Source organism: Maylandia zebra, linkage group LG12, assembly GCF_041146795.1.
Source record: "Maylandia zebra isolate NMK-2024a linkage group LG12, Mzebra_GT3a, whole genome shotgun sequence".
NCBI classification, from domain to species: domain Eukaryota; kingdom Metazoa; phylum Chordata; class Actinopteri; order Cichliformes; family Cichlidae; genus Maylandia; species Maylandia zebra.
The window spans coordinates 34421341-34547802 of record NC_135178.1 but is presented as its reverse complement, the minus strand read 5'-3'; the positions used below and the strand labels follow the sequence as shown (position 1 = coordinate 34547802).

Here is a 126462-nt window from a genome sequence, read left to right as displayed (position 1 = left end):
TGAATTTTGGTGGAGGATCATGGTTTGGGGTTGTTTTTCAGGAGTTGGGCACAGCCCTTCAGTTCCACTGAAAGGAACTGTTAATTCTTCATAATATCAAGACATTTTGGACAATGTCATGCTCCTGACTTTGTGGGAACAGTTTAAGCGGTGACTGGGAAACAACATCAGTGTCTGACCTCACAAATGCGCTTCTGAAAGAGTGATCAATGTGCACTGATAGCTCTTATGCTAATTATAGATGCAAAACAATATATTTTTAAGTTTTCAACAGATGTGCCTCACATTTATCCACTGGCTATCATTCTCCAATTCATTTACTTACTAAAAACTCAAAGGATGTGTGAGACTTTGTTTTTAACTTGCAACCCTCATTAGAGTAAAATGTTTTAGGGTTTTAACCAGTTCTCTGTTAGCTCCATTTCCTCGTGGTTGCATATTGTGCTTCAGCGCAGCTGCCATATTGTTACGGAACAACCACGCCTCCTACTATTTACGACAGCAGGAGTTCTGTCCAGACTTGAAATTATCGAGTGGTTTGGTTTGGTGTATATTTCTGATATGGTTTTCTGATTCCTCATGAATTACCCTTCTTCTTGGTCCCTCCTTTTGACACCCCATTCAAAATATCCTCCAAACACCCTTGCTAGAGGCTGTTTGTGAATTCTTTTGGGCAGTTTCCTGCACAGAAAAGCCTTAATTCCAAAAATATTCTGTAGAGTTTCCGCAAACTCAACAAGCCAAATTTATTGCTTCTGTAATCAGCATGACACTTTAGCTGAGCTAAAGGGGTTAAAGTCTTTAATCCTTGAGAATTCTTGTTCATTTGTAGTTAGTTTAATCCACATCTTCTGCAGTGTTTCATTCAAGTGCAGGTGACAAATGTGCCTTTTATTATATTCTCCATCATTTTGTGCTTTCTCTAACTTTCCACTGATCCTCCTCCATCCATTTTTCTCCTTCCTCTAAGCCTGCTGCCGGTGTGTCTGCTGGCTCTCCGCTCCAATGCTAGATTTACAAGCTGATAGAGGGAGTTTATGGAGGCTGCCAAACCAGAGGAATATGCCCCGTCAACCACTAGCAACACCAATTAAAGCTACCCTCCCTCCGCATGACAACAAAATAAAAGCTATTATGAAAATGTGTTGTGCGAGGGCATACAACACTCCCATGGGTGTGATTTGTGTGTGCGTGTGTGAGAGTGTGACCATTTGCAGCATGCCAAACAAAGTCTGGAGTCATTAGGGTTGGCGCATGCAGACAAAAAAAGCAATTAAAGCAGTTATAAACACAACCACAGAGAGAAGAGGAGAAATTAGGAGAAAAAAAAGTTGCCAGTTTCAGCCTCGGCCTTAAATGTGTGAAACAAAACCCACTTGTACTTTCAGGAAGAAGGAAAGGCAAAAGTAGATGAGCATTTGAGAAGGTGACAACTAAATATCTGAAAAACTAAAAGTAAGAGTCAAAATACATTAGTCTGGGGTGAACATTAGCTCTCAAAGTAAAACAACACGAGCAGCGTGTTGAAGAAATCTCTCGAAGTTGCTTTCCATTTGTCCTCGGTGACTGGGCTCACTAAAACTCAAGCACCTCCAGTTATTTGGAAAAGAAGGCCCAGGGGTCAGAGGTCGCAGCTATTCCTTACTGAATCAAAAAGAAGCCTGTTGTTTTTTCAGATGCGTTCAGGAAGTCTGGCCTGCATTCCCACACTAACCCGCCGTGTTTAGACAGAGGGGTGCTGAAGTGAAAGTCACCACAGGCCACAAACTCTCCTCAACAAGAAGAACTAATGGTCCTCACACTGAGCTGCCAAAAACTGTGCATTCATGGGCATGTAAGTCTCAAACCTGCATTAGAAGGGCTTTTTCAGCTCTTCCTAATTCCTATTGACATTACATGGAGGACAGAAACCGCCAAAATTAAAAAATAAATGCAAATTTGACTCAGTAGAAATTCGACTAAACCACTTCAATTAGTTTTTTGGCATTCTCCTGACTTAGATATTTAATCAGCTGTTTGTGATGTGAGTGAGTCTGGTTAATGAATAAATCTATAGAGGGGAGTTCATGAAATGCAAATACATGCTGATTATGAAGATGATCTATTTCAGTGCTTTTCAAGTGCAGCACAGTTTTGCCTCCTGGGAGAAATGATTACATCATTTAAACGACACATTCACATATCTGCAGTGATCAGCTCTCGGCCGTCAGCTCTTCATATGGAGTGGCCTCTTTGACCTTTTGACCGCTGTTTTGAGGGTGAGAGAGGGCTCAGTTCAGGGTCAGCTAAGGCCATCTGACTCTTTCTGCCACTGGCAGTGGTCATGATGAAAACTTGCTTTGCTGCCTCAGTTTAATCCAGTGCAGCGTTTTCAACTTTTCAACAAAGTGAGTTGAAGACACACATTGTTCTCCCTGAAAATGAAGCTGTGCTGGGTCCTGCAGTGGGAAGCCAAAGGTTACAAAGACTGACCCACATTTAATTTGCACCTAATTAAATAGGTACTCATTACTTCAACACTCATATGTTAGAGTGGCCACAAAGATTGCAGACACTTTTGGAAAAGAGTGTGCAGTTCCCGGCAGAGGGCGTGGTGAGGCGACTCGGGTTACTGAAGCACTCCGAGAATCTGAGGCGTGTGGTGAAAGCCCTCAGCAATACTGCACCCTTTGTGCCGTTCAGCAGGTGTAGCAGCTGACAGGAGAGCACCAGCTGCTGCCTTGCTGCTAAAGGGGAAACGTTCAGGCTGAAATTCTTTCTGGGAACAACAATGCCGAGAGAAGTCAAATATGGCTTCGCTTTGAGGAGGCAAACAGAAATCTGCCTTATTTGGTGCTCAAGTTTCTACACAGAGCTTTGACTCGGCTGAAACATTCATTAATCTGATTAGATCGTGTGCCGTAAAAATGACATGGCTGTGATCGATTACTGCGATCGTTCTGGGGATCTAGTTGTTCCCAGGTCAGATTGCAGTCTCTTCAGCTCAATTTCAAAATAAATGTCTTTTATTTTTTATATATTTGGGAAGATGAGCTGTCAGGCATGTTTTCTACTGTGCATTTCAAGTCTTCTTTTAAAAACCATGAAAGCTTTTCTTTGGTTTCATTGTTTTCATTGTTACTTGTATTACACATTACGTTTTAAAAGTAGTGGAGTATGTTACTGAATTACTCACAGAAAGCAGTTGTTACATTACTTTTGGATTACTCCATTGCATGACCTGGAATGCATAATCACTCCCACACTGACACAAATCCCTATCCTGGCACATGTGATCTTTCTTTTAGTGTTTTGTATGAACACAAAGACAACAACACAAAGCAACAGAAAACCAGCCAAAGTCACTTCAAAGCGATCGCCACAGTGATTCTACTTAAGAAGCATTTATAGGCAGAAGGTGGCTACAGTGGCACAAGCCGGCTCATCGCTGGCTTCGTTACCTGTTGAAGATCAGCCTGATAGGCTGAGATGATCATGCACTCTGCTGTAACCTATAATTTCCTTCGGGATTAATAAAGTATTTCTGATCCTGATTCTGAATATCCCTCTGAACTCTTTGCTGGCTTTTTGTTGACATGCAAAGACGCAGTGTTGTGTATGATGCAGTTGTTTCTGTCCTGGACGTAGTTTGCACTTTACCATTGTGCTCTTGTTCTTTCATATAATAAAAACTGGTTGAGTTCTCTGCTGTTGTCCTGCTCGCTGCACAAAAACAAGAGCAGCACAAGTCTGAAGGATGTTTTTGTCTGCCAGGCAAACAGATAGCTGAAAAACCATCGTAATGTAATGTGATTACTGAATTTAGTACAATAAAATATTACATTACTGTATTAAAGAAAAATGTACTGTGATTACAGTAACGGGTTATTTTGGAAAGCATTACACCCAACCATCAAGCCAAAGTCTGTCAACAAGCAGAGCTCGACACTCAAATGCCATCTTTAAGATCTCCAGGTAGTTTCTCGGGCTGTTACTTTAGTTATGATCAAAATTAACTTTATTTCAGCGGAAGTAGAAGATGTTTATTTTCTCCTTGTTACTATGTGGAGAGGTATATTCTGATTGTAAATTTGTTGTTTGGTTTGGGTTAGGACCGGAGATAAATGTTAATATTAGTTTGTTCCCTGATTTTTGGTGCCCACTTGTAATATAAGTTGGAATGTAAATAGGGGGCAGGGTTTAATAAGAATATTTCCTTCTTCCTGCTCCTTTTCACACATGGTTGTAGTGCTTTATTGATAGAAAGTGTGGTTGGTTTGTTTGATCTGTTGTACTAAGTGTGAAATAAATAAATAAATGAAATGAAATGAAAACTGCATGCATAGAGTGACTGATGAATGGAAAAAAAGGAAAATGCTTAAAAATGTTTCAGATTTTTGTTCTAAAAAGGGCTTAAAAACTTGTTTTCACACTCCTGGTAATGACTTTACAGTCCTTAAAGTATGCACAGTCTGCGGTCTGATTCCAGTAGGTTTCTTAGTCGCATATGACTCTCACAGTCTACAGACATGCCTTTAGGTTAGTCAGGGATCCTAAATTGACTAAATGTTGAGTGAGAATGTGATTGTTGTCTAGCCCTCTGTGTTAATCCTGAGGTGAACTGGCAACCTGTCCAGAGTGTATCCTCCCTCTAACCCAGTAATCTATCCAGCTCAACCCCCCCGGTGACCCTTAACTGGGCGAGCGATGAAGAAAATGTATGGCTAGAAAAAGAGCTGATGTTTTTTTGTATATGCTTGGCTTCCTAACGATGCAGACTACCCCTGCTGAGTTTACTGCTATTGCAAGTTGTGAAATATTTGAATAAAGAGAGAGATTTTGAGCTAGAACTACCTGTTTTATATTACGAATGAATACATTTTATATCATTTTATTAGGTCAGACAAAAAAAAAAGATCGGCTGGCAGGAGAGCAGCAGCACAGTCAGTTGAGAGAAAAACTAAAAGTGAGTTTTATGTTTTGGTATTTGAGTCATGTTGAGATAATGACAATTCTCCAGAAAAACAGACGATTCTCCAGAGCAGCAGAAGTATTTACCACCATACCCAGAGCCGGGTGAATGTCTTTACTTTAATGGGAGGACCTCAGCAGGGTCGGCTCAATGCCACATCGCACAGCCGCAACACGCTGAAACATATGACAGCTGTTTCTCAACAGATTTCATGTGTTGGTTTAGAGTGAGACTCCAGACTTGGTTAAAATCTAATTCAGAAAAAATGGTTGGTTTGTTTAAACCTCACTGAGCAGCATATTCTTTGTAGTTTTTAATATGTTAGTGAGGTTAACTGCCAACTATTGCTATCGGATGCAATATTTCACTGGAGAAATATGGTCATCTAAAGAGACTAATTCACTAGGAAAGCAACCGCAGAGAAGAGCTGACTATGAAGTCTGCTCCCTCACAGTAAGGGACAAGAAAAAAATACAAACTGTCTGCAAACATGCTGTTTGAAGAGACCTGGACTCACCAAATGTACATATTTTCCAATCATCCCAGCTGATAGAAAGTACCAGACTGACCTCGAAGCACTTCTGAGAAAGTGCTTTTTGAAAGCAAAGCTGGATTGGAGATGGAAGTTAATCCGTTCTGGTAAGAAAGTCTCCTTCCCACGTGTCCTCTGTGGTACGGTTGTGTATGGATGCATTACTAGAGCTGGTTGCCATCTTCCCTTTGCAAGATAGCAATTTTGGAGTTATATTTAATGAATTCCAACTAAAAAACTGCAAAGATGTATGAGATTAAAGCAAATGGAAAACATACTTCACTCGGGATGCTGTTAACTGCACAAAAACTTATTTATGTAGTATTTTATTAATAAAGCTTTATTAAAAAAAGAAAAGAAAAGACCCTAGCAAAAATGCTTTTGTGCCTAACTTGGACTCCTTCCAACAATGAAGGTTCAGAGGAGAGACATAGTCATACGTTGATTCAATACCTGTTCTGATACCAGCCAACCTCACTGGATCAAATATCAGAGAAAAAAACAAAATGATCTTATCTGGTCTTTGAATGACATCACATAAAGATAGATGCAGTCCTGAATAATGCATTTAGCAAGATTGTTTCCAAGGCTTTTTAAAACGGTGTGACATAAGTACGTTTCTTTATATAGAGCCTTTCAAAATAAAATCACAGGGTTCCTCACATAAAATAAAAACAGCAAAATAAGGAATAGACACTAAGTTAAATTTGCAAAGTTAAGAAGGTGGTGATGGAGGGTAGCACGAGATGAGTCAGATTTCTAAAACTTGCATCATATTTAATCAAAAATGATCTGCAGTTAGCAAAAGAAGATGTTTACATGGATTTTTTTTTTTAAATCCAAGGGGGTTTAGATGCCATTCTTTCCACCAATAGTTATGTGAAGGCCTTGTGAGGGGAGGTGGTCACATTGTGCGAGAGTTGTGTTGGGATGATATCATTAGATAAAGTTGCACAAATGTGGATTCGACTCAGATCTTTGGAACAAGTTAACCACAATAAAGATTTTGGGATTGGTCTCTCAGCTGGATGTCTGCTCATTCCAGCCTAAACTTCAAGTTGACTCACAACCACTTAGTGTCCAGTCCTGGTTTCAAATAGTCCATAGATATGCTACATTATGTTATGATGGCTCTCACCCTGCCCACAGCCCCTCCCATGTTGCACTGGTATGCAAACAGCTGACCAGCGATGACACTGCACATACAGGCCTCAGTGGACCTGCCATCCACGCGGACATTTAAACTTTAAAGGGCCAAAGTGGACAGCTGGGTGTGTTCATGCTGCGTGGGAGTGTGTGCTGTATAAGCATCCTCATTCACTCACACACCGAAAGACATAAGACACTCAAGGACTGTACCATCTGATCTCACACTTTATTGAACTTTGGATAACTTTAATTTTACCTGCCAAAGACTCAAGAACCTTTGAGGCTTAAAGGATAAACTATCATCTACAAGCTTTGAGTCGACCATCCCTTCAGCAGCCATGGGTGCATTTATTGCCAAGATGCTGCTCCCTACAGTCAGCAGCCTGGTGTTCCTGCCTACAGCCAGCGTGGCCGCCAAGAGGGGCTTCCACATGGAGGCCATGGTCTACTTTTTCACCATGTTCTTCACTGCGGTGAGAAACTGTTGCTGTTCTTTAATCTCAATGACCTGACAAGCAGTTAGCTGTGTTGAACTGTGAATAGGATGATGTGAGAGTGGTTAATAGACCTCCTGAATGCTGTATTCCTGCAGATCTACCATGCATGTGATGGGCCAGGTCTCTCCATCTTGTGTTTCATGAGATACGACATCCTGGAGTACTTCAGCGTTTACGGCACTGCACTCTCAATGTGGGTCACACTTATAGGTGAGTCCTGCTACACAGAAAGTGTTCTGGCTTGACTAGTTAATAGCAGTATTCAACATTTCGACATGTATCTCTATACAGCAAATATGTTTTTTTGGATTGATCTTTTTCACTACAGTCTATTTCGGTACCAGATTTTTAAAGGACACAAGCAAGCGATGAAAAACAAGCTCGGTTTGCAGCAGTTGGTGATAACACATGTTCAGGCTTTGCACACAAGTGCTCATGAAGACTTGCACACACAGACATAAATACATTTGCTTCTAACTCCCACCTGATCCCCCAGAGGTTTTGCAACAAGGGCTTTAAATCACATGCTGCTAAGAGCCAAATGCCCTGACAGCTGATTTAACTGATGGGGTCCTCCTGTGTCTGTGGGAAGGCTGCCAGTAAAATATTGATCCATTTTCATTTTGTCACCTTCATTTAATCAGGAAGGGAAATTCTTAAAATTAGAACTTCTTTTGCAAGATGGTCTTGAACCATGATAGGACGCATTCAGACTGTTTTCAATCTTGAAATTATTTATATAAAACCTTTAATGTTTAATAGTGCTGACAAACTGTGCTGTAGCTTTCCTTAGTTATTTTAAAATTGTGTACTTAACTGCATTTGCTGATGATTTCTTCTACTAATTTCAGAATTCTTAAAACCTTTTTTTCTTAGTTTAAGAAAATCAGGTCTGTTGTTAAATTCAAACAAAGTCTTTACAATGTTCCTGAAGAGTTTATGGACCTTATAGCTAATTTTAAGAAAGAATTTGTAATTTGCGGTCTCTATCAGAGTAAAAAAGTATGATAAAATGTAGCATGCTTCACAACAGGACTTCGTAAACCAAACTCTGTAGACAGTTGGTGGTAAAAACATTGCAGGAAATGTTCAGTTCAGCCTTTTTAGTCTTCTTTCCTTATACACTTCAATCTGAACATATTGTTCACACCTCACATCAGTGGTTTTATGAAATTTTGCAGTTCCTATCTATGTATTAGTGAAATTTTGGTCCTGAATTGATCAAATTTAGCCCAACAAGAGAATAAACTTCATCTGTAATCCCTACTTGGCAAACAGTGCAGCACCTCTGCAGTGTAATGATTTTATCCATGAGGGAAAGAGTTTGAAATCCTTCATCTGCTTGTCTCAGCTCTGGGTGACTTTGATGAACCCCAGCGCTCCACTATGACTATGTTTGGAGTGTTAACCATCGCTGTGAGGATCTACCAGGACCGCTGGGGCTACGGGATCTACTCCGGGCCAATCGGATCAGCTGTCTTCATCATTACTGTCAAATGGGTCAGTGGCAAAAAAAATGGCAACGTGTATTTCAAATATTTTTCAGTGTTTCTTCTACTCTATCTCCTCCTCTCCCTCTTTATTCATGATCTCCACCTTGAATAACTTCACCCTTGCTGTTATCTAATGTGCTCTTGTGTATTTCTTCTTCTTTTCGACTAATCCATCCATTCCTTGTACTCTTTCCTTTCTTTGCTATCCCCTGCACCTTTCTTCTTCGCCTTTTGCACTTTCTCTTTTTTCTTTTGTGTGAAGTCTGATGTGTGAATATGATTGTGATGAACTCCTGCTGTTGCAGCTGCAGAAGATGAAGCAGCTGAGGGCGGTTTATCCGGAGAAGACAGTGTACACGCAGCAGGTCGGTCCAGGCTGCTGCTTCGGTGCTCTCGCTCTAATGCTGCGCTTCTACTTTGAGGTGACTGCCGCCAAATCACAAACAGATATTTAATAAAAACATACAGAATATTAGAACATCTACTTAAAGAGTCTGAGGTTTTATCTTCTGTCACAACATTTTGTGTTGTTCATCGATATCCGGTTACATACTGAAAGAGTGTGATGTTTTCACTCCACAGGAGTGGGACTACGCCTATGTCCACAGCTTCTACCATCTGTCTCTGGCTGTTTCCTTCGTGCTGCTGCTGCCAAAGAAGAACCGCTATGCAGGGACGGGAGAGAACGCTGCTAAGCTCAGCTGCTTCACCCTCTGCTGCTGTGTACGTTCCATTTATATACACTATAGAAATCCTGTAGTAATGAGACTTTCAATTATTTCATCTTAAAGTAAAATGAGCTTGTTCCGGTCTATCTTATACTGGGGTGCAATACAAAGGCGTTTTATGAGATGTGTTTCTCTACAATGGTAGAGAATGTGGGTGTGGCTCAGGAGGTACAGCAGGTCATCCAGCAATCGGATGGTTGGTGGTTTGATTCCTGGATGCTCCTGTCTGCATGCCACAGTATCTTTGTGCAAAACACTGAACCTCAAGTTGCTCCTAATATGTTCACTGGAGTGTGAATGTGTATGACAGAAAGCTCCTACACTTAGAAAAAGTGCTTCTTATGATTGCCTGTTTGAATGAGTCTTGTAGTATAACGCTCTTTGAGTGCTCAAGCAGAGCAGAAAACTATATAAGAACAGTCTATTTACCATTTATTTTGGCGGTGGTGCCACTGACGGGTTTTTAGGTTTCTGGTTGACTTTGACAGACCTGTCTGAATAATGCTATAAACAGAGCACCAGGCCACAGATGCCAAAATACAACTTCAGTGTAAGCGAGCAGCTTACGAGAGTAGGCTGATTCTTTCAATGACTTTATGTTCATTCCCGTAAATAAGGTCTGTGGTTAACACGACATTTTTATTCTATGTTGTTGTACAAAATAGAAATACGGCCATAAATACGCCACTGCTTTTATATGTCCCCAAGAAGGTGTTTGCTGAGCAGCTAAATGCAGGCTGTTTATCACCCGTGATTAGCATTTTACCTCTTGGGACGGTTTTTACGCTTCAAAAAATCATGTATTAGAAAGTAGTGACAGAATGGGGAGAATATACTGACGAGCAAAACCTGTAAGTATATACTTTTTTTTCCAATGAGCTTATTTTCTGGGATAATCCAAAAGCCTATAGTCATGAGAGTATGAAAAAAGAGGGAAACTGGACTTCCTTTGCTTTGCAACTTCTTCAAACACCTACAGAAGTCAATTTGCCTTTTATTTTAAGGCTCTCAAAACGACCTCAATGAATGAGAATGTACACAGACAAGTGTATCAGAGTATGTGTTATTGTTTTTTGACAAGGGGGCCGATGTGCCACTACCTTCGAAATAAATGCCACCCGCAAAAGCCTTTATTGAACACCAGCAAGAAAGCTGTATGTGTTTGACAGCCTTGGAGGTGATAATTTCAGCTTTTTTAAGCTCATGTCCTTAATTTTGCTCTAATCCTGTTGCCTAATTATTCTTACTGCAGACCATGTCCCCCGGTTCTTCTAAAGAGAAGAAAGACAAGAAAGACAAACCGAAAAAGAAGTCATCTCGGACTGTGTGGACGGTCCCCACAGAAAAGCCGTGGGCACGAGGCTGTAGCACCCCCACCCTGCCTCTTTATAACCCCCCTCCATCCACACCTGTCAAAGGGACCAGTATCAGCAAGCTCAAAGAGATGAACGGCTGGAAGTGAACCCAAAAACATACCTACATGTCAGTGTGCGTAATTTCATGGAGAAGATCAGGCGTAGATAGAGGTCAACTGGAAAATCACCAAATAACTGACAGAATGCTGATAGACTCGTATATGGCTGGTAAGTTAATCTACTTCAGCAGGAAACCAACAATCATGTGGATGTTCCCTTCTACTCCAAGAAATCATTTTTGGCTGGTAGATTATTTAAGGTCAGCAGCGACTTTAGGAATCCACCAGCAGATAAAGAAAAAAAAAGTACAGAATTAGGTCTCTGGTGCCCTCAGAGACCCGATAAAAAACCCAGCTGTCTGAAGCTGAGGACAGGCAGCACGCTACTAAAGAACACACGCAGCACGAACAGGGAGACGGTGGCTGAGACAAGCCAGTAAAACTGACTGGAAAATTTATGAGAAGAACAAACAGGCAGATGGTTTATCTCTCCAAAATATATAAATTGTCTTTAGAAATGTTCCTCAGGGGAGACCCTTCGTCTGCTCGCCTCTGTCTGCCCTGTTCCCCTCCTCTTTTCTCTTTCCAGTCTCTCTCAAGGAAAGGAACCACGTGGCCTGTGAGAATTATAAGATTGTAAAGCACCTTTTAGCATTTTATGCATCTTTGAGGTGCCAAATATGTCATGTGGAGCATCAGTGACGCAAAGCAGAGGCCCAGACATCAGTCTGAAGTGCAATGTGTTTCTGGAGGTGCAGATGGACTCTGACTGGACAGCTTTGACTATATTTGAACATGTGTAATATACTGTTATTTATTATAATATGAAAAGTTCAATACTTCGTATGAAGAGTTTTTGTTTTATAATGTTTCTAAATGAAAATAAAAAGTCAGGACTCTGTAACTTGTCTTTATGAACCTGGTGGAACTTTAAGTCTCTTTCTCATAATGCAGTGATATGTACTTTACAGAAGCAAATCATTGACAAAGGCCCTGAATGGCACATACTTCAAGGATCTCTTCAGTCTAGCAGCACTAATCTAATTCCAGTCCCACATATCCCATTCTGCTTTCACTTCAGGAGTACAAGGAGCCATGCGTCCAAGCACGTCACCTGCCCCAAATACTACCCAAAGACTACAAACGTGCTCAGCGTATCTTAGACAAAACAGAGAATGTACCTCCCCTCCACCAGGGAATGTTTTGAGCTGGGGCCAAGCCGCCAGCTCCTGTGCCCAGAGAAAGGTGTTTTTGTCTGGACTCAGAAACCTGGCTGGCTGGGCCACCGGCACCTCCTGGCTGGCTGCACGTCCCGGCCCTGAGCGGAGAGTAACTTGAGCCTTTTATTGCACAAGCGTGAAGCACTTCTCGGCTCCTTTACAACCACTGTCTGTGCCACACTGCTCTGCAGAGAGCCCACACACATTCAAGACTGTATGACTACACTTGTGAATGCTTTACACTATTCACAATCCCTGATCCAGCTAACAAACTCTATACATTAAGTTACCACCTGAATTTTAATCTTTACAAGGCCTAACATTTACAGAATGCAAGTAAATCTGAGCTTTTTACAGACTCTCGGGTGATGTGGATCATACACACTCACATCGTCTGAACCTCAGTCCGCCAGCTCACGATCATGATCACAATCATCACTGTAAGCCTTGATTGACATTAGCGTGACCACACTCCACGGCAGAGTGGAATTTTAACGTCAGTTGGAATGTAATGACAAATGGAAATTAGCACTTTTAGGCCAGAAAGCACAACTTTTCCCAGAATTAAAAATGCTGACGAAAATAATAAGCATTATTAGTTTTTATTAGATCCAATTAAACACCAGAGTGGACGGCGTGAAGCGACTGTGACAGACTCTGGTATGTGTGGTATGTTTGTGATTTTAGCTATGCTGTACTTTCTGTGGTGTGACAGCAGCTTTTGTGCCACAGGTCCTTTCTCTGCGTCAGCTGTTGCCACAGCTGCTGTCAATGCCGCGAGGTCAGCTGCCTCGTAGAGACAACAACAGAGCTGCAGCCACAACAGATCTCCACTGCCGATCACCTGTGATACAATCAGATCTAATCCTTCTGTTGAAGTATGGCGTGGTTAGGCTAAATGGAAAATTAACCATCAAGATGTAACAAATAGTACTGTAAAAAAAAGTATTTGACTAGTGTGTAACTATGACTTCTTACAAACTGATGCATTCTCATAAATTTCTAATTAATTAATTAATTACATATAAGTGAGAGCCAGTGAATGCCACAGTGTTGCTTCTTGAATACATGGACACTGATGTTCCACCTAAGAGACCTCAGGTACACCAGAGGTATAGGAAAAGAGAACTGGTAGGCATATGTGTGCTGTGGAGGCAAATTTTGATTTGTGCCCTCACATTCAGACTCAAGATATGAAAGCTCATCCACATGTTCTATCACCTGAGAAGGGGTTCCCTTCACCAAGGAAGCAGAAAGGTGACGAAAAGCAGCAGGTACATAATTCCCACAACTACTTTCAAATTACTGGACAGCCTCGACAACTAGTCGTGTACATAATCACATGTCATGTAAGACAAAAAATTAGCAACGTCACCCCCATTATCTAAGACATCAGTATTATTGTTCTGCTTTTTAGAATAGCTTTCTGAACCAGCACAGACCACTCCATGTCCTCAGATAGCTGTCAGTCAACACATATGGCTCCCAAAGGGATTTTTGTGAGGAAATAATACCATATTAGATGTGCTGTGGCACATGTTTGGTCTTTGGATTAGAAAGGATCAGGTTTCAGACAGCGTGACTTCAAAGAGCAGGTGGTTTTACTGTATATGGCCAATAAATCAAGTTATTAATGCTCAATCAGAATGAGAAATAAGAGGAACTGAAACTAGTTTACTATTCATGTTAAGTCACATGATTCTGTGCAAATCTGTGGTTTGGCAGTGACATGTGGAACTAAACTCCTGACTGTGAACAGTGGCGCAGTTCAGCGTGGGTTCACTCACCAGTCGAGGAGACGCTCACCAGCACTACCCTTTCACCAAAGCACCTGTTTGTTGTCGCATTAAGCGATCACACTGTATGTCAGGCAACCAATATCATCGTAAATCACACCTGAATTAGTTAAACAAATTACATTTATAAATGCAGAACTGTTGCTGGATTTAGAGAAACAGAAGCCTACATTTTGTGTAATGCCAAATATAAAAGAAGATATTACCAGTCCAACATCATGTGAAAATGCCATACTAGGATATTATGCCTCTGCTGCCACCTATTGCACCTACCTGCTACAGTACATGATCATTAAAGGACAATACCACTGTGCTTTAGATACATGTTGTTACCTTTGATTTAGAGTTTAAGTAACTGTTGTTGTATGATGCAATTTAAGACTATAAATCATTAGCAATATGTTTTCCATTGTCTGTCTCGTGAACATAATATTGAAGAAGGGCTTTAAACTAGTTTCTTGTCTTTCTCACAAAAATCTTCCTGGACTTACGAATGAACCGATTAGATTTTAGTAGTCAAAAATTAATGTCGGAGGCCACTTTGACCTAAACAAACACATTTCAGTCAGGTCCTCCTTTTTATCTGTAAGAATTTATTTTTGCCTGTATGCACTCCAGTTAAGCACAGAACAGAGCACATACCAGTGACAACACAAGTGACATTTATTAAGAGAGAAACAGCACAGCTGTAGGCAGACTAAGTTTAAACAGCACACCCATATCTGACTATATGACAGCTGTACTTTCAGCTATAAGCAGACCAATCACTCACTCTGGGCTAGAATTCACTTCAGCTGATCTTGCAGTTTGACTTTGTGGCCTCCCAAAACTAACCCCATTTTTGGTCATAACCCAATAACTTTTGCACTAAATATGAGAAAATTTCAAAATTTCTGTTTGTTGAACATTAATAACTTGACTGTGACATTTAATTATCAAAAGGTCTGGGACCAATTTTACAGTAACATCACATTTTGCAAAATCATTTTTGCCACTCACTTGGAAGTAGAACAGGTCATCTACTAATTATTTTATAAAGATCCCTGGCTTCTCCAGTAAATTTGTCTTAGTGCCCTTGAGCAAGATACTGAAACCTAATTTAGACCTAAATGCATCCATTAGAGTGTAACTGTGGGCTTGATAGATACAAACTCCATAAAGGCATACAACAAAATGCTGTATGAACCACACTGAGTGCACAATTAGAGTATAACAATGTTAAGTACCAGTCCGTGTAAAATTAAAAGGGGGAAACCACGTTACATTTCTGGTCAGATACTAAGCTGTGCAACATTAATCTTTAGAGCCTATCTCCAAACCGTAAATACTGTATAGAAGACCTGTGTAGAAACAGCATCTATAATTTAGAAATCATAGTTGTATTTGTAGCAGCAGCTATATGTATTAAACTTTAGGTTCATGTAAAGGTTTTATTCACAAAAAATAAACATGCCTAGTATCCTTTATGTTCTTCTCAACAGGCATGAAACTGCAGTTTTCTAATTTTTATTCAGCATCTTCATATGAAGGGTTTGTTGTGATGTATCCAGGTAAAAAAAATCCTAGAAAAGTGATCCTGTTCATCTGAATGCAGTATTTGCAGTGAGATAAACACTGACCCCTGCTGACCAACAAAAAGAATGTCGTCTCTGAGACCAAAGAAGTCATTTCAATGAGTGATGAAATGTTTCTCCTACTAATAAACGCTACATCTAGATGAACAGAAATACTTTTTCCTTAAGGCACATGAATTGTTGTACTTTTCTTGATTATAAGGAACACAGTTATACACAATTTTGTGCAGGGATGAACTGATACGTTGTTTGATATCAGCCTTGTTGACTGACATGACATTTACCTTTTCTGTGTCTCATAGATTTTGATAAAGCAGAAGGAACGACTAAAAGAAAAAGTACAAATACAAAAATATGCACTAGCTATCAGTGAAACTGGGATTTTAAACTCTGATATCAATCTACAGCCGATGTATCTGGAAGCACGTTTTCATCGGGCACTGTTAAAAATGATTCTCTCGATCATCAAACTCCTGTGTAATTCTAAATAACAGGAAAACACAGAGTTACAGCTGATGATGGTTGTTCCACTCTCTGTATTCCTGCTGTCATTTCTCAGATGTGGAACCCAAACAGGCCAACTCTGCAGCACTGCATCCTCTCATGTTTACAGACGCACTGATGGATGGTAGGTGGTGTGTAGTGAGACACGTCCCAGTGTGGTTTAGCGATGCAGTGTCAGGAATGAACGGCTGACCTGCTGCACAATAACACAGAACAGCTGTGAAGTCACTGCAAAAAAGATCAAAACTGATTTGTAGCTGAAAATTACTTAAATTATCTGAGTAGAATTTTTAAAGAACTGAACTTCTAAAATAAATGAAGTCCTGCTCGGTACCTGGAGGAGGCTCCTCACAGTTATCTGCATCTCCTCTTTGTTCACACACAGCTCCAGCTCCTTGCCTTCTTTACTTGGCTCTTTTGATTGGCTCGCTGTGCTCTCATTAGTGAGAGTCATGTTGCAGAGCTTCTCACTCAGTCTAAGAACAAAATTCAACACAAGACAACGAAAGACTGACTTTGTCAGCTACCTCAATGTCAGGTATCATCCAGCCTTCAAATTAACCTCCATGTTTCTGACCTTTGTGGATCAGAGGAGGAGCTACAGCTCTGCATGGTTTCCATCAGCTGAGCTCTGATCGCTTGTCCTTTTGGGCTGGACAATACATCAGAGACCCTGCAGCCAGGGAACAGACTCATAAGCATAGCAGCCACCTACACAAACAGACACACACAATTAACACAAGATTTTAAAATATTAAAATGAAATGCATCAGTAAAGTTTTACTGATAAAACTTTTGAAATTGTTTTCAGTAAATGTTTATCCCACAAGAGGTTTTAAAGTTTCTTATTAATTGATTAGAAATTAACAGATGACCAGCCATTAACTTCCTTATTTTAGCTGTTAATTGGCTCCTTTAGTGTTGGGCTGGGATGACTGTTCACATTAAAACAACTTCCATTCAGGGTTATTTGAGTGTCATGTCTTCTCCTTATCTAAGGGCTCTGTCAGACATTGTGTTAATCTTATTGAATGAAATCTTTTGAAATGAAATGTGGCTTTACTGAAAACCACAAAAGATTAAAGAATTTGAGACCTCCTCGTGGGTGGGGTCCAGAATCAGCATGCAGATGAAGTCCTGCCTGGCCCCGCTCAGGTTCAGCAGCTTTCGAAAAGCCTTCGATCTGCTTTCGTAGTAATGGCTAGAGGCGGGGTTGTGCTGGATGGCCAGAGAAAACATATCGACTGCCTCCTGGAAACGCCTGCAGATCCAGACACACACATTCAACAGTATATCAGCTAAGTGACATTTGATAACTTGACTTTATAAGTTTCTCTGTGTGGGTGTTAATGGGATGTTCTCCGTGTGGTTCTGACCCATCCTGGAAACACAAAGATCCCAGCGTGTTGTAAATGACAGCGAGGCGGAGGCGGACAGCAGGGTCTTTTGGCTGCATCATCTCCTCAGCCTGCCGGTAGTCAGCCAGAGCATAGTGCCAATAACTCTGCTTAAAGAAACAGTCTGACATACACATATAAGCATCAAAATGGTTCCTCAGTTAAGCATTTAGTGTCAATATTTCATTAACTTTACACACATTAACTCTGGTTTTAATTTTCATAATAGCTGCTTTGATGATGTAAAGACAGGTGAAAAACAAAACCCTAACACGATGAACGCCACTCTTCCTACAGATATTCCCATATTTGGTGTTTGATTGATGCTGAGAGAGTTGGGTCTCACATGTTGGTCCACAATCTCCCCACAGGCACTCAGCTGGGTAATTGTAGAGGCCAAGCAAATGATTCACATCATCTTCAAACCATTCAGTCTAATCCAGAAGGATCAAAATGTTTCATCATATGATGACAGGAAACTATTTTTGTGTTGTTTTTCAGTGATGATTCTCTCTGAGGGAACACGTGTGGCCAAAACATATCAACAAAGTCCCCAACTCCAGCGCCTGGCATTATTGAACTGGCTTCATTTTCCAGTGCTGCTCGCCTCAGCCTCATTCCCCCTCCTCTCTGTGCCACCCCATTTAACAAAAATCCTCCAAATGCCCCTGGATATAACAATGAGAGGGAAAATGAAAGACAGGGTAGTGGGAGTGGGATGATGTTTAGCAAAGGGCTTGGGAATGAACTGAAATCCAAGAAGGATTCATGTGTAACTTATGCTCCCGTGGTTGTGTTAGCTTATGGAGGGATTTCCCTTTAGAAAGCCTACAGAGAGACGGAGAGGGGTTTTGAACAACTGCAAACGTGCTCCCATGCAGTCCTCCAAAATCCCAACTGCATGTTGCTCGACATGAATGACAGTGTGCATCAATCAAACGCTGATTAGCTGACAGTGGGCCAGAATAGGGAGAGGAGTCTCAGTGGAGATCACCAGGAATGGGAAAAGTATGAAACAACAAAAAAAAAGAAAAAACATCACTGTTTTTAACATTTCACATCACCTTTTTGCATGTGATATGTCTGTTCTTCTCTGACACTGGTTAATGGACCAACAACAGCGTAAGCATAACTGGCCCACAGACCGGTTGTACAACATATTTTTTATACAGCCCGCATCTGACAGCAGATGCTCTCTGCAGTCTGAAGCTGCATATGTATTGCCAACAGACTCAACGCACTACTGTCGCTGAACCATTCATTTCCAATCACCCTGGTGTTACATAGTAAGATGTGAGATACAGGGGCTATCCAAATACATGGCTATTAAATTGTGTTTTATCCCCATCCATTCCTGATGGAGAGTGTAGAGTGGTGAAACTCTAAAAACAGTGCATGATCTTCAGTTGGAGCAGCTCTTCAGTCTTGCTGCCTAAAAATCTGGTTTGTCAAGTTTCCCCTGTCACATTAGATGTTTTGCCTCTTTTACTGTGCAGGAAGTCACATGCTTCAACTCAAACACTTAGAAGGACACTCAGTGTAAGATCCTCTTTGACTAAATACCCTGATTCACAGTGCTGATGATCCATGACAAAAGCTCGTCAAGTTTAAGGTGTACTTTTGGCTTTAAAGCCTCACGTTCTGGCTGTCGCATTACTCAAACTTCCAAAGTGCTGAATATGAATGTGCGCTTGCACAGAAAGTAGAAATTTCCACACATTAATTCTCAAAAATGTCATAACAGGTTTTGAGATCATGCAAAGTTGTTGTCCAGGCAATCACTCGGAAGGGGACATCAAACATACTTTGCACACAACATTCGACATTAGTTTTCTTACATTCAACTCAAATCAATAATGTTTAGAGCAAGCAGCAATCTCTGGGGCTGAGTGCCAAAGCCAATGCTGAAGGGCCAAAAGCTGCAGTTCCTCCAATGGCCACTTGAGGCTGACTCCAAGAGTGAGTCAACTGCCATAAACTCCTATGTAAAATGGACAGTATCACAGCAGAAATAACAGAGTTTCCCCTTTCATAAGAACTGTACATGGGATGTATATAATAAATATATAATGCATTTAAAAAAAGAGAGCACAAACATGAGCATTTCAGTAGGTAATGAATATTAATTATTAAAATCATGCTATGAGATTGCAGTTATGTGTATATGTTAAAAAACTGGTGTCTATCAGACAGTCAAAGAAAAGTTGTTGATGTGAATCAACAACAACAAGGAACAAGGAAATCAACAGAAAAAGAAAACAAAAAGCAGGAAATAATTTATCTAAGTTTTACATTTCCATCAGAGATCTGATTAAAGGTTGAGGTGAGTCAAAGAAGATGTTCAGTATTTTGGGGGGTGCTCGATCTAAGAACATTTGGGGTTTCATTGCATGGGTGAAAAGAGCAGAGGACTCACACACAGACAGGTCAGGTGTCACAGCCTCACCTCCTCGGTTCACGTACAGGCCTGCCTGGCCCTTCTCTTCCTCAATGGCTTTGTTGAGAAGCAGAGTCGCCTCTGCGTAGAGACCTTTGCAAAAGCACTGAACGGCAAAATCATTGTAGATGAGAGCCAGCTGAAACTGCGCCTCCTCCTGCACAGAGCAACTCTCAGCCTTATCATCTCTGACCTCCACCTTCTGACTCCTGATTTCCTGCTGTCCCTCCTTCTCCTCTTCTCCACTCAGCTCCACAGCCTGGATTATATCCTCAATGGCTGGTATGAAGTTCTTCATCCGTCTATACAGAGTCCCTCTGCAAATGCAAGGGAATAGCATTCAGCTGAATTAAATACATGTCAGCAAGTCAACATTCCACTGTGTAACAGTCCCAAAACAGATTTTGTTAAGGTCTACACATTGGCTGGAAACACCTGAACAGGTAGAGGCCTCCGTCCTCTGGGCTGTTGGCTAGAGCGATATTAATCATGCAAAGGGCTTCAGGCAACTCTCCACACAAAGCTTTGTCCACAGCCCTTTGTCTCGCCTGTTCACTCGCTTCCCGCAGCTGGAGTTGCAGAGCTCCAGCCACCGGACAGGTCGGGTTCAACGCCAACGCCAACTGCACGTCATGATAACAAACTGATGTCTGGATAGAAGAAGAAAGTTTCTGCTGGTTTAATCATAAATGTTAAACAGTAGACAAAGTATACTTAGAACACTATATTGACTTGAAGTGATGAGATCTTCAGAAGTAAAAAAAAACCAGACTAAATGACATTGTTGAGAATTAAAGCACATTTCATCTCGAGAAAGTTTGCAGGTTATATCTGATATGAAACTTAAACACTTAAAGATTGAGGAAATAGGAAATAGCAGAAACTGCAAATCTGGCCAAATCTGGCTGTTTTATTGCAGCAGTCATTATGATAGCAACATTAGTGTATACTGTTTGTAGACACTAATCTACAACATCACTTAGCATTTACACAAACATTTCATATGACTTTTTTCCGCTTGGCTGAACACTAACTGAGACCACATGATATCTTTGTGGTTACAATGTGATGACAGACAAGATCTTACATGAGAGGCATCCATGGATCCACAACCTCAGCACTTTGTTCTCTTATTGCTGATTTATTCTTGCCAAAATCAGTTTGTGGAAGCCTCAGTTCCCAATTTCAACTGTTTTTTACAGCCTATGTTTTGTAATGCTGCATGTTCTGTCCTGCTCTGTAGCTATAGTTAGTACATTGGGCCATTACACAGAGATCAGTCAAAGAATCTTGGTATTAAAATATCGTGAACATGAATGCAAAACGCAAAATGTTGCGATTTTTACATAGGTTATACAGAGAGGTGTAAGAGATGTGACCTTGTTAAGCTCTTTGTGCAGTCGGGCTCTGAGGATGTATAGGTCAGAGGTGGGACCTTCTGATGCCATCCAGTCATTTACCAGCTTCAGACAGTCAGTGTGGCGACCTAAAGCTGTCAGACAGGCCAAGCTGGGATGCAAAGTATATGTATGTTTGTTAATTTCACATTTGAACTCTTGGGGACTTGTTATTAATCTTTTACCTTCTGTACACGAATAACAAATGCTCAAATCAATTATAAGGGAACTATAAGGTAACTTAGACACTAAACATATATTGTACTTCAGTCTAGATGTTATGGCTCAGGCTCCTGACCTTCTGACCTTGTGAGCTCTGCAACCCGGTTTCACCTCAGCAGCTTTGCTGAAAGCCTCCAGTGCATCTACAAAAAAACCTTGGTCGAACAAACACTGACCCTGGGACAACAAGAGGCAGAGGGATCTATGTTAGGATAGTTCTCTAATGCCCACTTAAATTAAGATAGGATTCTTATTTCAACTGTAGTAATTAATGTTTGGTTGCTCTGCTCTGCAGCAGTATACATCCCCGCCTTTCCATGGAGGCTAAAGGCAAGGAAAACCGCTACAAAAACCCTTCTCATAGAACAGAACAGGCATTAATGACAACAAATATAACCTTGATTATTTCATAAACAGAAGGAAACAGAGAACCTGGATGGTAGGTGGGTTGCAAGGAGGCATACATTGGCAGCAGTAGGTAAATTAGTGCATGCTATATGAGATTTGCAACTTGGGTGTGTAGTTTGGCACTAAGATCAGCTGATCTGCCAGGCCTGTGGCTGAGTTTGACTCAGCCACTAGAACTAAGTATAAGCTCAGTTCTATGTAGAATAAACTTAGATTCCAAGGAGATATATGATATAATGAACGTATATTTGAGAGAAACACTGTCAAACAATATGCAATATTTTTCATGTCAACAACTTTAAATCAAACAGAAAATAACATGTTTTTTTCTTTTCAATTATTTTTTACTTAAGAGGTGCTCACAGCTAGAGTCGTGTCCTGAGATGACCCGAATAAAAATCCTCAAATAGAAAAAAAACTTTCTGAAACTGAGTGTTCAGACCTTGTATCCAGCATTGTAGCAGTATATTCATGACAGAAAATAAGAAACGACATGACAAGTCTTCATCATTGGACCCTGCGAATACTTCTACCTGCAGATAGTAAATGAAGGCCAAACGATCCTCGAAGGCTCCAGGCTCCAAGAGCCAGGCCTGTTTGTAACAGGCTGCTGCTGACTGGAAGTCACACAGCTGTAGGTAGGCCTCTGCCTGGCTCACATATAGCTGAACCTAGAACATGTAATATCACAGGATATAACAATATAGAGAGGATAAGACGCAGGCCAGAAAAGAGATGCATACATAATATCCAGAAAGCATAACTAACGGTTATGTTAAAAAAAAAGCCTCATCTGATCTATTTTACAGGAAAATCAGCAACATCTTGTGTGACCACTGTGGAAGGTGACCTGTTGTGGCTGCAGAGTGATGGCTTTGGAGAAGCAGATGACAGCCCTCTCATACTGAGACTTCCCCATTGCCTCTTCCCCATTTATATAACTGCAATAACAAAAACAAAAACAAATATTACTTAACAATGAAAATACTTAAAATTCAATAAACTGTCTATATATAAGTGGAAGGTAATCAGACACAATTTGGTTTTAAAGGAAGTGGAAGGGAGCTAAAACAACTTATTCCACACAGAGGATGAACTTAGATGAAGCACAAAGGCCCAATATAACATAAATAATGACTATAATAAGAAGTATAACACCATTTTAAATGTACTGCTGTACGTATTCAAGACACATAGGTATCAGTCACTGTTGATTCTCACTGCTCAGCGGCCTTGCTCTGAATGATGAGGCTGCCCTGCAGGTCTGGTCTTTGACAGGATTTTTCTGTGTGAAGAAATATTTTACTGGAGCCAAACAGCCGTTTTAGGCTGTTTTTTCTTTTGGCCTCAACCAGCTCCTCTTCTGATACAGCAGTGGGGAAAAAACTCTGCTCTGCATCCTGGAGGTGGACAATCAAAAGATTTCAGTTCACTTTTTCTGAGGTGGCACACTGTTTTATCTCGACAACATCACATAACAGTTTATTAGTGAGGCTATTATTAAGGTAGTGGAAAACATTTATTGTGTGCTGTTATGCATTTAAAATTTTTAAATTACAAGTCTTACTCCAACCTAAAAACACTTTGCGTCACTTTCAATGTTCACTCAGTAGCCGTAACGTTATTTAACCTGGGTTTGTGCTAGTTAACTAGCTCAGGCATCATAAATGAAACAAACATATTTTATACACAACCAACAGGCTGGGCCTGTCTACATTTTCACTGTTGCTTTTCAGTCACTTTTTACCGTTTGGTCATCTGTCTCCTCAGATGTGTCCATTGCGTCACTGAAATTGCTGTTTCGAGCTGTTTTACACTTACGCAGTCACTTTTACGACCTTTATTTTTTGCTTTGCTTGTATAAAGTTGTTGCCTAATGTTGAAAATCCGAGGGTCGCCATGGAAACCAACTTCAACACTCCTAGAAGCTCTTATTTTGGAAACAAATCGTAAGCGAGAGATCGCTTCCTTCCTGTTTTTTCGCCATGTTAAAATGCAAAATAAATAACATTAACGTCTTTTAATAAGCTGTAGCTATAAAGTAAAATTAAAACACATGCAAAAATTAATGAACTGTGTAACGCTACGTATCTGCTAGCTTAAAGGAATGAGCTTTAACTAATTCTGAAGGAATGACCGCGATTAACCAGAATATCTGCCCGTCTTCGTAAAACGTTAAAAATTAAAGTGAGTTTAATTTTTAGAGTAAAGGTGTCTGTTACTCTATCTTTGCTTTAATAAAGATAGGAGACTGCAGTCTGTTTTGGGCGATAGACCTCATACTAGGAGTTTTACTGTGAAACTACTTACACGCAGGGAAACAGGAAATAAGAGGAACACAGGACGATCAGCTGACTTCAATGTTGACAAAGCAAGTTAACCGCCGGTGAGAAGCAAATGTTCTCGGTAATGGTCACATTGTTTTTTCCAGCTGAATTGTCCGATATTTTCTTCACGGATATCTCAGATGGTCTAACTTCTTCTTTTTTCTGATTCCGTCCTGGTGGTTTTTCGCTTTCTTCGACTGCTTTTCTAGCTTTTGTTCGGGGATTTTTAAATTACTTTCTGACATGTGATCATTGTCAAAGGTGAACAGAGGTAAAAACCAGGAAAGATTGCTACTACTGCTGTCGGTATGGACATCCAAGATGAGAGGAGAAGGCTGCTGGATGCCGAGGGTGGAGATCCAACAGGACTCATGTCTGAACAAGATGCTTATCTGAGGTCAGTGTAGCTCTACCACAGCAGATCATTTCAGAGGGTTTACGTATCATCTAAATATACAGAGTTATCTAGACCATGCAGATTATGTTTCCGACTTGTAGTTTTTACTCTCCCCTTGCTGTTTTAGGGAAACCAGTTTAATTACGGATATTATTGCTTTGTTTAGTTTTAACGGTGTAGCATAATTTATTGGTGGGTGTGTGTGTGTGTGTGTGTGTGTGTGTGTGTGTGTGTGTGTGTGTGTGTGTGTGTACTAAATTTAAAGATTATGGCATACTGAACAAGCAGTTGATCTTTGCTTAGCTTCTTTTTGCTTGCTTATTTGGAACCTGAAAGGGCCACAGAGGAGAATCTGGAGTTTGCTTGATAACAACTGTTTTATGTTGACCTAGACCAAAGTCAATGGCTACTAGAAGAATTACACAGATGAGTGACAAATTAAAGGAAAACACTGAGCCCTTCACCTCTGCATTGGGGGGATGTGGTATGCTGTCATGGATGGGTTTTTCAATACAATACAATATTCTTCTGAGTGATCGCCTTTATCCTACAGTGACACATTTCTGTCCTGCACGGAGAAGTTTGATGAGGATGAAAATGATGTAAACCATGTTGCTATGAACAAATATAGGGATTTTAGACTCGCATACATCATCAGCAGAGAGAGTGACTGAATATCTTTTGGAAAAACGTCACTACAATGAAGTAAAGCGAGTACATCAGCATTCTGAGAACTAGATTTTAGCATGTGATTTGATGCAGAGTTTCCTGCTTCAGAAAGCTTATACTGATCTACACTGCAGTAACAGTTGTAGGAGGGCCCCTTCCTGTCCCAACAGTACTGCCCACCATGGCTCAAAGAAAGGTCCATGAAGACATGGATGAGCAAGTTTGGTGTGGAAGAACTTGACTGGCCTGACCTCAACACCTTTAGTTTGAATTATAGTGATGATTGCAAAACCGGCTTTCGTATCCAACAGTCCAAGGGTGACTTGAACATATGGTCATGTGGTACACCACATACTGGTGTTGTAGCTGTAAAGTGGGGGGTGGGGGCAAAAAAGCTTTTATTTTTATATTCTTAAGTTTTAATAACATTAATGTAATTACATTTTTTATATATTAATGTAAATCTGCAAAATAATGTTACAAACCCTGACACAATTATCATTTAGTACACCCAATGCTCCCTTTAAACTCACTGGAGCTTACAGACAATCTCATGTCCTATTAAAGCTGCTTTATTCTTCCTGCATTCAGTCTAAAGCTGCAAAGTACTGTGCAGCACCGTGATCCTAGCTCTGCTTTTTCATTCTTAGTCCGAGTTAATCACAGTCATATCTGCTAGTTTTTGTAATACTTGCTCTATTCTGTACTGGATTCCTATTGTTGCTGGTGCTCTCCCAGTTTAAATACAAATCAGTATTCTCTTGATTACAGTGTTCCTGACTGAACAGCCGTTAGAAATGATGCATGTCACCCATGCCATGATATTATAGGCTTAAAAGAAGAAGCAGAAATTATTCTCTCTTTTGTCCCTGAAGCATATTAATGAGGCTGAGCTTCTTTCTATCATATGTGAGACCTGACCTTTACCTCCTACACTCATCTGTGTTCCTCTTTCTCTCCACAGCAAAGTGAAGAATCGAAAGTTGTACCTTGCGACACTTGCCTCTGTTCTGGGTCCCATGAGCTTCGGGTTCGTGCTGGGATACAGCTCTCCCGCCATCCCCGAACTCACCAAGATTGAGGACTCTCGGCTGAGACTGGACGATAACCAGGCTTCCTGGTTTGGGGTATGATGACAGCCAGGCAATTTTAACAGCAGATTTGTGTGACATCTCATTTCATCCAACACATCCTGTAAAAAAGACACACAAGAAAGAGCCGGATGAAATTAAAATGTGTTCACTGTATGTTTAAAATTAATCATTTTAGCACATTTTAAGAGCTTCAATAATCATGGTCATAACAGTTTATGACATAAAACGGTGGAAGAGTCACTGAAGGAACAACTTAATATACTGATCAGCCACAACACTGAAGCCATGTGCCTAGTGGTTTGTAGGTTCCCTTCTTGGTAACCCAGTGGTAACATTTTGGCCGCCTCCATGTTTGTGTTTTGTTTTGGGTTTTTTTTGGGGGGGGGGGGGGTTGAGCCAGAAGTGACCACACTTGGACGAGAGGCTGCATTGTTTAGTCTAATTGTTTAAAATAATAGAAGCTGGCATCCATAACAGTCACAACTCTAATGCTAAGCCTTAGGACAATCACACCGTTGAGTAGCTATAAAAGAAGTCACCTCCTGTATAGTAGCTGATAAATGGGGAAACTAGCCATAGAGACCCCAAAAGGTTGATTCTTTTCATCCGGACGTAGCAATTTCAATGGGAGAATCTTTTCATCACTCCTTCAGTCTCAGCTGACTGCAGGTTTCCCCAACCTGCAGTCAGCTTTGTGTGTATACGTGTTAAAGGTAACATCTTCATGAATGGCAGTACCTAAGGTTTGCCTCCAGTATACTGTAATCTTCTTCTTCTTTTCACTGCTTCCTTTATGGGTTGCCACAGTAGTTCATCTGCCTCCATCTCACCCTATCACATCCTCTTCTGTCACATCAACCGTCTGCATGTTCTCCTTTACTATGTTCATGAATCTTCCTTATTTTTCTCCTGCCTGGGAGCCTAATCCTCAACATCATTTGCTCAGTTTATCTACTATCCCTCCTCTGCAAATGCCCAAATTATCGTAGCGTTGCCTCTTGAACTTTGTCTCCAAAACACTTAACCTGAGGTTTCCCACTGATGCACTCATTTCAAGTCCCGTCCACTGTAATGAGAGGATCTGTGTAATTTTTGCCCTTTTAATGTTGGGTATAAAGAGTATATGCACCCTTTAAAGCCAAGCTGTCTGTTTTAAAATACGTTGAAAGTATTTCACTTAAACATATGGTCATGTGTTACATGGCATACTGGTGTAAAGTTGGTCTATATACTGCAAGCGCCGGAGCTTTGGCCTTTTTCAAAATAGGCACTAATGCAAAATAGAAAATATAGTCCAGATGTTAACTCAACAGAAATAGTTAAACCCTGTTTAATTATTCTTTTAAAATAATAAAATTGATCAAATGCAACATAAAGTTCAAATAATTCATTAACGTTTATTGCTGACGATCTGTTCTGTGTTTCAGTCCATAGTGACGGTGGGAGCAGCGTTGGGCGGGCTGATTGGTGGCTGGATGGTGGAGAAGATTGGCAGGAAGGTCAGTCTGATGTTATGCGCGCTGCCATTTGTCTCCGGCTTCACCATCATCATCGCGGCGCAGAACGTGTGGATGTTTTACGTTGGCAGAATTCTGACAGGCCTCGCCAGCGGCATCACCTCGCTGGTTGTCCCGGTATGTCATTTAAAAGCAGATTAAAGGCCTCTTTAATATTTGACCCGGCATCTGTTGATGTGAAGATTAGACAGTTTGATTCCAGAAGAAAAAAATCCATCTCCAAAAAACTTGGTTGTTAGACAGTAAATTGAAATGTCAGGCAGAAAAAACAAGGTATGCTTTCATTTTGTGGGATTAAGAAGTAGCTGCACAGTATCACTTGAACACTGATTAAAAATTAGAGAGTATAATCTGACACATGGCCTTAAATGGTGTGAAAGCCAGACACCGAATGACCTGATGGGCGGCACCTACACTCAGTGAGATAAATAAGGATTGTTTTGAACAGTGAATCATGCAAAGCCATTGTAGAATAAAAATATGGAGCTAGAAATGAACAGAATAAGACCACCTTTGCTTCAATAACATAAATGATTGTTAGTGTGGATCAGTCCATTCAAACGCCAAACATTTGTTGGCTTTGGCTTCTCAAATGTGAATCATAAATGTGCTCTTAACTTTATATAAACAAAATTATATGTGTTTGCTTTATAAACCATTAAGAGAACAGTTCTGTATACTAAAGGTTTGAATTTTTGATGTTCTCCCTTGTCTCCCCTCAAACAGGTGTATATTTCTGAGATGGCACATGAAAAGGTCCGTGGGACTTTAGGCTCCTGTGTGCAGCTCATGGTGGTGATAGGCATCATGGGAGCTTATCTTGGAGGTATGAAACTGATGTTTAAAGTTTTTATGGCATCTTTAAAACTCCCTTTGCAAAGTCTACATGGCTACAAGAACTGCAGTGTCAGATACAAGAAAAAGTGTCAGATAACAACAACGTTTTACAACCTACAAATCATTGAAAGATGATGTAACAAATGTGGCATTCCCATGATCATCGTCATATATGATCCGATTCCTCTGCTGCCTCTTAGACAACAGCCTCACTGCTTGACCTGTGTGAAAATGGCTGCTTCTGGCTAATCTTGTTAGCTGTGTGCTGTGCATGATTTCCTAATAAAAGCTGGTATGTTTTGAGAGGTGGATTTGTCTCGTGGTGCTCTGGAGGTTAGTTGCTGTGCAAAACACAGCAACTGTGTCACACTGCAGTCAAACAGCTGTTTGGTTGTGGGTAGATATGGTTTTTGAATTGTATCAAAGGTCTATCAGAGTTTGCAGTGATAACTTGCGGAATAACATCATGAGGTTAAAAATAGAATAATTTATTTATGAATCAGTTGATCAGTAAACTGGTTTAGAACCTGTTTCTCTGTGTGAGCCTTGTGACTGAATTTTGACGTGACCATAATCCCTCTGTGTGCCCCCCAAAGCTAAAATTACTCAAATAAAAAAAAAAAAACTGAAACTCAGTTTTCTGCATATCAATTTAGAGTGTGCGCTTGAGTTTTATAACTAATCAAAAAAAGACAAGCCCAAACCTCTTTTTATTCAACGCTCTGAACAAATGGTTCCTGTGCAAAAGGTGCTCTGTTCTCATTCTTGGCAGACTGGCTTAATCGAGAACTGTATTCACTAAAGTACTGAAAACATCGAAAGAGAGGCACACACACTCACACGCACACACTTGTTTTCAAGTGTGAAGACATTGAGACATGTCATTGACATAATGCTTTTCCTAGCTGCTTACCATAACCCTAACCATGAAAAATGAATACCTAACCCTAACCCTCAGTCTAAACCTAACCACAACCTAACTGTAACCCTGACCCTAAAACCACATTATGAGCCTCAAAAATGCCTTCAGACTGGTGGGGACGGTCATTTTGTCCCCATAAGTGACTGTTGGTCCCCACAGGTATAGTAGCATCCCAATTTTCTGTCCTTACAAAGACGTCTAAACGTGTGTATACACACACACACAGTATTATGTTAACTGTGTATCATAGACAATCTGGTAACTTGGGTAACATTTGACAAATAGAACTTATGGATAAAGTTTGAGAAACAGGAAAATGCTAAGGAATAAGGCAATTGTATAAGAATGCAGGAAAAACCTGAAGTAAAAAGCACGTGTTGGAACTGCGACATTTTACATTGGTCTATAGCAGGGGTGGGCAACTCCAGGCCTCGAGGGCCAGTGTCCTGCAGGTTTTAGATATCGCCCTGGGTCAACACACACACATCAAATGATTAGTTCATTACCAGGCCTCTGGAGAATTATAAGACATGTTGAGGAGGTAATTTAGCCATTTGAATCAGCTGTGTTGGATCAAGGACACATCTAAAACCTGCAGGACACCGGCCCTCGAGGCCTGGAGTTGCCCACCTCTGGTCTAGTCTCCAGGTTTGAAAAATAAAGCTAAACCTTTAATGCTTTTAATGGCCAGCAGGGGCTCACTACTCAGTTGCAAAGATAGCTTATTGCTCATTTGATTTATAACCTCAGTAAACAGGTTCCTAATTAGTTTATTGTATCAGTCACTAGCCTCCTCAAGTCTTCCTCAATATAACATGATGTTCATTGAATAAATTATTGTCTCATTAGCATACAGAAGGATCATAAGAGTACACATTAGGACAGGCTCACCTTAATATTGACACGTTGCTGCCCAGTGAGCATGCATTGCCTTTCTCACTTAAATCCGCCCCTCACTTGTAATGTTTGGTGTTAAACACTTAGATATGGGGGCAGTATAAATGCTAACCTTGAGGCTTCAGTAAAAACTAAAAGTGTCAGTTCAAATGGTTCTCACTGTTAAGACAAAGTTGTTTCAAAACAGCTGCATGGTTTGATGCGATGGATCACATCATGGAATTTGTTAAAAGGCCATATGAATCAAATTGTCTTTCATATGTACAAGAAATGTTGCTTATTTCTATTGAGGCTTTTTTTTTGTTTTGTTTTGTTTTTTTTTGGTAAAGGGGGAAATGTCTCTGTTAGACATTTTTTAACTCATTCAGTGATTTAGTGATTACCTGTTTGGCCAAAATTAACAACCTTCTCTGAGCACATATAACACTTTAGATGCCGATTTTGAAATATAATAAATATCCTTGTTCCTGTTATTGTAAAATTAAAATGAATGGCTTCTAAAACTTCTTTTCCACATCTCTTTAAACAAAAGATGAGGAATAGCTGTAGAAATGGCTCATCCTGAGTGTGTGTGAACCTGTCCTGCAGGTCTCTTTATGGACTGGCGTTGGTTGGCGATCTGCTGCTCCATCCCACCGACGCTGCTGATGGTCTTTATGTCCTTCATGCCTGAAACGCCCCGCTTCCTGCTGTCACAGGGCAAGCGAAGGGAGGCTGTGGAGTCACTGCGCTTCTTACGTGGACCAGACGCTCCTGTCGAATGGGAGTGCGCCCGCATTGAGGAAGCATGTGATGAGCAGGTGATATAAGACAAGAATTTCTGGCCACAGTGCCTTTGCCCTCCTCAATTGTAATTCAACCACTGTGGGAAAATGTTGGCAGTTTGGCTTGATGATTGACAACGTTATTCTGTTTTCCTCCTAGGGCTCTAAATTCCAGCTGTCTGACCTGAAGGATCCTGGTGTCTACAAGCCTCTGGTGATTGGCATCATGCTGATGATCTTCCAGCAGATGAGCGGGATCAACGCCATCATGTTCTATGCTGAGAATATATTTGAACAGGCACATTTTAAGGTAGCTCATTCACAGGCGCTACTGCTCTTTCTATCACTCACTAAACAAAGCAGATGAAGGAGCAGAAGAGCAAGACTTCACAGGACAGTGCTGGCACCTTTTTATCAAAAATGGATTTGTCGCGTTGCACTTTTCCCAAAAAGGCTTTTTTGGGAAATAGGAGTAGGGCTAAAAACAAAAGTCACAAGTTAGTGTAACAAAATGCGAAACATTTCAGTGAACACACTAATAGAAAGCTCTCCCCTTGGAGGTGAAAATTGAATTCAACAGCAAAATTATCAATTTACAAGTTTTCAGTGAAAACATAAATTCATTATAGACCTGTCTTTCTCATTATTCTGCAGCAAAGTGACCTGGCGTCAGTGATCGTGGGTCTCATTCAGGTCGTCTTTACTGGAGTAGCAGCGCTTATCATGGACAAAGCTGGAAGGAAAGTCCTTCTCATTATCTCAGGTAGCCAGAATCTTTAAATGTAATTATTAACCATAATTCCTGAGATCTCTCTGTGACACCTCCTTGATTGTAATTTCATAACACAGGTGTTGCCATGGCCATCAGCACCACAGCATTTGGAGTTTACTTCTACCTGATGTCCTTACTTCCAGAACCCCATGGTGACCTGGCCTGGATGGCTCTGGCCAGCATAGCGGTGTTCATCACAGGTCAGTTTTCCAGCATATAAAAATGGGTCAATCAGCTCCACTTCAAGATGCAAAAATGATTTAGTCCTCACACCTTTTCCTTACCTTATACTTAATACAAATAACTTTGGATATTTAATGGCTTTGGCTATTCCATCACAAATTCAAAGATAAATTTGTCAGTCATCTGCAAAACATTTAATTAGGGCTGTGCGATATGACCAAAATCTCATATCCTATATCCTAATATATCCTATATTTATCGTCCCAAACGACGATATTTATCACAAAAGTTTTACATTTTCTGTAAATTCTGTGAATCTCGGGCAACTTGCGTGAAGTGTTTTCAGCTGGGAGTGCTGTACCTGGAGTCGAGTGTTACATAAGTTGAAACGGCCGCAATTTTCACAATTTTGTGAGTATTTATTACACGGCATGCTGAGGGTAAAAGCCTGTCCTAAGGTTTATGTTTTTAAGCACCCATCGGCTCTTTTTAGTTTCTCATCCGTAAACACTCCACATACAATTTCACCTGATTCAGTTTATTTTGAAAAATCTCAACAGGATCTTCAGCTTTTTTTGTGAAAGGTTTACGTGGAAAATAAACAAGCGGAAGGCGGAGCCACACGATGGTTTTACCGTCGTTGTTGCTAACGACAACGCAAACAAACAGTCGCTTGTCCGTCAGTAGTGTGGTTATTTTATATATAAGAGAAAGAGAGAACTTTAAGAAATCCTGGAGTGACCATCAAAACGATGAAAAACTATTTCCGTAAACAGTTTATTTTGCGACACCACGAAACAAGCGATAGCGTAAAATGAAACATTAGACGTTATATCGTTATATCGAACAGCCCTACATTTAATACTCCAAAACCCAAACAAATTAGTGCTGCTGATGGGGATTTTTTTTGTTAAACTTGTGGGTGTATTCCCCCAACAGACCATGCCACTTTAATAACTGTTGCTGTCCTGTTCAGGTTTTGCTCTCGGCTGGGGTCCGATCCCGTGGCTCGTCATGTCAGAGATCTTCCCAGTGAAAGTGAGGGGGGTTGCCAGCGCTGTCTGCGTCCTCACCAACTGGAGCATAGCATTCGTCGTCACCAAAAATTTCCAGGATATGATGGTGAGTGTTGAACAGAATACCAAATCTGTTAAAGATCCATAAAACCACATTTCAACCAGGATTGTAAACAGAAGTGAAATTTAATTAAACAGAAGTGAAATTTTATCTTACATCTGGGATCCTTTTTTTAGTGAACACATGAGCATACAGAATGTTTACTTAAGATGCCATAAAAAGACTTCACTGCAAATTTTGCACTTTGCAGCACCATCCGAGGGACAAAGTAGAGCCCTTTGCTGGGCTGGTTCTGGCACATAGGCCGCATGTTTACCACAAATGGTTCAATGGATGTGGAATAAGATCCTGTTGGAACAGTTAGCATAACGTAACTCACCAGAAAGTCAAAATGATGTCACACAGTAATCATTATTGTTTGTTATTATGGTTGTGATGAGATAGCAGAACACATTGGAAACACATCATCACTGACTTATGGCAAAATGTTGATGACTCGCCCCCATCAAACATAGTTTATTCCCAGAAAGCTTCCCTGCCAACACCAGACGAGCTGCAGAGAAGTGCATTCCTACTTAACGAGCATATTAAGGGAAGCATTTAGTCCAGTATACACATAGTTGTTGTAACGGCCCTAATTTGCCATCAGTCATAACAGACTTAACTGGCCATTTATGCTCACCATTGTTGCTCTCACAAATGCTGCATGACTCCTGACTTAGTCAGGCTGGAAAAATGAGTGTTTGAAAAGCTTAATGTCTATTGCTGTTTCAGTGATGGGTCAGTACAGGCACATTGAGATAACCAGGGTACAAAGGCGAAAAGCTGTAACAGCTGGAGCAAAAAAAGATGAGATTTTGTGGAGAAAACTTTCAAACCACCATAATTATTTTGTTTCCTCTTTGGACTTGTTCTAGTATAATTTTTTTTCCGCTGAGTTGCAAAACATGTTGTTTACGAGAAGACTTCACCACGTCCAGTGTGCCACAAGCACCCTTATGAATAGTTATGGGTCTGATGTCACATTTAGACTGAGCAGTGACCAACATGCCAACCATAACAGCAGCTTAAGTAGTCAGTAGTCACTCCATAGCCTGCTTAGGTTCGCTGTATTGTCTCAAAGCGCTGTCACTTTTAGATTGGATATTCTCAGCTCAAAGGATAATGGGTTTCATTTTTTTGTACAGGATTATAGTTTTGTTTTGTTTTTTTAACCATCTGTATTTGTGAATTTAAAAAACAAAGTTTACTCTACACCAACATCTAGATTACTGTACAGCGATATCTTTGTATAACTTCCTCCTGGAGGTCAAAAAACTGCATGTTACATTAATTGGTCATTCTAAATTGGCTTTGGATGTTGGATTGTGTAGCTGTCTGTCTCATTGCTGAAGGCCACCTCTGCTACCTGGAGAAGCCTCTCCAACATACTGAGGATGGAAAAATAACAGTTAAATCCATATGAGTGACAATTTGTGAAGCTGTGAAAACATATTTTGATGCAGGGATGAAAATTTGAATTGAATTTGCGCTGCAGTCGGGATATTTTGAGTGTTTTTGACATAGTTCTCTGTGGCCTTTCCCCCCTCTCTCTCTCTCGCTCGCTCTCTCTTGCTCCCCCCCCCGATACCTATTTGCCTTGCAGAATCTTCTAACCAGTGCAGGAACTTTCTGGCTATTTGCTTCTATGTGCATCCTGAATGTCATCTTCACCATGGTCTTCGTCCCAGAAACCAAGGGCAAGACACTGGAGCAAATCGAAGCAACTTTCAGAGGGATGTCAGGTCCCTGAAGATGCCACATGTAAAGACTAAAAGACAAAACTGCTCATTTCTGAACTCACTGCTCTACCTGGGGCACTGTGTGGGTATTCTTTGTTGTTGTTATTATTAACACTTTATCACCTTTGGATATTACAGAAACTGCTGAAAGAAGTAATCCTTCGTGAAGGTTATGATTTTCAGTATTTGTGTACGAGGCATTGATTTGTCTGTTGTTCATGATGCCATTGAACTGTAATGCATCAGTAAGGTTCTACCAAATTTGAGCTGTTTTCATGTGAAATCTGTCCAGAATCCTTTAATGTAAGATAATCTGATAAGGCAATTAAGTGCAGTCCTTTCAGTTTTGTGATACTGACAGTCTACAGAGGGGACCAGATTCAGGCTAAAGGGGGGCTGACTCTATACTGCCCCCAGGTGTACTCTTTCTTGCAGTTCTGATCAGTAAAGACAATTTTGGCAAGTTTTCCTCAGGACAGCAGTTTAGCATGAAGTTGGAAAACACTGAGGGTTGTAGTAATGGACTCCAGTGTTGCCTTCCCTATAAAATGAAATGCCAAAAATACATATAAGCTACTGTTTTTCCCTCTGTTTGTTTAAACAGAGCTTCTAAATTGAGCAGGCAGACACGTGCAGTGACTTCTTCCGGGTCATTTACATTTTTTTTCCGTTGCTGGATAAGAATATTTCCTATTGTTCTGACTCTTTTTAAGGACTCTAGCAAAAGACAGAACAAAAGTGTAACATTTTGGTAGAAGTGAGTAAGCTGTTTACACTAATTTACCTGTGTGTAATTTACACCATCAGGGAAGATTTATGTGAAGGCATTGTTCTTTTGGGGGTTTTTTTTAGCTGTGAACTGTAAAAATGTGTTTTTTCTTTAAAGTTTTATAATCATTTTTCTTTTGGGATACACTTGAAAAATGTTTTAAACACACATTATATGACTTATACACCCTTGAGGTTATGATAATAGTCACGTAAGTCACATTGTGAAGTAGTGAGTTATGTTAATTAAATATCACCTTTTCTTAAACATATTGTTTTTGTTGATCACTCTACTGGAAAAGAATAATAATCATGTTGTTGTTGTTGTTTTTTATTTAGTTTGTGATCAATAAAGATGTTTCTATTGTGTCTGTGTATTCTTTACAAATTCATTGTGAATTTCACCTGAACAGAATAAAGTCATGGTTATTTCCCTAGTTTCTCCTCTATGACTCTGGTATGACACAGAATTATTACCTACACTCGTAACATTTTTTGATGAAACATCTAAGTTCCAGGTGATAAATGTTTCAATCTTATCATAAAGACCCCTTAAGATGTTTTTGACTGCCACTTAACGGTAACATTAACAAGTAGGAAATTTAAGTCACTTTAAGTGTTGTTGTTGGTGCCAGGTCTTAAAGATGCCACTGATTGCATGTAGCTGGATCCTGGCAGAAATTAGGTTCTGAGGTAGCCCAACCTTCCTCGGGATGTATACACATTGTTGAGCCTTGCCAGTGACAGTAAAGATGTGAGTGGTCCAGGTCAGGTACTCTGAGAGGTGGACAGAGACAAATTTAATCTCCACATCCTGACCACTGATTTATATTTGGGGGGTGGGTCTGTTCTCTTGGACCTTCAGGAATCCACTACTATGTTATTTGTCAATTGGCGCTCTCTCATCATTGTTGGTAATCAGCCCCATGCCTGTTGTGTATCTGGTGAATTTGAGCCACATACACCTGGGGTTGTTGTTCAAATCACCTTCTATCATCAGCCTTAATACAATGGTTGAGACTAGTAACTCAAATAACCACTCATTATGACCAAGGTAAGCAGAAGAGGATCTCTGAATGTACAGATGACCATACCCGGTGTCATTCCTGTCAGGTAAAAACCATAAACTGAGGCTGAGTATTCATTTCTGCTTCAATATTCAAATTACAGATTCAGCATTTGGCATAAATAACATATATGCATGGCTCCATCCTCTATGCATACATACTTGTTTCAACAATTTAAGCTGCTGCTGGTATAATGTGAGAGGTTACTTTTGTGCAAAATTTGGGACCCTCCTGAGTCTACTTGGCCTACTCAGTCTACCTGTGTATTGTTGACCATATGCATCCTTTTACACATTTTCGCAAAAGCAAAGACTGTGATAAGGATGTGTGCAGTTTTTTGTTTGCTTGTTTTACCTTTCTGCTTAATTTTTCTGCAAATTTCAGTGACTTGAAATAAAGGACAAAGTTTTGTATAAACACACTGTAAACAGGATTAGATTGCCACCACACAAGCATCCAAAACAATATCTGAATTTTATTATATTTGTTTTTCCAGCTCTAAGGGGTGAAGCAAAAACAAATTAGAAGTTGGCCAGAAACTTCTCAGCTCCAATATAAAAACATATTTTAACTGTTCTTAGTGTATGTTTAATGTTTTATTTTCAAGAATATTTAAAAGACATTTTAAATTGTGCTAAATTGTCGAAAAGAAACTCCGAGTTTGCGCACTAATCTGCCATTTGGCCTTTCAAAATAAAAGCCGCGTCAGATCCAATCGACACAAACGGTGTGAATTTAAGTTGATTTTCGGGTTTAACATTTGAGTATTTGCACTCGAAAAAATTAATAAGTAAAAAATCACAAATAATTATCTTTTGGTAGTTGTCTTCTATTTTAACTCTCCCCGTGGGTGTATTATGATATGTTGCCTGCACCCTCTTCCTGTCCGCGGTCAAAACTTACGGAAACACTTCCTGAGCTGCCTGGTGTTCGCCCGTTTGTCATCCGGGGCCGCCTGTCTGTTGCTGTCCGTTGGTCGACTCGGGGACTCGGGGATGCTGCGAGATGGGAGTTGAATCGCGCAATCAACAAAGTGTCGGACGGAGTTTGAGACAATAGGAGGGAGCTTTTCGTTAGTTTTCCCATGAACCGAAAGTGAGCGCTGGATGGATTTTTGTTTCGAAGGGATTTAAAATAAAATACCCGGGGTGAAAATGAAGCTGCTGAAGCCGAGCTGGGTGAGCCACAACGGTAAGCTTGTGCAGGAATCTGTTGGATCAAGTTGGGCTTTTGTTGTCGGAGGGGGGCGACTTGATAAGGACGCATGATGATGATGATGGTTATGGTGCTGGTGCACACTTGTTTGACTTGTTAGTCACTTAAAAGTCACTCACATGCTAAATCTAAGCCAACGTTTGGGCACTTGCATTTGGTGTTTGTGCCGTTGTCAGTGTCTCTGTGCTCAAAGTATATTTGTTTGCTAACCTTAGCTAGCTAGCTAGTTAGCCCCCCCGGCTAGTTCTGGTGTCCTGACGTTAGCTAACTTACCTGGCAGATGACCCGTGTCGAAGTTACTGCCTCGCAGTGACTTTTTGGGGTCAGATTTACTCACATCCCGTGGGATTTTTAACATTTTATTTGTGTGACGGCTTCACAGAAAGCTTAAAAAATAAACAAGTGTCTGCTGGGAAAAATTTTTTAAGCTGTCAGTTTGGAAAGTTAACCGCCAGGGAAATGGCCTGAATTTAGGGTGTAGCTAACGACTGTTGTTAGTAGAGCACATTTTGCCCGTGAAATATTTGACATTTGGAAGACTCCAACAAAATTGCACAACAGCATCAATATAGAATGAAACCAAATGTATTAAATGTATAATTATATTAGCAGATGGATTCCAGCTGCTGATATGTTTACAAAGAAAACTGAGGAAATAATACTTTGTTTTTTTGTTTGTTTGTTTGTTTTTTAATTCAGCACTCAACGGGAGTTTCTTTGTAATCTTTAGACATACATTTTTGCACTGTTGCTAAAATAAAGCACGTACTCAGGGGTGCATACAGAGTGCACGGTTAGGTATGAACTTCAGCTTTAGTCACGTAGTACACAGTACTGTATCTTTTATAAATATCACTTTAAGTAATGAGAAGCTTGTAATAAGTCACAGTTTTTTATTGTACAGTAGCTTTTTTCAAATATATTCTAGCAATTATAACCTTATTTCAAATTGTGGTTTCTTAGGCAAAAAAAGCACCGAGTGTTAAGTAAGGGTGTATTGCATAGACTGTACACAGAAGGATGGATATGCCACACACTGGTTCTGTTCTGAAGCCTCACTATTAGTTCTTCGAAGAAGCTCAATGCATTGGCTTGACCATATCTGAATTAACAAGATAATTATCTAAAGAAAAAAAATTATCCCCAAGAGCCTCTATTGACTCGAACTTCGAGGAACAGCAATGACCCTGCTGCTTACTTTAATGTAATTTGGATTTCACTTTGAAATATAGGAAGATACTGCCATATTTGTCTCTTGTATTTAATTGCTCATTTCATTCAACTGATCCTAAAGAAACAGTGTGTGCATAACTTCACAGCAAGTCACATTATTTTTTTAGCTAAAAATAAAAAAGTATAAATTACATAGAAACCAGCTAATGATGATGTTTTTGAAATACTGTGTAATGTATAGGGATGGGTATCGTTTAGGTTTTATCCGGTACCGGTGCCAAACCGGTACTTTTGAAACGGTGCCGGTGCTTAAACCGGTGCTTAAAGAATGGAGAACACAAAATTGGTCCAAAAACCTCTCATGTTCAGCTGTTTTTTTGTAAAAAGATAACAATGTTAGCCTTTTCTGCAGCTATGGGGCATATATGGTATCACTCTTGGCTGGAAGCAGTGCTTAAAAAAAAACATAAACTTTGTCCAAAAACCTCTCATGTTTAACTGTTTTCCACTTTTTCTTTGGTCATTTTAGCCTTTTTGGCCAGGGTGAAGGGAGTATCTGCCATCAAACAAGAAGACAGCTGCATGTAGCTATGATGATGTTTGCTAGTTCACCTTACCTGCATTAATGTAATAACGTGGTTAGCCTACTCAACGTAAATTACACACGAACAACATTAAGCTACTCACGCAGAGAAGAACGGCTGCTGCTGCTGCCATCATCATCCGTCATCATTTCTGCTACACTGGCAGGGCTAGGGGCCAGGACTCTCCTCTTCGTGTTTTTGGGGGATGTTGCTAACTCCGGGTCCGATAACAGGCACCACACCCGCAGTAGATGTGCTCGGTGTGAGGTCTCACAGCAAGCTATCAAATACGGCGCATTTCTCGGCTTTTAAAAAAAACGCTATGCGTCGCCAGCTGTTTCATCAGATTCGAGGTGTTACCTCCTTTGCACAGTATCACAGTATCAGCTTAAAGCACTTGTTACAGGCTGCTGAGTTTGCATATTTTGCTGTGAAGTACAGCCAGACTTTTGACCGCTTTGCCTTGGTCATTTTTAATCTGTAGCTCTGCTCTAAAAGAACGTACGTACCTGGCCCCGCCTACTATCCTCGGAAACGTAAAATGATTGGCTAGAATCTAAAGTGTATCACAGCTCAGGAAAATAAAGCACCGAAATGTGCGCTGCTTTTCGGTCTGGTTATGTCAGAACCGGTGCCATCGTGGCACCGGATACCGGTACCCATCCCTAGTAATGTATCTCCATGGCTTAAAGGAAGAGTTAGGGAATTAGGTTATACTACCAAAGAGATTTTGGAGGATTTACCAGAAAGGTTTCCTTTCAGGAAAATCCTCGAGTGCATGTCGATTGTAAACCTGACAAGACACTGAAATACAGTCTCGGGTGTGGGCATGTACTAACATACTTGTGGAAAATCACAGAACAGTTGAGTAACTTTCCATAAGGCAGACTAAACAAAGCCTGGTAAAAAACAAACAGCTGAGGTCAATGCCATGTTCCTGTGTTATGTTGAAATGTGTCCAACATGCAGTGTGCTTGGAAAGTTTTCATTTACATGCTTTTTTGCATTTCAGGCGGATCTGTGCACAATACTTTGCAGCAACAAAGCAAAATAAGATTCAATGATGCAAAAAACCATCAATGTATTTTCACTTAAACAAGCAGCTGTTTTTTATGTGCATTAAAATTATATAAAAATTTAACAGTGCAAATGCAAATTCCTTGCTGACAGTTTAACCAAAAGGCATTTCCAGTGGAAATTGGCCGACATATCCTCAACATAACCATGTAGAATATCTACAAAACTTAAAAAGAGGTTATACACACACAATACGGTAATATTATGTTGAAGCACAGTATGTATCACTCCACGAGGCTCCTGCCTACGATAGCCGTAATGCTCTGACAATCCATCAAGCGGTGCGGCTTCGTAGCTTAGCAAAGTTGTACTAAAACATTTGACAGATTTTCGAGCGCCGTGTACCACATACAATCATTTCGAGGTCAGTAAACACAACCAGAATTCATACATAAGGCACACAGGATTATAAGGGGCACTGTAGATTTTTCCAAAAAACACAGTAATAACGACGGCCTGCTAGCATGCTCTACCAAAAATAGTGCTTTGTTTTGTATCTGACGGACGAAAGCTAAACCAGTTCCACACCACTGAAGTTGCAGCATTTTTACAAACCAATACTGGTTCATCTTTTTCATTCAATGATCCGCTTTTGCCCTTCTCATTCTCCGTCGCCGCCATGCTTTTTCCACCATGTGCATATGAAAACAAAGGCACTGTGAATGCACGTTTTACTAGAGCAGGGCGATATGGCCAAAAATATTTATCACGATATATATTTTAAAATTTGCGATAACGATATAACTGACGATATAATTGATGCGAGACAAAATACAACTCCACAACATTACTAGCGCAAAAAGACAACCTTCCATTTATTTTCACTTAAACAAGAAGCTGGTTTTTATGTACATTAAAGCTTTATAAAAATTTAACAGTGCAAATGCAAATTCCTTGCTGAAAGTTTAACCAAAAGGCATTTCCAGTAGAAATGGGCTGACATATCCTGAGCATAACCATGTATAATATCCACTGAAGTAAAAAAGAGGTGCTTTGCAACATTAAACTGCAGTGTGCAGTACGCATTTTTCGGACCATAAGGTGCACGGGATTATAAGGCACATTAAGCGAAACAAAGCAGTCAGATAAATCAAACTTTATTAAACTCATTCTTCTTGCTTCCTCCACTTCTGTACCATTGATTCATTAATGTTGAATTCTCTGGCAGCTGCTTTATTCCCATGTTGTTGCAGTATATTAATGACTAACCTTGTATTGTGGATGGATTATCTCAGTTGTTCTCCTGACTGAAGTTTGCTCCGTTTACAGCATCCTGCCATGCGATTGCATTTGTCTCTAACTATCAGGAACTTTAGCGTTAACTTTTATAAGTGGAAAAGTGTTAAGTGTTCGTCCTCCAGCTTCACTGTTTATGTTATGCTAACATAGCTGTGTCGCTAGCGATCACGTAGCACATCATTATGTACCAGCTAGCCCAACTTCAGTAACCCTACAAACGTCACTGCTGTTTAGTTTCCTGTCTTCATTTATGTTGGAAGTGATAGCAGAGCTGTACGTTTGAATTTTTTCAGAAATCTCTCAGTCAGAACATGCTATATCATGCTTGGGTAACTAGCGAAACTAGCGAGCTAACTTCCGCTAGCTTCCTGCTAACTTCTAACTCCGTTAAATGTAATAAATTTTGTTTTCATGGATGCCTGGAAGTCAAACTTCATAGTTACACCTGGTAAAGCAGCAATGCTGATCGTTTTATTAAAGATGAAAGAATTTAGACAGTTTTTAACTCTCAGTGATGCTGCAGTGTTCGTTTGACCTGAAGCATACGGCGTTTAGGACCCAGATTACTCCCAGATTTAAGAGCATCTTAGTCTGACAATGATAACGACGGCCGCTTGCATGTTCTGCAAAAAAATGTGCTTTGTCGTGTATCTGACGGACAAACACCAAACCAGTTCCACATCACTGAAGTTGCACCTTTTTTACAAACCAATTCTGGTTCATCTGTTTCACTCAACAATCGGCCATGTGCGTATGAAAACAAAGGCACTGCGCATGCGCGTTTTACTCATATTCTATCGCGATATTTCATTTTCCTATCGTTGCCTAACATTATACCGGTATTACCGTGAACGGTATAATATGGCCCAGCCCTACGTTTTACCCATACTCTATCGCGATATTTCATTTTCTTATCGTTGCCAAACATTATACCGGTATTACCGTGAACGGTATAATATGGCCCAGCCCTACGTTTTACCCATACTCTATCGCGATATTTCATTTTCTTATCGTTGCCAAACATTATACCGGTATTACCGTGAACGGTATGATATGGCCCAGCCCTAGCCTCCATAACTTAAAATATAAGAAGTTTGCCGTGATCAGCAGTCTTCTTAGAGCTGCCTACCCAACCAAACTGAGTAACTGAGGATGAAAGGCCTTTGTCAGACCAGATATTCAAGAGCCCAGCTGTCACAATCAATTAGGATCTAGATTTCCTTTGTAGAGCTTGCAGGGTACTAATCAGGCCTCTGGGGTGAAGTGTCAATTAACCAGCAACCATAGACGCCATTAGTTTTTAAAGGTAATCAGAAGTCATCTCATTAGTCATCTCACTACAACATGGTGTGGTGCAGCATCATGCTGTGGGCATATTAGTGAGACAATTTAGGAGAGAGTGTAGCAGTGTTAAGCTTCAGATGTCAACCCAAAGCATATCGCCAAGAAAGTATTTCCAGGAAGTCGTTGTTATCAGATGTGCTTTAGCCATGTACTGAGCAAACGCTCTGAATACCCTTGTCAATGGAAAATGTCAGTGCTGTCATTTAACACACTAGAAAACCTGTTTTGGCTTGTGACTGTGGGACATGTGTGTGCTGTATGGATTGGTGTAAAAATTATGAGTTTGGATCAGCAAAATGCGGAAAACTTAAAAGGTTTTGTAAACTTTCCAGATGCACTCTGGTGTCTTTCCTTTTAGTTACTCCTTTATTTCCTCCAGTTTTCTCAGTATCTCTAGGTTATCTGTGTACAATATCAGTCTGCAGTTTTTGTGTTCTTTAGATCTATTAAAATTGAGATGACTGATATTAAATGTTGATTTTTGTGTTTCTCAGGTAAACCCATATTTTCAGTTGACATCCACCCTGATGGAACAAAATTTGCAACTGGTGGCCAAGGTAAAACCAACAACTGCTAAAATGAAAGTTTCTCCCTTTAGGATCATTTTTAAGCAACAGCTTAGTATTCTAACTGATGGAAAGTTACAGCTGGGTTCAGGTTTACTTTCCAGCTTAGAAAAATTCTCCCTGTTGCTCCTTGTGAAGGTGTTTCATGTTTAAAATACTTGGATTGTTTCCAGGGGAGGATTCGGGGAAGGTGATGATCTGGAACATGGCGCCGGTCCTCAGAGAGGAGGATGAGAAGAACGAGAATATTTCCAAAATGCTTTGCCAGATGGACAATCACTTAGGTAATCAAAGTCTGTATATATGGTTGGTTAATGAGTGTGCTTGTTCTCTAGGTCATTTTTTCACCTTAATTAAACTTAAGGGTTACTTATGGTCTCTAACGATAGCTCCACACTGTGTGTATATGTAATTTTCTTTAATTAATTAGTTTTTTAACAGTTATTGAAAGCTGCACAAATAAACATCTGATGCATGTAGACTGTACTGCAATACCAACATGCACAGCTGTTATCATTTCCTTGACAAGAGGTCATTTAAATTGATGAAATAGAGTAAAAAAATAAAAATGCTCATTAAGTAAAAATGTAAATCAGATACAACAAATCCGACGTATAAAGCTGAATATAACACAACAAGGGGGTCAGTGAGTAAAAATGTTAGTTAAATACTATAAGATAAGTCTGAAAGAGTTCAAGATGTATTCAGAATGTGATTTGAATAAAAAAGAACTAAGGAAAAGTAACTATTTAAAAAAATAAGTAGACCTTTTACACTATGAAAAAAGAAAGAAAGGAAATCTATAACTATAAACCCATCTGACTAAAACGTTCGGAAACGTTGACCTTGGATGGATGGAGATAACAGCGGCAGGAAATTAAAATCACTTCGCCTTCCATGAACTGCCACTGACATAAACTGCTGCTGTGTTCAGTGACCTAATAACAAGCAGCCATATTTAATAATGAGAGCATCTTGATCTGCAGGTGCTGTTATTGTCCACCCTACCAGCCTCCTCAGCACTAATCCATACAAACTGTATTTATAGCCTCAGTGAGCAGAAGTGTTTGTGTGTGTCTCTGCAGCCTGTGTGAACTGTGTGCGCTGGTCCAACAATGGGCTGTATCTGGCCTCTGGAGGAGACGACAAGCTGGTCATGGTGTGGAAGAGAGCTGCGTATGTATACACACAGTCACTCGCTCAATATGATAAACAGCATTCACTATCTGTCAAGAAACGTCTGGAAAGACAGCCAAGCAAGGACGTTTCCATGGTGACTGAGCTGAAAGCAGAATGGGAAACTTTTTGTGTCAGCGTGAACGCACACTAGATTGTGTGTGTGTGTGTGATAGGCGGCAATTTTACGGCTTTCCACAGTGCATTATATTACAACGATCTACACTTTAATAAACTTGCATCAATATTATTTATTTATCCTATTCTATTTTTTTGTTCTAGTAACACCAGCATGCTGTTCAATGGTCAATCATATGAGTCACTGTTGTAAACTAGGGCTGTTTAATTAAGCCAAAAAACCAAAAATCTACTATTTTTGTAACCTTAATAATTCTGCAGCACCATGATCCAAAAATTGCCAGTGGTATGCTACTGCTGGAGTTGGGGCATATGCAGACTCTACAGCTGTCAGCTACTGTTGGATGATGTGCTGCTGCTGATGGATGGTATACAGCTATAATCGGTGTATTCCACAGCTCCAGGAGAGGCATGCCACTGGCCACTTTTGGATCTTGACACACTGTTTCCTACACATATACTTTACTTGGGTGGGCCACCGACGGCAGAACGGTCACATAAATATATCTAAATATATTTTGGACCTAATTTTAGCTTTTATTTATTTATTTTGCTGCATGAATAAAAATAACACCAGAGTGTAACTAAGACTGCCAGAGGGGGTTTTTGGACAGACTTCGACATCCTATACTGCAGCTGGTAGCTCTTCTCTGGAAATTTGCTTCCAAGCTGGACAACCAGAATAACCAGAACTTGCAGTAGGTTGATACCTCGTTCAGTTGCTGGTATATGTTACTCACACGAAGTGCTCTTGTTGCCAAAAGCCATAAAAGATGATTATTACACAAGTATTTTTTGTAACAAAGTCTATATTTATTATTCTTTGCTGCTTTAAAGTATGTCCCAGTTCTTTCTCTGTGTATGAACTGCATGCTATCCCTTTCCTGCTAGTTCAAGCTAACTTCCTCTCACTGATGTTTTCTGGTGAATCTCCATTGTTGATAATTATGTCAGCATTCACATTTGCTGCTTTTTAATTTTGTCTGTCTGTGTGTTTCTTTTCCCTGTAGGTTCATCGGTCCCAGCACAGTGTTTGGGTCAAGCAGCAAGTTGGCCAATGTGGAGCAGTGGAGGTGTGTCACAATCCTGAGGAACCACACTGGAGGTAATAGACTCAGAAAATGCACAGAGAAGTTGCAGATGTTCACAGATACTGAACATCTGCACACATCCACCAACCTGGCTAGTTAAAGAGCCTCTGTTCATTGTGTGTGTTCTCGAGGTCTAACAGCTGTGTGGTTAAATGTTTAAAAACAAAAGAATTTCCTGAAACAAGACGATGAATAAATCATAAAAACAAAAATAAAGTGGAAAAATATTTCAGATAATAGCCAGATTTTTTCCCCTTCAACATTCAGTACATTACTTGGTAAATTTCTTTCTTTAAATCCCCTTTGACATATTAATGTCAAAAAAAGAAAAGTGTCACACCATTGTCATCATTTGTTATCATTGTGCTGTGTTTGCAGATGTGATGGACGTGGCGTGGTCTCCTCGTGACGTGTGGCTGGCCTCCTGCAGTGTGGATAACACCATTGTGATCTGGAACGCTCGCAAATTTCCAGGTAAAGTTTAACCACAGCTCAGCCTCTGGAAAATAGAAAATGCTCATATTTACAAAAGTCTTTTGTTTTTAACTGAGAGGGAAAAAACACTTTCTGCACACTCTGCAACTGTCTTAATGATCTATTCAGAGATGATCACTACTCTGCGAGGACACACTGGCCTGGTGAAAGGCCTCACATGGGATCCAGTGGGGAAATACATCGCCTCCCAGGCTGACGACCACAGTCTGAAAGTGTGGCGGACGGTGGACTGGCAGATGGATGCAAACATCACCAAACCTTTCAGTGAGGTACAGAAACACTCACTCTCGCTTTGATTGGAACCCACTGAATACATTGTGTGTTTCCACTAATTGATTTAGGTTTTGATTTTATTTTGTCATCACAGTTTAAGGGATTTTTCTCTTTCTGTCTCACTCTCAGTGCGGTGGGACGACCCACGTCCTGCGTCTGTCCTGGTCTCCAGACGGTCAGTATCTTGTGTCGGCTCATGCAATGAACAACTCCGGCCCCACCGCTCAGATTGTGGAGAGAGATGGCTGGAAGACTAATATGGACTTTGTGGGCCACCGTAAAGCTGTCACTGTGGTGGTGAGGATGTGCTAGCAACATGTTCAGCCAGTAAATCTATATTTAAACAAAAGAAAAGCTACTTATTGATGCGTCTGGTTTCTGTTCCTACAGAAATTCAACCCAAAGATTTTCAAGAAGAAGCAGAAGAACGGCAGCTCTCCGAAGCCCAGCTGTCCGTACTGCTGCTGCGCTGTTGGCAGCAAAGACCGATCGCTCTCCGTCTGGGTCAGTAAAAAACCCACAGTTTTAAAGTTTAAAATAATGATAGTAAAACATAAAAGTTAGTACTCTCATTCCTTAGTCAAGCTGCAGTTTTCATGGCTTATTGATGTGATGACATGTACATTAATAACCAAGTGAGGGCAGTTCTTCCAGTTCAGTGGTTTCTCACCAGGAATCGCCAAACCCAGTTTTAGTAGCTGTTTGGGAGGATATAAAAAAATAAAGTCTCTCTCGCTCTCTCTGCTCCAGCTCACCTCACTGAAGCGCCCTCTTGTGGTCATCCATGATCTTTTCGATAAATCCATTATGGACATTTCCTGGTGAGTGAAGACATTGTGGGCTGTCACATTCTGCAGTCTCTCTTATTCTAAGTCCACCGCCCTGACATCAGATATCTGACTTCAGATATCTGACTTCAGATATCATTTTTAATGTCTCAGTGTGTGGATGCTTTTTTACCTGCACCCTTCTCTGTTTGCATACAGGTGTTTTGTGTAGGCTTATTAAACATTACTGGTGGTGATAAATGTCTGAGTTTGATATGTATGTGTGTATCAGGACATTGACGGGTCTGGGGATGTTGGTTTGTTCGATGGATGGCACAGTCGCCTATTTGGACTTCTCCCTGGATGAACTGGGAGACCCGCTGAATGAAGAGGAGAAGGTAAGAAGCATCAAGGCATCACTGAAATTGTGACTGTATGTTTACAACTAGTCCTGTGTACACTTAAGACCTGTGTCATATATATTCTACTACAATGGTAGATGCTCATGTTAAACATAGCTAGAGTTTCAAATAATGAGGTCAGCTTGTGTACAAGGATATCATGTAGGTCAAGTCTCAAGCTTTGAATGCTTGGTTTCAGATGGTGTTTTCCGCTCTTGGCTGTGTTTTATGACATATGGGGGATATCCCAAATGTGGTCATCTCAGGCACATGGCTCTGCCGGTGTGTGGAGAAATCTGCCCCACTTACTGTTTAATTTTGGTTGTGAGTTGCAGCCAATCAGGAGAAAGTAGGTTTAGAGAATAAGGAGCTAAGACGGCTTGTTTCAAACAGAAGATGAACTGAGGGATAGAGACCAAGGCCCTGTGTAAGATTAGTAAGGTTTATTTTAAGTGCAGACTATGCAAAGCTATTCCAGTAGACTATAACAATAAATATATGGAGCTGGAAAAAACGAGGTCCAATTTAAACATTTTTTTGGAGCCTGAGTAAGTGCCCAGGAGTGTTGACCATCTGAGCAGCTTGCCTTATATACTGTCTTTCTTTACTTGTGGGGAGTAATTTAGGAGCCCAGTAAGATAAATAAAGATTATTTGAACTGTGCCTCATACAGATCTACTCTAGTAGAGTGCAGCAATGAAAACGTAGAGCTGAAAATATGTATTGCTGATATATTTAAAGTCAAAGTCTTCTCCTGATCTTTTATTTATTTAGCTAATAATAAACTCTAAACCAGCTAACAAATACAAAGTTTTATTTAAACCACATAACAAAGTTGTCCCTTCTCATCTTGTTTTTCATTCTTAGAAGTAGAGAAAAGTAATCAGTGAATGAAAAATGCACCACATGAGGCCCAGACTCTGCTTTATGTATAATTATTGGTTGACATCTTTATATTCCAGGTTTTTATTGCTAAGCAGTTTAACAGATTTTTTAAATTTTGTTGGTGGTTCTTGCTTAAATAAGGTTTCTTCCCTCCTAGAAAACTTTTCTTTTTCTTCTTGTGACAAATAGAACAGTATCCATCAGAACATCTACGGTAAGAGTCTGGCTATAACCAGCACCGAGGCTCAGCTCTCCACCACCATCATCGAGAACCCAGAGATTCTCAAATACCAACAGGAGCGGCAGAACTCTGCCCAGGCCAACTCAGGACCAGGTGCTGCTGCACCTGAATCCTCAGCACCCAAACTCAACAGTGTGATGAACGGGGAGTCTCTGGAGGACATCAGGAAGGTAGATGGAGCAGCCATCTATAATAAATGAAATTAAGGGAAAAATGCTTACATAGTTCTGGGAGGTGCTTCCTGGAAGCATATCAGAAACCTGATAATTATATTTTCATTGGGTTTTTGGAAAACTGTTAGAGTAGAGACAAAATACATTAGAAATCAAAGTCCAACACAGTTTAAAATATACTAATACTTATGTATTTTATATATATATTAATGTTTTAAACTTTTAATTTTCCAAAGCTGTCAAAACATCCTTTTTATATCTGTGCAGCGTAAATTTCTTGGATGCTTTATTCTCTCATCTGGCAGAATCTTTTGAAGAAGCAGGTGGAGACGAGAACAGCAGATGGCAGAAGAAGAATCACACCGCTCTGCATTGCTCAGCTGGACACGGGGTAGGAAGGCATGAAACACACTCCGGTGAACAAGATGGCTGATCTCACAAAAATAGCTGGTAGATCATGTTTGGACTCCAAAGATGGCGGCTGGGCTGATTACAGGTTTCTTCTGTGCCATCAAAGCTACAGCAACACAATAAGAGAAGAGCTTGAAGTGTCAAATCTTTGGTTTTGAGTCCACACAAGTTCAAAGACTCCTCTCAGTCTGAACCGGATCTAGATTTAATTAACAGTTGAAACAGGGGGCTATTGTTGTGTGTTTTAACAACATAGAAGCCACGTGGTGCAAACTGAAGATGATTCTGGTCCACAGAGCTAATGCAATGTAGAAAAAGTGATGGTTAAAGTTAGTTATTGTTCTATAAAAGTAATAATAATGTTAACCAGATGAAGAGTAGAAGATCACAGGCCCTTTTCTCTCTGCAGGGATTTCTCTCCGGCTTTGTTCAACAGTGTTCCCATCCTGCCCTCGGGCTCATCCATGTCCAGCCAGCTCACCCCCCAGCTCAGCTCCGACTCCAGCCCAGGACAGGCCTCTTCTATGGGGCTTAAGCCCACACACGACCCCATGCTTACCTCACCTCCTCCCAACAACACTGCTAAGCCAATGGAGGACAACAATGATGGGTATGGAGATCACAGATAGGGAATTTTTGCTGTTGTTTTCTGTTTTACCCTCTCTGTGTTGTCTTTTTCATACTTTAAATTCCCAAACCTCCCACTTCCTCTTCCCAGTCGTTTACATGGCGCTTGGTTTTCTCATTCCCGCCTTCACTTGTCTTTCTCATTATCTTCGTCCTAGTGTCAAATCCAGTCTGCTGCTCACCTCTGCCTCCAAGATTGAGCCAATGAAAGCTTTGGACTCCAGGTTTACAGAGAGGTCAAAGGCCACACCAGGCGTGACAGCCGCCATTTCGTCCACAGCTGGACTCACACCGTTAGACAGGTGAGTAACTGTGCAAGTGAAGAACATCAAACACAAAAACAGAACACAGAGACATATCTGATGTCCTGTTCTAGCAACAGGCCGAAAGACGGCGTCACCGCCCAGAAGGAGGCAAAAACCAAAGAAGAAACCAGCAGTGACAGCGAGGATAAGATGGCTGCCATCAACAAGAACCTGACATTTGGCAAGAGGAAACCAGAGCTGCTGCTGGATGGAAGAGAGGTGCTGGAGAAGAGGAAGAAGGGACGGCCCAGGAAAGACAAGATGGCTGCTTCCATGGCCCAGCCTTTCACTCAGGTAGAGGGACATGTGGATGATCTGAAGCCTGAAAATCTGTTATTTTAAGCTCTTTGGGTGCAGCTAAAATAGGTTAACCAAGTGTGCTTTTCTACTTATCTCGTCATAACAGATAACTCCTCCCGCGGAACAGGAGCCCAGCAGGGTTGTAGCTCCTCCAGCTCCTGTCGCTGTTCTCAAACTACCAACACCAAGTACACAGAAGGCCTTCAGTCTGCAGGTAACACACCGTCTGTCATCTCTTTGGTTTGGACTTTAAGTGTTTAGTGTGTTTATCCAGCTGGAAGATGTATTGTACTTTTATAACCACCTTAATTGACAGTTTTTCACCTCGAATTATAGCTGTTTGCATCCCCCGTCTGATCTCTCACAAGCTCTACGGTTTGGCTTTGGGTCTTTCTTTTTATTTCTTTGCTAAGTTTGTTCTCTTGTTCTTCTAGCTAAGGTCGTCGTTGTTCTCTGCCTGCTTTTTTTTTTTGTCTTTTTCTTCTTTTTAGTGTTTCCACTGTGTGGCTACTCATTTTGTAGCTTTTTTTTCTTAAGCCCACGTCTCAGAGGTAGAAATTCTTATTTTAGTTCAAGCCTGTTTGTTTGTTTTGTTTATATCTATTAATAAATAGCCATCAGCACTTTAGAAAGCCTTCTCTGGCTTCCTCCTTGGACACTTATCGTTTCAGTTTCTTCAGTTAGAAATTCTCCCTTTTCTGTTTGAGCAGTGTCGTCTTCTCCCTTGTCTTGAAACATCAGCTTTGGTGGATTTGTAATTGATGAAGGCGATGCTCCATACATTATCGAGAGTGTTTGTTGTGCAGCTTATGCTTCTTCCTGCTCGTTTTTGAACATGAAAGTTGTTGTTGTTGTTTTTTTGTTTTTGTATTTGTGGTCGCTTGTTTTCCTTTGTTTCTCTTTTGATTTCTATGTTGTTGTACTTTTTTAACATGTTCAAAATAAAGATTAAATTCAAATTCAATTCAGGTGAGCATGGAGCCCTCAGTGTTCCTGGAGGTGGAGAATGAGGTGTCCATGGTTGCAGGTTCGAAGCTCAGCCAGCTGCGATGCTCCAGAGACGGACGAGACTGGAACACGCTCCTGCCCAGCTCTGTGGTCGTTGCTGCAGGCAGCAGGTAGGAGGCGCTGCTGAGTTTTCATACAGACAGAATCTCTGTTTATACTTGAATTGATTTACTTTCACTTTTTGATGTGACTTGGAAAAAAAACTAGTAGCTTCAGAACTTAAAAGGTCAGGGACTAAAGCTAAAATAGACATTTAAGTAAAGTAACGCAGATTCATTGCCGAAATTACATGCAGAATATTTTTTATGTGTGCAGTCATCCTCTAAACTCCCAGTTGGAGGAGGGAAAGTCTTCGAGGTATCACTGAAAAGTGGAGGATATTCCCACACAGTGCTACTGATTTTAATTTAGGCCACACTGTTATGAAATGAAAACATCAGCAGGTCTACCAAAGACAGAAAATGTAAAAAAAAAAATGAATTAACAGCACAAAATCTGGTCTTCCTAATTCTCCTCCACTCCCTCAGTGACATCCTTGCAGTCGCCTGTGAGGACAGGATGTTGTCAGTCTTCTCTTCCTGTGGGCGGCGACTCCTTCCTGCCATTCAGCTAGGCACGCCTGCGTCTGCCTTACACTGCTCTGCCCACTACGTCATGGTTCTGACCGCTGGAGCGACTTTGTCCGTGTGGTCAGTGTTCAGCTGCTCTGTTTGATTTGAATTGCTTGGGAGCTTTTGTTGCATTTTTTTATCTTTGATCTCTGAGGTAAAACTAGTTTTACAGAGATGCCTACGCATTTAGAAACTGCATTAATTTACGCTGGTAGTATTTAATGAATATTTGTCTTTATTCTAAAATCTTTGCTCTTTGTAATAATTCATTTTTTGTTTCTGCAGGGATGTTCAGAAACAGAAGGCTCTGGTCAAGAACGAGTCTCTGCTGACTGTTTTGTCTGGTGAGTCATCGCTACAGCTGATATCTACTCACATCAAAACAAGCTTGACCGATAAAACAGCAGAGAGATGTAGTGAGGTGCACTGTGTAGCGAGACTAATGTGTTAATGGGTATATTTAGAGTTAAAGCTGCTTATCTAACGCTAAACTGACTAATGCTGAACACATAACCTGCTCCAGAGAAGTCATATTCAGAGTTTTGTTTAGAATGTATACTTTCATTGATATTTATTTTAAATGTGCAGTCTGTTGAGCTGTGCCTTACTGACGAAATTTGCATGCACCCAGTTGGTTATGAGGAAAACAAATATTATGCTTGATTCTAATCTGCTGCCAATTCTGTTTTACACTGCTGGCCTTGCAGCTAGTGGAACAAAAGTATTTAAAAATGAGTTCATTAGTAGGCCATTTTACACTGAGAATATAAAATCAGTAGCGTTTCACCAAAAGCTGAAAGTATTAGCCCATGACCACCATGAAGCTGTGGGACAGAGGTAGACCCACCTGTTATCTCTCACTGGGGTTTTTAGGGTTTGTAGCGCCGGCTAACAGAGGGAACGTGTGGTTATGTCCAACTTGCTTCACTGCACTCTCCAGGCCAGATTTGATTTGATTATATAATGACTCAGGTGATTATTAATAAGTGAATCGAGCCGTGTTATTCTCCATGAAAACTACTTTGTTTGTGTCTTCAGGTGCTGACACTACAGTGTCCCAGTCTCTGCTGACTCAGCAGGGAGTTCCAGTCATTGGACTGTCCAACGGGAAGTCGTACTGCTTCAGCTCCTCTCTGGAGACATGGTGAGAAACACTATGGAAGTACTCACTGTACTCACAGATGAATAATGAATAATGGATTTGACAGCTGTGATTAAACCATCTCTCTCAGGACTCTGATAGCAGATAAAAGTGACTCTCTGGTTCAGTGTGCTGACTTCAGGAGCTGCCTGCCTAGCCACGATACACCGGTGTCCCCTGGGCCTCTGGCTGTCATGCAGGGACGCAACCTCAAGTATGTCTTTAATATTAATCTGCACTTCTCATCTTCAGTAATATAAAATGTAATAAAGAAAGTCAATAAAAAAGTCTCGGTGCTCCCCGCAGTGCCGGTCGGCTGGCTTCCCGCCTCTCCTCCACCCCTCACCACCTGCAGCAGAGCATGACGCTGGCCTTCCTGGAGAATCAGCTGGCGTCTGCTTTGACTCTGCAGTCAGCACAGGAGTATCGCTACTGGCTGCTCATCTATGCCCGTTTCCTCGTCAATGAAGGTACCAAACTTTCAGCTGAAGGGACAAACATCAGTTTTGAGTATTGCAGATGTGTTCTGATAGAAAATGAGAAATGGTGGAAACTAAAACAACCTAGGTGCTTTCAGAAAATTTGGACTCAATTGTCTGATTGAACAGGCGGCAACTGTAGAAAAGCAAGCTTGCACAGTGTCATATGTAGTACACAAGCCTTATATAAATAACTCTTATATTTCATATATTTTTCTGTTTTTCCTTCCAGGCTCAGAGTATCGCCTCAGAGAACTCTGCAAGGAGCTCCTGGGTCCTGTCCACAAATCAGCGGCTACATCCTGGGAGCCCACCACACTGGTACGACAACAAAAATCAGTCTCTTCCTCTTGATTTTGTCTTTTCAAATCAAATCAAATCACTTTTATTGTCACATCACATGTGCAGGTACATTGGTACAGTACATGTGAGTGAAATTCTTGTGTGCGAGCTTCACAAGCAACAGAGTTGTGCAAAATACAATAATGTAAACAAGCAAAATACAAGAATGGCTACATCTGAAACTAATAAATATATGTACAATATATAATAGTATATGCATTTCTGGATGTGTATACTAAATATTTTTCTACGTGTGTGTGTGTGTGTGTGTGTGTGTGTGTGTGTGTGTGTGCATATTTTACAAATTAGAGTAAACAATAAATAAAATATATAAAATATACAGAGTGAGACATGTGCAAAACAGTGGCATTACTGTACAGTATGGAGTGCATAATGTTAAAGTTCCAGCAGTGAAGCTGAGGTGTCTATGAAGTGTTCAGCAGTCTGATGGCCTGGTGGAAAAAGCTGTCTCTCAGTCTGCTGGTACGGGACCGGATGCTGCAGAACCTCCTTCCTGATGGAAGCAGTCTGAACAGTTTATGGCTGGGGTGACTGGAGTCCTTGATGATCCTCCCCGCTTTCCTCAGGCACCGCTTCCTGTAGATGTCTTGGAGGGAGGGAAGCTCACCTCCAATTATCCGTTCAGAGCACCGCACTACTCGCTGGAGAGCTTTGCAGTTGTAGGCGGTGCTGTTGCCATACCAGGTGGTGATGCATCCAGTGAGGATGCTCTCAATGGCACAGTGATAGAAGGTCCTGAGGATGCGGGGGCTCATGCCGAATCTTTTCAGTCTCCTGAGAAAGAAGAGGCGCTGCTGCGCCTTCTTCACTGTTTTGTTTGTGTGTACTGACCACGTAAGATCCTCAGCCAGATGTACACCAAGGAACCGGAAGCTGCTCACTCTCTCCACAGCAGCGCCGTTGATGGTGATGGGGGTGTGTACTTCTCTGCACCTCCGGAAGTCCACTATCAACTCCTTTGTCTTTGCGACGTTGAGGGTGAGATGGTTGTCTTGACACCAGTGGGTCAGGGCGCTGACCTCCTCCCTGTAAGCCGTCTCATCACCATTGGTGATAAGACCCACCACTGTAGTGTCGTCCGCAAACTTCACAATGATGTTGGAGTTGTTAGTGGCCGTGCAGTCGTAGGTGTAGAGTGAGTACAGGAGAGGGCTCAGTACACACCCCTGTGGAGCACCAGTGTTCAGTGTGACGGGGGATGAGGTGATGCTGCCCAGTCTGACCACTTGGCGTCTGTCAGACAGGAAGCTAAGGATCCAGCTGCAGAGGGAGCTGCTCAGTCCTAGATCCTGCAGTTTCCTGTCCAGCTTCGAGGGAACGATGGTATTGAATGCTGAGCTGTAATCTACAAACAGCATTCTCACATACGTGTCTCTCTTCTCCAGGTGTGACAGGGCAGTGTGTAGTGTCAGGGCTATGGCATCATCAGTGGACCTGTTGTGGCGGTATGCGAACTGTAGAGGGTCCAGTGAGTCGGGTAGTGCAGAGCAGATGAAGTCCCTGACCAGCTTCTCGAAGCATTTGCTTACGATGGGGGTCAGGGCTACAGGTCGCCAGTCGTTCAATGAGGAGATGGTGGAGGATTTGGGTACAGGGACGACGGTGGCCATTTTGAAGCAGGCTGGGACTACAGACGGAGAGAGGGAAAGGTTGAAGATGTGCGTGAACACTCCAGCCAGCTGAGCCGCGCATGACTTGACTTTTAACATGATCCAAAGTCCACTGAATATTAACAGCTTTTATTAGTATAGTCACTACAAAATGTGACATGAAACACAGCTTTTACTAAATAGTAAGTGAAGCACAGAACAGCTTTGTCTTTAAAGGGTTTATTTAGATGTTTGAGACAAGTTAGCCGAGGTGCAGTTTGGACGTGGGCTAAATGTCAGATTAGTTGAAAGTTTGCACTTATAAACTGCACCAGGATCTGTTTCTGACAGCCTAATATTTTATCTTTGGTTGTGAGAAACAATTTCAGAGATTTGATTGGTATTAGTGGAGTCAAACTGAAAATAGTGAAAATACTACAAATACGGTAGTGAGGTGATCAGCAGATGTTCAGACAGTGGAAGCTGGAGCTGATCAGCATCTGCTGTCTCTCATTAGACTGTATTGCTTCACTGTGTCTGTGCTGTTGGTGTCTTTTGAACTTTTTTGATGGACTGCCTCATTAATATTATGTCTTGCTGTGTGGTACCGACCGTCTAGGAAATGTCTGCTTCAATTTGCAAATCTAATATTTTATTAGTCTGGTCCTAATTAGCACTACTTAGGATGTCTGTGTCTCTGTGTTACACCTGGACAGTTTATGCAGCTTGCGCCACCCCATTGTCAAGGTGGTGAATGATTTCGAATGTAGAATTTTGAAATTGATACCATAGGTGTGTCTGCTCGGAGGCTGAGGGGTAACACTGGCAGCCGCTCGTATTTTTTATTTTATTTTAGTATTTGAGATTGCTACTTTGTTTTGATCATTTACTCATTTCCCAGAATCTCTGATACACATTACTGGTAAGTATGCTTGGATGATATAAACCAAAATTATCTGAACTAAAGAACACTTTGTAACGACTGCGCACACGCTGTAAACAATGTCACTTCTGCAAGATGACAGTTCTGATTTCTTCCATATTTTTGCTTCTTTTTGCACACAAAGAGGAAAAGATGAGTCGCTTCGTCCTCACACGTTCACTGTTTGACTTGTGTGTTTTTAGGGTCTACGTAAGCGTGAGCTGCTGCGGGAGGTCTTACCCGTCATCGGTGAAAACCTTCGGTTCCAGAGACTGTTCACTGAGTACCAGGATCAGCTGGAGTTGCTGCGCAACAAATAGCACGCGCTGCTACGCAGACAGAAACTGACACAAACACACACGGACTTAAAACAGTTCGGTTTGCCTCGGCTCAGCTCCGGTAAACTTTGACTGCTTTCTTCAACTTGAAACGCTGCTCTGGCTCAGACCTGAAAAACACGACCTGGGTGTCTTCTGAGAACTTTAACATCAGCCGGTCCTCAGCTTTTTGAGCGCTGGGACTTTTCAGTGCTGTCGTTCACCAGACAGTTTTTTTTTTCTTTCTGGTTTTCAGTTTCAGTTCTCCTCTCCTGTCTTTATTCCTTCTAAATGTGATCTTTTTGACCTATGCACCTCTTGCCCTCCTAATCATGAACCTAGAAAAGGTAACTCAAGGGAGATGGTGATAGAAACGGTCGTCAGGTGCAGCATCAGCAGCTGTATGGAATCATTCTCAGAGGTCTTGGAGAGAGATCAGAGGTAAAATGTAAAGAGAAATGTAAATTAGAACAGATTTATAGGAGCAATATGCTTGCACCAAAGTGATGCCAATTTAGTGAGAAATAGTCTCTCACCTGCATCTGCCAGGTGAAGGAAATGAAGGGCATCCAGACTACGGATCAGCTGGGTTTTTACAGGTTGGTATTCCCGAGTGTACCGTTATCTTTAAAATCAGCAGTTCTCATACCAAAATGCGAAAAGGGTGGTAAAATGCAAGGCCATGACTGAAATGCAGGATTGTTGTCTGTGAAATAAAATTGGAAAATTGAAAAAAGAATTTGTGCACAAACATTAAGCAGAAATTTATGTAAGCACTAAACTAGGGCTATCTGTGAGTCTGCACCTTCGATTGGTGCATTCGCCATTCCTTGGTCCTCCCTCGACTGAATGAGCTTTTACATTCTGTAATCTCTCCACAGTGTAGCTCCATTCTTAGCTATTTAAAATAGATTTTGTTTGTAAAAGGATAATCCTTCACTTCTGCAGAGATGGGCTGGCGCATCTAGATGAAGGTGATTTTAAAAAAGTCATCGCCCTACAGAGAATAGGATCTGGTGCAACTGGGAAACAACGTCTGACGCTACGACTGATCATTAGGCTAAACCAGTATCACATCTCAGAATCTCTGGCTGCACTAAAATCATCGTAAACACAAATTCAGACAAAATAAAGTTCTTAAAAAATGAACGAGACACCAGATGGTTTAGGGCATTGCAGGAATCCCTGGTAGATGTGCAATAGTTGTACAAGCTCTTGGTGCTAGACATTGTTTGTAAACTGTTAGTGCCGAGTGTTACAGGTTGAGAGAAAGAATCAGCTTATGGAATCAAAATTTCTTCATTATTTTTTAACTGTTTTCTCAACACAAGACACGTTTTAGAGTGTTGAGAAAATGGTTCTGTTTTCAGGCCGGCCTTAGTCATTGCACGGTGTTATACGGTGGCTGCATGAATCATAATGCACAATATTAAATTAACCCAACAGTAGGCCTTTCAGACATGGGTAACATGGCTGACTTACCAGTCTGTTACAGTAATGGCACTCTGTCATTCGTAGGGCACTTTTACACTTTAACTGTGGCGTCAGACAGACTTACTGACAGCGGTGAAAAAATGCAAAGTGATGGGATGTGCAAGAAATTTGTCATAGTTGCAAAAGTCTTGACGCACATGTGGTAACAAGTCTTTTTGGTATTATCTCCAAATCTAACCCACAGACCGTATAAAAGATGTATGCCGTTAAAGCTGCAGTCTAATATTGGCCACCAGAGGGCGATAAAGAGTTCTAGTCCTTTGGGAAAGCTTCCCTTATACTTGACCTCTGTAAAAACTTTGCTGGTGAGTTAAAGGTCTCAGTCAATCATTTCAGGTCTTCGTCAACATCAAGATTATTTTGTAAGTTTAGCTTATGATTTCACAGTTGTTTGGTTTTTGCTCGTCATACCCAGTTTCAAAACACCAAGATGGCAACAGCGAAAAAGCTTCTCTCGAATCTTCAAATTGTGACCACAGAAGAATGTTTTCATGTAGAAAACTGTAATAATGAAGCCACATGCTGTCATACAAGTTCTGCTTTTTTTGTTTGTTTAGTTTGTTTTGTTTTCTGTCATGTGTGATCTGTCCAAACTTTGCAGTGACAAATTTTTCCTCTGTCCAGGCGAGCAACATTGCTGGCCCACTTCAGTCTAAAAGTGACCAGTTTGCGGGCTCAGAATGATGGAAATGGATAGAGGCTAATCACAGATAAAAAATCTCTTAACTCGCATGTCCAGAGTAGCTGCAGGGTTTTATTTTTCTGAACTCCACCAAAAATGGTTCTGGATTTGTCAGATAATTATGTCTTATATTTGAAATCATGTGGACATTTCAGGAGACCAGACTCGGTGAAATGTTCTGTATATGTGGTTTTTTTTTTCCACTTGGTTTGTAAATAAGCTGAACTCAGAAACACAACCAGAGCCGATAAAGGCTCCGATTTCTCTCGATTTCTCTTCACATTTCTCTGCTGCTGTGCAAGAATCACTGCTTTCAATTCAGGATTAAGGAGGGAAAATTGTTTTCTGATATCCATTAACTTGACATTTGACCCAAAGGTCAAGAAACCCAGTGACACATTAATGAAGTTCATTTACCTTAATAGTACGTGTGTTTAGCCTTTTGTTAGTCTGCAGCAACATTAATGCACTCCTCTGCCTGCTCTGTGTGATCACACAGGAAGCTTGTTTAGTGTTATATTTCACTTCTGAGTGTGGTAAGCAGCACAGAGGAATCCCTTTTACTTAACACCCCCCTTTTTATTTTTTCTTCTTCTTTTTTTTTTTTTTTTTTTTTTTTTTTTTTTTTTATCTGTACAGAACTTTCTTCCTTATTTGTTTCATTTCTTTTTGTTGTTGTTTTTTTCGGGGGGTTTTCGCTGTCAGTCATTTTTAAATGTTTCTACAAGACGTTTTGTTTGATTTGTTTTCAATTTGTATAAGAAAAAGAAAAAATAACCAGAGACAAGCTGAAGTTTTTGCTTTGGAAAAAAAAGAGGAAAGATTAAACAAATGAGGAACAGTTGTGGCTTGTTAATTTCCTGTGTGGTATTGCTTCATTTTGTGTTCGTGTGTGTTACTGGCTCTCAAGTAATGGGTCCCGATGCTGATAAGATAAGATAAGATAAGATAACCTTTATTAGTCCCACACGTGGGAAATTTGTTTTGTCACAGCAGGAAGTGGACAGTGCAAAAGTTATGAGGCAAAAATTAGGATACAATAAGAATAAATACAGTACACAACTGTACAGAATAGAATAAAATAAAATACTATATACAGTAGAATAAAATAAAATAAATATACAATAAGATAAAAATAGAATACAAATACAAATGCTATATACAACTGAGTAAAAATACAACGATGACAGAAAGGATTATTGCACTTAGTATTATTGCATATGTATGGATGTGTGTGTTTGATCAGTTAAAGTATTTATTATGGAGTCTGACAGCAGTGGGGAGGAAAGACCTGCGAAATCTCTCCGTCCCACACCGTGGGTGCCGCAGTCTCCCACTGAAGGAGCTGCTCAGTGCTGTCACAGTCTGCTGCATGGGGTGGGAGACGTTGTCCAACAGGGATGACAGCTTAGCCGCCATTCTCCTGTCACTCACCACCTCCACTGGGTCCAGAGGGCATCCTAGAACAGAGCTGGCCCTTCGGATCACCCTGTTCAGTCTCTTCCTGTCCCCAGCAGGATTATTCCCAACCAGATTTCAGCTAATGTTCCCCCACAGCTCGGAATCCCATCATCAACACCACTTTCTATGATAACATTTTTTTAAACTTGTTTGAAATTCACTTGGGCCTTTTTTTTTTTTTTTTAACCCATTTCCTCTCCTTCTTTATAGCAATTCTGGCCACTACTTTGTAAACACACAGCGCCTATTTATTTGTTGTATGTATTCATTATGCTACCATTATTTAAAAGTAATGTTAGCTAGCAATAACTTAAATATCGTTAGCTAACAGTAGCAGCGTAGCCATTCTGTCCATCAAGTTTGTTTCTTTTGTACCGTTTCCTTTAAATTCTTGAAACTATCAATATTTTCTTCTGTATCTCTGGCAGTTTATCCTCTAACAGTTTAATAATTCGTTTTTTTCATTAGACTGGCTCAACAGGTGGCTGTTTTGATGAACAAATAACATTTAAAAAATTTACAGCCTATGGCTGCTAACCAACATGTACAAATGTATATTTAGCTAACGCTTTTGTTTTTGTGATTGGTAGCTCACTACATGAGTCAAATAGCTGTACACAGTTTATCCACCAGAGTGCGCTGAAAGTTACCGTAATCCTACTAAACTTTATAGACATATAATCCTCTACATACAAGTGAAGCATAAACATACTTTCACAAGTTTGTCGCTTGATTACATGAGTGGAGCAATTTCCTGAGCGAGCTCAGAGCTGAGCAGAGGCGTCTTCCTCCTTCCTCCCGCACACACCAGAGACGTTCTCTGTGGGGTTTGAACCTTTTTTTAAAGACCATACAGATTAAGTGCGGATGTCCTTGGATGTTTAGATGAAAATCATTTTTACCGTTAAGATGGATGTTTGGGTTCTTAAAGTGCACTTCTGTACCTGGACAGTGATGAGTCTCCTGATTGGTGTGTTTTCTTATGGTAAGTTATCCACAAATGTTTCATGTTAAAAGTCAGATTTTGCATTTTAATGTTACTAAAGTGTTTTCTGGACTGGAAGTGTTTGGCTTGTGAGGGAGCCAAACTGAATTCGCTAAATTCCTGAAGAAAAATTTCAGGACTTTTTTTTTTTTTTTCTGATCAAGGTCTTTTATTGATCCGTTCAGTTGTGTGTGTGTGTGTGTGTTTGAACTGTAGCTCTTGTTGACGTGTTTTTTTTTTTTAAGGGAACACACTTTCTGATTGAAGTACAGCTTTTTTTTTTTTTTTTTTCAAATTTATTTTATTGAATCATTTTAAAACAGAGCGTCAGAATTACGCGGGCATTTTTTCACCTTTCTATCGGTGTAGAGAAGTTATAAACTATAATGCAAAAAGCATTTGTTCACATTCATCCCAAAGGCGTCTAGCAGGTTGAGGTCAGGACTGTGAAAGCGAGTCCTTTCCACACCAAACTCGCTCATCCATGTTGTTATTGACCTGTCATGTTGAAACAGGAAGGGGCCATCCCCAAACTGTTCCCACAAAGTTTATAGCATGAAATTGTTCATGCTCTTTACACTGCACAACACAGTCAGACAAGTTCTGTAATTTTAGTCAAATCATTTCCACTTTGTTATAACCACTTAGAGTCGACTGTGGAATATTTAGTAGTGAGGAAATGGATGTGTTGCACGGGTTGCATCCCATCACGGGACCATGCTGGAATTCACAGAGCTCCTGAAAGCAACCAGTTCTTTCACAAATGTTTGTAGAAGCAGTCTGTGTTTGATGTAGTACACCCGTGGCCATGCAAATGATTGGAACACCTGAATTCAGTGACTGGGTTAGGTTAGTGAATACTTTTGGCAATATAGTCTTTGTCTTTAGTGAATAAACATTGTCTCACTTTCCATTTCACACTTTACAAAAACATCCAGGGCACCAAAATCATTAAAATCTTTAATGATCTTTATTCTTTTTTCATTGACTTTCTCTGTTTCCCTGTTTCTTCGCGTCAGGAGTGACAGTTAGAGACTTTCAGCTGGAGATCTGCAAAGAAAACACACGGGTGTGTGTCACCACCCCTGCAGACTGTGACCCTCGCCCACCCTCATCCACACAGAGTGAGCACACATGTTTGCTTATTGTTTTTTATCATCTGATTTAAAAAATAGAAACATGAAGTAAAGCTGCCTGTTTCTAAAAGGACCTCAGCAGAAGGATAAGGATCTATGAGAAATCGGATCTGTTTAAACATGACTGAGAAGGGTTTTTTTTATGTAAATAGAAGCTAAAAAATAGATCTGGTTATATGTTTCTGGATGTTAGTTTTTTTTGGTCTCAGTGACTGGTTTGAAGTTTTCATTTAATCATGTTAATTTTGTAAAACATTAAATGTAGGCCCAGTAGAAGAACGTATTCAGTTAACCCGCTCTGATGTGTAGACATGTCGTTCACATGACCCAAAACTAAAGTCTTCAGCTTTTTGGAGTGACGTGTTATTTAAACGTCTTTTCCTGCAGGTACTCTGAACATGTCGTGTTACTACCAAAAGTGTGCAGACAGACAAGTATCCATGACATGTGAGTGGAGTCTAGACTCAAACAGCGACACTGAGACTACCGCCTCCCTGATTTTCAGCAGGTATAAAACTTGATGATTTCGTTACGATGATAATTACAAAGTGATCTTGTGGAATCTTCTCAGATGTTTTATCTTTTCTATTTAGGGACCACGAAATTATATCCTGTCAGGGCATCTTCAACTCAGCATCCGTTGTCAATGTGACAGCAAGGATTAAAAACCACATGACAGAGATCTGGTCTGAGCCTCACAGTATCTTTCTTTTTGAAGCAGGTTAGACACCCACACGTTTTGTGACTGTCACCTGTAATCCACCTGGCTTCTTCCTCTGCTGTCCGCTCATATAAAATGATGATGAAGTAATTTGCTCTTTGTCTCCTCCTCTCAGTCAAGCCCCCTACACCTGTATTAACTGTGCTCAGCTCTACTGAGGACTCACTTGTCGTGTCTTGGACAAGCAGCGGTGATGGCAGATGTCAGCTTCGTTACAGACTCGACAGCGAGGACATATGGACCAAGGTTAGCATCATGCCAACACTCTGTAGGCTCTGTAGGCGATTGTGGCTCAAGAGTTGGGAGTTCGCCTTGTAATTGGAAGGTTGCCAGTTCGAGCCCCGGCTTGGACAGTCTCGGTCGTTGTGTCCTTGGGCAAGACACTTCACCCGTTGCCTACTGGTGGTGGTCGGAGGGCCCGGTGGCGCCAGTGTTCGGCAGCCTCGCCTCTGTCAGTGCGCCCCAGGGTGGCTGTGGCTACAATGTAGCTGCCATCACCAGTGTGTGAATGTGTGCGTGAATGGGTGGATGACTGGATATGTAAAGCGCTTTGGGGTCCTTAGGGACTAGTAAGGCGCTATATAAATACAGGCCATTTACCATTTTTCTTTAGGTATCTGCACTCCAAGAAAAGAAGTCCAAAAAGAACTGCACATTATTTTAGTTTCCACCATAAAGTATGAGGCAAAAAGACCCGAAAACATTTAAATAATATGTAAATCTTTTACAATATTTCATATTCCTGCTTCTTGCTGAAGTGAGACGCAAACAAAACGAACAACAAAAGAAACTGTTTACTGACATTTGCTAAGTGAAAAGTTTAAAAAAGGTGTGTTTAAGGTAGCTTAGTTCAGCCAAAAAGTAAGGATACTGAAAGTGTTGTCACAAACAGTAATAACTGAGTAATTCAAGGACTATTGTTTATGTGCTGCAGCTTTTGCTGATCCCTATATATATATATATTACACATACTGATTATGAATGTGTAGACATAAGCATCAATCTTAAACATCTTCACTTTTTGTAGCTCGTTACCTTAAGCCAGTGTTTCTGACACTGTGAGAGGTGGAACTGCTGCAGGTGGAGAACGTGGACAAAAGTATCCAATGAAAATAAGCAGACTTTAAGTTTATTTTTGGGGAAATGAAACAAGAGTTTGTGGAAGATTTTTGCTCTGAGCTTAAAATTCAAGTCTTTTGCTGTTGGTAATGATTTGTGAAATATCTGTGTCGTTAGATGTGAACTTCTTTTGTTTTTGTTTAGTTTCTTTTGGAACAGGGTTTGTAGCTTAATAAGCTTTGGAAAATGTAAAAACGACCAAAAAGGGAATCACAATATGAACATGTAGGTCATCCATGTCATAGTAATCTAAGGAGAAGCTTCTCGGATGAGACATGAAACGTCTTAAAGAAACTTAAAGAAGTCCAGTCGCTTTTCTTTCCAAGCTCCTTAAATCACAAATGTATTTTAATTGTTTAATAAAGTTTTAATAGAGGCAACATTTTGATCCCAAAATAAAAATGGCTGAAACCTGATCTTTTGACTTACAGTGATTCTTGTACATGCACTAACCTCATTATTCCTTCGGCCATCCAGCACTGTGACAGAGTAGACAGGATAGAAGTATAGAAGAGCATAGTATGTCCACTTACAGTCAGCTTTGTCCCATAGGTTTGGTTGTGTGCTTTTGTGTCCAGGTTCCAGATTTATCTGCAAACCTGACGTTGAATTACACCATCAAAGACCTCCTGCCGTTTACAGTCTACAGAGCTGCTGTGGCCTGCAGGGAACAGATCTTCTGGAGTAACTGGAGCTCTGAAATCAGAGGAAGAACACTGGACAGAGGTAACAGGCATGCACATCAGGGACAGAATACCAGGAGCTACAACACTGACATATATAAAATAAATTAATAAATTTTTAAAAAGAAGCTCAATTTTTTTTTCTTTTAGTTCCTTCCAGGCCACCAGAGGTGTTTTACAGACTGGAGAAAAAAGGTGGATCTCTGGAAGTTCATCTCATTATGTTGAAGGTATAGTGTCTCACTTACCTATGATGATGAGTTCTCATATAAATGCAGAAAAATACCGTTATGATTTACTAAAATGAATCTTTTATTATTGTTTCTTTTTTCCATCTTAGGCTCCTGAGTCTCTTGAAACTGAAGGTCGAATCCTTGGATACCAGATGAGCTATAAAGAAGGTGGACTGATTCAAAGCACCACTGATGTGACACGCCTAGTGGTGAAGGAGGGGAACTGCAGCATCACAGTCAGAGCCTTCAACACAGCTGGCTACGGCCCTGCTGCCCATCTCAGCTTCAGCACAAAAAGACAGAAGATCCTGGTTATGACATGTAATTATTGTTATTGTTATATTAATGTTCTGAGTGATATGCTGGGGTATTTGTAGAATATTGATCCCCACAGACATCACAATTTTAACATGAGTTGCTTTAAATAATGCATTTCTTCCTAAAGCTACTGAACTTTTTCCTCCATAAAGGGAATATTTGACAGCAGCTCTAAAAGCATCCAAGAGGAGAAGAATTAATTAATGCATTTTAGGCCTCAGTCTTACGGGTGTAGAGGCAGTCAGCAACCCACTGATAATATCTGGTCGCTACAAACATATATACACCCAGGCTAGCTCGTCAGTCACCTGGTCAAAATTTAGATATGTAATAAAAACCCAACTATATTAACTGCCAAAAATAGCAGAGGCCAAAAGCATCCTTGTTCTGTATGTATATGTCTCCAACAACATTTCATTTCCAGTTAATACTTGTACAGCTGCTGTTATTGTGTATATATTTATTTATATTTAGATTTCTTCATACATTCTTATATAGTTCTATATTGTGTATTGTGTATTTTGTTGTACAGTTATTTTATTTTCAACTTTAATTTATATATTTTATCTTATTCTTCCCAGTTAAATTTACCCTTCATTCTAATTTGTGTTGTACAGTTATTTCATTTTTAACCTTAATTTATATTTTATTCCTTCCTAGTTAAATTTACCCTTTTTAATTTTGCATATTTATTTCCTATCTTATTCATAGCCTTTTCCTTTTTTTGTTTTCTTTAGGTCACGAGTAGTTGTCCAAGCATTTCACTACATATCGTACTGTGTATGACTGTGTACGTGACAAATAAAATTTGAATTTGAATTTTGAATTTGAATTTTAAAAAAGACATTTGCAGTATCTTACACAATCGTAACTATTGGCTTCCAGCTCTAGATATTAGATACGATACGCGTGCTGCTCACTTTTGCAACATCCTGCATGTTATTTTTTCATCGAAGGAAGCAGCAGACCAGTGACATGCTGTTTTTACAAAACCTATTGCAAAATCTTTCCACGATCTCGTCTGTTTTTTCTTAAAAACTTGCCTCATATGTTTAACAAGAAGAGAAATTTCAAAAATGCACAGTGCATTGGAACAAGTGCGGATCTCAAAAATAGGAGACTTAAAAATGGTAGCTTATTTTACTGTTGATGATGAGCGTTGTCTTCTTCATCTTAATCTATGTAATAATGTGGGCCCTGTTTTCGCAGCTCTTCCCTCTGTCAGAAACATGTGGATTTCCACCTCTTACCCAGAAAAAAATGAGCTTCTGGTCCAGTGGAAGATCCCCATCAACCAAGGTCACACCCTGCCTGTCAGTTATTTCCTGATTCAGTGGCACCCTGAGACGAGTCCATCCACCAGCCACTGGTCTCGAGTTGACGGCTTCATCACCTCCACCGTCATACGAGGTGAAAAGGGGGAAAAAACCCCAAAACAAAAGTCATTTTATTTTTTAATGAATATGATATATTGGCTTCACCTTGAATTCTGTGTCCTGCAGTCACTTCAGAATAAAAGCATACTGCTCAGGCATCATCTTCTTTTTCGTGAAGCTGTACCATACAACAAGCCATATTATTGTTAGATAACTCCATTAAAAATGCTCAAAAAGCCACCAACAAGACAAACGTCAGTTCACTAAATTGGATTCCAATTAGCAGAGGTGGGGGCCAAGCAGTCAGCCACTCTAGAACTGAGCATTTTAACCAGAGACTTTATATAGACAAACCCGCTGTGACATCACAGATGCCTTATTAGCCTTAATATGAGTGTTTTTGCCATAGCATTGTTAGTAAACTGCATTATTTGTCAGATAATATCATTAAAATGCTCCAGAAGGCACAGACAGCACAGAGAAGTCCAGTTCAGTGACTCAAATTCATGGAAGTGAAGCAAAGCTGAGAGGCAGCAGCTACAGCAGCCAGCAGTGGTGCAAAACATGATCAGATCTAATAATGCATATCTTTAATTGGTTACTTTTAAACAGGTTTCTTTTTTTAAAAAAAAAGCCATATTAAGTGTTTCTGGTGTAAAGGAGTGCATTTTCACATCTATGGGGTTTGACTCACTGTTGGGGCAAACCGCTTTCTGCCACTTGTTCTTTGGCTTTATCTTTGAATCCTTAAGGCTGCTACGTGCTGCTGAGTAAATTTCTCCACTAGCAGGCTTTTACTGTAAAGCTGATGCAAAATAGCAAGTGCAGTTGTGCTGATAGGACCTCATCACCACAATCTAGATGGTGTTAGATAACAGAGCCCAACATGGGGGAAAAAGCTATCATCTTGTGTGTATTTGATTTGCATTTGATTAGTGGGGATTTTTTTAAAATGGAGATTTCCAGATAAATCTCTGTCAGTGCGCCCCAGGGCAGCTGTGGCTACAATGTAGCTTGCCGTCGCCAGTGTGTGAATGTGTGTGTGACTGGGTGAATGACTGAATGTAGTGTAAAGCGCTTTGGGGTTCTTAGGGGACTGAGTAAAGCGCTATACAAATGCAGGCCATTTACCATTTTTACCATAAAGAAACAGGTAAATGTCATAATTATGTTGTGTTTTAATAAGATCTACAACAAAAATGTGATACATTTTACAGCAGTTTCCTCAAACAGCTCTTCATTAAGTCTTTAAAAATATGTTTGGGCATTTGTTAGCGACTAATTTTTTCTACACACACTCTCACACTTTCACACTTTGGGCTGTTGCTGAGTTTTGAGGAAGCAGAGCAGTTTATGTATACTGCTGAATGCTGGGGGGCGCTGTGCGGGGATGTATTACTGCTGGAGACTGTCCATGTGGATTTAAATAGTGCAGATGGAAATTAGCTAGTAGGTGCATCTTTTCTCTTAGGAGAAGTTTTATGTTAGCTTTTTTTTTTCTTTGTACATTTTTCCTGACAAATCAAGTCTAAATTCATTCATTTCAGATTTGTTTTATATAGCACCAAATCACAACAACCATTGTGGCCCTCTATATTGTAAGGTAAAGACCCCATAATAATACAGAGAAAAAGCAATCTAAGAGCAAGCACATGGAGAAAGTGGGAAGAAAAAAACCCTTTTAACAGGAAGAAACCTCTAGCAGAACCAGGCTCAGGGAGGGGCACCCGTCTGCTGCAACCTGTTGGGGGTGAGGGGAAATAAATCAAACTGAAAGAGTGACTTATATATGGTATTTTAGTCTATAACAGACATTGTATTTTATACAGCTGTTCTGTTTACTGTGCATGTTTCCAGATGTTGACCCTAATAAGGAGTACCTGATCAGTGTGTTTCCCGTTTACAACCAGCAGTATGGGTCTCGTCAGTCTCTGCCGGCAAGTCTGCAGTACGGAGGTAAATATGAGCTCAGATAGAAATGTGTGGGGGTGATAACATCTGCATCTGCACCGGATGACTCGGTAATGTGAATCATCAGCTCTCAGTATTAGTATTGTCAGTTAGTATTGTTTCTGTGAGTAGAAAATGAGAAAAGTCTTATCTAAGAGTCAATTAATAGTGATGCTAATGCAGTAAAATGGGCGAATAATATGCAAAGTAATTTACAGCAGAACAGAAGTTATTTGCATTGAACTAAATGCAGGGGAAAAATGAGGAATCTATATCTGACTTTCTATCTGTGTGTGTTCGTCTTCTCAGCTTTGATGGAGGTGGTCAATCTGAGTGTCAGTGTGACTAAGACATCAGTGACCATTATGTGGGAGTGGCAGAGGAAGTCTGAGCCAGTCAGAGTGAGCAGATATGAAGCAGTTCTGAGGAAAGACTCAGACAAACAATGTATGTGGGTTAATGAGCCTTTTAACATAACATCTCACTCCACGGTAAAAAAAAAAAAAAGTTTGTCTTTTTTTCATTAGATTTGTCCATGTATATTTTCTCACTTGCAGAGGTGTTACACAAAACTGTTATGCATATTTTATCACCTTTTTGCAAATGCAACATACAGTCTCCCATTTGCAGCTTTACCTTTGTGGCCAGATGACCAGCAGCACACTTTCTATGACCTGATGCCCAACGCTCAGTATTCTGTTACGCTGTTGGCTGATAATGTTTCTAAAAGCATCGTTCAAATGACGACAGATTTCGGTGAGTTTCACTGGACCCAAAACCAGATTCCTTTCTGTGGTTTTTTTGCATTGCAGCGTTGGCTACATTTCTTTGTAGTAGATTTCTACTCAATATACTTAGAATCAATCATTGAAGCCATATCTGCAGCGCCCCCTGGTGTGTGGACTGCAGCATTTGTTCACCTGTGAAACCAGTTGTATATCCTCCTAAGAGCCAGCAATTAATTTTGATTCTCTGTCTGAGTCTGAGATCTCTATATCAAGCACTGCTTATGTATCTCTTTCTGTTGATGTCTCATTTGTTGGGGCTGGGCTAAGAGAGCACATGGACTTTCATTTAAAATGGACAAAAATTGCAGCTTCCACATTTCAAAGCCGCAAGGGAGGTTAAGCGACAACTTATTTTCAGATATTATCACTTTATTGCCAAAACTGAAATGGTCCAATTTGACAGTCTTGACTTTGATTTTGCAGGATTTCAGAAATGTTCAGTAACTTTACCCCTTTCAAAACAAAACAGCATCGTTTGTAGTGGATAGCACGACTTGCTACCTCACATTTTCAACCCATGTCAACCCAAGAGACAAACAAAAATACACTTAAACTATCTTAAAAAAATCAAAACATGTTTCTGCTGTATTTCTGGAGGATTTCCCCCCAAAAAATGAAAGTCTATATCATACAAATGCAAACAAGAACTTTTCACATGTTACAAGACACAATTATGTGAAACACACTTTGCAATTAAGATATTTTCTATTATAATTATAAATGAGTGCACTGCCTACATCAAAGCCAGCTTGATGGCTTTTCTTTCAGCATCAAAAATTGAATAACTCTTATAGCACAATAAGAGAAATAACAGAATAGAGAGCAATAAAATGTTGAATTTGTTATATAGGCTTTTAATTTGAAAAGCACGGATGGATGGATAAAGTGCAGGTGGCTATTACAGAAAATGCTCGACAGTGAGGTACACAACTGACCCAGATGATGGACATAAGTACAGGCGATAGAAACATACTGCTGTGACTGCAGGAAAGTGATTTATTTATTCTGTTTTTTTGAAACAAAGAGAATCTGATATTCTTCTTTCCAGATGATGTAACGGTGGTGGCTACAGCGATTCCTCTGCTGCTGGTTGCTGCCACTGTGTTAATCCTCTCCATCCTGTCCAGGAATCTGTGAGTGCTGGGCAATCTGTTCTTTTAGTAATACTAATGCGTTTGTTTTTCATGTATGTCATGTGATCTTTGGCCCAAAGACTGTATGCAAGGCATGGCATGAAGGGAAAAAATGTACGTTAAATGTTATTTGCTACTAACTAGTCATATTTTGCAGTAGCATTACCAAAACTTGTCTGAGAACAGCTTCCTAAATGTGAATATTTACCAGTATTTCACAAACATTTATGGGATTTAACAGCGGTTATCTTTTTTTATCTGACCTCAAGTCATTGGCCCATGAACCTGCTTTTTCTGGTCAATCTGGCTCTGAAAGATTAAACATGCTGCAAAAATGCGAACAATTTCCTGAAGATTCTCCTGGTTTCTTGGACTTACAGGAACAGTTTCCAAAAATCAGAAGTGAATGCTCTGATAGTACGCGGTTAGTCCTTGTCACTGATAATGACTTTAATCAACATTACTTTTTAGGTACAAGTCGTACTTCTTCCCGCTAATCTCTAGCCCTCGACTAAGCAAAACAGGCCAGTGGCTGATGGACCCAAACCACGAGGTAACCTGTTTTTTTACAGCTTTCATAGTTGGGTTAATTACTTACAGCTCATATATCTGTGCATGGGAGACTTCGTGCCCATCGTCAGACTCAGATTTACAATATTAGTCCAACTAATTATAACAAAAACACCTGTTAATGATATCTACCATCACACAAAATTTGAACATGATATCTTGAAAACTGTGGATGCTAATAAACAGACAACAAGGGGGGAATGGCAAAGACACCATACAGAAACGGGAACAAGAAAACTTCTAAGACTGACAAAATGACCCGTTAGGGTTTGCACAACTAAAAAAAAGAGAAACAATAAACACAAATATATGTAAAGCTACAGCAGCCAGCCACAAAATGACCACTCATTCATTCTTCTCAACAGAAATTTGCAGAGAGGAGCATCCTTAATATTGAAGACTTCCAGGTGACTGATGTCCTCAGAGACAAAAGTCTCATCATAGTTGAGCGAACCTCTCAGCTCTTACCAGATGATGACCAGCGTGAGGATACCTCTCTGCTGTTGATTGGCTGCCTCACTCTAGACTCTGAGTATGTTTCTTATAGTGCACAACCCACAGAGAACCAGTCCCGTCCTCCTATCAAGGTTTTCATATCAGAAGAAAATCAAGAGGCTGCCGGCGCTCCGCTACACGAAACCAAGCTCTGGCTTCCTCAGAGCGACAAGGACAGAAATCAGGCTGACATCTCCGAGATATCACATCAGACCGAGGCTGCTGTGAGAAGTCACTTTCCTAGTTTGTTGACTGAAAGTCAGCCTGTTTATCCGATGACCTGTGAGACAGAGCACGTGTTGAATTGGGGCAGGCAGAGTGACTGCTCTTATCTGATCTGTGATGCAGGTTACATTTCTAACAGTGACACAGGGTGAAAACACATTGAGACAGACTCAGCAACTTCAGCAACAAATGAGCTCAGATAAGATGTGGCCCAAAGGTTTATTACAGCAAGGAAAACAATGGCCTGTCTTGTGGGGCAGACTCATCGGCTCTGCATTTTTGGTATTTTTGTATAAAGAAAATATGGAAAGTTCCACAGCAGCATAATAAGCAAGGAGGGCCTCCTTTTTTATCTTAAGATCATTGTTACTCCATGTTTGACATGCTCATCTTGGTGTCTGCATTTAATACGCTGTATATTACATGTATTTCATAATGTGAACGTATGTCATCGTTGTAAGATGTGGGTGCCACCAGACACTCTGAAATATGATAACATTCAGCCAAATACTTAACTGAAGTACATGTTCTTCTCTCTACTTCACTATGTTTTGGTTATGAACATTATACTTTTATTCTGTACCAATTATTGTAAAGATCTGGTTACTAATTATTTTGCAAATTTGAAAATGTTAATCTACTATTGCATTATGCTGCACTAATATAGATAAAGCAACCCAGCAGTGTACAGTACAAGTAATTCAAATCATTAACAGACACTTATACGCTATGTTCAAAAATATCCTATATTGTGCAAAAGAGTTATAACTTGGACTTTTCACCATTTCACACCACAAAATGTTGCAGGAAGTCAGTGGAACTTTAATTTAACCAGACAAGTCATTAGAAAGACCTTATATGCGCGGACAGCCAAGATACAGACAAAGTCACAGGCAAAGTAATGCTTCTGTGGAGTCTTATTTATTACAAAATATCATAATAGGGACCCATGTGAGACTGAAAATAGTGCCCAGTTTTTTTTTTAGCCCCTGTCCAGCTACAACCAAGTCTTCTAGAAAGATACTGAGGCATCCTCAGTGCCACCAGGCGGCATCTTAGTCAGATATTGAACCACTTCTACTCCCTGCAAGACCATATAATCTGCAAAACACCTTCCACTCCTTGAACACATCTAGAAATTCTCTTCATGAGTTCAAGTTATTAAATGAATTATTGAAAAGCGACGCTTTTCTCATAAAGCAAACCATGCTCTCTATGAATGCACAGGAGACAGATGGATCATTGAAGCATTGAAGACAATCAGACAAAATCGCTGTCTGTTTTAGAAGGAACCTTGTTTGTGAATTAACTCTGGGAATATATAACTGAGTCATTGGGGTAACCTTTATATATTTAGGGATGGGCTTCAGACTTCTTGCAACCCGGAATGCTAAGATTCTCATAGGAAGTGAGCAGAAAGGTCAGGATTCGAAATGAGCTGTCGCGCCAGCATAATTTGACCATTTTGAAGAAAGTAATCAAGGCAAGGCTGAGATGGTTTGGACAAGTGTAGAAGAGTGATAGTGGATACGATGCACAAAGGATGCTCAGTATGGAGCTTCTAGGCAGGAGGAAAAGAGGAAGACCACAGAGAAGAGTCACTGATGTGGTCATATAGGGTTGGTGTGACAGAAGGATGCAAAGGATAGGCTTTAATTTATTTAATACTTGAAGTTTATTTTGGCTCCTAGAAATAATCCAGCAATCATCAGAATCTCTTGTGCAATTTTACTGAAATATTTAGATTTAATGAACTTATTAAAGTAAATGAAAACAAATTAAACATAAACAAAAGGCCCCCCACCCTGAGGACTCTGAATGGTTTGGCAGATGAAATGGATGTTTGAGAATTAATTTCTTGTCAAAAATGTTTTGTTTAATCCAAGGAAAGTTGAATATAGTTTATTATAAAACACGCGAGGAGAATACTACTTTACATTTTTTAAAATACATTTATTTTAAATAATTACAGTTTCTGACAACTACTTCTGGACTGAATCTGGACAGAGCATGCTTCTTCTTCCATATTTCATCATCGTACTGCAGATATTTCCGAGGTGAAATGTCAAACCTGAGATTGTTGTACATGCGTAAAGTCACTTTGCAGTAAACTAATATTAAAGCACAACATGAACAATCTGAGGAATGTGGTGAGTTAATCTACTGGGGACAAACTCGTTCCTATCCATCTGACGACCTCAGCTGGGCAGGTGGTCGAGTGATGAAGGTGTTCTGTCAGAGGTTAGCGTTTATGCCGATCCAATGTCTGATCATCTGGTGGGCGATGGTCTGCCTGGGGGGGATGTTAAAAGCTGGAGATGCTCCTCTGAACAAGGAGTCGATTACCTGAGCAAGCAGAAAAGTTGGATTACTGTCTCATTAATGTCTAGAATTGTTCATTATTAAGCATTAGAAGAATTGGCCATGGGATATGCATGAAAGCTCTGGAGAATTTCTAGTTGATACAGCTGATGCTAACAGTTTCCAAGTTGTTGTTATAAAATTATCTTCAGTAGACTTATTATTAACTCTTAACATCATGATCCCTGTTAGCAGTTCCACTAATAGTCGCACTGTTACTTACCTGTTGCCGTGTGAACCACTGAGCTTCTTCTATCTCATTCTCATCCACTTTGATGTCTGTTGATATAGCGACAGCAAGGCAGCCAAACATGAGGTTGGATGGCATCGGCCAGGGCTGGCAGGAGACATACTGAACCGGTCCGACCTTCACGCCGCTCTCCTCCTCCACCTCCCGCCTTACTGCATCCTCAATCGTTTCCCCTGCGGGGTAGGACATGGAGAAGCTGTCACCCTAATTTTTATAGCTGAGACTTGATTTATGGTTAATATTCCTGTGAGGATGAGCTTCAGGCTCACATCAGTTGTTTAACAGCTGAGCAGTTTTTCTGTTTTTCTGTGTGTGTGAGTGTGTGGTATACCAGGCTCTACAAATCCCGCTAAACAGGAAAACATCCCAGCTGGGAAGACCTTCTTCCTTCCCAGTAAACATTGGTTTCCATCTGGGTGGATCACCAGCATGATGACCACTGGGTCTGAAATCACAAACATATGCAAACTTTGTTACTTTGGACATTTTTGAATTTATCTGACATTGCAACAATAAAGAGTAGACAACAAAAAGGGGGAAGAGAGCAGGAAAGGGCTACAGGTCAGGATCATGCCCAGGCTGCTGCATACGGCCGTGCCTTCAACCAGCATAACAGGCACCCACGTTGGGCTTTTTTAATATGGGGGTCTGCAGGACTTGACTTAGAGCCAGCCTCAAGAAGCCACTGGAGAAACTACAGTTTTCTGTTCTTTTTAGCTTTTACGTTTTTTGGTAATGTTTTTTGTGCACAGCATGATGCTACACAGTATTAACTACAGTGGAGATGAGCTGATAGATGAGCAGATTCATACCAACTCGTGGATAGCAGGTATTGTGGACCCCCTTTAGACTCCTGCATTCAGAGTTCAGACAGCTTCTCTTGTGTCCTCCATCCTCCAGTTTGGTGCTGCTGCCACATGTCGGACAGAAGCTGTAGCGACTGTTCCAGGCCAACATCGATCGAGCCTGAGCCACGATTCCTTGCAGACAAGGAGAGCAGGAAGAAGTATTATACTGTGACACAAGAGAGGCAGGTGATCAAACAACAACACACGTTTTGTGTGTCTCACCGGCCTCTTCCTCGTTTAGTTTCAGCAGGTCTCTGTTTGGCATCTTTGAAAAGGAGCAGTTCTTCTCCCTGCACCGTTTAACAAGGTCAGCAGCATCTTCATCAGTGCTGAAAGCAAACCAAGCAGGAGCCTCCCGGATACCCTCCTCAGGAGAGCAAGGGGAGGGATTTTTCCTCTTCTCCACTCCGAGGAAAATGAGCACAGTTGCAGGTTTCTGCAGAAGATCCTTAACTGCCTCATATCTGAACCAGCACAGTTTGCTCTCAACCTGTTGCAATCAGATTCACAATTCACATGACTTTCATCTTTGTCATGTAAACTAGCCGTAGGCTGTAGGTCATAAACATACCACTGCGCTGTCGTCTTCCTGGGATGTGCTGAGCATGGGGCTGAGGTTCGAGAATATGAGGTAGACAGTATCTGGTTCTCTTTGTTTGGCCTCCAACCAGGCCTTGTCAGTCCTCTTCCCACTCAGGCGGTCCAGCGTCTCCCTGCTGAAGTAGTTTTCCTGCGGACTGATGTCGGAGCCCGGCAGGACTCGCTGGCAGCCATCGTCTGTCTGGCAGAGTAGGTTAGCGATGTGTTTGTGACCCCAGAACTTGGCAACATCGTAGGCGGTCTGTGATGAACTGTTTACTATGAACTTATCACAGCTAAAAGACAGAAGAAAAAAGAGGTTTTAGAGAAGTCAGGAATCCATTTATACATTCAAGGCTACAACACATTAAAGTCTGGGGCTTTTACAACTTAGACTTTTAAGTTTTTAGATGTTTTCATTTAAATTGCACCAATATTTTTTCCGTACCTGCTTATTATAGCCTCTTTGAGGATGTTTTTCTATACTAAATGGGGTTTTTTTTGCTACTAGTTTTTGTCTCTTCAGCTTTTATATTGATTTATTTCAGTAAAGGTTTTTGCCTCATCACGCATGCAGGTTTATTATTTTTTGTCTTGTTTGGTTTTCTTGCAACTCCTAATTTTACTGTATTTTCACCACTAGTTTTATCCCTATTTTGCCTTGTTTTATACTTTAAAATATCATTTTAGCATATAGCTCCTATATGCTAAAAAAATTTAGCTACAGTTTTATCTCTCTCTGACTTTCAGTCTACTCCTATTTAATTTTTAATACGTTTTAATTTAACGTACCTGTGTGTAGCCAAGTTTTGTTCTAGCTACATCTTTTGTTTCAGAATGAGAATAAATTTTTTTGGCCAAGTTTGTGCACACAAATAAGGAACTTCTGTTGAAAAACAAACAAACACAGACTTCTGTTTACTTTGCTCTTTCAGGTTCAGTTTCTTTAAATATTTGAAAACCTCACTTTAGCCTCTTTTCATAATGCTTTCCAGTTCCTATGTTTCTGCCCATCAAGTCTGCAAATATTTACCTAAACATAACATATGTGGAATAGACGCATCCCCTAAATGCTAAAAATTATTAATGCAGCTTTGAAAAAATATTCCACAATATATCTCTTTAGTATTGTTCAAAGCAAATGGTACATTAATAACATTACAAATTAAGAGAAATGCAGTGATGTACCCATGTGACAGCAGCTTCTCCACCACATGAGAATGTCCATTGCGAGCTGCAAGCATTAGTGCGGTCCAGCCGCTGTATCCTGTCTGGTTTATGAGCGAGGGCACATGGGACAGCAAGGTGGACACCTGGGACATATCTCCTCTTGCTGCAGCATCCAGAAACTTCTCCACCATGTCCTCCTTCGCGCTCAGTTGATAGCTCGTCATCCTGGATCCCGAGACAAAGACAATGAAACCTGGGGTAATATATGATCTGGCAAAATGTCAGAGGAGATATTATGAACAGATGAAGCAGCTACTTACAAATAAATGATAAAAGTATTTTAAAAGTATTCATTTGACACATAAGAGCTAAAGCTAAATCATAGATAAAAAGGTAAAACGTTTTGAATAATTGATTGATGATTAATGTCAAGAAATGGGAATTTGGGTTTAACAACCTCAAAATATAGCTCAGAGTTTAAAATGCTGAAAAAACTAAAAGTACTACAGCAAAATTGACCCAAATAAATACTGATATCTCACTAGAATGCTATCTATTCTTCCTATTGAGTGGTTTGATATAACATCCAGAGAAAGACTAAAATATGGAAAACAAATACATTTTGCTCTTGTTTACTAACAGTTAGACCCAAGAATATTTGGTTCCAATTATTCTAATTACAATGTTTCCAATTTAATTAAAGTTACTAACTGTGCCATCTTGTGGCACTCACTGGTATTACTGTAAAGAACAGCTTGACCCTTGTTCACTTCAGTTGATATCGCTGTGCTCTTTATGATTTAGACAAAATATTTTTTATTCGCATTCACTTGACAGCTGCACTTAATTTTGAAATATTTTTAACTATTTCAAAATAGTTATTTTGAAAAAAAATTCCATGACAATTTTTTTTTTATCAAATTTTGTAATTTTCTGGCAACAAAAATGGCAAATGCATAAGTTAATAAACTTATAATTTAGTAAAAAAAACAAAAACAAACCTACAGCATCAATTCTACACTGTCCCTTTAATTGGTCCTCCCTGTCTCATTAGCGCATCGAGCTGTCAATCACTGAACCCTTTGACCTCGACAATGGTTGCGAAATAAACTTACAGGAACCACCTTGAATTGCAGGTTTGCTTTTACACATCCCACAGTGTTGAAGATTAAGCTTGGACACAGTGTTTGTTTGTCATGTGGTTTTAAAAGGCCTCTGAATCGGCTCTGTTTCACTAACAGTTCAGGAAACGAAAACACGAACGAACAGGAGCGCCTTTCGCCGGTTAAGCTTCGTTTAAACGAGACCAAGCATCACATTTCACTTTGAGTTTCATGTGAAAGATTATTAATGCGTCATATCTTGCCTTTCGCTCGGCGTTCACTTCCCCTCCGTCTCCTGTTGGAGAAAATGTTACGAGGTGTGTTCAAGAGCAACAACCACGCTGATTAGGGGTGGTGCTGCCTTCAGGTCCTCCCGGCGCTGTAGTATTTCCGACTTGTAAAGGCTTGTCATAGAAGAATGAAGCTGTGTTAGAGTTCTTTACATAGTAAAATTGCTTCCTCCTATATGCTCTCACCTGCTACTATATTAAGTATTACTGCTAACTGAGTCCTCTAATTATTACATAGAAGAAATCTGTTGCAATTAGGCATAATGCCATTGGTAAGTTGACCCTTTGAAGTTCAAACTGAGCATCAGAATCTCACTGAAAGGTAATTAAAATGAGTTTGAACATTGCATAGTTGCTGGTGTCAGAGAGACTGATTTGACTTTTTAGAAACAGAAAGGTTCCCAATAATCATCAGAAAGTAGCCATCAGTTTTCTGTGTGAAAATAGGAAGGAAACAATAATTTAAATAACCAGTCATTACAAAAGAAGTTATGCAGAAGAGCATCTCTGAATACACAACACAATGTGCTGCTTCCAGAACAGAAAACTGAGGCTATAATTAAAATGAACAATTTGGTGTAAACAGCATGAAAGCATCAGGTATTGTCACTGACCATGTCCATCCCATTATAACCACAGTATGCTTCTCTTCTGATGGCTGGGACAGGATATTCTCATCATGGATGTGCAGCTGACAAATGTGAAGCGATCATGTCAACATGGACAAAATTCTCTGAGGATTGTTTTCATCATCTTGTTAAATCTATGTCATGAAAAATGAAGATCGTTCTGAAGTCGAAAGCTGGTCCAACTAGCAAGGTATACTTAATAAAGTGGCTATTGAGTGTATATGTCATTGTTCTACTCTAATGCCACTATCTTACGGAGTTCATACAAATAAAAAAGAGTTTATGTGAATTGTTTTTTTCAGCCCTTCACTAAAGAATTGTGTCATCAGATTAAAGTTACATTGCTGAGGATGAGATTATTTTCTGATTTTGACTTTAAGTACTTCACTAATACAGGAACAGGAATAAAGCTGACAAAAACCAAACTTCAATAAAGCATATGTTTTAGTTAATCCTTTATTAAAATAAAGTACAAAATAAAGTTAACAAAGATGGAGCATCTGTCTTTGTGAACCCAGTGGGGAAAAACCATAAAAACGTCATTTTATAATCACAGAAGCTTACATTCTCAAATCCAAACTTTTATCCTTATAAATAAACTTTTACATGAATTTACCTGTAGTTACTCTCATTCACATAAAACTCACAGAGGAAACGGAACAAGCAACCTGTTAGTGTTATGGTCAAATCTGTTGACTGAGTTTAATTAACATGTTAAAAACAATCGATTTAAGACAAGTGGAAAAAGATATTAGTCCTAATAATTTTTCCCTTCACAGCTGGACAGTTTCACAAGCTTAAAGCACGACGACGTTTCTGTTTTTGTGCAGACGGAGGCTTTCTCATACTGTAATAAATATGGAGAGCAGGACACACTGTATGTTTGTGCGTGAGCAGAGTAGGTATATGACTCTGTGTGTGTGTGTGTGTGTGTGTGTGTGTGTGTGTGTGTGTGTTAGGAGTAAAAGGTGAGGACGCTCTGGTGGTTTCCTCGCACCAGCAGCAGTGGTGGGAGGTCTTTGGACAGAGTTTCCAGCCAGCACATGTAGAGGGCGCTCGACACTGTGCCCTTTCTTGCCAAAGGCATGCTCCTAGCCACACACAGAGAGAGAAAGAAAAATTTAATTTTTATGATATTTATATATATCAAAATCAAACCCAGAGCAGCGTTAGAAAGAAGACTGCATGATCTTGTAATTATGAGTTATGAGCAGTTAATGTCATTAAATTAATATGTAAGCTTAAAGGTCAAATTATTTTGACGTGTTAAGTTCAATGTGAGAGGTCTAATTTACTTTATATGTAACAGCTGTGATGAGTCACACTTTATGTCTCATTATTTTAACTATATTTGCTTGTTTTTCAATTAACTGCACTGAATTAACCGTGAACAGCTTATAAAATATTAACTATAAATTCTGGAGCTCAGAGCATTATGGATCATCCACTTTAATGCTTCTGAAGTTCCCTGAGTGTCATCAGTGTCTTAAGATTTCTTCAGTATCAAAGTTTAAGATATAGTCAAAATTTCAGACTCTCAACTTTAAATCCGCGGGATAGCTAACTGTTTTATGGGTTCCAGTTTAGTTGGACAAGTTAACACAATCACATATAAAATGCCTTTTTTAATACTGTGATGGAACATGTTTCACAATCTGCTGCACACATGGATGGAAGCCATGCATGCCCTTGCGTCACACCAGCTCTGCTGCTGCTGATGTTTTATGCTTCGGCTCCGAAGCATAAAACATGGTTCCAGGACTTCTCCACACTGTTGTCGCTTTGTTACAGGTTGACTTGAACAGATAGAATGCTGCTTCAGAATTGGTGAAGGTTTTTTCGGTGAAGTTTAACTTGTTGTTCTTGAGTTTGATAAATGGTTGTGGTGAATCCTCTGTATTTTCTGTCATTGGCGTCTTCTCTTTATGGTTGAACTTGGAACTTATGGCTTTCTCCTGGAGATTGTTCTTCTTTAACATCCCCCTGGTGCATTTGCTAAATGTCCAAAGCTTTTGTAAGTTCACTGGTGTTCTTTTTCATTGTTATAAGAATTTAATCTGGCCTCTTATGGTTTTATTTCATTTTGCAGAAAGTGGTGTCCATACAAGCAGTGATTGGCTTGTCATGCATTATTTTGTCAATTAATGATTGTTTTGGTAGTGAGTATTCCAGGATCCAAAGACACTGTTGTGCACACTGGACACTGGACAAGTCACCACTTCAACACAGACAGCTGTATGCTCATATTCACACCCACGGTGTATTTAGAATCACCAGTTAACATGACACGCATGTATTTAGAGTGTGGGAAGAAGCTGGAGTACCCAGAGGGAACCCACACAGGCACAGGGAGAAGATGCAAGCTCACACAGAAACACCTGATTCATGGAAATGAGCAGCCGGGTTAACCAGGTTTTTTAAATGCGAGTTTGTCTGTAAATTAAAACAAATGATGACACGATGATGACAAAGTTATTACGAAGTTCTTACATGACGATGAGTTTGGCAGTGCTGGAGTGTTCCTTCAGCAGCTCGTTCAGTCTGATCTGACGATTGGTCTGAAAGTAACACACAGTATAGTTACATAAACCACTTGAACAGAGCACTGTGATTGGTCTGAGTGTGTTTGCAACATGAGGGCAGACCTTGGCCTTGTAGAGCTCCAGTTCGTTGTCAGTGATCCTCCAGGGCTCCTGGGCCTTCAGCCTCTCAGCAGCCTCCTGCTCCATGTCGTCTTCCTTCAGCCTGTACGGCTCGATCAGCTCCTTAAAGGTCAGCTTACTGTAAAAACAAAACACATACATTAGGTTTTTAGAGTAGCGCTATCAGTTTCATCCTCCCCACGTGATGCTTCATTCTAAAGAACATTTAAAAAAATATTTCAAAGCACTTAAACTTTTAGTATTACAAACTTTCTACATGTTGACTTTCACAGTCATCAAGTAATCGATAAATTAAAAAAGAGGATTCATGAACAAATCATTCACCTTTTGACTTTGGCTTTCCAACACTTTGTAAGCAATTTACACACGTAACACAGACGCTAAAGACATTAAAAACAATAGTGTTTAGTGCAAATCCATAGTGATCAAGCTGCTGAGCTCAGGAAGTTTCAGAGGACTTACTTGTGTTTCTTGGGTTTGGTGTTGATGTCACCGAGGACGTTTATGTCAGAGAAGTCGATTCTGAACCTGCTGAGCAGCGTGGCCATCCTGACGTGACACAAAAACAAAAACACAATAATAAATGTATGTGGATATAAAGTCAAGTTTGTAGTAAAGTAAAGTTTATTGCTTGGCATAGGTGGATAAGCAGCTGTTGACTCACGCTCGGCGGTCGTGGTCGATGCGGTTAATCTTTCCGCCGATGAACACGCGGATCCTGCAGTCGCCCCACTTACTCCTGTTGGTCAGCAAGTAGGGGATCAGCAGAGTCAGGCCTGCAAACCAACACATCAGAGATTATACAGGTCATTAAAAACCCCAAACTGAACAAAAATCTGTTTTCCAGTATACACAGCAAAATCTCCAGTGTTAATTTAACACTGGAGATTTTGCTGTGTAGATCAGGGAACCACAGATTTGAATGTTTTTTAAGTCTATTCATTTTTCACCTTACTTTTTACGACAGTGACACGTATGAATCGAAAAGCACAACCAACAGTTAGCTATGTTTAGACTTTTTGACAGAATCATAGGACCCAAAGTCAGTTCACCAGATATGTTTTTATTTTCATATAACAATGAGAACACTAACCTCCATCATCAAAGAGCCACCAAACATCAATGGTTCCTTTGCCCTGTTTCTTCTTAAACTGCTGACTGCTCTCCAACAGACGCTGGTCGGTCAGGCTCAGAGGAGACTTGGTCTCTGGTAGGCCACGTCACATGCAAGAGCACAAGACGAGGTAAAGTCAAAGAAACAGCTGTATCACCAGGGTTCACAACAGTACAGTATAGTAAAACAGAGCCTTAGCTGTTCAAATAATTAATTCTTTATATATTTTTGCTGCTAAAAAAATGCTAGAAACATAAATCAATGGAATATTTCACAAGCTTAGCCGTGAGACTGTGCAGGGATTGTGCCAAATGTTTTTTGGACGAGAAGTCAGTCAATTTCAATCATTGCTGATTTTAAATAATTTCCATAGAATAGCACATGGCTAGAAAAGAAAAAGAGATCAATTTAATTTCTTCCTTTTTGTTCACCGCTAACGATGAGCTGCCTTAAAATGGAAATACTTGAATAAAATATAAGAACAACAAGTCCTGTGACAGTGAGAGTTGTATAAAAAGTAAACATTAGAGCAATAGGCTAAGCTGAGGTATAATTTTAATTCTTCCTCACTGTTTACCTCTCGTGATGAGCGGGCTGCTCTGGTTGCTGGTGGTTTTTGAAGGACAGGAGTCAGAATCTGAGTCTTTAGCCGGAATGACAGAAATCAACACATCCTTAGTGATGACTGGAGGCTTCTCATGGGATGATAGCAGTTCGTCTGCAGGAGTACAAACACAGTATAAACAGAAGGTAGACAAAGTGATGGATATGAAGAAAAAGACAGACGTACCTTGTCCCTGGATGTGAGAAATATCCAGTCCTTCCTGCAGCCGCAGGATTACCACACCGAACAAAAGGTCGAAGGCATCACTGGAATTAAAAATAAATAAATAAATGAAACGCTATACAAAAATGACTCCAAGTGTGATGCAGAACCTCAGCTGCAAAATTGCATCAAAGACAAAGATTAGTCCACTTTTTTAACCTTAACTTTTAACATTACAATCTGATAGAGAGAGCCTACATGGCGTTAACGTCATTTTAACACAATTAATGATAACAGCACTACAAAAAACAGTATGATTGTAAAATTGGTTGTTGGTAGCTCTTTAAAAAGACGCATTAGCCCTTACTGTATAGTGTTGATGTAATTCTCCACATCTCTCATGTTTCCATCACTCCAGTTGTTCTTGAAACCCATGACCAGCGTGTTGGGTTTCAGACGACCTAAACCAACAGCCTAGCATGGGGAGGAAACACATATTTGTAAATGGTGACTTTAATATAAGATGAAGGGTGCAAAAAGAAGGCTTCTTCTGTACCTGCAGGAGTAACTGAGCTCCGTGCCTCAAGTTGTCTGAAAAAACAGGAGCATAAAAAGCCTTGATGCGTTTTTTGTTGAGGTAGCGCTGACAGCGGGCATAATCCTGATATAGCTCCCTAAAGTTCGACCGACGGGACACCTGGAGCAGGAGTGGGAGGAGATGAAGCACAAAACGTTTCAGCCGTGTGAAAGAAAGCGTAACATGCAGACCTAACAGACGACATTTGGTACGTACAGTTCTGACGTGGCCGGAGACCATGAGGCTGACGTTCTTGGTGAAAGAATTCACCAACTGAAGCAGAGCGGGTCGAGCGTTTGGATAACCCGCCAACACCAAACACTGCGGCCTGTCAATATACATTTTATACAGAAGGTCAAGTTATGGTAGTTTTAAAACAAGAAGTCAGGTTATTTTGGTTTAAATAATTACTTTTAAAATTGGATTACATTTTGATCATTTAAATTCAGTTAGAGCCAAGTTTCCACTGTTACTACTGAATGCCTTTGTGTTGGTAACGAGTGCCGAGAATTAAGCATGTCTAGAGTTAAAGGTAGGGTTTGGTTTTTGTTTCAGTCACTTTTAGTCCATGAGTTCAGCTCCACTCAAAGCTTCATGCTGACCTGAAGTTTTTAACGTGGTCCTCGACTCCGGTGAGGTTCAGGCAGTGAGTCAGAGCCTGGTTGTAGATCAGAGCCTGAGTGGATGAACCCCAGTTCACATCTAGAGGAAACAGCAGTTTGAATTTGAGTAGATTGGTCAGCTCATGGAGTTCAATTATCCACAATATAATAATGATAGTCATCATCATCATCATCATGGTCGTTATTATTAATTGCAGCATATAAAAGATGAATTTGTAATTAGATAAAGCAAGATAAACATTAAAGAAAGTAAAAGTGGATAATACAGTATATGCAATATTAATATGTTAATACAGTAAGTATTGTTGCAGGTCGTGCAGGTGGGACTAATGTTAACTGCTTTGCATTATGTGTTTTAAATAATACATCACAGTTTATTAAGTGATTATATTTAGTTTGTTTTCCATGAGCTGCTTGAATTCCTCAGATAGCTCGTAAAAGCCAAGATGCAGAACCTATACAGAGTCAAAACTGAAGTAGGCCAGAAAACTTTCATTTATAAGATTATGATTATTATTCTGTTCATTGCACCGTTTAAATTAACACACAGATCTCTTTTAAAATGTTGGGAGAAATCAAACATATTGATTAAAAAGCCAAAAAATTCCTACTGGAGCAAAAGTTTAAAGTGGATAAACATGGAAACGCTCAAGTAAAGAATGGGCACAACTAAGAGTTACATACATTAAATATGTCCGCCGTCCTGAGCTCAGGTATCAGTACCATGCATTTTTTTATTTATTTGTATTTATTTATTTATTATTTTTTGCTGCAGTTGCTCTATTTTTATTTAATTTCCCAGTGACTGGAGGATGACACCAGTGCATTCATTCTCTCAAGAAGTCAGACATCCAGAGAATGGGAGGTGTTGAGTATTTAGATGTTCTTTGGTGACACCCAGCATTTAGTAGCCATTAAAGAAACGGCCACTAAATGGTGCCGTGTGAAATCAGCTGGAAGTACCTAACCCAGAGCTTCATATTGGCGAGCAGGTCGTTGTTAGAAGTTTGGAAAGGATAAAATATTGTGCCATTGTCTTCTTACCAGGTTTCTTGTAACTGACGTAGATGTAGAGTGCGAGGACAATGAGCAGCGTAACGAGGGCCGCCCACCAGTTAATGACAAACATCACCACGCAGCACAGGATCGCCCCGGCAAGGGATACCCACATGTTGTAGTATTTGAAGCTGGGGCGCCACCCTGTAGTGGAGGGGCGAGAGTAGATCAGATGTTAACAGGCCAAACAGAGGGATTTCTTTTGATGTTTTTAATAGAAATTATGTTTAGTTCAGTGAAAAAACAACAACAAAGAACTTTTTGTACTATAAACATCATTCACCAATTTGTATACTAGCTAAAATGCCATTAAGAGATGAGTCAAGACAAGGAAGATTGAGAAAACTTTCAGAAATACCAGCATAACACTATGGTAATTTTCATATAATCTATAATCTAGTCATAATTCCTTTACAGTTCCACAGATTACCTGGAGAGCTGGCCAGGGAGGCATGGAAAACTGAGAAGTTGATGAGAGCATACGAGGCCAGAAAAAAGTTGGAGATGATTGGAGCAATGATGTTCAACTCCGCTAGTGGACAAAAGACAGGTTAAACTTTTTTTTGTAGATATTTTTATTCTTTATGTTTCTTATGCAGGAGCTGAAGGTTTACTTAAACAGCTTACCAACCAGGATGAAGGCAAGACCAATGCAGAAGGTCAGAACGTAACCACGGAGCGGCTCATTGTTCCTGCCATAACCCTTTGCAAACACACTAAGTCCAGGATAGATGTTGTCCTTACAGAGAGCCTAGAATAAATACAGCTTTTATTAACTTAGAAATCACTCAGTTTAATAAATATAGAAGTAATGTTGGCAGGTTCGTCAAGCAACTTTGAAACAATCAGGAGCAGGCAGATGAGGAAATAAGTCAGAAAACAGCTGAAACAGAAGTAAATTGGAGCTTTATGGTTCTGACCTGGAAGACTTTGGGTGCACTGACGAGCGAGGCCAGAGCTGACGACAGAGTGGCTGAGAAAATCCCCGCGGTGATCAGAGGACCGAAGGAAGACACCAGACTCATAACCTGCACGACATAGGAGCATCTTTAAAAGTCACACTGACCAATAAACATCTAGAGTATATAAAAAGTCACATGATTCAGGTATTTTGAGAGATAGATTATATACATTGGCCAATGTTAGTGGAGTTTTAAAGTCTCTGATTTTTTTGTAGATAATTGATGGTGTGCAGTGTGACCTTAATTTCTTCTATTTTCAATAATTCATTAATTATTATTATTATTATAATAATAGTTCACTCAATATTCCACCTGTGTGACTGTGTTTCTTCTGTTTATGTCACTCGTGTGCCATTTCCACAGAGGTGTTTTCTGTAAATTTGCTTCTAAATGAACTCTGTTCAGTATTGAGGTTTCTGTCAGACGATTTAAATATCTGTTATTAAAACGTAATGTTCTGTCATTTTGTGACAGCACAAGTACTCAAGCTTAACCTAAACTAAAATGAAGCAGTAATTGAAGCATTTTAAAGATATTTCCATTGACAGTTTTTTGTGAGTTTTTGCCACAAGCCACGATGTTACTGTCGCTGCACTTGTGCTGCCTTACACATCCCCAGCATTGCCGCCACATCTGCGATAACACTGAAACGCAAGTACAGTACCGTCACATTTCCTAAATTTATGCAACAAACTGCGATCTCAGTACTGGTTCTGTTTACATTCTTATAAACATTTGCTTGTACAACCTGATATTTGAGATTGAATATTGCTTTTTCTGCTCTGATAACATTGATATGTCTGGGACAGAGGTTCTGACAGGTGTGCACAGCAAAGTGACACAACTGTCCCCCTCTGAATTTTAGTTACTTTTCTATAAAATCAAACACATCTGAAAAATCTTCCCACCATTTTAGCACAAATATTATAGTTCATGAAAGCACGCATACCTGCATAATACAATGTTTTCCAAGTTATAGGCTGCAGATATAGTTTTGTCGGTCATAGCTGACCCCTCACAGAAGATCTCAGAATCAGTGGATGCTTGTTTTGCATTTTGTTACTTTGTTGCCTTTAACTCGTGAAAGTTTTCTTTTGGCGCATGATGTCATAACACTTTTACTTATATTACTAAAGTTTTAATTAACTACTGTGACACATATGTTCAGTTGAGCACCCCTAACTGATTGATACTTTAGTGCCCTCCGCCCTTCTGCTGCAAGAAAAATATTCTATAGTTCTAAGATCAAATGGTGGGGAGTCCCAGATTTAAACCTGCCATCTATAATCCAGTTTTGAGTTCCCTCCCCAGACACCTTAACGCCCACTCACATCCTGGGCCATCTGACCTCAGGAATTCGCATGATAAGGTGGGGCCAGGTTTCACAATGAACCCACCCGAAACTCTGGCTGATTGGGACCCACACCCAGTTTCACACCTTGGCTCAGGCGATTAGAGGATCATCAGGGGGTCTTTTGTCCCTCTGCGGGGGTCACTCCCACTAGGTTTAAATCTGGGACTCCCCACCTTTTGACCTTAGAACTGAAGAAGCTTCTCGGATGAGAGGTGAAACGTCTTCAAGCAACTTAAAGAAGTCCAGACGCTTTTCTTTGTAAGCTCCTTTGACTACGAGGACCTGGATGACTGAGAACCTTCACAGATATATTTGAAACATTATATTGAAAGTCTGAATACCAATGTTGTTTTTAAATTTCACACCCATTGTATTCAGTCATGACTTTATTAGAAATTTTATTTAATACAGTTGAAATAATGCTTAGAAGATGGTCCTGGTAGCAAAAGTTAGCTAAAAACGGCTGGAAACAGCTTGTTCTTACACGGTCGGGTAGGAGGTCCTGAACGTTTTTTGTGTGTTTTTGGTGAAAATCACAATCCACATGAACATTTCTGCACATGAGAAAGCAACTCTGAGATTTTAAAAGTGTATTCTGAAGCAGGACTGACTCAACTCACTGGGACGAGGTGCATCATTATGAAGCAGTGACGTAGATATTTGGTGCAAAAACATCACCCATTCAACTGAGTTTGTTCCTAAAGGAGCCGATTGTATAAATCATCTCAAGAGAGAATATTTTCATATCTGATGGAAGTGAAGGAGGGAGGACAGCTCTACACAGTCACCTACGAACAATGTATGATGTCGAAGACCAAACCCATCAAAAAAATTTCCAGAAAATTCAGATTTTCTGAGATGTTCATTAACCCTTATAACAAAATCCACAATTTTTTTTGCTATATCATGTTGTGTGTGATATATTTTTATTATATTTTTTTGTATCGCAATTGATACCTTGGGTGTTAATTTTAGACAAAAAAAGAGTTTTGTCCATAACATTTAGACATTATGGCAAGTATTGATCATGTTGATGAGACAGAGGTCTCAGAAACTCATGTAGCAAATATGATTCAAAGGCATTATCGGGTCAAAGACGATCAGATTCATTCAGATCTGCTTTTCTCCTTCAACAACAGTAATAATGAAACTCGAGCAGCTGCTTCGGTCTGTAGTGCTGCAACATGTCAGCGCTATCAGTGTCAGTGAGCTCTGTGTGCGCATGTGTATGTGTGTGTGTGTAGGTGGATGTTTTCAATGCTCTCATTCAGCACTGAGCCACGAGAACCTTGTGACTCAAAACAACAGTCGCTATTATTTCTGCTGCACTTTGTTTGAGAACAGCTTCATCTCTCTCTCTCTCTCTCTTGTTCACACACACACACACACACACACACACACACACACACACACACACACACACACACACACACACACACACACACACACACACACTCCAGCCATCTACATTACATGCACATACAGTGAAAGAGGGTCAGAGCAGCAGTCTTGCTCATCCATTTTTTAAGTATGACTTATATAAACGAGTTATAATCACAGCAGAAATGTGCACCCAGTGCCTGTGCAGACACCCAGACTGTCAAACATATACATAGACAGTTTACTGACATTTAATTTAATCCATTAAATGAAAATATCTTGGATTAGATTGTTGCATGTCTCAAAAAGTCCTCTGAGATACAGTTTGGTCCACATAAAACGCATACAGAGATTTCAGTTGTCTTGCCATATATGCCATCATATTGCTCAGTCAAGAAAATCAATACATTTATCATAGTTTGTTGAATTTGGATTGTTGCTTTATGCTACAGAGAGATTTGGTTCCACAGAAGTTGGACTGTGGTGATATTTGTTTTTTAATTTTAATTATTGTTTTTTTGTCTCCTGGTGTTTCCTGGTCTGTATGCTCATCTTTACTGTGTTTACGGTCAGTCTTGTCCTGCTGAGTGTATAGTTAGTTTTAACTTGTGTCTTTTTTGGCTTTATGTCTTTCAGTCTTCACTTGTCTTGACTACTTTCACCTGTGTGTCTGTGTCTTCGAGTACCCACTGCTCACACAATTTATGTGTAAAAACACTGTCAGTCTGATTAAACAGCTGTTTTTGTGGAGGTGTGTGGACGACAGGAAATGGGACAGTTTTGCATCCTGACACAGCACTGACGCCAGTGTGTAGGCTTCCACTGGAAACAATAGAAGTGGGTGATTCAATTCACGTCAAGCTGCCTGTGTGCGAACGACTTTATGTAATACAACTTCCTAGGATTGTCTGGAATTTTTGACTGAAGTAAACAATAAATATCTCTTAATGTGTCTTAATATCAGCTGAAAGCATCAATTTCCATACGGTGGTGGCGTCCTGGTCACCTCACCCACCTTGCTGCGAACACACATTTTCCTCATCGTTTCTTTTGATGCTCTCCTTTTCTTACTTTGCTTTCCCTGCAGACCCTAACCAGTCATGGCACATTGCTCCCCCTCGCTGAGTCTGTTTCAGCTGGAGGACTCTTCCTGTTAAAAGTGAGTTCTTCCTTCCAACTGTTGCCATGTGCAGCTCATAGAGGTCATTTGTATCTTGGTGTTTTCTCTTTTGTAGGTTCTTTATTATATAAAAAAAACCCCAAAACTTTTGTTGTGAGTTGGCGCTATGCAAAATAAAACTGAACTAAATTTTTAAATGTAAATTTAAAGCAGTTCTATTCTGGCTTGGTTGTACTTTAGACATTACTTACTTTACTAATGTTTTCTGCTTTACTTACTACAGTTTAATTGTATTTGTTTATGTGTACTCATCTGTGATGTTCTCCTTTTAATCCAATTTATCCAGTATTATATTATTTAATCTCTTTTTATTTTATTTCTTTCATTGTAGTGTAATTGTAGTCTACTGAAACTTTATTTTACTTTCGGTGTTTTTACAATTAGTTTTGCTCCGGCCTATAAACAGCTTGTCAGTGATCTGACTGACCTGCATGAAAAGGTGCTATACAAATTAAGTTGGACTTTTTTCTCTGCTTGTATCCCGACGCATCTTTCTGCCGGGGTGAAATCATCGGTACCCTAGTTGAGCATAAAGTACTTTTAATATTTCATAGCAGCAGGAAGAAACGGACCAATTTCAGCCCCTGACCTTTAGCAGCGTCACCAAGCAATCATCTGATTAGCATTTAAGCAAAGAGCCCAAACATCCAGCTGAGTCAAAATAAACTGCCTTTAGCCACAAGAGGAAGAAGGGATGCTGCACCAGGTGGTGCTCCAGACTCTCATTTACTTGAACTTAATCTTAAGATCCTTCCCAGTGGTGTGCACACACTTGATCCATAAAAGATGCTCATCATAAAAATAAATAAATAAATAAAAAACTTAAATAGTCTCACATGTGCAGCTGGGAGCCAAAAAATCTACTTACACAGATAGTAACAGCTTTGATATTTACTCACAGATAATAGCGCATGAATGAAGGTTTAGTCATTAATGGCCGTGAACCAAAAGAGAAACAAAATATATTTTCCTCTCTCCCTCCTAAAAGCACAATTTTGTCTTTTATTAATGCAACTTCTTGCTAATTTAACCCACTGTTTGTGGAACATGACATCCTGTTTATAATTCAAGCACCTTGCATCTTGCACTTAATTGATTAGATCTCATAATTCCTATCACAGTGGTCATAAAGTAAACGCGCAGTATCCCCACATCAAAGCAGGGTTTTATAAATAACTTATTTTACACAGTTTTATGCCAAAGTTATACTCAAACTCAAAACTGGTCATTGTCACAATTATGATATGAATTATGAATTGTGATATATTCGCCATAATCTTTGGAACAATCAACACAGTAAGTACCAAGAAAACAGGTAGTGTTAAGATCATCTGCTTCAGTGTTACCTGGAAGTCATTCATCAAGCCAAATGGACAGCCTCCCTCCTTACAGATGGAAAAATCATAGCCGAGCGTGCAGGCCGCATCGGTGCAGTTCACTGTGGGGCTCACTGTGTCATTGTGGTCACCAGTTGCATCTCTCACAATACAGGAGCCTGCAGGAGGCACAACCAGGACACAAATGTAGATCAGTAATCGGTAAAGTGACATGTATACAAAGCTTTTACTTCTAAATCAATCAATCAATCAATCAATCAATCAATCAATCAATCAATCAATCAATCAATCAATCAATCTATCTATCTATCTATCTATCTATCTATCTATCTATCTATCTATCTATCTATCTATCTATCTATCTATCTATCTATCTATCTATCTATCTATCTATCTATCTCTCTCTCTCTCTCTCTCTCTCTCTCTCTCTCTCAGGTTCACAACTGTTAAAGTGTATCTACCTGCAGAGATGGCGACAGCGACATAGGTAAGCCCTGTAATGAGGATTGCCAACAGAGTGCCTTTAGGGATTGCAGACTGAGGATCCTAAAGAGAGAATGGGATACATTTTTAATTTATTGGAAAGGATGAATTATGTTATACATCTCAAACATCAGGTGCATGAAGTATGAGCAACAACTAAACTCAAAAATGATAAACTAATAAAAAAGATTCTATGTAAAAAAAAAAAAAAAAAACTTTGGAAGGTGAGTTTTCTTTTCTCACAAGTCTCTGTGTGATCTGGTTACTGTGTAAACAAAAAGCAATACTGTCACAACATATGACCAAAATCATCACGTGAATTTATATAAATGTACAAAGATGAAAAACCCACGGTTAGGTCTCCAGAGATGTTGGCTCCAGCCAGAATTCCAGTAGCTGCGGGGAAGAAAATGGCAAATACGGAGAAAAACGTCTCCCCATCTCTGAATTCTGGACCAAAGTTCTCTAAAAGGATGGCCGCTAAAAGAGAGAAGAATCAAGAGAGAAGATTATGTAAGATAGATTATCAACATGAATCCTAACACTGAATTTAGAGGATGCTAATCCCCGTGTGAAGAAATGACAAGAATGCAGACTGACTGTGGTATCCGAAAAATCCTTTAGGCTCTTTGCTTTCTGATGGCATGAAGGATCCAAAGAAGAAGTTAACAATGGCTGCCAGCAGAATCACCAGGAGGACAATCTGAGCCTGATGGACAGTAGAAGAAAACACATGAGTAAGAAAGAAGAGAGATTTGCTCCAGTTTCTCAGTTAAAATCACCCTGTTACAAACATGTATGTTGCTTTGTCTGTGCAGAGACTCAAATCACCAATGTATACAGAGGTAGGTAGAGGCAGAGGTGGAGGGATCAATCCAGATATCAATTGTATCAGTACTTTATATCCTCTAAATGAAGTACATGCTTAATTCTGGTGCTAACGCACCAAAAAATTTTCTTTTTTAAATTTATATTTAGTTTGATTGCAGATTTGCATTCAGAAATGAACACATACACTGGCAGACTTTTTCTTAAAAGCTCCAAATCCCAAAGTTAACTCAGCAGCTTTGACGAGAAATACATAATCAACATTTTTAAGGACACAAATGATTTATGCCCTTTTATTGAAATCTCACTGAAGCCTTTGGTTTTGACGTTTTTTTCCGGGACATTGTTGTAATTATACCTTGGCTTCCCACTCCATCCCAGCTACAGAGATTCCCAACAACAAGATGATGGTCAAAGTCCCAACGATACGAATGTCATTGAGCTCATCAGTCATCAAGGCATCAACGTCCTGCAACCAATTAACAGGTTGATTCGAAATGAGAATCTTTTGCATATCACAGAGAGATTTCCATAAGTACACCAGAGCATTTCTTACATTGAGCAACTCAACGACTGTCTCTGCAAAGCCTACGACATACATGGCCACAGCTACGGCATTGGCGAAGGCAAAGATAAGACCGATGGAGCCTCCAAATTCAGGCCCCAGACTTCTGGAGATCAGATAGTATGCTCCTCCTGGATGGCATGACATTCAGATGTTAAGTGATATAAATTATTGCTGCTGTCATACATTTTGAGCAGTTTCTAGTCCATTTGTAGGTTTAGTTTTAAAATTCTAGATGTTAAAGACCTTTTGTAAAAGTAAAATGTCCTATATGGGTCTCACCTCCTCGTACAAAGCCGTTGGTCGCTATAGCAGATGTAGACAGACCGGTGATGGTGGTGACCACAGTGGCCATCAAGATGATACCAATGGTCAGTCCTGTTTTACAAAAACATGAAAAATATGTGAAGTTACAGGCAACTGAGCAAAAATCAGCAGTCTTCAATAAAATAACACGATAATGTTATCCAAGTTCAAATCAGTACAGTTGAAAACAAAATATAAAACATGCATATGGGCCGAATGGGCTTCCTCGCAGGTTATTTATTTATTTATTTTTAGATTCAGTTCATCATCACAGGTAAGCAATAGTTTTTTCTTAGAACTTTATTTATAAAGTTCTAAGAAAAAACTATTGTAGTACACTAACTAGCTAGAGCTAGTGCCTGCTATATTTGTACACGAGCTTATGTGGTCAATAAGCAGTCTGCAAAACATAGAGGAGCTATTTTTAATGACTTATCAGTAGAAATGAGCAGTAATGTATAATGTAATTGATCTGAAATCTTGTCAGTGTGTAGCCAGCACACCATTTCCTAGCTGGTTCTACTGTACCTTTATGCACAACTTAAAGATAGTATGCATTCCATTTAAGTGTTTTACTGTGTGGGTGGAGGACTGTTTAATACTTTTATCTCTACTTAAATTTAAAAGAGACCTTTTCTGCTTATTTCAGACTCCGTGATTTTATGCTTAGACTTTATTAGAGGAGCTTGAACAAAATCAGACCTTAAAAGCAGCCTCCCTCCTTACGCATGCATGAATAACATGAATCAGTTCAAAACAATCCTCATTTATCTTGGTTCAGCCTCTCAGCTCATCTTCTTTCTGCAAACAAGCTTTTTAATATTCTGATGGCTCGCAAAGCAACGTTTGTTTGCATGTAAGCCTGTCATATGAGCACTGGGTGATGAAGGGTGTCACACATTTCCCTGAGTCACTAATTGTTTGTACCCACCAATTCCAGCCTGTCCCACAATCCAGGACATTCTGATGAAGAGCATCACACCCCAGATATTCAGCATGCAGCGGATCTGCAACACACAAACAGAAGTCAGTTAAAACGTAAAGACAGACAACAGGTGTAGGTTGCTGGGGGGATTCCCATGATGCATTGAGTATTTCTTCTTCAGTCACCTTTCTCATTCACTCTGTGCTAATCGACCTCTCTCTCTGCACTCAATCACACTCATTATTAACCTCTGTCTCTTCCACAGCATGTCTTTATCCTGTCTTCCTTCTCTCACCCCAACCGGTTGCAGCAGATAGCCCCGCCCCTCCCAGAGCTTGGTCCCACTGGAGGTTTCTTCCTGTTAAAAGGGAGTTTTTCCTTCCCACTGTCCCAAAGTGCTTGCTCATATGGAGGTCATATGATTGTTGGGTTTTTCTCTGTATGTATTATTGTAGGGTCTACCTTACAATTTAAAGCGCCTTGAGGCGACAACGACAGTCGCCTCAAGGCGCTTCAATTCAATAAAACTGAATTGAATTGAATTAAACCTTACAGCTGCCAAAAAGAAAGCCAAAAATACCTGAGAAAAGGACGATGCTATATTTATGTCGTACATCATTTGCTTTCGGGTAGAGTTTACTGTCTTCCTTCCTGCACCAACCTTAATAACAAGCTTTTCATGTGCAATATGACAGACAAGCTTCTATACTTCTATACAGCGCATTCTCATTGATGCAGTAATATTCGGATGAGAGGCAGCACATTTCCACCCCTGATCACCACTGTGTAGACTCTATGCAGAACCAGTTTCTGCAATATTTTAGCTTAGCTTACTGTAGCTATAGAGAGAAGAAGTGAGTGTCTCATTGTCTGTATAGGGATCTTTGAAGTTCGTTTACATTTCCTAAATCTAGAATTATTCTCAAATGATCCAACCTGACAGGAATATAACCAGAGAAAATACATTTTATACCTTAAGATGATGAGATTATGTATTTGATTGTCTAATTATGGGACACTAAAGTGTTTCATTCTTGCCCGCTCTGTGGGAAGAAAGTTGACTGTTTACAGTTTTGTTTAAGTAGTTCAACACATTTAAATACCACAAGAAGAAGCAGAGTGCACCTTGTGCTTTCATTCATGACATGAACACTAACCAGGACTCCTTTAACCCAACCAAATTTGACACTTCCTCCTTTGGCCTCCTTCGCTGCCAGTGCGGCCGCTTCCTCAGCTGCCGATGGTTCTTCTCCATTGGCCAGACCATCCTCAAAGGGCTCCTGATGGGAAAAAAAATCCAGACAAGTCAGGAAAGCAGAAACTTGAACAGAGGTGAAGCCTAACAATCAACAGGATAATTACAATCACTTAAAAGTTGAGAACTTGCGACTCTTGAGTTCTGATTAGACAGTCAGTGGTCTTAGTTTTGTGAGAGAGAAGTTTTTTAGTCAAATGATAAATATATATATATATATGCTTTATGTAATGCTAATCCTAACAGAAAATCTGAAACTCTGGGTAGAAGTTAAATAAGTTGATTGACTGGTCAATAGTATACAGGAAAAAATAAAAGCAATAAAAGCAATGAATAAATGTGGTCTTATCTTATTTATTTCAATATATATTTGATTTAAAACATTTTACTATTTAATTATCTACTTATTAAGTGGATTCAAATTGAAATATGACATCTGAAAATGTAAAACTGTTTAGTTAACTAAACTTACCTGGGTTGGAAAACTTACATCTTTGGTTTAAAGGTGGCGTTTCACCACAATAAGGATAAAGATAGTGTGTTAATTAGTTTTCTGTGGCTTTGTTATATAATAAGTGAAATCATTTCATGTGCAGTATATCTCATGTTCCATGACCCCCACAGCAGCAAAGCAGTTAGTTATCCACAGCCTCGCTCAAGCAAACAAACTGATGTCCGTGTATGTGTATGCTGGTGATTCTGTGAGATGGCTAAATATCTGTGTATGTGCACATACAAGGAACGATTCCACTAAACACCCTAAAGTGCCTCCAGTTTGGCACTTTAGTCCATCAGGTTTGATTTTGAGTCCAGTCATAAAGGCATTTTATAGGCTTAACCACAGAAATTAGAACCAGTGAAATTTATGATTTTTGACGCATATAATCAAGAAAAACACATCTCATTTCTATGACAAATCAAACGAAAAATGTGAGTGAATCAGAGGCAAAGAGGACTTGATGATAAATGACACATAGCACTTCATGTGGCCTTCACTGTCACTGGATCCCAATCCACTGCCAGACTGGGAGAATTTGGAGAGATGTGTCAGACTGTCCAATTCCATCACCAAAACAATAACTTTGGATGTACTTTAGTGAACTTGTTCAACAAGAAGCACGACTGGAAGTAGGGCGACACCTTTACGAGATGCCTGATTTTCGTGTTTTTTCACTGTTTAAATGAAGGCACGCCTAAAGGTCCTGGTGGTGCTTTGCCCAGTTGGTGTTCTGGCTCACTGTTATTGTACAATGGTGGTCTGTTACCTTGAACTGTATGTAAGGAGTGGGAGCGCGGCTGGGGGTGCCTGCAGGGTCATGAGAAGCGGTATTGTGTAGAGGGAAGAGCGAAGGGAATCTTTTCTGTTTACTGAAAAATGAACTGACTTGTGTCCGGTGAACAGGGAAGTGCGTAGTGACGTGTTAGTTCTGTTTTTAAATCTGGGAAATAACCTTTCAACTCTCGGCGTCTAAACTGCCTTTTAAAGTTGACGATTTTACCATAACGTGACTCTTTCTTTACTGTCGCCTTCGTTGTGTTTGATGTGAAACTTGAGATCAACTATTTTAATAATAAATTTAATAGCATCATTTAATAACGAAGCCAATAAAAAAAAATGTTTTTGTTACCTTATCGAGTTCGTCGTGTAGCTCCGACAGCGACGGTCTGGTCAACTTCTCCCCAAATGGCGCGGCTGTCTGCCGATAGAAGTCAATGTTAGGCACGGCGTCTATAGTGTTGTGTCCGAAGGTCCTCATGTAGTAGGTGTTGGAGTGGGAGTCAGAGATGTGAGTGTGCCCCGTGCCAGTTGAATGGAGACTGACTGAGTCGCTTTTTGCCGTGTCCGGCTCATGGGAGACATCAGGTGGGAGTCCAATGTCCATCGCGCCCGAATCCATGAAGCCCACCACCCTGAACCGGCCTTTGGACTCCTCGGGAGGTCTGGATCCATCAGTGGATGCCGGAGCAGAAGGGGCAGCCGGACCGGGCGCTGCAGATGATGCCTCCATTACCACATCCACTTGAAAGCGGCTCTGCGCGGAGTCGTCGCTCTTCAACGACGGTTTCTGACCCGACATTTCTGTCAGTGATGCACCGAGAGACAAACGGTTAGCGGGAAAAAGCACCTGCTCCAAAACTACAGGGAAGCTGCCACATTTAATTCCAAACACGGATAAACTGAAATATAGTCATTTACTATTCCGCTGTACTTTGGAAACCTCTAATCACTGGATGCGCCAGGACGCACGACAAGCGTGTCTGAAAGTGCTCATAACATGCGTAAAGGACACGAAGTCGTTCTCACTCCCTCTGTCTCTCCCTCAGATGGTGACTCAGACGATTTATTGTCATCTCTGGCTTTGTCTCCTCCTCTCTCTGGACTCGGGAGACAGCCCAGCATGCCAGGAACACGGAGAACAATGAGGAGGAGGCAAGAGTAGAAAGGATGGATGGGTGTCCATTACGCACCAAACTCCGGCACGCGCTCCAGCGCGTTTCAGTCAAGAGGAAGAGACTAACACGACGCTTAGACAAAGGGTAGAGCAACAGAGTTCCTCCTCATAAAGTTTGTAAAGCATACGAGCATGTTTAGTTTTCATTGGCAGTCTTGCGCAGGGAAGAAAAACCACTGTTTTGGTGCCAGTTCATCCAGTAGGTGCAAAGTAAACTGTAAAATCATTATAAACACAAACACAATGACTTTAATTTACTATTCTGTTGCATCAAGGCTCACTGCCGTAAATAATATATGTAAAAGACACCAACTCCCTTTTTTTTACCACCCCCTCTCGCTCCGCTGCATGTGAGTGTGTGTTGGCATTAAACAATGACATTTGTAATCACTGCTGGTGACACACTGAGACATTCACACAGAGGCCTAGATACGCACGAAGCGAGGCAGCAGCAGCAGCATTAGCATGGGGAACAACAGCTGCTTTCTCTGTCGAAGCTCTTGATGCTGAAACCGAACACCGAACAATAAAAACAAAGAGTGACGGAAACCAGTTAACTCAACCTGACCATCTAATCTTTATTTAGGATATGGTTTGTGAGTTAGTGGCAACACTTCATCATAACTCAGATACGTTTTTTAAACTTTGCAAAACTAATGAGAGATGTTTGACTGCTATTGCCTTGGTAACCCTGCTAACCCTGATTTTAAGGACTGCATTGGTTTAACAGCTTAACGTTCGAATATTAATGGAATGATGAAAAGTTTCAGAGTGAATCCTGAAAACTGGAGTATGAGAAATGAGTAACACCAGCATCAAATGTTGGTTGGCTTTTGTGAACTGTGAGTTGATGATCTGATGCATTTGCCTTTCCTGTAAATACAGAAGTTCTGATCTTGAAAATATTTAAAAGCAAAATGTGGTTTTCATAAAAAACCGTGCAGAACTGCTAATTGAGCAGTGTTTGCTTAAACCTGCAGTCTTGCTATCAGCTCATCACTGGTTTTGACAGGAAATAGCAGTGTGCCAGGATGTTCTGATAATGACTGAGGTGCAGGCGCAAAGCTGTCTTTACTATGTGAGTTGATGTTTATTATATAAACCTGGCTTTCCTTTGAGTGTCCCTGGGTGTTTCTCTCTTTTATTTTGTTTTACATGATTATGCTTTCAGAGCCCAACAAATTTTTTTACACTGTTTTTTTTTTACTTTGTTTTAAAGACAATCGTCATCTTAGAAAATATACAAAAATAATCTTGATTTTATTTTACATAATACTCATAATACTTTATTTAGCTTTAACAACTGGGATAATTCGACTCCTGAAAGTAGATAAGACACAAATCATTCTAGATCAGGTGCCCAAGTGGGCTGGACCATGAAAAGTACAATGACTTATATAATGATGATGATGGTGTATAGATATAATTCATATGGATAATATATTAAAACAAATTATCCATCCACTCTCTTTCACTTAACCAATTCAGAGTTACAGGAGGCCTGGAGTCTATCCCAGCTGCCACAGGGTGATAGGCAGGAAACACTCTAGACAGGTCATCAGTCTGTTGTCGGTCTAACAGACAGAGATTCACGCCTATGACCAGCTTAGAATGGCTTAACTTAACCTCACTAACCACTTTGGACTGTGGGAGGAAGCCAGAGCACCCAGAGAGATGTCATCAGGATTCAACTTTTTAGATTCCTGTAGACTTGCTGCTGTAGGCTGAAGCTACTGGTGGATTTCCCATGATGGACTGAGACCTTCTCCTTCACTCCCCATGTTTTATAGACCTTTGTTTAATACAATGAACTTTTTTTCTTGTCTCTTCTGTAGTTGTTTCTTATTTGTGGTCTCTCTATGCTCCTCTTTTGTCTCCTTCCATTTCCCCCATCCCATATCAGCCTTCCAAGGCTTCTTCCTGGTTCTCTTGGTGGTCTTCCTGTTAGAAGAGAATTCTTCCTTTACACTTTTTCCAAATGTTGCTCATAGGAGAACATCTGGTTGATGGTACTCTCACTGACAATGTACAGTCTTTACTTATGCAATTTAAAGGTAAAGATACCCCCACAAAATCTACACCAGTACTGGTGTAGATTGTCCTAAAATATAGACCCGAAACCACGTGGTTTCGGGTCTATATTTTAGGACACATTTCAAAAAAGTGACTGACTCCTCACAAAAAGTCCCATCATTATCACTTCAGGTTAAGCTTTGTTTAATCTGTTCAAACATCTCCTCCCTCCACAGACACAAATCATCAGCCAGTCACAGCTAAACCAGGGCACCGGGTCATCTGGCATTAAGACTGACCCTGAAACTGTTTGCAAGGCAAGAAAGTGCAACGAAACAGTTCTAGGAAATAACAAGTTAAGCTCAAACAAGGATAAGACTCACGGATGGGAAACAGTTGTGCAAACCATAGATGAGTAATGTTTAACACTTCTCAAAGAAAAACAAAATGATTGGCCGGGATTAACAAACATTCTTAGAGCTTTTAACTGAGCCTAAAATGTGATTTTATGGATTAAGGAAAGTTCGAGCAACTCTGAGCAGGGAAAGGAGCAAGAGTTTTATCTTCAACACAAAAAGTAGTGACAATGATCTAATAGTTAATGGTCATAAAAAAAATAACCTTATCATACAATCTCTGTTTACACTGCATACTGCAATTATCAAAACTTTCATGCAGTGAACATCTCTGTTGAATAAACTGGAAGCAAGACTCCGGCCTGTTAAAGGTTAGATTGTTGTAATGGAGTGAAGCAGAAAAAGAAAGCAGCATAACACAGAAATACTTAAACAGAGTACATTAAAACTGTACTTCAGTAAAGTACTTGAGCAAATGTACTAAGGTGCATTCCACCACTGCTCTGATCCATGCTCTCGCTCAGAGTGTTGGGCACTCTCAGATTAACAGTTTATATTTCAGGGGAACTCAGGTTAAAAGGCTCTGAAAGATCCAAGTCATCATTCCTGTTCTGTTTGCATATTTCACATTTTCAGTCGTCCTTTCTTGTGGTGAGCGCCGCACTTTCTGCCCTGATTGAGACGTTGTATTCAGTGAGAGAGCTGATGAGACTGACCCGTGCACAATTTAATCTGTAGCATTTAACAGCATTGGAAAGCTGTTTCCCTTATTTTGTATTTACTGTTTGCCTAATACTAAATACTTTAATGTGAAAAAATACTTTTTCACAGTGTGTACATGTATACATTAAACAGTTGTTTCTTCATATTCTGTTGATAGATTTATTTAATACTGAAAGTTTTTGAGACATTTTAAATAACTAGTGCGACACCGACTCTGTCTGTCTTGGTTTCTTTCATATTACTGTTGTGAATTAATCACTACATGTTAAACATGAACATGCCAGCGTTGTCCATTCAGTTTGTTTTTTCATGTTGTATAATAATCGGAGCCTCTGAAGCAGCTCAAGCTAATTTTACACTGCAGGACACAAACAGTCCACTTTGATCTTAAGTGGCCTGGAGCAGTGAAACTCCCCTTTCTGCTAGTGTAAAACCATAATATGCATTTAATGAACTTAATATAAGGAAAAGAAGTACAATTACAAACAGAGGTCTCTTTTTTCTAATGTCATGCTGCTGTAGCAAATGTAAGAAATCCATCAGCATGACTCTTTGGACAAACAAACAGAAAACGCTCAGATTTCTGTAGTAAATAGTGGGAAAAAAGGGAGCTTTTCTGGAATTTTATCGTTTGTCTCTAAACATGATATTTTGGTGTTGAATGAATGGGGAAGGTGTTCATCAGTAGCCAAAGCTGTAAAACTTGTGAAAATACACTTAAAAGTCCAAAATTTATACCTTCCTTAACATTTTCCAAAGCCGTCCTGTTGACTGGAGTCTTTGCTGGGCTGACTGTGGCCCCCGGGCCTTATGTTTGACTCCCCTGCTCTAAAGCTTAAACAAGATAAATTTTATCAGATTGTGCAAATACTTTGTTTGCTCTCTTGGAGAGGAAAGCTTTGTGAGCCTCCCTGTCCCTGAGCACAACTTTACCACCTTAAAACCTGAAGTTAATGAAATCTGATAAGACAAGCAGAACAATGGGCCCATTAATGGACACTCAAGCCTGAGTAAGTGCGTGTTTTCTCTTCTCAGAAGGGGCGTTTAACACGTTTAAGGTCAAATTATCTGTTTTTTTTTATTTGTTTGCTTTTTTATTTGTTTTATTTTCACTTTTACTCCTGGTGCTCACAGTTCTTATGTCCTTCATTGACCCTGTCTCCACCTTTATTTCTACCTTTCTTTTTTTGTTTTTATGGAAGAAGCTTTAAAGTTGTTCAAGTCTTCTTACTCTTTACTAGCGGCTCAAGTTCAGCCAAAGAAATACTTAAACTCAAGCATTTCTGCTACATTTATATTTTGGATATTAGTACAAAACACACAGGATTCAGAGCTTTGTTTCTATATCAGATATGCATGTTTTATTGGTTTTTCTGTGATCTGTACTCAGGTTTGGAAAAGCCCTCTGGTCGTCACCGCAGAGCTGTTATACCTGTGAGGAGAAAAGTAGCAAAGATTTTATTTTATTTTAAGCAAATCGTCCAAAAATTTATTGTCATAGGTGGTTACAGCTGGCCTTTTCTCAGTCAGTCTCTGTGGGGTTTCACCTGGAGAAGTGGGAGGAGCAATGAGCGGGCAGTCCTGTCTGGCTGAACGGAGGTGAGGAGGAGGAAGAGGTGGTTCTGTAGGCGGAGTCCTGGCTGTGGCAGAGACGTTCTCGACCACAGAAACACAAAGACTCCTCAAGAGGAACCACGGGGATCCCCGCCAGAGCTGCGTTCTGAGCAATCGTACCATAGTTAACAAAAAGTGAGAAAATCAGTTTAGTTCACTGACATAAAAATACAAACCGACTTTTAGGAAAAGGGGAAATGAAACTGAATCAACGGGAAAAAGTTTTTTTTTTTTTTTTTACATTTACATGACTTTTACAACAAGCCCAAGGAAGCTTTTTCTTAGTGAGACTGCACTATATACATGCCTGTGTTTATACTTTATACTTAATTAATTAAAACGATATATATATCTTAATACCAAAACAGCCAGTATTAAAAAAGATGACAATTTGAAAGCTAACGTGTAACAAGCTTCAACAGGAAAAAGAAAGCTATAAAGAGCAAACTTACTCTAAGTGAAACTTCATAATAGATCCTACTTTCCTGACATTCCTCATGTAATTTTTCTGTATTTAGGGTGTCATTTTCAACTTAATATGACTTGCACCTCTTAAGGTGGTGTGTGGACAAGAGGCATTGTAATGATTAGGCCTTTCCCATTCAAGCTGCTCTTGAATGCTCCTTTACTCACAGGGGTCACCTGAGTTTTACACTAGACGCCCTTCTTCATGCAATCCCAAATGGATTTGTCTCCTCCCAGGATAAAATCAGGGATCTTTCATTTGTTAGGTGAATGAGTAAACTACCACACTATGGAGCCACTAGACCTTTGTCATAAAATGTTTTAATTGTTCACTACATTAAAAAAGCTTACATTTTCCTTTAAAGCATTAAGCTGTTAACCCTTCTACTGGTAAGCATTTTTGTGTAGAAAAGTTATGCAGTAAATGTTGGGAAATTACACAATATGTCACACACTTTATTATGAGAATATTTTTCTAAACTTCCACCCATGTACCCTATTCTGCTTATCTGGTTCAGCCAGCTGCCACAGGGCAAGAGACACACTCCACAGAGCCAGATGATGGAGTCGTCCTACCCATCACACACCACGCTGTCCTTAGTTTAAAACCCCCCCAAAGCAAATATAAATTAAAAAAAAAAATACAAACCAATAATAACATTGTTTCTGCCATAAAGAAATCTGATTGGATGTGTTCTCCTGACTGACACCTGCCTTCATCAGGAGTCTCCGGTTCTTCATGTCCTGCTTCCACGGCATCACGTAGAGTTTGGGGATCATTGGATGTCGGGCTGAAAATGTTGGGACGTGGCATGATGATCGTCTGGGAGTAAATAGAACAGGATATGAGGTGTGGCTTTTGGGCACTCTGGAGGATTCATGCAGTTTGGTTCAGTTTATCTGCTAGTTTGTAAAGTTTAGAGACAACTAAAGGAGCTGCAGTTTTGGTGTTGCTGTGCTGCAAAGACTGTGCCTCTTAGTGTTAGTAGATAAGCCTGAGGAAATGGAAGTGCAATGCAATCACGTTGGGTCATTTTTTTTTCTAAATTAGTCCCAGTAATCTCTATTGAATTAAAAAAAAACTTGATTTAAAGTCAATAATGAACTGCCTGCTTCCTTGAATATAGTTTCCTTTGGTTCACAGACTCCACTCCACCCTAATACAGTCTGAAACACTGGAAGATGGTTGCAGTTACTCTCCATATCAGAAGAACTAAAATAGATTCTTGAAATAAGATAATGCATCTAAAATACATTCAGAAAAAAAGGGAACATTTTCTGATTTTACACATATTTTTGTACAGATTTTATTTTCGGTAACAAACCATTTAATGTACTAAATAAAACAGACGGTATTAACTTCTTGTATTATTTGCTGTTACACTGAAAAGCGGGACTCATTTGTTGAATCGGACTGTGCAGAATGCTGGTTGGAGAAAGGAAGTACGTCCGTGCATTTAATAACACTTTACAGCTCTGTGTTCAGTGTGAAATAATCAGAAAATGTACTTACTCGTGCTGGTCAGCGCTCCCTGTGTCAGCCATGTTTGTTGACTGTCAGAGTCACCATAGAAACCCTCATTCCCCCCAGTGCATTATGGGTCTTGGGTAGAATTACAAGTAGACACTTTGGGGCTGTTTGTGTAACTTCAGTCAGCGATGGAGAAGAGCAGCGAGTAATTTCTGTTTCCTACATCACATACACTGTAACTCAGGAAAAAAAATAAAACACCACCAACTGAAGCTGTGTAAAATGGATCTTTGAGGAAATAAATTAAGATTTAGCAACTGGACAACATACAGTAGGACTGATGGAAGAAAAAATATTAATGTGTTTCCCTCTTACAGCTCCACATCATGTGTTTCTTTGCTGTATGGTCATATCGTCATTTTTTAAACTTCACCTGAATGTTTTTGTCCTCACTGTTAGATTTTGGAAACCAGATACTCCAAGACAGGGATGAATCTGGATGATCATCACACTGCATGGCTGTCGTGTCTTTTTCATTTTAATAGGACCATAAATCACGAATTAAACATAATGCTGGTGTTTAATAAGACTGAGAACTAGTGACTGAGACCATAAACTAACCAGGAAACCGTTTACTGTGGTCACAGAACCAGGAAGCATAGGATTATTTCGCCATAGACCTCTATGTAATCTCATTGTAACCAGAGGTGTTTCCCTTAGGACACTTGAGCTTTGGCTTTACTTGTTTTAGACTCTAAAGTGACACTCAGCTTTTATTTACAGTTTTGCACAGAAGTTAATCCAGAGTAATACTGGCTAAAATTGGTAGCCTTTAACTCATCGGCCCTGCACCCGGCATGGTAAGGGATTGATTTTGGGACTAGCTATAAAAATATATGCACACAACAAATAAACCTTTCTAAATTTCTGTAAAAATGTGAGTAAAGTTTTCTGTAAGTTAAGTTTGTTTTTTAAAGGTTAAGCTAAGTAGCAAGTCGGGTAGCAATGTAGCGACAACCTCTAGAAGACAAGGAGCTGATTGGCTGATAGGTCAGAAGACAACTAGCTAGTTATGTCACAATCTTTCCCTAATATAATATAACCATACTGAAAGATATATCCTGCTCACTGTACATTTTCTCTCAATAATGTCCCATCCATGAGCATTTTATAATAGGCTTAGTTTCTTTGCCTACCGTGGCTAAAAAATCAGATTGCAATTCTGTTCCCTTAAAAACAGACTTCATGTGTATCCTTATATGTTGTAGGAAAAAGTGTTGTTTGGGAGTAATGCGATGTGCCAGGCTCACACTAAAATAGGCATGTCACACAACTGAAATATACAAATCATGGTGAGAGGAGGGGTTTTTACATAACTAGCCCTTTTCATTGCACCATTTTGTCAATTTAATTAATAGTAGCCTAAATGAAAAATAAATACCAATAATACCCATCATGACATCATAACACAGCAATTTATAGTGCAGCATTATCAAAAATCACAATTCTTATAACCAATTTCAGTTTAAAATGAATCTTCAAAATCGGTCTTATTTTGTGACTGACTGGAGTTCCTTCAGCTCCTCTTTTTGCACCTCTGATGGCAGGAAGAGTAAAACAGAGAAGAAGAGAAGCTATGCAAGCTGAGAAATGACAAATGTTTTTGCAGTAAATGTAGCTGTACATAATAACTGTATGCTAGTACTTTTCACTGTCATAAAGTTAGTATATAAAGAGTAACTGTGAAGTGTTAATGTTTGAGGCAAACCGCAACATTCTTTCTGACTTTGGCGCCATCCAGTGGTCATATTAAGAACAACACAGATGACGGCACATCCCACTGGAACTGTTTTAGATAGATAGATAGATAGAACTTTATTAATCCCTCGGGTGGGTTCCTCTGGGAAATTTGAACTATTTCAAGCTTACATGTAATTTATTTATCTTATTGATTTTACTAGGGATGAAGTAGTGGAAGTAAATGTGATTTTTCAGGAACATAACGCAAACAGAAAGGGGTATAAATTATATTAAGAGAGGAAGGTTCAGTTTCTAAGAAAAGTCTTAGAAATAAAAGAAATACAAATATTAGAAGCCTTGGTTTGTATGGCATTATAGCACTGAGTATTTTATGTTGTATTTTGTTAATTACACATGAGAAATGGCAGTGAGTACACCACTTAAAAGTTGGGCTTGCTTGGGGAGAAAACAGTTCCACGCCTGTCGCCAAAATGAACAACTTTGGGCTACAGAGACACTTGTGGAAGAATCTTGAAATACACAGTGATATTTATTTATAAAATTAGTGGTAATCCCAAAAAGTTGCATTTTGCAGCAACCAAATAAGGACAAATGCAGTCTGCATTACGATCGTGGCTCAAGAGTTGGCGGTTTGTCTTGTAACCGGAAGGTTACCGGTTCGAGCCCCGGCTCGGACAGTCTCGGTTGTTGTGTCCTTGGGCAAGACACTTCACCTACTGGTGATGGCCAGAGGGGCCGATGGCGCGATATGGCAGCCTCGCTTCTGTCGGTCTGCCCCAGGGCAGCTGTGGCTACAACTGTAGCTACCTCCACCAGTGTGTGAATGTGAGAGTGAATGAATAGTGGAATTGTAAGGCGCTTTGGGTGCCTTGAAAAGCGCTATATAAATGCAATCCATTATTATTATTACAAATTTCACTTCATTTTGACCATTTAAAGATATCAAATTACCTTTATTTTTGGAAGAATCTATTTTACACTCAAGCGGCAAATTCTAGGACTGAAAAATTAAGAAACACTGAATTTTCCAGTAGCTGCAGTTGCTCAAGTGGCCAGATGAAACTAGTTCTAAAAGTGAGTCAATTCCAGTAGACTCATACTTTCCAGTCTTCCAATTCTGAAGCAAAAATAGACATTTAACACATTCTCCCTGGATAGCAGCTACAACTGATCCATGTGGATAGTGTGTCAGTGGCGTGCTGTGTTTTACAGGTGTCCTGACACAGGAAGTTGCACCTGATGTCTGTCTGCTGGGCTTTGTTCTTCACTAATTCAGTTCACTGAACTGGCCCTATCCTCTGTGTTTGTGCTGTTTGTTCCTAATTGCAGGTGCCTACATCTGATAACTTAGCACTCTACCATGTCATTCTAATGTGATCACTTCTGTCTAATAAAAACAAAAATGCTAAAGCTAAGGCTTCATAAAGTGGTCCAAAACCAATTGGTGACATCATCATCATAGTAATGTTCATAATAAATATACAGTCTGTGATTATAAAGTGCTTCACACGAGGCAAAACTTCATAACAGTGAGTAGCATAAGTCCATAGTTTGCCTGTGATGATATTTAATGCCATAAGTAGCAATGCTAGCAACTAATGGTATTAAATGGAAATGCTTCAAAAACAGTTAAATTATAGTATGCAACACTTTGTATCATGTGACGGGATTATCTCTCTGTTCCTTTGAAAATGGTTGGTCCAGTGTATCCTCTGCAAAATGAGGTAACATATACTTGTAAAGCAGCAAAGCACCTTTACTTTCCTTTTCTTTTTCTAGGAGAATTTGGCCATGGCCTCCAGCTATGGCCACCACCTGCGTTCTGGTGTTTTAATTTTTGAGCAGAATTCATTATTTGAATGTAAACTTTTTTGCTTTATTTTTGGTAAAATATCAGATTTAGACAGAAGTGTTGAGCTGGCTCAGACATCACTGTAACAAGTTTACTGAAACAAGTTCAGTAAACAGAAATGTTTCCACCTTTAAATCATCAAATGGTCATTTGAAATGCCAGAGGCTGGCACAGGTTTAGCAACTACTCAACAACAGCTAAAGATGGTTTAACTATGACCAAGTTGAACACCAAGGTGCACACCCATAGGTGGGTGGGGGTGCACATAAGTGGTCCGCAGGTGTGCATGCGCTTTCAAAATAAAAGACGCGCACCAGATAAGAAGTTGCAACGCGCGTTTGCGTACATAAGATTTTCTGGAGGAGGACAGACATTTATTCAGAACTCTTAAAGATGTTGAAGAAGCAAGCTCCTTTAAGCAATTACTTTGGTGTTTCTCCACCTCCAAAGAAATGTCAGGAGTCCGAACCGCAAAAGAAGAGACAGAAGAAAAGTGGTTCCTCTAGCGGACTAAAAACTCTGTTTTGGGATTTTCACTGCATATTCTGCACCACATCTCTGTGTGTTCATCATTTGTTTCATCATTTGTCCGGACTCCTTCTGTAATTGCTTAAAGGAGCTTGCTTCTTCGACATATTCCTAAACAAATTTCTGTCGTCCTCCAGAAAATCTTATGTACGCAAACGCTCGTTGCAACCTCGTATCTGGTGCGTGTCTTTTATTTTGAAAGCGCATGCGCACCTGCGGACCACTTATGTGCAGCCCTGCAAAACAGTTCAAATTTCACCAGAGGGGACCATTTTTAGCATTAATGTTTCTCTCTTTTAAAAGGATTTATTTTGTGTGTATCATTATAGTTGCTGCCCTACAAAGACAGACAATAGTACAGGAACTTGATACCAATGTCAGGGAGTTTCTGAAAAAACTAACATAGAATGCTGCTGTTAATGCTAGCTGTGACTTCACTTTCAATTACACATTTGGAGCACAAAAAGTCTTGAAATAATACAAAAGTATGTAAGTAACAAATATAAACCCAGACGTTGGGTATATTTGACCAAATATATACAGTAGTTACTGTATTTTGGCTTCATAGGGCAGAATACATTCCAGTAGTGTTATTTTTTTTTAATAACAAACATACATATTTACACTATATTTACAAAAATAATATATATGACTTTCACTGTGCTTATACTGGTTTTCTGTACTTTCAGGCAGCTTCCTCCAGCAGTCTTTGCAGGTTCTTCTGCACCTGAAAGAACAAAGTTTGCTTTTGCTTAACTGTAAACTGTATTGGCAGAAAACTCGACTGCAGATAAGTGCATCTGATGATATTGCAAGTGTTTGTCTTGGTTAGTAAGTGTAGATTTCAAAATGAAGCCTGCTCCTGTTTATCTTGTTGTTAAGGTCATTTCCTTGTTCCTGTTGAAAGCTAGAGACTCAGACTTGAAGCAGTTGAAACAGCAGTTAGGGTCATGTCTACATGAATATCTGTTATAACACAGATGATGTGGAGAACAGTACCAACATCATTGACACGTTTATTATTCTGAAGCTGGCATAATTGCTGTGCAGTCAGTCTGCAGAGAGATCAAGTAGACCACTGCAGACACATGGAAACCATAGACTGTATATAAAAGATGGAGGTATCCATCACGACAACATTCGTGAGTTTTCACTAATTTTGATGACCACTTGATTTGAGTAAAAGATGAAGTTAAATAATGCTTATTTAACAAAGTAGTGCAATTAGCAGATTTCCACGAAGCCAATGGAAGTGCAGAAAACTGCAGTTCTTCCAAACATGAAGATTGATGTTTATTTCTAAAACATGTTTACAGGCCTAACTCTTTTTGGCAGCTGTGGATAGTTTCTCCCTTCCTAGCAATTTAAATTCAAATCATCTCTTTCAGTAGCAGGTTTAATGTGAAATAAATATTTCCAGTCAATTTCCAGTTTTCATTTCACTCAGGATCAAGATGGACTCTACAGTCTGACACAGCTCTGAGCCTTTACCACCTTTTTGCTGATGAAAATTTTCTTTATTCTCCGTCTAAAACACTGAGGCGGCTGTCAGCTGCTGCTTTTTGTTTGTAAGGAGACGAATGTCAGCCTGAAATATAAATGGAGTGTAGACTGATGGAGCTCTTCTTACAAATGATGCTCTAAACTGATCACTGACTATAAATGTTTGATCAATGGCAACAGGCATCCAGTTACACTTTGCTCTTTGGAAACTGCTGAAGCCTTCCTGCTGTGTGCTTTCAGAGGCTCATGAAAGAAACTCCTGATAACACATTCACGCAATTTTTAAAGGTGACCTGTTATGCTTTTCCTTAGTTTTTTTGAAGTGCATACACTTGTAGTCATGGCCCAAACGTCAAATAATGAGATCTGTGTAATCCCAAAGTGAGTAACTCAGGGTTCAGACCTCTAACTGCTCAGATTTGAACATTTTTTTAAATTATCAATGGGGATTATAGCATATCCAGAGGGCTGTATCTATCAACACTTGATCTGAAAAAACAAAGACAGACCAACCTTCTCCAGCTTCATCAGGTTGATGGTTAGCAGTTCAGATAAAAGATTTGTGCCTACGTCAGCGGACCCACTCAGAAAATTGTTTCTGGTAATAAAACACAAAAATAATCACCATGAAAATGATTTAAAATCTTCACAAGGGTCAGATGTATCAGCAAAAATCTAATATGAATAAATCAGAGAAAAGTAAATCTTGTAGATTATTGTACCATAGTCCTTGAGACGAAATAAGGAAACCATTTCATGTCTGTGAATCCACTGTTACCTGTTTAGTTTGGATCATTAGTTTCATTATTTGGGCTATTTTTAAATTTGTTTTGTGAGGATGTGAATAAAATTCATCGTGATGCTTTTGCAGTTTTTGTTTCTCTTTCATCTGGTTATCATTTCCATGTCTAATTTCTCACTTTTTCAACCTTCTTTAGCTAAGTTTTCTAGAGCTTGTCAGAGTCTCAGACAGTTCGACGACTCACTCCGGGTGTGTGAACTCGGCCACAGCGCCGAGCGTTGTCAGTCTCTGCTCCAGTGAGATGATCTTAAACGCCAGGTAACATGAAGACAAGACCAGGGTGCACACTCTGAGGAAAAACACATGTAAAAGAGAAGATGAGCAAATTGAGGCTAAAATGCGCTACAAATGAAAATGTAATGATAAACTGAAATTAATGTGCATCCAATGAATGGATGGAATAAATCCGCAGATCATATAAGTGATCAGCTTAATTTCCAATTAGGACGAGTGACAGAAAAATCCTTTACTGAAGACATGAATGAATCAAAGGCAGCAAACTTACAGGAACATGTAGACCATCAGCAGAGTGTTGAGAGAAACTGGCTTCAGACACCTGCTGTCAATCACCACATCCGAGCCTGAAGAAAAATCAAACAAATATGTCTTTGTTTACGACAAAAAGACACAAAGTAAAATGCCCTACGCGTGTGAGAGCAGCGCTGCATTAAAAAGGTTGGAATAGACTGCTTCATCAACTCATAGAAATCAATATGAAAAGGAGTCATTATAAATATAAGCAAGAAAAGAAGTGGAGCTAAAGAGTTATGGTTGGATAAGCAGGAGAGAGCAGATGGAAGAATGGATCATATGGGCGTATTTTTCATTAATATGGAAGAAGCAGCACGGTGACACGATGGTTAGCACTATTGCCGCACAGCAAGAAAGTTCTGAGTTCAATTCCACCATCAGGCCAGGGTCTTTCTGTGTGGAGTTTGCATGTTCTCCCTGTGTTTGCATGGGTTCTCCCGGGGTCCTCCAGCTTCCTCCCACAGTCCAAAAACATGCCATTAGTGGGATAGGTTTTTTGGAAACTCTAAATTGCCCATAGGTATGAATGTGAGTGCGAATGGTTGTCTCTGTCTATGTGTTAGCCCTGCGACAGACTGGCGACCTGTCCAGGGTGTACCCTGCCTCTTGTCCCTACAGATGGGATAAACTCCAGCGTTCCCCGTGACCCTGAAAAGGATAAGTTGAAGTGAATGGATGGATGGCAAATATGCAGGAAATTTGGGCAGCTGTGAGGGATTCTGGGTAGAAGATATCTAATGCATTTAGAAAAAATATTTATCCAGGTGACGTATTTCTTTATTTAGAAACTAATGTTTCGTGCAACCCATTTTGCCAAATCTCCTCTGCAAATGTGCAAAATTATGACCAATACAGACGCTGTTAATAACAAATAAAAAAATCAAGTTTACTGTTGGTACATGATAATATTATTATTTGACAGAAACAGAGTATTTTTTTTTTCAGTGATAAATATAGATCATTCAGGACTACATTTATTTATATTTGACAAGTTTGTGTTCTGGGAAATCCCCGCAGGTCAGTTTGCATACACGACACATATGAGATCACAATCGGTGCTTCTTTGCACCTCAGCTCACCTCTCATGGCTTTTAGAGTTAAATGTTGTTGAATTGTGGCGTTCTCAGACTGACTCCTTAATCCTGAGTACAGCTGAGGATATTTTCATTTTACCGCTTCTAAAAGCGATTTTTTATTTTACTGTTACAAAGTTAGCGGCAGTTTATATTTGGCTGTAAAAATAGAGGTGGGGAGAGCAGCAGTACAGGACAGTGCAGGCAGCAATGTCAACAGAAATAAGTCCAAACAGAAGGAGCTGAGTCAGCTAAACTTGAGCCAATGCTATGATGAATTTGACCAAAAAGAGAAATAAAATGTAGGGACTAAAATAATAAAATTATAAATTCATAGTCCCATGAGAGGTTCAGTGCCAGTGGTTTAAATAAAAGTGATGTTTAAACTAACACGACCCTGATTAAAGACTCATCCTACCTCGGTGGTGCTTGGAGTGCTGCTTGTTGTCTGGACCCTGCTGGTTCAGATGTGGGTTCTTCACTTTGTGCTGGTGGTCTGGAGATGATGCACTGTCTGTGCGCTTCAGCATATCCAGGAATGGAGGAACGGTGAACTCTATAGAAGCAAAAAGGCAAGCAAAGCATTCAAAACTGGAAACCCAGGGCCTGTTATGACTTGGGGCAGGTTTGTAATCCCGATTAAGTCCTCTTGAGAAAGACACACTAAGTATGTTTGAATAAACCCTGCACTACAAGCTGCTCATTTTCAACTTCATCACAGCTGTGTGTGTGTGTGTGTGTGTGTGTGGGGGGGGGGGGTTAAACGTCAACAAAAAATAAAGAGTAAAGAAGGAAAATTATAGCAGCACTAAGTAGCACAGGTCAGATTCTACTACTGAAGTGCAAAAGTGGTTCAGGTTTTGTGAGTAAAACGTTGACAGCCACAGACGATGCATGCGACGATGCATGCGACGATGCATGCGACGATGCATGCGACGATGCATGCGACGATGCATGCGACGATGCATGCGACGATGCATGCGACTGCTTCTAATTGGTCAGTTGGACAGCGATGCAGTACCTTCTATCTTCTCATAGTCTGGAACCTGAGAGTCAGAGCTGCTGCTCTCCTCCATCTCCTGCCTCCTGTGTCTCATCGCTCCATCCAGGTCGCTGAATTCACTCTGCAGAAATTCACAGACACAGAGAGAGTATAACTAGCAGGCACTAGCAGCTGCTTCACCCCCTCATCCAAACATGAGCATATCTATCATATCGATCGTATCTGTACTGAAAAAAACTTCACATTTTCCTACAAATGATATTTTGATTGGAGCAAACAAAAACAAAAGTGAATAATAATAATAAACATTTAAAAAATGGTTGAACCCAAGATTCCAGGGTGGAAATAGGAAATGACAATTCACTTTAGTTACATAAGAACTTAATGCTTTTAGAAAGCTGCAATTTAATTCAACTGATTTCTGTTGTAGTTCTGCTTTTATGAAGGTTGTAAATTTTCATTATTTGTGCAAAAGACTTCTAAAAAACCCTCAAACTATCTGAAACAATATTTTATACGTTAAAAACTAAAATAAAATCTAACATCCAGTTGCTGATGTTCTTGTTGCAGATGTTGCTGCAGAAACTTGACGTCGGCTTCGCTGTGTCAGCTAATTTTATCTTTTATCTTAACTTCCAAAATGTATCCCTTGGCAAATATCCCATGTAATATAATATTTAAAAAGTCTAAATCCAACAGCTAAACTAATATAAACTAAACTGTAATTCAAGACGTTCAAACAATAATAAGTAAAATGAAAGGAGCCAACACACATGGGAAATTAACTGAAAATAAACTGAACTTGAAGCAAAAACACAAAACATATCAATCAAAAGTAATTAAAATGATAAAACTACAATAACTCACCTACAACCTCAACATTAAAAGTAAATGATTATTTAAAACCCATTTGCTTTGTGGAGTTTATGCAGTTGTATTAAATTGCACAGGCACTCTAAAAGCATCACTTTTAGAGATAAAGACTTTTGGGGTCAGAGAAAACACAAAATGAATTAAAATGGGAAAAAGTAACATTTCAAAGATCCTGTTTGGGGATAAAGTGGCCAAAAATAAATAAATACATAAAGCTTTAGCCACAAGGACCTGGGGCGATTGATACTGACATCAGGAAGTGTCTCACAGGACAGCCTTCTCTCTTGGACACAGCTTTGTTGAATGCATAAACACAACATGCAACAAATATCCAGTTGGAACATATGCAAAATGTTACTAAATGATTTGCCAGCTGGCTCCGGCTCTCATGCAGGGAGTCTTTTTTTTCTGAACAGCTTCTGTCCCCATAGGTCGAAATGCTTAGTTGCCACGTTACAGCTCCAGCTCTCGAGGATATTGGTTTTATTTCACCTCAAGTTTGATGTGTTAAAATATCTTTCTGTCAGAAAAGAGACCAGAGAGACAAGTGCGAGGATGGACCCAAAAGCATGATGCTGTCTTATTCTTATATCTTTTATTATATGTAGGCAGGATGAAAACAGTATCCGTTGTATCAGGAAACTTTATGGCATTCGGCTGTTTGTGTTTTTGCTGTGTTTGACCCACCAGAGGAAAGCGAGGCGATAGCGGTGACCTCCGACTTCTAAAGCTGTTTTCAGCTGAGGAGGGAATGGGGCTGCTGCATGGACTCTTCCCCTATTTATATTCATGTAATACATAACCAAACATCATGTGTTTAAATGATCCTCAAGTCTTCAAACTTATTTAAAATGAATAACATAAGAAAGCGCAAGAGTAAAAAAGAAAATTATCTGAAACTGAGTGTTTAGTTTAAAGCCAGAGTTTTCGGCTCACAATGTCTACCTGTTGATCACGAGCAGTACATACATGACAGAAAACAAGGAAGCATAACACGTCTGTATGGATCTAAATAAAAAGCCTTTCCTACCTCCAGATGAGGACAGATCGACATCAAAAACTTGTAGGTGTTGTCTCTGGACAAGAAGGACACAAAGACGTACTGCAACACCAGAAATAGAAAAAATGTCTTTTGGATACTTTTCCACATGTGCAAAAATACTGTGTTTTTTTTCTTAATTCATCAAATCGTGGTGAGAAGCAGCGAGATTTCTCTCACCCTGTCATTTGTGGTGGCGATCACCAGAGCGTTTGGCAACAGGATGGCAGTTTTGGTCTTCTTGATGTTTTTGATGGACACCACTGGGATGGCGACCTGGGACACAGAGCAGTTCGATCCTTCATACCAGCTTTGAAACCAGAGAAAAAGATTCACGCACCTGTAGGCCGGCTTCACTGTGACAGAGCTGTTCACTGACCTCCGTCAGCTTTAATTATCACCATCTATACACATTAACTGCAATTACATTCTCAGCCTAGATTGATAGTTCCAGATGTTTCCCATACAGTAACAGATGTAAAACAATCCAGTCGTGACCACACAGCAGCAAGGTGTCATCTGCATGTGTTCATGCATGCAGCAAAATATTAGTCCCTCTGCAGACTGTACCTGCAGGCTGCGTGTGTGTAAACACAGCTGGCTTACAAAATAAAGAATAATGCGCTACAATGCCCGCACAATATCAATATCCACTTAGCATGTCCCTTCATGGAGGAAAAAGTCTTTTTTTTATTGCAGAAGCACTGCTTGGATCAAAATGTGGCAAAAGTATAGACATTATTTACTTAAGTGGAAGTCCAGATATTTAAAAAAAATACTCCTGCAAAACTGAAGTAAAAGTGAAAAAGCAAAGGCTCTCAAAAGTGCTCAAACGTCCTCTATTCATAAAGCAAAGCTCCATGATTGTGCTGCCAAAACAACGACACACTTATTATTCAATTAAATTGTGTTGATAAAAATCAAATTGAGGTTAAAAATCTTATTTTACATCACTGAGTTCTTCTTGGTCTCAAGTGTTGTGTAACGGATAAAAGTGACTGTTTGCTGCTTTCTGAACGACAGCAAATTGTTCTGTTTTCTGTGAAACTTCTCCAGGTAACTGTTAAATAATTTAAACCGACATATCTCATCAAATCAAACGGCTGCTGCTGGCACCTCACTGTGTTCGCCACTTTAAACAGCATCAACACAACAAAGACTCTGACACTCGCGTGGAACCAAGAAACACCACTGAAAACATCTGTGTATTCTCCTGAAATCTCTTTCAGATTCTCAGCCTTTTCCTGTGAGCTGATACAAAACAGACATCAATGCATACCTTGGTATCTTTTCCAAACACCTTGGAGTGGAAGCAGATCCAGTGGTCGGAGACAAACATGCGTCCTTGGTAGAGGATGTCTTTCTGAAGAGCACAGGTGTAACCTAGCAAACAAATAAAGCACATTAAAAAAACACATTATTTTTAGATGTTTGTGAGGAAAAAAACAAGAAAAGACCAGTTCAGTGTTTGTATTGAACAAAAGAGTTTGATAAAGTTATTATTGGACTTTGAATTTACACTGTAGTCCTATCATAGGGATTCTATTATTATCAGGTGGTTAACAAGAGGCTCTGGTATCAAATGTTCAACTATGACCTAATCCTTCATTCAGTATTTAAGGTGGAGTGGATAGCTGTGATCATTAAAGACTTACTCTGTCTGAGCTGTTCTTCTTTGCTGATCTCCTTAAATATTTTATGGTACTGGCAGTTGGTCTTCGAAAGCTGAAATACAACACGCACGCACGCACGCACGCACGCACGCACGCACGCGCACACACACACACACACATATATCAGTTAAAGCTAAGGCTGACATTTGGATGAATTCTTATCAGAGAAAAGTAATAAATAAATGTGGCTTGTAAAACTTACGGTACTCTCAGGAGAACTACAGAGCATTTATTTATGGGATTGTTGTTTTGCAGCAGTGTATATCTATATGTTGTTAGACAGAGAAAAAGCTCTAGTTCCACTCCATCATAGAAACATCACCCATACACCAAAATAAGCTTGTGCGTGCGCAGGCAATCATGGTGTTTAAATCATGTGGATACCAGTTACAGTTTAGAATTTATATGACATTTTTGCAAGAGAATTGCAAAGGACATTTTAGAGAAATGCATTTTTAGACCAAATCAGGAAAACTTAACCAAATAACTGTGGTATTAAGTTAAACCAAACCGACTGGCTTAGGCATTTTCAACCATTTACAAAGTATAAAGATATTTTTTGTAATTAATCTCGAGCTAAAACGTTCACCTCTAGGGAGCAATATTTTACCCCTGGACATGTGACGCTGTTGTTTTAACACTCGTGTCCTTAAGACGTTTTGCCTTTTGCGCTGTGAAAAACAATGTGCTTTTAATGTTTTGCATGGTTAAATAAAGACCACATTGACTCACTGCACCATCATGTAGCATTACACGAATGTTTATTCGTGTTCTAGCTCTTCAATGCAATATGCAGATATTCTGGACATGAAAGCATAGCTTAAAATATAAAATCATTTTTAAATATACAAATTTAGACTAAGTATCTTTAATACTGGTGGAATCATTAACCACTTTATAAACACTATAAAGCTTTTCTTTTCTTTTCCTTTCCTTTGGACAAACACTGATGTATCGTAATCCTTGTGGTGTGTTAACTTTGTGAGTTACAATCCAGCTGATCAAGAAAATAGCTTTGAATAAGCTATAGCTAACAAGTCATTAGCCAATTAATCTATTTACTAACAAGTTATTAGAAAAAGTTATTTTAAAGTTTTAAATTCTTTCATTTGAAAGTGTACAAAAACCTCTTTGTGAAAACTGATTAGAAAAATAATTTTTGAATTCTTAATTGACTTTCAAATGCCTAAAAAGTACCAGATATTATTATTATTATTATTATTATTATTATTATTATTATTATTATTATTACCCATTGTCTTTGTGAACAAAATTTAAAGCAGCAATTTAGTGATGTTATTTGAACTTTCGTTCCTCACATTGGTTTGTGGTGCCATGTCAGAACACTGGATGTGTTAATGTTGGCGTCATGAAGTAAAGGAAGGACCAACCAGAAGGAGGCCTGACCCACAAACTGTTTATAACCTGATACATTTCTAAGATAATAAGGTTGCTTGGAAAAAAGCGAGTCAGCAGAAATTTTATCTGATATTACTCATTTGGAAACCAAGTGACCGAGAATGGCCTGCATGTAACATTTATAGGTGTAATAAAATATGTATCAGAGTTTACTTAATGACCTCTCACCTGGCTGTAGTGAGACTTCTTCCTCTCGATCTTGGAGTCTGGGTCTGTCTGCACCTGAGTCAGGAGAGAATGGTCGAAGGTCTTTGACCTGAGGACAGAGAGAAATTTCAGAGAGAGGATTTAACATATTACATAGCCAATAAGACAGAAGATAAACAGAAGTCAGCAACCTTTGGTAAACTAATTTTAGTGTATTTAAGAACAATAGCAGCCTGCTGTCGATTCCTGACATCATACTTTTATGAAAACCAGGAAATATTCAAATAATTCGAGGCTGGAGAAAAAAATGTTCTAATCAAAATCTGAAGTTGAAATGATTAAGATTATGCTCTTTTTTAGGACAGCATTATAATTAAAGCTGAAGCATATTAGCACCATCATATGACTCCTTCGTTCAAAAAATTGGATTTTCTTTGAATTTATGCTTTAAAAAAACCACAATTCAGAAGTCAATTTGTTCAAATGTTCAAAACAACCTGCAGTCATTGTTCCACTGTTACACATTTTGAGGTTAGGGAAGATTGCTGCCTAAGATAGTGGGAAAGAGTCAAAGGTCAGATTATTATTCTGAACAATGAGGAACCTTCTGAGAGTCAGATCATGGTGAGATTAAAGGTTTCTGTGGGTGCTGAGCATGAAGTCAAACAACACTTTGTGGAAAACTGATCATTCATCAATCCATCAGTGCATTTTCTTGTTGTGGTTGCAGCAGGTGGTCTCGTCTCCAGCAACATTTTCCACTTCCTCCTGTGGGATCCCGAGAAGCTCTCAGGACAGATTAGATTATCGTTCTGGGTCCACCGCCACACCAACTTATTTCAGTCGTATCATTTATTCAGTCATTACCCAGAAGTCATGATCATACGTGAAAGTTGTAACATGAAATGATTGGTAAGGCAAAACCTTAATTTTCACACTTAACTGACTCATCACCACAATGATCTGGTACAACGCCTGCATTGCTGTATATGGAGCAACATTCAGCATCTGACGCTCTGCTGTCCCATCACTCTTGTATAAGAGCCAGAATAATTAAACTCCCCGAATGGGGCAGCAAGTTCCTCCCGATCCAGAGTGAGAAATCTACTATTTACTTGATCAGCTGGATTGTAACACACAAAGTTAACACACCACAAGGATTACGATACATCAGTGTTTGTCCAAAGGAAAGGAAAAGAAAAGAAAAGAAAAGAAAAGAAAAGAAAAGAAAAGAAAAGAAAAGAAAAGAAAAGAAAAGCTTTAAAGAAAACATCACACAAGATATAGAATTTACTCTAATCAGCAAAAGTCCCGTTTACATTCAGAGGATAGAAAGTGTCTTGGAATTGCTTCTCAGGAGAGAACAAGGAGTGGACTGAGATATAACAGCATTGCAGAGGTCAAGAATGGAAAATGTGTTGTTTTCTGGTGAATCCCAGTTAACGAATAAGACCAAAAGGAGCAAATATTATACCATAATGTACCTTTAGTCGTATTATGGCTTGTCACAAGGTTATTTAACTCAACCTTGGAAGTGGGTAACTATTTGTACTGTGGTTGTTTGAACCTTACAGACTTTGAACGTCTGGTGACCAAAGGGCAAGCTAAAATTTCAAGGTAAACCTATATTCTTAACTGGGCATATTTGGACCTAGCATGACGTCTGAATTTCATATGCAACAATCTAAACAATACAAAGATATTTATGGATAAAAACCAGAGAAAAACGTTTGTAACTTACCTGACTAACACTGGCTTTCTCCTCCCTGTTAGCTCCGGCTGCTCCTGATCAGCAGCCTGCAGTGGTTCACTGCACATCCTGCTCAATCTTTGCTGCTCCTCTGCCACAGCTTCTGTATCTGAACTACACACGAAAGGGAAAAGTGAAATGAAACCCAAAATCATACTGTCCAAGAAAAGTGGGAATCAACACAACATGCAAAGATTTTTTTTGTTTGGTATTTTGTTTTGTTTTGTAACTCTCTGGAGTTTTACGTAAGGAAAATCCTGCAATAGCACATCTTGCTTTCTTGTCCAGCTGCAATGCAAAAGCCAAGTTTCCCAACTTTCTGTTGTGACATTGCAAAACAATAGATAACACCTTAGATATCGCTCAAGGTGAAAATTTCCAAGCGATTAATAGATAAAGCAGAATTTTTACAAGTCAAGAAACCCACCATGGTGCCAGTCAATCACGAATCCAACAGTTTGGTAAGTAAACATAAAGAATCCAGACAGCTAATTATGAATAAAAGTCAACCTTCATAAAATGTGCATCCCTCATTATGCATTTTCTTTCTTTGCAGTGAAGGTTGTGTGATGAATATCTAAGTCTCCTGGGGACCTAAAGACTCCATATTCACCATGTGGTAAATTCACGACTGAATCATTTTAATTCATGCAATTCCAAAAGCTGACAAGCCAAGAAGATCTGTCAGTTAATCAGTCAATAATCTGAGTGATTGTTCTGCTATTCAAAAAGACATGAGTACTGCTATAACTTTTACTAATGCAACCAAAACAGCTAACACAAATATCTGTGTGACACTGCCTTTTGTACTCTAGAGATGTTTTTGTTTTTACAGCCACAGACTCACTGAGAATCCCTTTCTTCATGCTTTGCAGCTCCTCTGCTACATTTCCTGGCATCCTCCTGCGACGTCTGCTGGTTCCCACACTGTTCTGTCATTATGCTCAGCAGATATTTTCCAAGCAAACGCTCAGCTAGACGTCCTGACTGCTGCCGTGAGAACTGCAGCCTGATCCGCTGCTCCCTACGCCTACCTGCTAGCCTGTCTGTGGGAGTGTCCTTTGGGCCCCTCGGTTTCACATGTCACAGCCAACCAGATCACAAAAGGGTGAAGTGTGTGTTTGTGTGTGTTCGAGATGTGCGCATTTGAACCTTTGATCAGTGACATTTTACTCGGCTTTGTTTGTGTTCCTAAACTTAAAATGGTCTCATAATCAATCTAGTTTTATTTGCACAGGAACAATACTTCTACCTTCCACTTCTGTCTAAACAGGGTGAAATCTGATCTGGTTCCCTTTGCTGAGGGGAAATGATTTCACGTGTTCAGCCTGTTGTATCCCCGTATCCCTGCCGACTTTCTTCATGTTGAAATGTGTATGTTTGTTTTCCAGTGGGGAATTAGAACGCTGCACGGAGAAGCCCCTTAAAGATTTAAGAAAAAGCTGGATTGGATTGCAATAAATAGACCCACATCTTAATTTCTATAATTTATAATCCCATTTTTATCTCAGAAAATGTCCCTCCTGTTGGCATGATTTACAGCATTCAATCTTTAAAACATCTGTAGTTGCACGACGAAAAATTTATGTAAGTAGTATTTACACGGGCTGCATGCAGCCTGCACTCAAAACTACATGTTGTTGCACAAAACTGTAACTCATTACATTACAATTAATCTGATTAAAGTGCTGGTAAGAAACGAGGACCCAACAGTTCAGGTTCAGATGTTTTTTTTAACATGTTGATCTCCTCACTCAGCCGGAGTGAGGATACACGATCCAGCTGTTGTTCTGGCCGTGTGTGTGTGTGTGTGTGTGTGTGTGTGTGTGTGTGTGTGTGTGTGTGTGTGCGTGTGTGTGTGTGTGTGTGTGTGTGTGTGTGTGTGCGCGCGCACTGCAGTGTACGTGTGTAATGAGAGCTCTCAGCTAAGGATTGGTTGGTCATGAAAACAGTCTGTCTAAACACGTTTTATCAATACTTGTTTGGATTTAAAGTGTTTAGCTTATATATCCTTAATAAATTCCTGATTGGTGCACGATTCCTGTGCACCAATGACACCATTTTAATTATGGCAGAAAATACTTCCTGTATGAAGCTAAAAGTGCAAATAGCTTGGAGAAAGGACCAAAGTGGCTTCGGTCTTTAACATTTAATGTTTAAAAACACACGCACAAAAACTAGACAATTCATAGTCAAAAAAGCTTCAAGATGGTGTATAAAAATGTATGTTGAATAAATAAAGATGACTGGCTCTGGGGTGTCATACTCATCTCAAGTGGGCCAGACCATTAAACTGATGGTAAAATTACCTTTTTTTGCGTAAAGAAGTAAAAGTAACCATGCAGTTACAAAATGATGAACAGCCCTTAAAAAACAGTACGTCTCATTTCATGTACATTACTAAATAATTATTACATTTTGCTTTTGCTGATCCAAAGAATTTGTCAAGATCTAGAAAAATGTGAACTTGTGAAAATGTGAAGTTGCAAGTATTCTTAAATAAATCATTTGGAAGGCCAGCTGTGGCCCCTGGGCCATATTTTTGACACAGATAGACTGATCACAGTGGAGGCTGTACCGGTCCGTCATGGTGAACAGGTGAGCAAGAGAGCTGAGTGTAAAAGCGAAGCTCTCGATTTACCAGTTGATCTGACAAGGATGCCTCCTGGATGCCTCCTGGGTGAGGTGTTCCAGGCATGTCCCACTGGGAGGAGGTCCCGGGGCAGATTCAGGACACGCTGGAGATATTGTATCACTCGGCTGGCCTGGGAAAACCTTGGTGTTCCCCCGGACAAGCTGGAGAAGGTGGCCGGGAAGAGGGAGGTCTGGGCTTCTCTGCTTGGGCTGCTGCCCCTGCAACCCGCCCCCGGATAAAGTGAAGAAGATGGATGGATGGATGGATGGATGGATGGATGGATGGATGGATGGATGGATGGATGGATGGATGGATGGATGGATGGATCAGTCTATCCTTTGTGGGTTTTGATAATGTCTTGTTCCCCTGCATAACAAGGCGTTCTTACTTATTCTACAAGGATTTTTTTGTAATAAGACTGTCAGGAACATTTTCTCCATACTTAGGAATGCTCTGATTCTGAATTTAGATCAGATATGGGTCCAAAAGTGAATCAAAGACACATGGATCTAAGGGGCCAGTCTATTGTTTATATCAGGATGCATCTGTGCACTGGATGCTAACTGGAGAGCTATCATGGGTAACAGCAAAGTGTTACCATTTTATAAACAATGTTTTCTCTGTTTGTGCCACAAAATAATTTGAATTGAGTTGACAAGACTCCCCAGCTCAGATGAAAATATTTTCTTTGGTGGTCATCATTGCTTTACCTGCGTCTCCTCAGCTCCTTTTCTAACCAGTAAAGACTCTCACACTGAGCTGAAATGAAATGACAGCAAATAAAAGAGGCGAATGACAACAGCAAAAATCATTTATCTTGGTTCTATTTACAATTATTATTTCACTGATAAATACCATTTTAGTACATTACTTTTTGGATGTATTTATTTGTGAAACTTTATTAAAGCCATGTTTAAGTCAGGTCTTACAGAGAAAAGTCAGAGTGAGCAATACAGTCTTATTGGTTTAACACTGATAGTCTGAAGTAAAAAAACAAAAACAACAACAACTCTGGAATCTCCAACAGTCCTATGAAGAACTGTTCATCAGTCTGTTAGCAACTACCAGATTTCTCCAACATTTTTTGTTGTGTCTTTCTATTT

At 39.8% G+C, this 126462-nt stretch overlaps 9 protein-coding genes across 18 annotated transcripts; 4 read left to right on the top strand and 5 right to left on the bottom strand.

Moving 5' to 3' along the window:
• The first annotated feature begins 6741 nt into the window (after window positions 1–6741).
• On the top strand, window positions 6742–11633 carry mymk (myomaker, myoblast fusion factor). The gene is made up of 6 exons (XM_004555733.3): window positions 6742–7105; window positions 7225–7339; window positions 8481–8629; window positions 8928–9044; window positions 9205–9345; window positions 10603–11633. Exons 1-6 carry the CDS (start codon window positions 6971–6973, stop codon window positions 10810–10812), a joined length of 867 nt encoding a protein of 288 aa, XP_004555790.1. The 5' UTR covers window positions 6742–6970; the 3' UTR covers window positions 10813–11633.
• Window positions 11634–14352: 2719 nt separating this feature from the next.
• LOC101487180 (tetratricopeptide repeat protein 16) lies at window positions 14353–24121 on the bottom strand. 9 transcript variants are annotated; one of them, XM_076891173.1, is made up of 14 exons: window positions 23467–23814; window positions 22941–23119; window positions 22570–22660; window positions 22253–22390; window positions 21388–21488; window positions 21072–21201; window positions 20128–20342; window positions 19886–20009; window positions 19672–19798; window positions 17235–17379; window positions 16954–17119; window positions 16436–16569; window positions 16193–16334; window positions 14353–16054 (listed from the first exon to the last, which is right to left on the bottom strand). In XM_076891173.1, exons 1-14 carry the CDS (start codon window positions 23497–23499, stop codon window positions 16019–16021), a joined length of 1761 nt encoding a protein of 586 aa, XP_076747288.1. In that variant the 5' UTR covers window positions 23500–23814; the 3' UTR covers window positions 14353–16018. The 9 variants fall into 9 exon arrangements, with proteins under 9 accessions (XP_076747288.1, XP_076747289.1, XP_012775776.1 ...); XM_076891174.1 differs by having other exon boundaries at window positions 19892–20009; XM_012920322.4 differs by having other exon boundaries at window positions 19702–19798; window positions 23467–23811.
• Window positions 24122–24307: 186 nt separating this feature from the next.
• On the top strand, window positions 24308–36091 carry slc2a8 (solute carrier family 2 member 8). Its single transcript, XM_023152552.2, has 10 exons — window positions 24308–24443; window positions 26077–26239; window positions 27634–27840; window positions 28450–28549; window positions 30968–31179; window positions 31304–31453; window positions 31798–31906; window positions 31993–32115; window positions 33075–33220; window positions 34821–36091. Exons 1-10 carry the CDS (start codon window positions 24355–24357, stop codon window positions 34965–34967), a joined length of 1446 nt encoding a protein of 481 aa, XP_023008320.1. The 5' UTR covers window positions 24308–24354; the 3' UTR covers window positions 34968–36091.
• A 1619-nt stretch (window positions 36092–37710) lies between these two features.
• On the top strand, window positions 37711–60734 carry hira (histone cell cycle regulator a). Its single transcript, XM_004555742.4, has 25 exons — window positions 37711–37982; window positions 43918–43980; window positions 44163–44273; window positions 45075–45165; window positions 46314–46408; window positions 46773–46868; window positions 46998–47158; window positions 47292–47459; window positions 47553–47666; window positions 47913–47983; window positions 48222–48327; window positions 49405–49626; window positions 49935–50020; window positions 50450–50650; window positions 50826–50969; window positions 51044–51266; window positions 51379–51486; window positions 52242–52390; window positions 52808–52969; window positions 53177–53235; window positions 53930–54035; window positions 54124–54246; window positions 54339–54502; window positions 54744–54832; window positions 57589–60734. Exons 1-25 carry the CDS (start codon window positions 37946–37948, stop codon window positions 57703–57705), a joined length of 3066 nt encoding a protein of 1021 aa, XP_004555799.1. The 5' UTR covers window positions 37711–37945; the 3' UTR covers window positions 57706–60734.
• Window positions 60735–62040: 1306 nt separating this feature from the next.
• On the top strand, window positions 62041–74857 carry LOC101465095 (interleukin-6 receptor subunit beta). The gene is made up of 15 exons (XM_004555745.6): window positions 62041–62324; window positions 63344–63448; window positions 63848–63968; window positions 64054–64181; window positions 64297–64427; window positions 65879–66026; window positions 66134–66213; window positions 66324–66537; window positions 67744–67944; window positions 69768–69866; window positions 70170–70307; window positions 70491–70616; window positions 71697–71781; window positions 72253–72334; window positions 72717–74857. The coding sequence occupies exons 1-15, from the start codon at window positions 62225–62227 to the stop codon at window positions 73221–73223; spliced, it is 2265 nt and encodes a 754-aa protein (XP_004555802.1). The 5' UTR covers window positions 62041–62224; the 3' UTR covers window positions 73224–74857.
• A 146-nt stretch (window positions 74858–75003) lies between these two features.
• nudt12 (nudix (nucleoside diphosphate linked moiety X)-type motif 12) lies at window positions 75004–79775 on the bottom strand. 2 transcript variants are annotated; one of them, XM_004555744.4, is made up of 8 exons: window positions 79646–79775; window positions 78298–78549; window positions 77102–77405; window positions 76753–77020; window positions 76495–76662; window positions 76014–76127; window positions 75656–75855; window positions 75004–75417 (listed from the first exon to the last, which is right to left on the bottom strand). In XM_004555744.4, exons 2-8 carry the CDS (start codon window positions 78501–78503, stop codon window positions 75307–75309), a joined length of 1371 nt encoding a protein of 456 aa, XP_004555801.1. In that variant the 5' UTR covers window positions 78504–78549; window positions 79646–79775; the 3' UTR covers window positions 75004–75306. The 2 variants fall into 2 exon arrangements, with proteins under 2 accessions (XP_004555801.1, XP_004555800.1); XM_004555743.4 differs by having other exon boundaries at window positions 78298–78504; window positions 79646–79773.
• A 964-nt stretch (window positions 79776–80739) lies between these two features.
• slc12a2l (solute carrier family 12 member 2-like) lies at window positions 80740–100090 on the bottom strand. Its single transcript, XM_004555747.6, has 26 exons — window positions 99304–100090; window positions 97578–97700; window positions 96427–96502; window positions 95472–95567; window positions 95181–95320; window positions 94983–95093; window positions 94397–94505; window positions 94149–94276; window positions 93775–93859; window positions 93323–93471; window positions 88021–88128; window positions 87728–87851; window positions 87531–87632; window positions 87089–87244; window positions 86024–86123; window positions 85638–85749; window positions 85401–85541; window positions 85212–85318; window positions 84869–84948; window positions 84656–84796; window positions 84058–84171; window positions 83629–83740; window positions 83427–83513; window positions 82947–83082; window positions 82792–82859; window positions 80740–81392 (listed from the first exon to the last, which is right to left on the bottom strand). Exons 1-26 carry the CDS (start codon window positions 99751–99753, stop codon window positions 81257–81259), a joined length of 3291 nt encoding a protein of 1096 aa, XP_004555804.1. The 5' UTR covers window positions 99754–100090; the 3' UTR covers window positions 80740–81256.
• A 4464-nt stretch (window positions 100091–104554) lies between these two features.
• LOC101465865 (sperm-associated microtubule inner protein 10) lies at window positions 104555–106957 on the bottom strand. The gene is made up of 4 exons (XM_004555748.3): window positions 106813–106957; window positions 106014–106122; window positions 104768–104940; window positions 104555–104652 (listed from the first exon to the last, which is right to left on the bottom strand). Exons 1-4 carry the CDS (start codon window positions 106842–106844, stop codon window positions 104607–104609), a joined length of 360 nt encoding a protein of 119 aa, XP_004555805.1. The 5' UTR covers window positions 106845–106957; the 3' UTR covers window positions 104555–104606.
• A 3425-nt stretch (window positions 106958–110382) lies between these two features.
• gramd2b (GRAM domain containing 2B) lies at window positions 110383–123756 on the bottom strand. Its single transcript, XM_004555749.5, has 14 exons — window positions 123572–123756; window positions 122716–122838; window positions 120996–121083; window positions 119391–119460; window positions 119015–119118; window positions 117916–118011; window positions 117727–117798; window positions 117384–117473; window positions 115842–115944; window positions 115239–115376; window positions 113722–113797; window positions 113401–113505; window positions 112928–113012; window positions 110383–111638 (listed from the first exon to the last, which is right to left on the bottom strand). The coding sequence occupies exons 1-14, from the start codon at window positions 123661–123663 to the stop codon at window positions 111597–111599; spliced, it is 1284 nt and encodes a 427-aa protein (XP_004555806.2). The 5' UTR covers window positions 123664–123756; the 3' UTR covers window positions 110383–111596.
• Window positions 123757–126462: the final 2706 nt, after the last annotated feature.

What these genes read in the sequence shown, in the direction of transcription:
- mymk (XM_004555733.3), top strand. Translation starts at nt 6,971, where the DNA reads ATGGGTGCATTTATTGCCAAGATGCTGCTCCCTACAGTCAGCAGCCTG. An exon ending in TCACCATGTTCTTCACTGCG is followed by an intron (nt 7,106 to 7,224) that starts GTGAGAAACTGT and finishes GTATTCCTGCAG; the next exon opens with ATCTACCATGCATGTGATGG. An exon ending in GCTTCACCCTCTGCTGCTGT is followed by an intron (nt 9,346 to 10,602) that starts GTACGTTCCATT and finishes TTCTTACTGCAG; the next exon opens with ACCATGTCCCCCGGTTCTTC.
- LOC101487180 (XM_076891169.1), bottom strand. Translation starts at nt 23,499, where the DNA reads ATGGACACATCTGAGGAGACAGATGACCAAACG. An exon ending in CAGAGCAAGGCCGCTGAGCA is followed by an intron (nt 22,661 to 22,940) that starts GTGAGAATCAAC and finishes TTGTTATTGCAG; the next exon opens with TTATATAAATGGGGAAGAGG. An exon ending in TCTTTGTGTTTCCAGGATGG is followed by an intron (nt 17,120 to 17,234) that starts GTCAGAACCACA and finishes CTGGATCTGCAG; the next exon opens with GCGTTTCCAGGAGGCAGTCG.
- slc2a8 (XM_023152552.2), top strand. Translation starts at nt 24,355, where the DNA reads ATGGACATCCAAGATGAGAGGAGAAGGCTGCTGGATGCCGAGGGTGGA. An exon ending in AGGAAGCATGTGATGAGCAG is followed by an intron (nt 31,180 to 31,303) that starts GTGATATAAGAC and finishes TTTTCCTCCTAG; the next exon opens with GGCTCTAAATTCCAGCTGTC. An exon ending in AGTCCTTCTCATTATCTCAG is followed by an intron (nt 31,907 to 31,992) that starts GTAGCCAGAATC and finishes TTCATAACACAG; the next exon opens with GTGTTGCCATGGCCATCAGC.
- hira (XM_004555742.4), top strand. Translation starts at nt 37,946, where the DNA reads ATGAAGCTGCTGAAGCCGAGCTGGGTGAGCCACAACG. An exon ending in GAGCTGGGTGAGCCACAACG is followed by an intron (nt 37,983 to 43,917) that starts GTAAGCTTGTGC and finishes TGTGTTTCTCAG; the next exon opens with GTAAACCCATATTTTCAGTT. An exon ending in TGGCCCAGCCTTTCACTCAG is followed by an intron (nt 51,267 to 51,378) that starts GTAGAGGGACAT and finishes TCGTCATAACAG; the next exon opens with ATAACTCCTCCCGCGGAACA.
- LOC101465095 (XM_004555745.6), top strand. Translation starts at nt 62,225, where the DNA reads ATGAAAATCATTTTTACCGTTAAGATGGATGTTTGGGTTCTTAAAGTG. An exon ending in CCCACCCTCATCCACACAGA is followed by an intron (nt 63,449 to 63,847) that starts GTGAGCACACAT and finishes CTTTTCCTGCAG; the next exon opens with GTACTCTGAACATGTCGTGT. An exon ending in GCGAGGACATATGGACCAAG is followed by an intron (nt 64,428 to 65,878) that starts GTTAGCATCATG and finishes TTTTGTGTCCAG; the next exon opens with GTTCCAGATTTATCTGCAAA.
- nudt12 (XM_004555744.4), bottom strand. Translation starts at nt 78,503, where the DNA reads ATGACGAGCTATCAACTGAGCGCGAAGGAGGACATGGTGGAGAAGTTT. An exon ending in ACTAAACGAGGAAGAGGCCG is followed by an intron (nt 76,663 to 76,752) that starts GTGAGACACACA and finishes CTTGTCTGCAAG; the next exon opens with GAATCGTGGCTCAGGCTCGA. An exon ending in AGCGGGATTTGTAGAGCCTG is followed by an intron (nt 75,856 to 76,013) that starts GTATACCACACA and finishes CCTACCCCGCAG; the next exon opens with GGGAAACGATTGAGGATGCA.
- slc12a2l (XM_004555747.6), bottom strand. Translation starts at nt 99,753, where the DNA reads ATGTCGGGTCAGAAACCGTCGTTGAAGAGCGACGACTCCGCGCAGAGC. An exon ending in TACACGACGAACTCGATAAG is followed by an intron (nt 97,701 to 99,303) that starts GTAACAAAAACA and finishes TTTTCCCATCAG; the next exon opens with GAGCCCTTTGAGGATGGTCT. An exon ending in ACCAAACCCAAGAAACACAA is followed by an intron (nt 83,083 to 83,426) that starts GTAAGTCCTCTG and finishes TTGTTTTTACAG; the next exon opens with TAAGCTGACCTTTAAGGAGC.
- LOC101465865 (XM_004555748.3), bottom strand. Translation starts at nt 106,844, where the DNA reads ATGGCTGACACAGGGAGCGCTGACCAGCACGA. An exon ending in GGGAGCGCTGACCAGCACGA is followed by an intron (nt 106,123 to 106,812) that starts GTAAGTACATTT and finishes ATTTACTCCCAG; the next exon opens with ACGATCATCATGCCACGTCC. An exon ending in ACCGGAGACTCCTGATGAAG is followed by an intron (nt 104,941 to 106,013) that starts GCAGGTGTCAGT and finishes ACGATTGCTCAG; the next exon opens with AACGCAGCTCTGGCGGGGAT.
- gramd2b (XM_004555749.5), bottom strand. Translation starts at nt 123,663, where the DNA reads ATGACAGAACAGTGTGGGAACCAGCAGACGTCGCAGGAGGATGCCAGG. An exon ending in AGAAGTCTCACTACAGCCAG is followed by an intron (nt 119,461 to 120,995) that starts GTGAGAGGTCAT and finishes GTTGTATTTCAG; the next exon opens with CTTTCGAAGACCAACTGCCA. An exon ending in AGACTATGAGAAGATAGAAG is followed by an intron (nt 115,377 to 115,841) that starts GTACTGCATCGC and finishes TTGCTTCTATAG; the next exon opens with AGTTCACCGTTCCTCCATTC.